The following is a 114,130-nucleotide window of genomic DNA, read 5'->3' as shown; positions in this document are numbered from 1 at the left end:
GAAGAGAAAGAGCACTAGTCCACATTACCTCATATCAACAAGAGTTATTCAGGAAATACAACAAAACAGTACATCCAAGACAATTCAAGATCAGAGATTGGGTGCTGCGCAAAGTGATGGGAAACACCCTGGTGCCAGGAGATGGCAAGCTAGGGCCTAATTGGGAAGGTCCTTACAAAGTGGTTGGGTTAGCAGGCAAAGGGGCATACCACCTAGAAGACAAAGACGGCAAAGTAATCCCCAGGCCATGGAACACCGCCAATCTCAAGTGATTTTATTTTTAGCTTTCCACTTTCAAACATCTGTAATTTTTTCTTTCCTCAATAAAACAAGTCGATTGTTTTCAGTATAGTTGTTTTCTGCAAAAGTTAGTTTTAGTGAAGTTAGGAACATTGCAAACATTTTATTCTAAGCTGGCTGAAAAAACCAACTTAGAGGTTGGCTAGATTAAACCAACACCCCTCCTAAGCCCTGGATAAGGATCCAGGCTGCAGGACGTTTGGTGGGAATAACCAAACACTTCACTTTAGGTTGGCTGGAAAAACCAATCTAAAGGTTGGCTGGAAAAACCAACACCTTTCCTAAGCCTAGGATAAGGATCCAGGCTGCAGGACGTTTGGTCGAAATAACCAAACTCTTTACTTTAGGTTGGCTGGAAAAACCAATCTAAAGGTTGGCTGGAAAAACCAACACCCCTCCTAAGCCCAGGATAAGGATCCAGGCTGCAGGACGTTTGGTCGGAATAACCAAACATTTTACTCTAGATTGGCTGGAAAAACCAACACCCCTCCTAAGCCCAGGATAAGGATCCAGGCTGCAGGACGTTTGGTCGGAATAACCAAACATTTTATTCTAACTTGACAAGAATAACCAATTTGGAGGTTGGCTGGACTAAACCAACTCCTAGTACTCTTTAGCCGAAGTAAGGACATCGGCTAAAGAGTGGTTGGCTGGACTAAACCAACTCTTAATACTCTTTAGCCGAAGTTAGGACATCGGCTAAAGAGTGGTTGGCTGGATTAAACCAACTCTTAGTACTCTTTAGCCGAAGTGTGGACATCGGCTAAAGAGTGGTTGGCTGGACAAAACCAACTTAGAGGATGACCGAATTAAACTCTTATTACTCTTCAGCCGAAGTAAGTATATCGGCAAAAGAGTGGTTGGCTAGTAAGGTCAGTCAGAAAGCATACAGATCAAACCAAAATAAAAGTTGAACAAAAAAGCACTTCATTGATCAAATTCAAAACAAGTACAGAGGAGGGGCCACAGCCCGGTTACAAGAGCAAAAAGCGACAAGAAAAGAAAGTACAGAATCAATTAAAAAGGTCTTCAAGATCGGCTTCAATATCAACTTGAACACCGGTTGCAGATGGAAGATCAGTCTCAGTAGCAACTGGCAGCACGGTGTCAGTCGGCGGCTCAACAGTTAGGTCTTCAATCGTTGGCTCCAATCGAACTGATTGATCGTTGCGTTGCTCGTTGACTACCGGAGTAACAGTTGGCTCATTTTCTTCATCTTCATCATCTGAACCCTGCAAAAATTATTGTTAGACAAAAGCAGCATACTCCGCTAGTGAGGCCGGAATGAAATACTGAGGAGCATTGTAGACCTCGGTTTCGGGCCCACAGCAGCTGCTCCACAGCACTTCTCCAGCCGCACTTGAAAAATAAGTCCTTCGCTCCCTCACATTGTGGAATGTAAAGGCCCTCCGCCTCCTTGAAACCTTCGGCGTTGGCACCATCCACTTTCTTCTTCAGTTCTGCGATTTCGGCGTCCTTTTTCCCTTCGAGCTTGACTAGCTCACGAAGGTACTTGTCTTTCGTCACGGTCAACGCCTTCTGTTTGTCAGCTTCAGCCGAGGTAACTAGTCCGGTTAGACGAGCTACCTCAGTCACTAGCTCGGTCGTTTGTTATGATTCCTTCAGTTCGGTTGTTCTTTCTTCCACCTCTGCCATGGCCTGCCTAGCCGTTTTCCTGAGCTCCAATACCTTTTGATGGGCAATTTGGCTCTTCTGAAGAGACTTAAATGAATGGAAAGAAATCAATGACAAAACCGAACTGAAAGTTTGAAAAATTTGAGAGACGAGGGGCATCGTACCAGGATCATGGATTTGGTGGCCGATCGGATGGCCCTTAGCTCGGTCAGGTGCTGGTGGTGTTCCATGTCTGCTGGAAGGCAAACACTCTTGGCAAGGTTGAATGGCATCAGGTGATCCTTCTCAGCAACCACCGAATTGGTATCTTGGATATCTCGGTTCTGAAATTTCAGCTTTGGTGCCCACTTGGAAGAGGCAGCCCGGTCAGAAGGCTCCGGTTGTGGAATCGGTGGGTGGCTCGGTGGAGGGGTGGTTTCGTCCTCATCCGCTAGACGCTGCTCGATTGGGGTAGACCGGGCGCGCTTGGATGGGCGTGATGAAGAAGGCTGTTGAGAAGGAAGGGCCATAACGGCCTGTTGCGTTTGGCTTGGTGGCGGTACTTCGGGTCTGTTGGTTTCGGTCAAGAGGGCCCTGACTCTGTTTCTCTTGGCCATTTCTTGTTCGGCTGTGAGAGGGACCAGGATAATTTGGGGCAAAGTTGGGTCCGGTTCTGGGGCGTCCTCAAGCAGAAAGTCTGTTACTCTGGCTTTTCGGCGACCGCTGTAACGGTATGTTGGCTCAAAATTAAGAAGTTTGGCCCAACTTCTTTTTGGAAAACGTAGTGCGGCGCAAAGTATGTTCAGGTTGGGGTAACTATACAAAGATTGAAGATGGGCTGAATCTGCATAATGAAAACAACTGTTAGTTCGGTTCAAGAGCAGGTAAGCGAAATTAAGAGAAGCATGAAAAGTGACTGAAGTAAAGTATACCAGGGATTCCTTTATTCCAATTTATACTTCGGCCCGGGATCTGGGCTTGGTGGTCTTCAAAATTTCCTGATATCCAAAAAAAATCGTCATCGTTTAGGTCTTTATCCGGCGTATCTTTTATTATTTTTTCTCTGCGACGGCGTATCCTAAAGTAGTAGACCCAGCCGTCATCTTTGGAGCCAATGCAGTATTGGTGGAATATTTCAGCTAGACCGAGGTTAAGACCGGCTCGGCGGTTTAGTTCGGCTATTCCCATTATTATACAGTAAGAATTGGTGGAAAGCTGAGTTGGACATATTCTGGTTTGTCTTAGGAATTCACAAATCAAGGGTTGAACGGGGAATCTTAGTCCGGTTTCTATTATTGATAGGAGGGTGAAAGGTACATAGCCCTCTTTTCCCCATGGAACGATATCTTGTTCGGCCAGAATAAGTTGCACGTCGTCAGGGATGTTGTAATCCCTTCGGAATTCGGCCAGGCTACCAGGGGTTTCTACCAAAAACCTATACTTCCCCATTTATTTTTTAAGTTATGGATAAATTAGTTCGGTCGCAAAACTGTGCTTAGTACCTCGGTTGAGCGTGCAGTGGAGTGCCTGGGCAACCTAAGTCTGCAAAATGGAAAACAAAGGGGTTAAGCATAGATCATTGGACCGTGCTACAAAATAAAAGCAAGAATAGGAGTCCTACTTCGGCTATGTGGGATGCTACAGGTTCTGTCTCAGTTTCAACAAGATGCTTGGTTGCTCGGATTGAGCAGGGGGTTCGATAGCTCGGTCTTGGCGAGCGATTCGCTATCTCTGTTAAAGAGAAGGCTCTGTTAGACCGGTTGAGCCTCTAGGGGCAGCTTTCTGAGTTCGGTCTAAAAACTTAGAAAGCTGGCTTAGGCCCAAAGACCTAGTTCGGTCGAAAGTTAAGGTTTCCAGTATGCTAAGTTCAGACTTAGTTCGGTTCGTTTATCCCAGCTAAGGTAAATCAAAGGATGGTTTGACTTATTGAAATTGCTAGTATGAGTATGAAGTGCTAGCTCGGTCGTATAGATAGATTAGTGTGGCATCAACTACAAACTACTTTTTAGTTCGGTTATATTGTAATTTTGGATCAAATACAGTGTTCTATAGACTACTTCATGAAGTTCAAGCGGTTCTTAAAAGGTTTTTTTCCAGAAAAATGCAGAAACTAGCAGGAAAAAGTGTTTTTCAAACATAGTATGCTATGGATTAAACAAAAATAGAAACAAAAATAGAGAAATAGATTTATGATGCTTACCAAGTCCAGAGGCACAAGAAGATGGAAATAGAAGTAGCAACAATAGCAAGAACACGCAGCTTCTTCAAAATACAAAAAACAGTAAGAGCTTAGAAGAGAGAAAGAGAAAGAAGAGCTTGAAACAGTAAAATGATTGATGAGGGTGATTCAAAGGATGAAAGTGTTGTTTTGGGACATAGGAAGGACGAAAACGCGCGGGACTGTTCAAATTTTGCAGAGCACGACGGCAGCGCGACAGCTACAGTAAGCCAATACCAGCATGCCACGTGTCATAGGGATGAGAATCAATTCAGTTTGTGATTGAAGGGACGTTGTGACCGAACAAGCACAACTCAGCTTAAGTTTAGCTCGGCTGGAAGGGTAAAAGTGTATAGCTTGGCTTTAAAGGCTTCAAAGTTTTAGCTCGGCTGGAAAGGCTAAAGGGATTTTTTTTTAGCTCGGCTAAAAAGGTAAAACTTTAGCCCGGTTTTACAGACAGGTAATCCCTATCATGCTACGCAGATGGAATTAAGGGGCAATTGAGAGGATAATTTATATGCGAATTGGGCCGAGTTGGGCTTTTATGGGCCTCAGTATGAAGGGCTGAGTAAAGAGGCCATAAAGTTACTCCGGTCTTGAAGAGGCTTAAAGTTAGCCCGATCTCAAGCCCAGAAGGTAGACCGGTCCGAGGGACTCTTGATGTTAGTCCGGTTGAAGGACGCTTTAGACCGGTTTAAGGGTGCTTTGAACTTATACCGGTCATGGCGCAGTGAAACTAGATCGGTCTAAACCTTGATAAAAGATAGTTCGGTTTTGGGCATACCATGGTTTGTAGAAAACTATGGGCAGAGAACCGAACTAGGTATAGTTCGGCTAAGCATAGTCGTGATTACTTCGGTCGTATGGTAGGCCAGCCATGGAAGAACCATCTCACTTGGTTTAAGTAGTGAGGGGGGTGTTGAAGGATAAGCATTATCCTTCAGGTGTATGAATCCTAGGAGGACTCTGCATGGAGGAGTAAAAGTCCTACTAGGATTGTGCCACGCAAAACCTATAAAAGCTCACAAACATCACCTATGGGGAGGTAACACAACTTTGATTCTTGAATACACAGAGCTTTTGTCTTTGTCCATTTTTCTGACGTAGGCATCGGAGGGGTCTCCGGCACACACCCGCCGGCTAGCTCACGTTTTTGTTTTCAGGGAGTAAAGCGACGACGTTTGGAGAAGCGCAGACTTGATCAACAGGATTATACGAGAAGGTTTATTTCTTTCCCGTACATCTATCATCAACACAAAAACCATTCCAAACTTCTCCATCATAGATACCACCATAAAATTAGTCATTCAAGCAAACTAGTTTCAGAATCACCAAATCTAATCACAATGGCTAGGAATGCAGCTACAAACAAAACAAAATAAATAAATACCAGTTGTTCTTTCTCTCCATGCACGCTCATCTTCCAGAAGCTGGCATGCACGTGCATGGAGAGAGAGAGAGAGAGAGAGAGAGAGAGAGAGATTAATAACCTGGGGCATCGAATTGTCCACACAACAGCAAAACAGAGAGATATTTCAATCAAACATCACACTGGCTAGAGAAAAACTGCTCAACATATGCCAAATAACCAGCTATCATGCTTGGTTACTTTGATACAAGTTTGTATACACAGGTTCAGTCATTGCCTAGGGCTGCATTTTCACTCTGTTAACCCAGCACCTGAGTTTTCCAAGTCAATATCTCCCATATATCTTCCTTCTCTTCACTGTCTTCATCGCCACTGACCTCTTCGTTTTCACGACCCAGCTTAGCCATATGTTCAGCAAGTTGTTTATTTCCCGTTCACTCACCTGAATCAATGTACCATCACCCAATGAGATACACAATGGGGGAGAGAGAGAGAGAGAGAGAGAGAGAGAGAGAGAGAGAGAGGATTTATGGGCTAAGGATAATTTTTTTTAAAATCTCAGGACCTGAAAAAGATTGACTGGACTCAAGACGAAAACAAATAGCAAACAAGATTAATAATGAATAAAATGGAATTGATTCTTATTGCTCTGGCTGCCTCCTTTACAATAAGTTTTCCCTTGTGACGTGCTATTTCTTCAGATCAAGCTGCTATTGCTTTATTAAGAATTGCTATGCCTTGTTCCTGCCAACCAAATAAAGTAATGACACTTAATTACAGTTTCATATAAATCTAGGAGGTCATTGGCCAAGGATAAATGAAAGTGTCGCTGAATCATAGTGGAAGTACTTTCAAGAATCCATGTAACAAGATTCATTTCAATTATAATGAGAAGCAGAAATAAGTGGATGAAACTGGTCATTCTAATGTTTACCTCCTATCCAGGTGTTTTTCCAGGTCACTAATTTAGGTTGACAACAAAACAACAAATGAGTCAAGCATGCATGCCCAAAAGCACCCGCCAATGGTGAAATTTTCTCTCTCTAAAATATGACCGTTGAAGCTGTAAACCACGCAACCTCGTCAGAAGAACAAGACCATCTTGATCGGAGCAAGAAAAAGGTGAAACAAATGGACACGTCGGTTGAGGAACTGCTGAAGAACCAACATAACCCACTGGAGAAACCAGACGAGAGAATGGTGAAGGAATTAGCAGCTCAAAATGACCCCAACGTTCAGGAACAGGAACTGGATTTGGGAGCCCATAAATCTTTCAAACAAGCTCTCTTGAAATCTCGATTCAATGAGAATAAGAGAGAACGAAATTTTGAATGTGAGGAGGCCTATCTCTCCTTTGATGAGGAAATGGAAAAAGATGAAGAGGCAGAGGATCATTCGAAGTACAAAGGGACCAATTCAAATCTGGTCATTAAAATACCTGCTGGGCTTCTCAAAAAAGTTAGAGAACCATGGCAAAAGTGCCTCATTGTGAGAATCTTGGGCAAGAATATTGGCTATAATCTATTAGTGAATCGTATGCAGAAGCTTTGGAATCCTCAAGCAGATTTCGAAACTCTAGACATCGGACATGGCTTCTTCATAGTGCAATTTGAAATGATGGAGGACTATTCCAAAGTATACATGGGAGGACCATGGGTAATGATGGACCGGTATGTGACAGTTCGTAAATGGCAAGCCGATTTTAAATTGGATGAAGCAGAGGATGACACAACCGCAATCTGGGTTAGATTCCCTAATCTCCCTATTGAATACTATGATGAAAAATTCCTTTACCATATATCGAAGGTGCTTGGTAAATCGTTAAAGATTGACATTAACACTGCAATGGTAGCACGTGGGAAGTATGCCCGAGTATGTATTGAGATGGACCTGCGTAAACCGCTCATATCACATCTCACCATTGGCAGATATCATTACATTGTAGAATATGAACACCTACACCTACTGTGCTTTTTGTGTGGCCGGGTTGGTCATCGGAAAAAGAAGTGTTTTGAATTTCCGGTGTTGCAACCGGAGAAGACGACACAAAATATGACCGTTAGCCAAGCAGAAACTGATTATGGGCTAGGAACATCAAAACCACTGGGCCAAAGAAGAAGGAAGTCTGTACTGAGGCAGAGACTTGTGGTTATGGGCCATGGACTCCAGTCACCACTAAAAGAAAATTTCAACAAAGGAAAAGGCCCACTCTTATAAGAGTAATCGATTTGCAGGCTTACCAATGGACCAAGACCATGGGGAAACCAGTGGAGATCCGAAAATAAAAGAAGCCCAAGAGAAATATATAGATAGGGATGGCAATTTGAAACCGACCCGACGGGGATCCCCGATCCCGATCCCGATTTAAGCGATTTTTTCCCGAAAAATACCCCCGACGGGAAGAAGACGGTATCTGAAAATCAATCCCCAATCTGTTTCGGGCCGGGGACGGTGATCAGTGTTTAAGCCCCGGCCCGGTCCGATCCCTATCCCCGTCCCCGGCCCCATCCCCGAATTTTCCCAAAGTAAAATTACTTTTATACCCCTTATATATATATATATATATAAAACCAAACCCGTATATAATATACCAAATTTGTGTTGCTCTCACACTCACTCTCTGATATATCTCTCTCTCTCTCACTCTCACTCTCACTCTCATCTCAACTCTCTCTCACTCTCTCGTTGTTTTCTCTGGCCCTGACCCCCCTCTCTCTCACCGACAGCGAGCCCCGACCCCCTCTCTCTTACCGACGGTGACATCACCACCACCGCTGGCCCCGACCCCCCCGACGGCGACATCACCACCACCGTTGGCCCCGACCCCCCCTCTCTCACCGACGGCGACATCACCACCACCGCTGGCCCCGACCCCCCCTCTCTCACCGACGGCGACATCACCATCACTACCACAGTGATCAGTGTTAGATCTGTCTGTGTGTGTGTTAGATCTGTGTGTGTGTGTGTGTTAGATATTTTTTTTTTTTTTTTTTTGAGCTCATCAGATTGTTAATGGTGATGAACAACAGATCTGCTAGATCTGAAATTTTTTTTTTTTATTTACATTTGTTAGATTTGAAATTTTTGAGCTCATGAGATTGTTAATGGTGATGAACAACATTGTTAATAATTGTTATTGTTGTTGATGACAGATCTGTTTAATTGTTGTTGTTGTAGTTCGAAGAAATCATGGAACTGATTTTTTTTTTTTTTCTTTTGGCCGGGGACTTTTCGGGGTCGGGGAAACCCGATCCCCGTTAAGGGGCGGGGGCGGGGATGGGGGCAGTGATGAGCTCCCCGTCGGGGTCGGGACCAGGGACGGGGGGAGTTTCTACCATCGGGGATCGGGGACGGGGAGGGTGATCCCCGGCCCCGCCCCGCCCCGCCCCGTTGCCATTCCTATATGTAGACCTTGATCTAGTACCCTAATCCACTTCAATGCAACCTGCCCAAGTAATGGACATGGATCTGCCCAAATCAGTGGAGGATGTAAGGCCACAGTTAGGAAGAGACCTTCACTCTGGGCCTCGGGACAAATGGGAGAAGCACCATGTCAACCAACCTCTTAACACCCATGAACATCCAAAGCCTAGCCCAGGGGAACAACATAAACAAAAAAGCCCTAACACCCTCCCCACAGTCGTCTCCTCTAACGCCTCCAGTAATACCATTACCAAGACTGCCATAACAGCCCAAGACAATCGACTGAAAAGTAGAAGATGTAAACCACCAGATTTGAGCGGGCGACAAGAAACAAGAAATAATTGAGGAAATTGCAGAGACCATTTTGATGGTAGAACATCGAGTCGACCAGTTTAGAGCACTGATATTCTTAGAACTCGAGAAAGAAGCTTATCACCGCGTCGGAATCGATTGGTGGCTCGAAGAGGTGAAGCTTTTGATACAACCATGGTGGGAGATAGATTCGCACAATGTGAGCCACATGGTACATGTGAAACCGACGAGACCATTGAAGGACGACCAGCTGAGTGTACGAAATATACTGGGGCTGTCTAAGACAGAGGAGTGGCCAAGCCTCAAAATGTCAGCTATGGATATGATAATATGGAATTGCAGAGGTACGGGTAATGCTAGATTCCGAAGAACGTTGCGGGAATTGGTAAGTTTACACAAACCCGACATGTTAGTACTTATGGAGACAAAAGTGGAACTACACACAATGGGCATGTTTTTTAACAATCTGGGGTATACGGCTTCCACTCATGTCGATCCGATTGGCCGAAGTGGAGGAATTTGGATATTATGGAATCCTAGTCAAGCTAGCGTTCGAGTTCATGATGCAACTTCCCAGATGATTGCAGCTACTATATCAAGACAAGAGTATCTTGACTGGGTCCTATCTACAGTCTATGCTAGTCCTAATATCCGAATGAGAGAGGAACTATGGAATGGCTTGGAAGACATTGCTCAAAATATTCAGGAACCGTGGCTCGTAGCGGGGGACTTTAATGACTACTCCAGTTCTGAGGAAAAAAAAAAGCTTCCCAGTTAATCTAAATCCAAGTATCAGTCAGTGCCAACAAAGGAGCTAGAAATTCATGGATAGAGTTAACAGATGCAACCTTATGGATTTAGGCTGTGTTGGTCCTAGGCTCACTTGGACCAACAATCGAAAAGGATGGGCAAATACTATGGTTCGACTGGATCGTGCCCTCTGTAACACCGAATGGAGAACTTTGTTCCCAGAAGGGTATGTCAGAAACTTGCCTCGTACATACTCGGATCACTCGCCTCTTCTTCTACATACTCAAGGTACTAATAGTTCTACTCCTTTATTTAAGTCCTTTTAAATTCCAAGCTGTTTGGTTAGCTCATGAGGGATTTAGTGCTATTGTTGAGAAGAATTGGCCCAGGCCTCAAAACAATTTACTGGGAAATTTGGATCACTTAACCTCTACTGTGCAGGATTGGAACAAAAATGTTTTTGGAAATATTTTTAGACGTAAACGTTGGCTGCTTGGAAGAATTAATAGAATCCAAATTTCTTAAGCCAATCATTATTCTCACAATCTTCATCAATTGGAAAGTGAGCTCACTACTGAGTATAATAGAATTTTGTACCAAGAAGAACTATTTTGGTTTCAAAAATCACGTGCTAACTAGATAACTCAGGGTGAACGAAATACAAAATTTTTCTACATGTCTACCATTATTAAAAGACGGAAAACCAAAATTGTTGTTTTGAAAAATAAGGAGGGGGTTAGGATTGATAACCCTATTGAGCTTAAAAAATTAGTGCAGGCTTATTTTCAGAATATTTTTGCTCATACTCCTACTAGTAATCTTCATCATTGGAATAATTTGACCAAGCACATTAATGTTGATGATCAACTAGATATGATTAGGGAGGTCTCTGCCCCTGAAATCTAGAGAGCAGTCAAAAACATTAAAGCTTTTAAGGCTCCAGGTCGTGATGGGTACCAAGCTATCTTTTATCATACCTTTTGGGGAATTGTAGGCCAATTTGTGACTGAATTTGTTCAACATTGTTTTTCCTTCTCTAATATTCCCCCTAAGATCAATAGAACTCTTGTTGCTCTTATCCCTAAAGTTGATAACCCCGAAAATGTGTAGCAATTCCGCCCAATCAGCCTGTGTAATGTGACTTATAAAATCATATCCAAAATCCTTGTCAATAGAATTCGTCCTATTTTGAGTGATATCATTAGCCCTAACCAAAGTAGCTTTATTCCAGGTAGATCTACACATGATAATATCATCATCACTCAAGAAGCAATTCATACTGTGAATAAGAAAAAAGGAAAAATTGGGTTCATGATTTTTAAAGTTGATCTTGAAAAGGCATATGATAATATTTCTTGGAATTTCCTGCGCCAAACTCTGTTGGAATTTCACTTTGATGAGAAATTGGTGACTATGATTATGAATTGTGTCACAAGTGTGAGTACGGCTATCTTATGGAATGGAGAACCCCTTGATGAGTTCAAACCTGCAAAAGGTTTACGTCAAGGGGACTCTTTATCCCCGTATCTTTTTGTGTTATGCATGGAAAGATTTTCTGCCATGATTACGCAAAAAATGCAAGAAAAAGAATGGAATAGGCTTTGCTTGGCTAAGAGTGGTCCTACTATATCACACTTATTTTTTGCGGATGATTTGATTCTATTTGCTAAAGCAAATGATCGAAATTGTCACACCATTTTGCAAGTCTTGACTGAGTTTAGTGCCATTTCTGGCTTGAAGGTTAATTTACATAAATCCCATCTATTTGTGTCTCCTAATATTGATAGGAGAAGAGCTTTACAATTAAGCAATATGAGTAATATCCCCTTAACTCAAATTTGGGAAAGTATCTTGGGGTTCCTTTACTTCATGATAGAGTTAGCAAAAGTCATTTTCTGAATATTTTGGAAAAGCTTAAGAGTAAACTAACCGGGTGGAAATCTGGAATGTTGTCCCTGGCTGGGAGGGCAACCTTAATACAATCTGTTACTAGTGCCATGCCAGCTTATGCCATGCACACTATGGAACTCCCGAGGAAAGTTTGTGATGAGATTGATAAAATTAATAGAAACTTTCTTTGGGGTGATACCCGCGAGAAAAGGAAAGTACATCTAGCAAATTGGGACTAGGTTTGTAAGCTGAAAAAAGATGGTGGCCTTGGGCTTCGAAAGGCTAGAGATACCAATCTAGCCCTTCTATCTAACCTGGGGTGGAAAATGTTAAATGAGGATAATACTCTTTAGGTGGACGTGCTCAAAACTAAGTATTTGGGCCAACAACCCTTTCTATCCAAGGGGAAAAGCAAGAGCATATCACATACCTGGAAAGGTATTTTGAATACTAGGGATCTCTTGGTTAAGGGAATTAGATGGAAGTTGGGAAGAGGATCCAAAGTGAGAGTTTGGAAAGATTGGTGGTGTGGTGATGGGGCACTTGATAAGGATTTGCAATCACCCACCAATCAAATTCCAAATTTTGAGGCTATCACTGTGGACTCCCTCCTTGATGAAAATGGTGAATGGGATTTAAATCCTATACGCACCTCTTTCCCTTTGAATATGGTTGAAGAAATTTTAAAATTACAACCCCTCCAAACCAATGTTGGAGAAGACACTCCCAGATGGATGAAATCCTTTGATGAAGAGTCTCTACATCAAGTGCGTATGAATTAATTGTTGATAAACAAAATCAAGTGGGGGATTGGGGCTGGATTTGGAAACTTAAAGTTCCTTCAAAACTTAAGAGCTTCTTGTGGCTTGTTCTCCATGGAACGCTCCTCACTAACCATAAGAGAACCATGAGGGGTCTCACAAATGACCCCAAATGCCCACACTGTGTGAATATGGAAGACATTGAACATTTGTTTAGGCTCTGGCCTCAAGCTATACAGATATGGTACCAAGTCTTCAGCAGGGGATGGCATTCCAATATGCTATCTCTACCTTGGAAAGAGTGGATCATTCGAAATGTGAAAGGGAAGCACAAAAATTCTAACTTATTCATTATTTCATTGTGGATTATTTGGAAGAACCGTAACAAAAGGGTTTTTGAACATAAATTTACGAACATTTATGAGAGCGTGAAATCTATTTTAGACTATAGCAAAGAGATTTTTCATGCTTTTAATCTAGATGTCACAACACATATTAAACCTAAGAGTCTAACTATGTGGTCTTGTCCAAATGCAGGAAAACTCAAGCTTAACACAGATGGTAGCACTCGCAGGCTTGGAGGTGGTGGCGGATTTGGTGGACTATTCCGTGATGAAACAGGGTCATGGATTAGTGGATATTATGGCAGACTTGAGATATACACTAGCCTTAAAGCCGAACTTTGGGCTGTCTATAAAGGGCTTACCATAATACTCCAAAGAGGATTCAATCAAGTGATTCTGGAAACGGATGCGGAGCAAGTGGTTCAACTGCTGAGTGAAGATTTAGGAGAGAGGTGCCCTTTTTTGGGGCATTGTGGAAGATGCTCGTATTATCATGCGCGGTTGTGACTGCACCATCCAGCATATTAGAAGGGAAGCCAACATTTGTGCTAATGCCATGGCTAAGCTAGGTGAATATCAACCAGCGGAGCTACTTATTGTTCAAGACCCACCTGCAGAACTTCGGCCTTTGTTAGTCGAGGACATTGTTCACCTCTCTAAGGAGGGTTCTGGGGCTTAGTCCTTGTTTGTTTCTTTTTACTTTCCGATGTACCCAAAAAAAAAAGTCAAGCATGCATGCACATGAACAAGGAGAGACCAAAAATCACCACATAAACACATCCATGCAGCCATTTGTTACAGAAAACAGAATCTGGAAGCAGAATATTTGCTTCCACATAGAAGCAAGCTATGGATAAGCTGAGTAGCCAAGACATAGGAGGGATGAGGAATCGGTAGATCATTTATTCTTGCATTGTTCCGTTGCTTTGAATTTATTGGATCGGCTATTTTGTTTGATTGATACACATCGGGTGGCTCTAGGTGCTTGCGCTAGTATGTTTTTAATTGATTTCCGGGGTTTTGGCAGCAACAAGAAAGCAAAAACATTGTTCAATTGTGTTGTCTTTGCGATCTTTTGGGTTGTTTAGTTGGAAAGGAATGTGAGGATCTTTGAGAATAAGGTCGCAAATTTGGATTAAATTTGGGAGAGAGTGTGTCATTTGGCTTTGTTTGGGGTGTTGTGCGAAGAGCCTCTAAAAACTCAACCACACCAAGGTTGATGATGGTTATGTAAATTGAGAACAAGAATACAAACAACTATTAAAATAGTGAGAACAAAGATAGCCACACAAGACACCAGAGAATGATGTGGTTCGGCCTAGCCTACATCCACGCACAATTCCATAGTTTTCACTATCAAACAAAAACAAATGCTCAAAGAGCTATAATGGTGTATCTCTCAATCTCACTCCACTCAAATATGATTATAAATTACTCACAAATAATTGCCGAAACAAACAGATGAATTCTCAATTAACTCAATACTTCAATGCCTTAGCAAGTCCCCAAATGGGATATTTAGTAGAGGTTGGCACTGAGAAGCTAATTGATTTTTGTCTGAAACCAATCTGCAACCTTTTCCATAATAAAGAGTTGTAGTACAAAAACTAGGATGTGTTGGCTGCTGAATCTTCACCTTGTCACTAGCCATGCCATGCCTCATTTACTGCTTTTGTCTTGGAAAGTCAATGGAGTAATAGTAACTTTATTTAATGCTCCAATGATCAAATCCATTTCCTTTCTTTCACGTGAGGAAAATTCAGTAACCATTCAAACACTTCAAAGTTATTCAGCCAATTAACATGGGGCTCACGTCCCTTCTCTGTTTAAAGGGTTCCGCTTATTTTGATTTCTAAATGTTAAATATATATTATTTAATATTTATCTATCTGTATTGTAGTGGTATCTCATCTCTTTTTCTATACCTATCTCTGATGTATCTCTATCTTCTTTTCTACACTTATCTAGGTTTCTTCTCAGCCTATAAATACAAGCTTCTTGTATTTGATTAATTCATTCAATATAGAGTTTATTCTTTCGTTTCTCTCATTACATTCATAACATGGTATCAGAGCCTAGGATTCTTTCCTAGCCTTTTTTTTTCCTCACGTTCTTTTTGGCAGATTGCTTCTGTCCCTTGTTTGTTTCTGCTGGCTTGTACGTATCTAGTTCATCCGTATTTCCACGTTTGGACTATACCAACCCCTTCGTCTCTTCAAGACAAAGCCAACGCCACCAGACTCGCCTCCATAGGAACTTCCACGAGCCCTCATGCGCCTCCATATTGAGATCGATTGCCACTTCATGTGACAGCATGTTACTAATGGCCTTGTTCATCTTCTCTTTGTTACTTCTGCTGATCAGACTGCCGACCTCTTCACGAAATCTCATCTTGCTGATCAGACTGCCGATCTCTTCACCAAAGCTCATCTTCCAAGACGCATCTCTAATCTCCTCTCCAAGCTCAAGTTAATATATGACTTACCATCTTGAGCTTGAGGGGGGTGTTAGATATAGATATATTATTTAATATTTATCTATTTGTATTGTAGTTGTATCTCATCTCTTTTTCTATACCTATCTCTGATGTATCTCTATCTTCTTTTCTACACTTATCTAGGTTTCTTCTCAGCCTATAAATACAGGCTTCTTGTATTTGATTAATTAATTCAATATAGAGTTTCTTCTTTCTCTTCTCTCACTACTTTCATAACATAATACAGGCTTCTTGTATGTGATTAATTCATTCAATATAGAGTTTCTTCTTTCTCTTCTCTCACTACTTTCATAACATGGTATCAGAGCCTAGGATTTTTTTCTAGCCTTTTTTTTTCCTCACGTTCTTTTTGGCAGATTGCTTCTATCCCTTGTTTGTTTCTGCTGGCTTGTGCGTATCTAGTTCATCCGTATTTCTACGTTTGGACTATGCCAACCCCTTCGTCTCTTCAAGACGAAGCCAACACCACCAGACTCGCCTCCATAGGAACTTTCACGCGCCCTCATGCGCCTCCATATTGAGATCGATTGCCACTTCATACGACAGCATGTTACTAATGGCCTCGTTCGTTTTCTCTTTGTTACCTCTGCTGGTCAGACTGCCGACCTCTTCACCAAAGCTCATCTTCCAAGACGCTTCTCTAATCTCCTCTCCAAGCTCAAGTTGATATCTGACTTACCACCTTGAGCTTGAGGAGGGTGTTAGATATATATATATATATATTATTTAATATTTATCTATCTGTATTGTAGTTGTATCTCATCTCTTTTTCTATACCTATCTCTGACGTATCTCTATCTTCTTTTCTACACTTATCTAGGTTTCTTCTCAGCCTATAAATATAGGCTTCTTGTATTTGATTAATTCATTCAATATAGAGTTTCTTTTTTCTCTTCTCTTACTACTTTCATAACACTAAAGATTAGAAAGTTGTTTGTGAATCTTGATTTCTTTTGTTTGACAAGTTTTATCGTGGTTATTCACATTGTATAAGAAGACATTTTGTTCTCTTTGTACCTCTTTTTTTCATTGTAATGAAATATCTTGTCATTGTTGATCAAAAATAAAAATAAAATATTAGAACGATGACAATATATCTAAAGGATTTAGTTTGAGGAACATTTGTTAATGGTAATATTTCCTAACAAAAAGTAGTTGAGATTTCTCCAAAAGCACATTAAAATAAAATCACAAATAAAAAATAGTGTTAGTTTTCCCATAAACAAAAATGGGCGGTCAGGGCAGGGCTTGTGTTTTTCTTACTAACAGGGCTAAGCAATAGAAATTCAAAAATTCATGATGCATGGTTGCAAAATCAGGCTTGCCTTTTGTGAAAACAATATGCATCAGATAAGAAATTAGATCGTCAAAATTGTTTACAATTGCCTCCTATCCCAAGTCTGGTAAAATAAGTCTTCACATTTTTGTCAAGCATCAATCACATAATAACTATGAAGTACAGGTACTCCAAAAATATTTCCGTACACGTACCGGGTACTTACTAGGTATGGGAACGCGTATCGGTACGGCTACACGCGTACTGGGTACAGAGAATACGCACCGGGTACGTTTTATACGGTCTGTATAATCCAGGTACACGATGGGTACATCGAGGTAAAAACAAATTTTTCTGCAATTTTAAGAGTACTGAAGCAATTGTTTTGGTCTATTTAAAAAAATTTAGGGTTCTTTTGTAATAACTAAAACATGAAACAAATGAAATTAGGATTACTTGTTCTATTCAATACCTCCTTCAAAGAAATACAATCGGCTCAAGAAGAGAGAAAACGACCGGCTTCAAGAAGGTGCTGATTCACTCCTTCGAAGAACACAATCTAGTGAGTTGTTCTTCGATTCTTCCTCCTCTTCTTCTTCGATTCTTCTTCCTCTTTCTTTCATTTTTTTTTCCAGATGTTTTTTGTCTTTTTTTGCGGCAAATGAACAGTCAATCCTCTGTTTTTTTGGTTCATTTTCTTTGATTCTTCTTCCTTTATCTTTCTTTTTTTCAAATTTGTTTTAAGCAGCAAACAAATCTATCCTTTTTTTTTTCCCTTCGTTTTTTTTATTTTTTCTTTCTTTGATTCGATTCTTCTTCCTCTTTCTTGAACTCTCCTTTATTTTTTTTCCCTCCGATATATGTATATATTTTTTTCATGCAACTTGCAAGTCTAGAATGACACTAGAAGTGAAAAAATTGTTATTTAAATTGTTAGAATGATCCACTATACTAGAATGACCCACAGCCACTGGAATTTCAGCAACTGGCAAGCCTTTTTTTCATGCAACTTGCATGCCTAAAGTTGTTATATAAATATTTGAAAAATTATATACTCCAATGAAGTGAAAAAATTCACAAATTATTTTGTTAAATGGTTATATAATTTATATTGTAAGAATATGAGTTCATCAGGAAGTATAGGGTCAAATGCAAGTGCCTCTACAAGTGTCCCTTCTATTGACAGTGATCAAATTGGGAATGAAAATGCTCATTTTTGGCGTTAGTTTGTTTTTAGCATGAAATTCCCTTTTCTAATTTTTTTTTAATGACATTAAAATAGCTCGTCAATTTACTTTAGTATTGGTATTGTTGAAAAATAATTTACTTTTTTTTTTTTTTTTGTAATTTCTCCTTTTAATTATGTTATTGAATTTTAATTTGTATGCTAAATGTTTACTATAAATTTTAAAAATAAAAATTGCCGTACTTTACTTTTTTTTTTAAATTTATCATATCAGCATACCCGTATTATACCCGTACCCGTAGCCGCACCCTTGCTTCTTAGCACAATAATAAATCACTAAAGACTCTTTAAAAACTCAGATTGACACTAGACAAAGAGACAAGGGATGTATATGTTAGAAATGTTTTGAAAAAATCTGGGTAAAAATAGAATTTTTTCTTAACTTTGGTCTAATTTTTAGGTGGGACCCGTGTGCCAAATTTAGCGGGTCAAAGTGGTAACGCGTTCTATGCCGCATTGTGATTCACATGATATATTTGGTTGCTCAAAACCATTATCGGGTGAATGGGAATTTGAAGCCAAAGTGAGCTCCATGGAAATGGAGTTTTGGTGGAAATTCCTTAAGGCTTGTGTAATGGCTTGTCCCACATTGATTTTGTGGGAATTTTTGAATGGGTTTATAAGGCTTGGAGTTGGAACTTGGGATAGGCCCCAATGGACACCCAAGTTTTGTAGAGATGGAGGTTATAGGCAAAATGGGCTAGACCCATTGGACCCAAAAATCACCACGCGTTCCGCGGTCTGTCCGGTCAAGCTGGGCTGAGCTAGGTTAGGTGCGTAGTGTAAGGTTGGGTTGGGCTTGTCTAGTCAAAAACATTTGAATTTAATTTTATTTTTTGGTAAAATAAAATTTCTGTCCAGAATTCAAATTAATTTCGGAAATAATCAATTCCGATTTTTCCCTACATCCAAATAGGTCCCTACAGTTTTTATCTATTCAAAATTTAAACCCAACAGATTTGTATCTGTTTATTCAAATTGAATAGGTATCATACCTGTTCAAATAGGTTTTGCACTTGTTTAATTCAAATTGAAAAGCCACCACTACATCTATAAATAGGTAGCCCTTATTTGATGTTTTCATTTAGAATTTTCGTACTTCCCTTCTACAAATATATGCTGCATTTTATTTTTGTGAGAAAGAATGTAAATACTTAGTGTGTTCGTTGTGCGAATAAATTGTAGTGATGCATTTATTCGTTGATTGATCATTTTATCCTATGAAATAAACGTCCATATTCTGAAAGCACCGTGGAGAAGACGAATCTGTCTGAAGGACATAGTGTCTAACACTGGACTTGATCAGAATATTATACAAGAAATTAATCAAGTAAGTTAATTCTTTTTCTGTTTTATTATTATTTATTTAAATCAGATTTTGATTTTGTTTTTGTAACAAAATAAAAATCTGTTTTTATTTATTTGTTTGATTTTTGTAATCAAACATTCTCTCTTCTTTTCTATTTTTCTTTTGTATTCTGTTTGTCGTTTAATACCAAAACAAAATTAATTTATTTAAGTACAGTGAAGATTGTCCAACAGTATACGAGATAAAATAAAAAAAACAATGAAATTTCTAGAGGAATTTTTGTTACCTTGTCAAGTGTCTAAATATTAAGAACATACGATGGAGGAGCTACCACTTTAATTTTCACTGGGCAATCTTTATTGCCAACTGCTTCAGCTTTCTGCATGGCTTCCTATGGAGTCAGATGTAAGAACAAGCTAAAATCAAGTTTGGAATTAAGTAAACCTTCCATGATATGATCATATGATTCTTTGAAGACAAATTGATAAGAGAGAGAACCAAATTAGGTGATGGAGACAGATTGATGAGAGAGAGAGAGAGAGAGAGAGATACAGGGATCCAAGAAGATGGTATCTAGCGTGTAAATTCGCCGGGCTCAACCGGGCCTAGCTCGATCCACTGTCGAGCTATGTGGGTTCCGTAAAAGAATGGGGTCGGGTCGGTCTACTTGTGAAAAATTACGACTCAAGCCCAAGGGTATTTGAGTAGGCTGGTGGTCTTCAAGCTTGGGCATGGGCTGAGCTTGATTATTTTTTTATTTTTTATTTATAAAAAATGACATTAGGTCTCGGGCAATGCGGGTCTTGAATGGGCTGATGGGCCGGGCTTTGAAATAGACAGCCCATATTGACTAGGCCGAGGCCTGGCCGCACTGAGCTGTGGATAGGCTTTGGGTGGGTTGGGGGTCGGTAGGCCAAATTTATACCCCTAAGCAGTAATTAAGTGGAGGGATTACGAAATGTCATTATCATAGATAGAGGTGTTCAAAATAACCAATGGAATCTGTAAATCGATCCAATCTTATTCAAATTGTCGATTTGGTCTGATTTTTGTAGTTACGATTCTAGTTCTAGTTTTGAAAATGGTTGAACCGTTCAAATAGGTCCGGTTCTCAATTTCAAGGCTTTGGTTACGATTTTGAACCGAACCGGACCGTGACATATTTGTTTATTATTTTTTATATTTTTATAAAAAAATTAAAATATAAAATGTTTCTTATAAGATTTGAATGCTAGCCAACATTGTGAAATTAATAAACTCTAACCAACTTAACCAAACTAATTATTATTAATTTTTTTACTAACATAAAATACATATCATTTTGTTACATAAAATTTTTAAAATTTTAAATCGAATTGAGTGCTCGTTTGGCAATGACTTTCTTAGTTGATTTTTTGACTTTTTTGACTTTTTTAGCCTGGGACTTTTTTAGTCGTTTGGTATTCTTGTTTGGCTTTTTGACTTTTGAATGGTGTTTTTTTTTTTTTTTTTGTCTTTTTGCTTATTTTGTCATTTTATGATTTTTTGATTTTTTTTGTCCTTTTGTGTTTTTTTAGTCCAAAATATTTACCAAACATCACCTGAATCAAATCGATTTTTATGATTCAGTTCTTTCATAAGAGATTTCAATTTTTATAGAAGTGTAAGAAACAAATGAAATTTTAATTTACTCTAAAATCAAAAACTAATATGATCCGTGTATACCCTAATCGATAACAAAAAAAAGTGGCACGTGAAAAGTTATGCAGCGGCTTATTTAGGGCGATTTTGACCATTCTCCATGTGTGATTTTGTTTCTCTGTTTTTTAAATATAAATTAAAGTTGGGAAAATAAATAACCTCTTCAATTGAATGTAATATATTTTGAGCAAATTACAAACACCCCCTCGAGATTTGATAAAAATACAGATTTTTCTCTGAGGTTTGAAAAATTACAAATTATCCCCTGATGGTCAAATTTTCATAACAAATTAAGAAAAATTAGGGGAAAAATCTGTATAAAAATAAAAACCTCATGGGGCAATTTGTTATAGAAATATAAATCTCAGGGGGCAGGATGTAATTTTTCAAATCTCAAAGAGAAATTTGTATTTTCACCAAACCTCGAAGAGATGTTTGTAATTTGCCCTAATATTTTAAAGGGAAAATTACTGCCTAGTGGGGACAATGAAGAAAACTTACAAATCAGTGGGGGATGTTTACAAATTACAGTAGCAGTGGAGAGTGAAATTTATATTACCAACTCATGGAATCTTGAGTGGAATGAGCGATTAACCCTTACAGAGAAATCGACATTGTTGTCCTCATCCCTACCCTTTTCAAGATTAACAGGTTTTCTCTCTCTGCTCCGCCTCTCCCTCGCACTCTGACGCTGTTTTCTCCTTTCATCCCTCACTGCCATCTCACTTCCTAAAGGCAGAGGTACAGAGGTATCTCCCATTACAAACCATAATCTCTCTCTTATTTTCTTCTCTATATATGTTTATATTTTTTCAAACGTTGATGTATGTGTGTGTCGTATCAATTTTTTTTTTGGTTTCCCTATGATGCTGAATGCTTGAACTATATGATTTATAGAATAATTTTTCGAATGTACATCTTGAAAAGGTTGGTCTATAACAAATTTTGGGCTACTTCTTGAGTTTTTCTGATTGAACATTGTGGGTTCGCAAATTTATTATTCTGTTTTGATTGTCATGGTGTATGCATACCAGGAAGTGGATATTGTCAAATTATTTGATGTTCTAACACTTGCACCCCACACATACTACAGTTGCACCCCATGAATTTTGTACCAATCCCTATGCTATTGACTTTCATTCAAACCATTTCATTCAAAACAACCTTGAGTTTATCTGATTGAATATTTACGTGTTTGCAATTGGAAGAAATGACACAAATTGATTTAAGTTTGAATCCTTGCATGCTAAGTGTTTGTTAAAATGCATAGAAGAGAATTAATTGTTATTGTGGGATCCTTGTACATGAACTTGTTGGGTAATTGTGTTGTGCCCTTTAAGTGTTCGATGAAATGCTATAACAATGTACTTCGTTGGAATTGGATCATTATGTATGATTTAATTAATTGCCTCCATGTGAAGATGGATGAGAACATAATTGTAAGTTAATATATGTTTATATGTTTATGTGCTATGTGTTAATGTGGATATATAATGTGTTTAGCAGTGGAAACATGGGTTACGGTGAGATATGTGGAACTATGGTTGAAGGTTGGTCGTCGAGTATGTTCTCACAAGCTTTTAATAGTGGAGTGCCTACTTTCCTAATGGATCATCTCCATATACTTAAGTTTGGGGTTATAGACTCTCTAGGACGAGATTCGAATTGTTGATATGTTTGAAACTTAGTACTTGTGTTGGTTGTGGAGTTTACTTATTAGATGAACTATGTAGTTCTGGGTTTGGAGTTCTGTTCATAGCAAGTGTGCTTTGTCATTTACATGTCTTGAATCTTAAAACATGTTCTTTAAAAATGCAATGCCCATTTGGTTCAAAAATCCAAACAATAAATTTGTTGATGGTATCCCCTTACTCAGTAAGTGGACATTGTCAAATTATTTGGTGTTCTAATACTTATTATACCCCACACAAATTACACTTGCACCCCACACAGACTACACTTGTACCTCATGAAATTTTTACCAATCTCTATCTTGTCCCCTATTATTGTGTCAATGTTGAACTTGTATGTTTTATATGAGATTTTTTTAAATAAAAAATAAAAATTAGTTGTTTCGCATGTGCATGTTAGTAGTCATGGTGTGTACATGCCCAAAAGGAGCCAAATTCATGGATGTGCACACTACACAAATTACGTTTGTATTATAAATAAATAAATAAAAGATAAAAAATAAAGAAACTTGCCTATTCAATTGAGTAAGGAGTTTATGTTTCCATTTCACTACAATTGCCATGTGTTTATTCTCTTGTCTTAATTGCTATGGTGTATGCATACCCACGAAGTGGTCAATACCAAATTATTTAGTTTTCTAACACTTGCAGCGCAGACAGACTATACTTGCACCCCATACAGATTACACTTGCACCCCACATAGACTACTCCATGAAATTTTTATCAATTCTACTATAATACCTAGGCATTATCATCTGCTTCTTGTGTACTTTGTTCAGTTACAATATGTAGAATGTCTTTTTGCTGACAATTAGTTTCAGTGGACACTTTTGTCATAGCATATGTGTCCACTTATGCCTGACACATGAATATTAAGTGCATTATATTTTTGTCGTGGAAGTTGCTATATTACCATATTTTGTTTTTTCATTGTGTTGGTTATTTCATAAATAAAGACACAAACTCAAAATAGTTACATGTATGTCTATGTGATAGGGTTGTGCAGCGGATCCACCGGCTCGCCAAATCCGCCCGACCCAACCTGACCTAACCAAAATTGGGTGGATGCGTGACACGTGGCGGGCGGATGCGAGCCGAGATTTCATGTTTTTGCGGATTCGGGTCGAGTTGCAGGTGATCCGCCAATATACCTAGCAAACCCGACCTGACCATGTCTGCCCCCCCTTTTTTTTATTATATTTTTTTACGCCTCAGCTCAGCCATTTTCTTTCTAAGATCGAGGGGTTGTTTGGAATGCTCTAAATAAGTGCACTTTTTGACTTTTTATGAAATATGGGTTGGGTTGGAAGTGATGTGGCAGAGGGGTGATGTGACTTAAATAAAATGATGTGACTTAAATAGAATAGTGACTTTTTGACTTTTTAGTCTTTTTAGTATATGCCAAACAAGGCCTGAGTTTACTTTATCCTAAATTTGTTCGACAGACAAACACAACACAACACAACACAACAAAACACACATAGGCATTCTCTCTCTCTCTCTCTCTCTCTCTCTCTCTCTCTCCCCCCGCCCCCCAAAAAAAAACCCTACCCATCGTTTGACGGTCTACACTAAACGGCCAACCGACGATCTACACTAAGGTATTCTCTTCTCTTTTTCTCTTTTTCTCTTTTTTTCTTCTCCTCTTCTCTTTTTCTCTTCTTCTTTCCCCTTCTTCTCTTCTTCTAACAAATGGTGGTGTCTGTTTGAGGTCTCTAAGAAATTTGGAATAGCTCACTTCAATTTCAGATTTATGAACTTGTGTTTGAGGTCTTTTCTAATACTATATACTTTCATTTTTGGAATGCCTCATTTTAATTGCTGGCGATTAATGGTTTTTGATGGTTTGATATCTGCTTTTTGCATGTGTTTTAGTGAGCTTTTTTTAAGCTTGAATGATTGTTGAGGTCTTGTTTGAAATGGAATTGATTTTGATCCGTAATTGAATATGAGAGAGAGGAGATCTGTATATTAAAATGTGTTTTGTGACAATCAAGTGGGATCATTTAAGGGTTTATGATTTTTATTTTGTTTTATGATGATGTTTGCAATCGGGCAATGTGGATCATTATAATAAAACAAGTAATTGGAAAATTGTTTCCAAAAGCAGTGTTCTTTGGCCATGATAGTGAAGTGGATTAGTGCATAATTATGTTCAGAATTCTTTAGGTATGTTTGGAGCTATTGGTATGGTGAATTTGGAATACCTCACGTCAACTAACCCCTGATTTGAGCAATTTGGTGTTTATGAATTCTTATATGATATGCTACTAAACTGATTTATGAATTCATATATGATTAACTGATTTAGTTGTTCATGTATTGTTTGGAATCAATGCTTATGCACAGAGGGTATGTCATCTTGTTTGAAATGATAGGGAAAAACAACGCATGGATTTGACAAGCATATTTTAAATGATTTTTTTATTGGTTTTTTGCAGTACATTTGATAATCTTTTGGTCATGGATTCTCCAAGCGAAGAAACATTTTTTGTGAGTCCTAATGTTGAGTCCGAATCATCTTCTATTGACCCCTTTACCCAACCAAATGCTCCCCCTCCTAGACCACCCCTAGCCAAAACTAGTAGTAGTAGGAGAACATCAAAAGCTTGGGATCATTTTGAAAAGATTAAGGGTATTGATGGGAAAGATAGAGCTATGTGCAAGTATTGTAAGGAAGAATATATGGCACGCTATGGAACAAGTAATTTGTTAAGTCATTTGAAAATTTGTACAGAGTATCCATATAGGGATACTCATGGGCAACAAATATTGGGATTTCAACCTAGAGAAGTTGGTGGGGATGGTGCTGTTGATGTTGTGGCTACGTCATTTTCTATAGAAGTTGCTAGGAGGTATCTTGCCGAGATGATAGTAATTGATGAATTGCCCTTTAGATTTGTGGACGGGGTTGGTTTTAAGAGGTTTTGTGATGTCATGCAACCCAAGTTCAAGATCCCATCTCGATATACCGTTGCTAGGGACATTGTAGACATATACACCAATGAAAGGGAGAGGTTGAAGAAAATTGTGAAGGGGCGTAGAATTTGCTTTACAACAGACACATGGACTTCCATACAAAATTTGTGTTATATGTGTCTAACTGCACATTTCATTGATGATGATTGGAAGTTACAAAAGAGGATCATAAATTTTTGTCAAGTTGAAGACCACAAAGGAGAAACTCTTGGTAAAAAAATTGAGGCACTCTTAAAAGAGTGGGACATTGATGGCCTTTTTACATTAACTGTTGATAATGCGAGTTCCAATAATCTAACCATTAGATTCTTGAAACGAACCACAAAATTATGGAAGGGAACTATCTTGGGCCATGAATTTTTACATATGCGTTGTTGTGCGCATATTCTAAATCTCATTGTTAGTGATGGATTGAAGGATCTTGAGTCTTGTATAGCGAATGTGAGGCATGCAGTGAGGTATGTGAGGTCTTCTCCAAACCGCCTTGACACTTTTGAAAAGTATGTGAAAAGTTTAAAAATTGAGAGTAAGAGTCTCTTGTGCCTAGATGTGCCAACACGATGGAATTCCACATATCTTATGTTGGAGGCGGCGGAAAAATTTGAGAGTGTTTTTCAAAGAATGGGTGACGAGGACTACAATTATAAACACTACTTTTTGGATAATGAAGGGGGTGAGAGTGAGAGGAGAGAGATGCCTACAACCGAGGATTGGGATAATTGTAGGGTGTTTTTGAAATTTCTTAGAATGTTCTACAATGCAACAAAGAGATTTTCTGGGTCTTTATTTGTTACTTCAAACACATTCTACACTGAAATTTTTGTCATTGAAAATATGATTGGGCAATTAATCAAAGACAATGATCCTATTTTGTCTTCAATGGCAAAGAAAATGAAAGAGAAGTTTGACAAGTATTGGGGAAATGGGGATAAAATCAATCTCCTTTTGTATGTTGCAGTTGTGCTTGATCCTCGAAAAAAAATGGCATACTTGGAATTTTGTTTTCCAACAATTTTTGGTGGAGATGTGGTGAAAGTGAAAGAAATGTTAGACAAGGTGAAAAATTGTTTGAGTCAATTGTATGATTATTATGCCACACTTGATTCAACAATTGTGCATGCCTCCAATGTAAATGAAATAGTAGATATGGTGGTCGATGAAAATGACCCACACTCTATTGTGAACTCTCAATTTAACTCATTTTTGGAGGGGCAAATTTCTAGTAGTGGGAGTACGTCGGAATTGGACAAGTACTTGGGTGATATTGAGAAAGGTGGGAAGAATACTCAATTTGATATCTTGGAGTGGTGGAAGGTTAATGCAACAAAGTATAGAGTATTATCACTTATAGCACGAGATGTGTTGGCAATGCCTGTTTCCACTGTTGCTTCCGAGTCGGCTTTTAGTACAGGAGGTCGTATACTTGATCCATTCCGTAGTTCACTTGCTCCCAAGATGGTGGAGGTTCTTGTTTGTACACAAAATTGGCTTCGAAATAACATTCCAATATGCCTTCGACAAGCAATGGAGGATGTTGAAGAATTTGAACAACAATATGTTTCGGGTAATATATACAATGATTTATTTATTTTTATCCATTTCATTTATTTTGTATTATTCAAAATGCATTATCTTCACTTCACATGTTTTTGTTGTGTTATGTTTTATGTGTAGTTTCCGAATCAAGTTCATGTTCAAGCCCGAGTCTGGAGAGTCGTTTTATTGAAGTTTAATATCATTGGTAAAATACTTCCCCTTTGTTAAATATTGTTGACATATGTTTACTTCTTTTAAATTTAAGACTTTTTAGTGTTTTCCTTATTAAATAATTTTAATTTTTTGTTATACAGGTTTAGATGGCTCATGGTTTGGCTCAACGAAATGAATGACTTTTTTGCTTCTTTTTAGATGACTGTAATGCTATTGTTTGGATGCACAATGTTTTGGATGACTGGAACTTGGATGCACAATGTTTTTCTTATGTTTTATGTGTAACTTAGATGACTTATGCCCACTGGATGCACAATATTTTGGGTGATATTGAATTATGCCTACTGGAACCAATAAAAACCAATTGAATTGCCCAAGTTGTTTAAGAAATGCCCACTGGAACATAAATGTGAATATTGCATTGCCCAGATTGTTTTTTTAGGAAGTGCACACTTGAATTATGCCCAGGTTGTTTTTTTGAGGAAGTGCACAATTGAATTATGTTGAAAATTTGTAAACTTTTAAACCGCCAAACTGATTCGTATCCATCCACCAATCCGCTCAATCCGCATCCGCCGAATTGGCGGACGGATGCGGATTGATTTTCTCCAATCCGTCAATTTGGCGAACAGATGGCGGATTGGAGGTTTCATGACCGCAACAGATCTGCGCCCACCCCTAATATGTGATAATGTGAAATTCACTACACAGATATGGGAGTTCGTTGTCTAATATCTCATGTTCCTAAAAATAATTCTAGTAAGGTTCATAAAATTTGGTCTAAGCCCCATTATTGTATTTTTTTTGTTTTTTTTGTTAATTCTGAAAGAAAGGTCTTTTGACAGTATACATGTTTAGTTTCCTTTCTTGGTTTATCTTGTCAGTTGAGGAAGCTTACCTCGAACATCTAATTATATCATGTTTCAAGTTCAATTCTTTGTTTCTGTACATTGTTGCTGCAGAAAAGGCAAGTGAGGGCCGTTTGTACAAAAACTGACCATGACAATTTACGTGCCTCTACTTTGGGGAGTTCCTCCTGCTTCTGAAACACTCCACCTTGTCATTCCTAGTGAAGGTCTGTTGGCAATGGGACTTTTTAAGTTACCAAGATGTTCCAACCATTAATTTGTGCATTTTGCACATAAAATTGTTTTTCTCATGGTGTATAAAACCAAAATATGTGTAATTGTATCCATCAAAATGCTTGACGTTAATATTCAACCCATCATTCTTCATTGTTCCTTCCACCAGGGATCCCAAAATATTAATTCTAAGGTTTATTGCGAGGTTTGAAATGAATTAGATTATACACTTAAATTAATTTGTTTTTTTTACCCCCATTTTTGCCAATTCATGAATGGTAATGGCATGATGAGTTACATGTTCATCTTCATAGATTTTGTGTACTAATTGATAGACTGAAATTTATCCTTAATGTGGTGCAAGAAACATTTTAAATAACATTTTTCCATATGTTAATTATGAGCACATAATATATTTTATTTTTATGAAAATATAATAAAAATGAATATTATATGTCCTACTCTCTCACAAGTGATGAAATGAATTGCAAATGCATTATTTAATTAAAAGAATTCTTGAACTTGTCTGTTTTAGGACTTAGCAACTCTCATTTCTCATATCCTTAAAAGTATGTTAGAGATATAATTGTATTTTGAATCTAAAAATAAAGGCAATATGTAACTTGAAACATTTTACAAAATATTGAAATGAGATTGTGTTTGTATGTAATGTGAAGAAAAGAGAAAAAGCAAAAAAAGAAGAGAAAATGTAGCTTATATTATATACACTTATCTCCTAAGAAGCACGGACACTTCTAAGAAGGTGACGTATTCGTGTCGTATCTGTGTCGGACACCGATACTCTTTGGACACTCTCAGGACACGTGTCCGACACTCTTCAAAACGTGTCCTATTTTTTAAATTTTTTTAAAGACTTGGACACTCTTTGGACACTTGAAGGACATACGTGTCCATCGCTTAAATACAAGTGTCTAACGATTAGACATATTTGAAATTAATTATAAGTTTGAACAAAACAACTTAAGATACAATAATAAAACAAAAAATATATAAATTTATAGGAATTAGTATCATATTGTATTTTTTATTATCTTTTTAATGATATATTCATATATATAACATATAATAAATATATAAAATTATATATTTCATGCGTGTCCCTCACGTGTCGTGTCCTACATTTTTTGAAAATTAACGGTCAGCGTGCCGTGTCGTAATCGTGTCGTGTCACGTGTCCGTGTCCATGCTTCTTAGCTTATCTCTCTCTCTCTCTAAATTCAAAATGATAACTCCACCTAGCAGATAATGCATTTTGACTTATATTCCCTGATTTATTGACAGATTGGATTGACAGAGCTCTTTTATATTCTTTTTTATGGTTACTATCTGCTTTAAAATGTTGTGCATTGAAGCTTGGGTACCATTAGTCCATCAAGTGGAACAATAGGCCCTTAGGGAGTAGCGTATATCTAATATACTACTTAGACTTTAATGGCCATTGCCAGCCACCTATATGTTAAATTAGGCCACCTTACCGCAACCCAATGATAAATGTTCCAAGGGGTGAGCAAAATGTCAAAAACATTTTTTCCCCCTTCCCCGCAATGGATAAGAACTTCATTCCATAAAAAAATACATGATTAAGAGCAAGTAGTTCTTCTTAAAACTTATACAAAACTCTTTTATGGACATGTATCGCATAGCTGAATAAATATTGAGTATACCAAAGAACACTATAATATTATTGATCAATAAAACATCACGAATAAGATTAATTAATTCCCCTTTCAAGGAATATACCATGTTCCTAACCAATCAAACAAAAGATGTTTAAGTGGTCAATGCATTGAGAGAAACTATAAATAATTCATTTTGTCCTTAACAAAACCATAAATTGAAAGCGGAGATGATGATGATGAAAGTGGAGAGCATGGTGATGATGTTGAAACGTGATGAAGAAGTGAAATGAATGGGTAGCTTGTGGGTTGGTGATGATGAACTCTTCTTTAATTGTGAGAGAAAGAAGGGGCAATCCCAATTCCAATCTTCATGAGTTTCTTCTTGAACTTGGTGTTCCAGTAATTCTTGATATCATTCAGTAGTTCCTGGTAATTGAGTTGCTACTATTGACCACCTGCAAAGGGAACAAAACAAACAAGTTCTATACCATGAAGATAATAAAGTGAGTGCATTCATGAGAGATCCAAATTAACTTGGCATACATGCATAGTGGATTCTTTTTATTAGAATTATTGGAGGTATTCTATCCAAAATCAATTTGCAATATTGCTCATCTCTCTCCCTCTCTCTCACTTCTACACGTGGTTGGGTCACATGTATAGGAGCGTTGGAGACTTGTCTTCCTTCATTTCTTTAAGTCATCCAAGTACAATTCATATAATCTAGAAGCCCCTCCATCTATTTTCAATTGATTTTGGGTTGGTGACTAATAATCTAACACTTTTTTGATAAATAAGAACTTCTTTCAACATACTATATTAAGGAAAACTCTATCCATACAAAAAAAAATATCATAAGAATGTTGTGCCAGTAACAATTTTATAAATAAAAACTATCACCACGTTGACAAGATAATAGGGGACTTGAAAAAAAAAATGAAGACATGGGCATGCATAGGTTGTCTTGAATGAAATTAGTTGACGCAAAGTTAATAGGATGGAGATTGGTAAAAAATTTACAGGGTATAAGTATAATTTGTGTGGGATGCAAGTGTTAAATCACCAAATAACTTGGTGTTGTCCACTTCCTAGGTATGCATAGACCATGGCAATTAAGATAATAGAAGAAACACCATGGCAATTGTAGTGAAATGAAAACACAAACTCCGTAGTCAATTGGATAGAAATTGAACAGACAAATTTTTTCAAGATGGGATGCAAGTGTAATTTGTGAAGGCTGCACATCCATGAATTTGGCAAGTAATAGGTATGCGAACAGTATGACCAATAACGTGCACATATAAAACAACCAATTTTTTTATTAAAAAAAAAAAATCCTCATACTGAGTGATGTATGAGGAATGAAATACACAAGTACAATACTAACATAATAATAGGAGACATAAAAAAAATAAAAACATAGGCAGGCACAGATTGTTTTGAATGAAATTAGTTGATGGAAAATCAATGGGATAGAGATTGGTAAAAATTTCATGGGGTGTAAGTGTAATCTGTGTGTGGGATGCAAGTGTAATCCGTGTAGGGCGCAAGTGTTAGAACACTAAATAATTTGGCATTGTTCACTTCCTAGACCATGACAAACAAATAAAATCTTCAAAAAAAAATATATTATTGTGATTATTAGAGGCTAAAATCTTTTTTTTTTTTTCCTGCATTTAGAAACATTCCACCCATAGAAGCAAAAGAAATGTTCACATACATTCATCAAAAGGTTGTAACTTTCAAAGGAGAGTTCAGAACACATTATCACAAATATATTACAAAGTACAAGCCCAATCACCGCATAAGAAAGACTCCAAATAAATATAATAAAAAAAATTAATAACTGAAGAAAATCGAGCTTATAATTTCCTAATAATGAGGTACAAAGACTCTTTCCCAATAGGCTAGGGAATTGCTTGAGTGGCCAAAGTAAACAAAATACTTTAACACAACATTACTTCCAATCTTAGGTGTACATAGATTACATAATGACCCAATTCCAACAAAGTACATTGTCATAGGCATTTCATTAAACACTTAAAAGGGCACAACACAAATACCTAACAAGTTCATACACAAAGATCCCACAACAAAAATTAATTCTCTTCTATGCATTTTAACAAACACTTAGCATGCAAGGATTCAAACATAAATCAATTTGTACCATTTCTTCAAATTGCAAACATGTAAATGTTCAATCACACAAATCACGATTGTTTTGAATGAAAGTCAATTGAGATAGAGATTAATAAAAATTCACAGGGTGCAAGTGTAGTCTGTGGGGGTACAAGTGTAGTATATGTGGGGTGTAGAGATTAATAAAAATCATATAGTAACATTTACAACATCATAGGGGGAAAAAATACATACAACACACATACAATATCATTGTTTGAAAAAAAAAAAATGCATACATATATACAGAAGAAAAAATAAGAGAGAGATTAAGGTTTGTTATAAGAGATACAAACGATGTCGTTTTCCCTAGAAGGGTAAATCGATCATTTTCCCTCAAGATTCCATGAGTTGGTGATATAAATTTCACTCTCCATTGCTAATATAATTTGTAGAAATCCCCCACTAATTTTTAAGTTTTGTTTACTGCCCCCACTGGGCAGTAATTCTCCCTTATTTGTTTGAACAATGACATTGATTGATTCTTCCAAAAAGCGAGTTTTAAAAAATAGGCATGTTAGACATCTTCGAAAAATGACTTAAAAAAATTATTTTTAATGGTGTTGCAAGAGGTTAATCAATAACTAATATGAAAGTTTAAGTCTTCCAAATGGAGAAAATATCAATTTTGTAGTCCAGATTACGGGTGTTGTTTGTATCATTTTTGTATGCTCATTTGTTGTTTAATGAAAGAGTAATGCTAGAAACTCTAAAAAAATTATCAAATTTTTCACCAAATGTCTCACATGGTTGTGGGACCCACATTCACGTGAGGCATTTAGTAAAAAATTTGATAAAACTTTTGAGGTCTCTAACATTTTTCTTAATGAAGTGTCTGAACGAAAAATCATCAACACTTGCACCCCTTACAGAGTACACTTGAACCCCTCACGGATTACACTTGCGCCTCATGAAATTTGTACCAATATCTATACCCATTGCATTTCCATCCAATTTTTTCATTTCCCTTTTGTTAGATTTCAAAATTTTTTGTACTGAGATCTCATCCAAAATTTTGGAAATTGGATACTTTGTCAGTACTGAATTTGGCTATGAATAAGTGATATTTTCCCTACAGTTTCAAGTTTTTACAATACTGTTGCGCCAAGGGTTTCTTGGGATAGACAATACTAGTAAACATGATTGGAAAAATTTGTTACATATGTATTTCAATTTTTGTATCAGTTTGTTTACTAAATCTTACAAAATTGTGTTCCTATTTTGTTATTTTTTATTCAGTAATTTATGAAATTATATCTTCAGAATTTTTGCATTAGCTTGAGTTTGGAGCTTATCTTTCAACTTTATTATTATTATTATTATTTTGTTGAGAAATTCTATAATAATGTATATTTTTGGGCTATGTTTTGTGGTTTTCATACCACTACAACCACCTTCAAGGATAACTATACCACCACCACGATGAAATATAACTAAATTGTCAACGGAGATATGACCAAAGTCGTAACCAAAATAACAATGGTCATAATGAAAAAAAAAAGAAGCCACAACCACAATGAATCAAATTACACACCACTTAACTCATAACCCAGGACACATAAAGTCATAATCGACACATGGTACATCAAAAGAAAGGGGGTGTATTATTGCATGTTAGTGTTTATGGTATATGCATACCTATTACTGGCCAAATCAATGCACACGCAACCCCCATCAAATAGCCTTGCCTATTCAAGTTCTATCCAATTAGTAAGGCTCCGTTTGGTCAGACTTTCTAACTATAATTTGAGAACATGAGTTGTATTTTGAGTTTGTGTGTTTTGAAATTATGATTTGAGTGTAGAAAATTTGTTTGGTTATGATTTTTGAATAGAGTGTTGAATTGAGTTTTGAATTGAATGTGAAATTGAGTTTTGAAAGTTTGATTTGACATGTGAAGTAAGAAATTTTGTTTGGTTATGAGTTTTGGAAAGGGTTTACAAAACTTAATTCAAGTTGTTATAACTCATAACAAAACACACTACTTTCACATTATTGAAAATTCTGATCAACACTCATAACCAAACTCTTTTTAAAATTCAATTAAAAAAATTTATTATTAACAGAGAATAACATTAATCAATTTTTTTAATTGAAAATACTACGAAGGAAATAATTTTTTTTTCAAAATAAATATTCAAAAAATTTAAATCATAAATATTTGAATAATTTAAATAATCTAAAAAATTTAATAAGTAAAAAATTTAAATAAATATTCAAAAAATTTAAATCATAAAAATTTAAATAATTTAAATATTCAAAAAATTTAAATAATTTAAAATTTTAATATTTTAAATTTAAAAACAACTCTATACTCAAATCGTAACTAAACACATAAAACAAAACTCAATTAAGAAATTATTTTTAAAACTCATAACCAAATACACACCTCGAAACTCTATACTACTTTCACAACTTTACACTCAAATCGTAACCAAATACATAACAAAAAAATTAAAATATTTAAAAATATTTTTATAAAATAGAGTTTGAATTTATTTTTATATAATATTTTAAAATTTTAAAAATTAAAATCGTAATATTTAAAAATTAAAATATTTAAAAATATTCAAAAAATTAAAAAAATCGTAACATATTTAAATATTAAAATATTTAAAAAATTAAAATATTAATTTGAATTGAGTTTTGAAAAGAGTTTTGAGTTATATATTTAGTTATGAGTTTTGAAAAGTAATGATTATGTTTTGAACTGAGTTTTGAAAAAGAATTATAATTTGAAAGCTCAAAACAAATACCACACTCAAATCAATGAATGTAACTATAATTTGAGAGGTTTACCAAACAGAGCCTTAACATTTTCATTTTTTGTCATGTGTTTCTTCCTTTGTCTTAACTCTTATGATCTATATATACTCAAGAAGTAGATATTGCCAAATTATTTGGTGTTCCAACACTTGCACCCCTATCCAACAGACTATACTTACACTGCACACAGATTACACTTGCACCCCGTACAGATTCCACTTGCACCCCATGAATTTTGTACCAATCTCTATCCCATTCACTTTCATTCAAATCAACCAATGGTATATGTGCGCCTTCCCATGTCTTCAATTTTTTCACATCCCCTACTATGTCGATTTTTTTTAAAGTGGTTGTTTCACACATCTATGTTGGTACTCATGGTGTTTGCTTACCAAAATGAGCCAAATTCACGGACATGCACTCTACACAAATTACATTTGCACTTGCCTATTCATTTTCTATCCAATTGACAGCCTATGTTTGGGAATAAGGTTTTGTGGCTTTTTTGGCTAAAATAGCCACAAAAAAAAAATAAACTTTTTAGCCTAATAAGACAAAATATCACATCAAATCCATAATCATTACATTCTTTCTCTCACAAAAAAATCAAAAAAACAAAAAATCCTTCTCAAACTAGGCTTTTTAGCCCCAGACTAAAATAGCCAAAAAGGCAAAAAGCCAACCCACTTCCTAAACGAAGCCCAAATGTATGTTTTTAGTTCACTATTGAGCCTTGACCACTGCCAATCACCTTCAATGGTTAGCAACAACCTCTAATGACCGCCTCTACGCAACCAACAAGCACCTCCTCCCGCTGGCCACCTCTTTTACTTGTTTCAGTATATATATATATATATATTTTAAATGTGTACCAAATATATTTTGTTTCCATTATTATCTAAATATAAATATATTTAATATTTTTTTTATAAATAGACGACAAAAAATTGTAAACTTTACCAAACCATAACTTAGTGTGGGGACATAATTTTGAGTTGTCCATGTGGCCTAAGTGGTTAGCCAAGTGCCACGTGGGTAGTTTTGGTTTCCTGAGGTGTGAATGGACAGCGCCTAAATCCAAAATATTTGGATAAAGGACAAGAGTCCTACATAATGACGAACTCTCGATTTGGGTAAATAATGACTTTTGAGAGAGTTTCTTATTCTGAATTAGAGAAGTCCTAGATAAGTGTTATCCTTGAAATGGATAGAATTCTATGAAGTAAGGCTTCAAGAGGAAAGTGGACACTAATCATTATATAAAAAAGGCACAACTGTGGGTCTAAGGTGCGCTTTTACTGGAGGGTGATTTGTTTAGCTGATATTTTTGGGAGATAAATTATTGACTTAATCATCAGAGTGCTCCTAGACGAACGAGCCACCGGTCTTATTGTCTTTCTATGTGTAGGTGTTAGACTTCTCTATTCTTGCACGTGCTATACGACTTAGTTCCCAGAATCTCAGGTTAGAGATCTGATCTGGTTGTGAGGTCATATTTCAATACTCACAATTTTGCGTCGTCTGTGAGAATTTAGTCAAAATAGATGACTAACATTGTGCGAGATCAGCGGCTTGGAAACGACTTGTATAGTGAGAATGGAACGCGGGTCAACCTTAATGTGATTGACGAGCAGATTGGCGAAGAGAATCGGGCAGAGGAAAACATAGCAACCTTGGAGAACAGTCAGAGAAGGGGCAACAAAAGGGCACAAGAGCGCCTCCGAGAAGAGTACTACAATGAGAACAATCTCCAAATTTGGAAAGATAGCGTCTACGACGAGACGTTGATATGAAGGAACCATCCAGCAAGGTTGTAGAGTTGTAAGCCATGATGAGGATCATGGTACAGAATTAGGTTGTACAGCCGACATCAGCCCCTATGGTCATCAACACTTGTATTCCAACAAATCTTATTATTTTGATCCACCAAATCCTAACTATTATATTTAAGGAATTTTATGAATAATTTTGTCGTTACAAATATCTTTTGAACCCTTAGCAACTAAGTGTGCAGTATTTTGGAATATTTTGTACTTTTTATATATATTAAACTTTAAAAATTCATAATTTTTGTTGTACATTTTTTTTTAATGAAATATATATTTTTGAAATCTAATTAATGAGATCTATCAAATAAGATCTCACTTGAATATGTAATTTTATAAAATAAAAATAAATAAATAAATTTGATATTGTGAATGTTTACATTAAATAAATTTGACAATGTGAATATTCACATCATAGAACATTCACACTATCAATGTGAACATTAATGCGCACTTCATCTTATTATAATTAGGTGTATTTTGATAATTATATCACCCATAGAACTTATTGGAACATAAGAAAATAATTTGACAGTGGAATGTAAGTAGATGAAGAGGAATTTATGAATAAATATCCCCTTATATATTGCTCTTCTCACTTGTTTAGTTGTGATTTTACTAATTAAGGTTATATAATCTATCTTATCTATCATTTCTTTTTCAGTTTAACATAATTAATTGAAAGGAAAGATTTGATTAACTTTGAAAATTTTCTTTTTCAAGAAGCAAATGTAACCGATATAATCAACAAAATTGATCTCTTCATTTAATTAAAACCAAATAAAAATATTTTTATTAATATCTCCAAGTGACTCTTTAAATGAGATATGTTAGCTATTATAGCAAGTATCATCATGTTTCAGTCACTTAAACCGGCCAGTAATTGCAATGATTATTTTAGCAAAAAAATTCAAGATTAGCTACATTTGAAGAACGTTAGAAGCTCTTTAAATAGTTTGTGTATGTATAGGTAAAATAAAGAATAGTGATGTAGTACATAAATAAAAATAATAATAATAAATAGATAAAATAAAGAATATATCTATTTTATATTATAGCTAGTGAAAAATAAAGGATATATGATTGGAGTTGCTGGCCTTCCCTGCCTTCCTCTAGGCCGACTTGCAACTATGAGCTTGTTTGGCATGTTGAATATTAGTACACTTTTTTATCTTTTTATTTATTTTTAATCAGATCACCTCTCTATTTTTTTGCACGTCTTTTAATAAAAAAAGTCGAAAACTATACTAACCTAGCACATCTCAAATAACCCTTATGTATTGGTTGGTTTGGATTAAAGTAGATTCATATTTATTAGACTAGATACGCGATATATGTGTAATTAAAATAAGTAAAATTAAAATTGAAATTTTATTATATTTGGTATGCTAGGTAAGGGGTAAGGGTTTTGTTTATTAAACCTACTAAGGTTTAAGGTTCGACACTTACTCTTGTCAAATAAGAAAATGAGGACACGTGACATAAGAAGAAGCTATCAAAATTTGAATACCAAGTAAGTAGTTCACTTTAAATAATAGTATAGATATATAAGTAGATTGGGGATTTGGGTTATATTTGTAAAATAGGTTGATTTTAATGCTCTCATTTTAGGTAGTGCAAGAAATTCATGTTTTTATTCTCTCTAGTTGCTACCACCATAGCCTTGGGCTACATTTGGGTAGGACTTGAGAAATTTGAGGAGGTACAGGTGCCTCTTATGGGCACCCAATCGCTCCATCATTACAATTTGCAAGTTGACAATTTTAAAAAGTGATACTAGATTGTCTGGACCATTCAATTTGGCCCACTATAGGTCCATCTTGAAATTTAAGTTCGACCATCCTAATCGTCCATTTTGTAGAGTTACCGTGACAAAAATTTAATTGATCTGACATTATAAGTCACTTGATCGGATCACATTTGTCTCAAAAAATTGATAGACTACTTGTAAAATCATATTATCCATTCATTACTAATTTACTACTCCAACAAGAAGCAAGACAAGAAAGAAATTCATTGAAGTAGAAGTAAAAAACCACTTCATTATTACACTCCACAAGACACATGTAGCTAGATTATGAAGCAGAGGAAGAACATAAATATAGCATCTCTTCAAAGGAACTACAGATTTCTTCTTTTTCAGCAACTTAAGCACTCACGTAAACCAACTATGCCAATACTTATTCAGCAGCAGCAGCAGCTGTCTGGGCTTCCAGTTTCTCCTTCAACAATTCTGACATTCTTGCTGCCAAGCTCTTCTTTGCTGCCGGGGAAACACCGTGCTTGCCGATGATTGACTCCAACACTGCTTCTGACAATTGTTTGTTCTCTATCACCACAGTCCCGGTCTCAGGTAAGGAACCATCTTTTGAGAAAGCAATCTGAGTTTTCAGATAGGAAGCAACAAAGAAAATTAAAATCTAGATACAGATTGATTTTACTTTTCCACTCAAAAGTAAGGACTATTAAGTCGTTGACGAATATATATATCTCAGGCTGTGTCATTAGGCCTATATTTCACTGAAAATGATTTATTTTTGGTAATTTCGGTATTCTAGTTTCACCACCAAACAGCTAGGACAACAAGAGCTCAACAACCTTTATTACAATGAGGCCTTCTTTTAATCAATAAGCTTTACACTTTTTAAACAGTTCAGGACATTTTTTCCTTCTATAAACCAAAAATATTATGTACCTAGAAAAAATATCAAAAAATTGTCCAGAATTTAAAATGTGGAGATTATATTTCTATTACGGTCAAAAACAAAGAAAGATGGATTGCTCTATTTCTTTATTGATACTGATTCTCAGGAAAAAGCTGAAATGTAATTGCTATATGCAGCATCATAAATCATTAGTGTCCTTTCCCTCAAAAGCTTAAAAAGAAATTTTCAATATGATAACCTTTTCAAATCAATCTGTCATATTATTCTGGAATTTTTTAGATTAACATAATAAAATAAGGGCAAATTACACCGGTGATCCTCACATTTTGTTCCTTGTGTCATTTTGATCCCTCCACTTTTAATTGGCTCAATTTTGACCTTTAATTTTAAATTTTGTATCAATTTCGTCTAATTGATAATGCTGCCAGTGTTTTTGACAAAAAAAAATTACTGAATTGGTTGAGGTTAACTCACTGAGTTTAGTAAATTTATAATTTTATTCTAAAATATTTGACACCTGCCACTTATAAATGCTAAGAGTTGTAATCAATTAGGCCAAATTAAAATAAAATCATAAATTTAAAGTCAAAATCGAGTCAATTGAAATTACGGGGACCAAAATGACACAAGGACCAAAGCATAGGGACTAATAGCGCAATTTGCTCATAAAAGAATTACAATATGAAATAGAAGACCCCCAAAAAAAAAAGAAATTGGAATTACTAACCGTCAATGATCCAAGGGGTGATTGGGTAAAAAGAATAGAACCGCCAGGGGGGAAAGTTTCATCCTTGAAGACCTCAATAAACTTTTCAATGGCTTTGGCCTCTGCATCAGTATAGGTTCCAACTGCTTTCCAATAGGCAACACAATTTTCTGTAACCTTCTCAGAGTATTGTTGACCCGTTAATGGCAAAATCATAGTCACCTGTGTGAACTTCTCAAAGGGACCTACAAATTGGTAATGACAATTAAGCTCAGGAGTTGGAAGTTGAGATTGAAAACATGTATTTCATATTATTCTCATGTCATGCACTCATTAAAGAACACTTGCGTCTAAACTTTTGTTTCAGTTTAGTTGCCTTTCATCAAAAAATTATCGTACAGTTATTAGTCAACATCCATTTAGGTTAAGGACTTTTAATACGTAATGTAGTCATTTACACTTATAGTTTGGAAACGTTAATGGATTCATGTGAATGTAATCCCATTGAAGATTGATTTAGAAGAAAAAAATTTATACATATTGGTTGTACTCTTTGAACTATGAATGCAAAAGACTTCTTCCTCAAATTGAAGGCATTTAATTGATAGAAAGGAAGTACAAGTCATTTACATCAGATCTTTTGGATGAGACAAGAAGGTAAAGGGAAAACAAATAATAAGGGGAGACCATGGTATCAGAAAAATTTTCCAGCCTTTCCTTCAGCCAATCTAAGATTGCAGGTTGATAACAGTCTAGAATATATGGTAAAATTCCCAATACATTCAGCATAAAATACCCCAATCACCATTGGAAAAAGGCAAAAATGTAGCTCCATTTGGTAGTAATTTACACTAACAACAATGCTAGGATGACCATCCCTTTCTACCATATTTGGTTTACCATCTTATGTGACACACTCACATTTGTATTGGATATTAATGACATGTGAATGTGCCACATAAGATGGTAAACCAAATATGGCAGAAAGAGATGGTTAGCCTAGCGGCGTTGTTACATTAATGTTAGTTTGCAATCATGACACTTTCTGATGCATGCTGCGGCATCTTGCTTTTCAGGTTTAATGTCTATCATAGTGATATCTCTCGTCTTGTGATGTTTTCCATTGTATATGTCGTGCACTCATGAACTACACATTGTGATTGCCTTTTAAGGTGCCCTCTAACTGGCAAAGAAGTTGACAGTACAACTTGCAAAACCAAAAATGTAGGCATCATGTTGTAAGGATACACGCTCACACACATCATTGCCTTCCAATTCTAAAGGCTCACACAATCAAGATTTCTACCCATTCAAGGGTTAGTGTTTCCTGAATCTTATAATTATCAAGTGCATGTATATGGTATAAGCGGAATTAATATATTATCAGTGACACAATGCAAGCATTACATAAGGGTTAGTCCTTTAAGGGGGGGAAATGGAAAAATCCAATTCACCCCTTTGGGGTTGGCCAAGGAGCACTTGATGATGACCCACTGTCAAAAATAGGCAAAGAGGCCCCATTTTGTTTCGAACTATAATGAAACACTCCTTGTTAACGGCAAGTAAAATGACTTCAATACCCCTATGCTATGTTCTCTTTCGCTATCTTCTTTTGTGTCAACTCTATGTCAACCACCAGCACCAGATTCAACCACCTTTGCCACAATCCACCAGCACCAGATTCGACGACCACTGCCATATACATATACATATACATATACATATACATACGGTAAACTAACTTTGCACATAATATATACATATACATAACCAACCAACGGAAGCAATCAGCAAAAGCAACTAATTTAAACCAGTTGTACAGCCAACAGAAGCAACCAGCAGGAGCAATTAATCCGAACCAGTTGTACTTCTTTTTGTTTTGGCTTCATTTTCATTTCTTTGTTAATGGGTTATAGAGAACCAAAGGGTCAAATAGGGGTTCTTCTTGAAGCTATTGTGAGGTTCTTTGTTCATGAGTCACATAAGAGCAAAGTTGTCATGTATGTAATTCATTTGGGGGTAGTGGGGGTGGGGGTGTCGTGGGTGGAGAAGAAAGGGAGTTTAGGGTGCCGTGGGTGGTGGCTAGATGTTTGTACTGTGTCCTATTGTTTATCATCTTGTAATAAGTTGAGAGAGAGTGTGATAACACATGTTGCACATGTGAGTAAATATTGTGGTGTGAGTAATGTTGTCTTGTCGTCTAGTGTCGGGTGGCAGACATGCCTATGTGATCTCAGTAGTAGTTACTGTAGTAGTCTGTTGTATAGGGATCCTTCTTGCTTATATAAGGAGCTTGGGTGTATATTGTCTCTTTTTGATTGTATCTCCATGAAGGACTGCAAGGTGGACTTACAGGTGGTTGAGGTTTTGGTTTACAGGGTGAAGAGAAGAGAAGAGGAGAGTTTGGGATTACCCTAAGTTGGGAATGCTTTTACCAGAAGTATCATAATAATAAAATTTGCTAGAAGGGTAGCCAAGAAGATCAACAATAGGATCACCAGCTTCATAATGGGTTTTCAACTGTTGATGTTTAGAGGTTCGTTACTGGGTCTTTTTCGGAGAAGCATCATCATCACAAATAAAAAGATGGAGCAGCCAAACAGTTGTTACAAGAACAAGCGTCAAAAAAGTTATGGCCATTTAGACTGGGCACATAGCTTGGAGAGTCTTGAGATAAGAAGGAATGAACAGGTACTGCATGAAGCATGTTGATTGCCGGTGACAATATCAGAGATGCGGTAGTTGGAGTATCTCCTTTGGGAAAGGTGATTTCAACTGAACCATCTGAGTGAGTGGTACATTGAGGATCAGAAGATTGAATTAGGTTTGTGGGCTGGTGAGTTTGCTCATAAGTCATCCAGGAGTTGGGAAGTAATTGAATGAGTTCTGCTTGGGTCAGCTGGCAAGAGATATGGACTACAGAGGTTTGTTGAGGAGAATCAATGGTAATGAAGAATGGCCGCATATGCAGTTGATACTGCTGGAGCATCACCAATTTGAACTTGAACTTTGAGGGCCGAGAGAAGGTGTGGGCATGTTGAAATTGGAATGGAAAGTCAACAAGATTGTGCCTGAGTTGAGAGTGGTTTGTGCCGTAGTGGTATCCATGAGAGCAACTCGTGAAACTATGGGAAGTCCTTTCTTGCCATGAAAAGTAAAAGCAAGGCAAACAGCCCCAAAATAGAGATAAGTGTGGTTTTGTTGTTTCTAATGTCGAGGCAGATCATCAGGGATTTGCAAGGTAATTAACTGTTCAGCTCCAATGGCTGGAATTAAACACTTATCAAGTCGGGAAGCTTGAACATATTCTTTAACCGCAAAGGGTCAAGGAGTGGAAAAAAGTTGGCAAACAGTTTCAGTAACCGAAGAGGATGAAGGTTGAGGGTTTAATAGAAGAAGGCTAGTTACTGGAATTTTGTTGGCTTCACTTGGGTATTTGAACTCATACAGGTGAAGAAGAAGCAGAAAAAGAACAGAGATTTTCGACTGGGAAGTAAACTCATTTAACTATAAGAAAGCATGATCTTAGCCTTTTCTTTTGTTGGAAATTTAATACAAATAACACACGTGAAAGTGAGTTTGTTTGCAGCCAAAAATAGAGCAGAAAATTATTTAGTGAAAATAGAGCAACAAACACAATGAAAATGAGATGAAATTAAACCGAAAAATTAACCTGGAAATTGTAACACAAAACAATACAATACCGAAATTAGTCGAGACTTGTGTTGGACACAATTTCCTTAAGGTTTAATTCGCCCCCACCGTGGTGCTCAGGCTATCGGCATCAACCTCCTAGGTTACAATTACTAGAATCCAAGATCACAGCACAACGATCCTAGATATGGCAAACCAAACTTGTGTTGTACTCCCTCTAAGACATAAAGACTCTCTAATGCAAAAATCTAAATGAAGAACTCCAAGAACAAAGAGCAATATTAGACTCCAATATTAAAGAAATTGAACTCTCTAACTCGATCATTTCCTAAAGGTCAAGGGGTATTTATAGGCTTGAGCTGGTGGTGTGAGCAACATGCGAACAATCTCAAACCACTGTCCCAATTTCGGCCGTGCTGTTCCAATTTTGCTAGTCTCGAAATCGTTGAACCAACGTAGTGAAAAACGTGTTGTTCTATACCAAATTCGGCAATGAATTGAGGCTACACCAAATCACACATCTATCTGGAATTCTTAAGAAGAAGAGAGACCAAATCACACTTAAATTGAATTCCATTGAAGGCTTCAAAGTTTCTGAAAGAAACCAAAGACGAATTCAATTTTGAATTCGTTCAAATACCATTTTGCTGAAGCCTCCTTCGGAGTCAATTTCGCATTCATTGGGAAAATGGTTTTGGTAAACCAAATATACAAAGTGAATCACCACCAGGCATAGATCACATTTCCACTTGGACACACCTCAATCGGTATCCATACCCCATCTCAAATTAGGCTCAAAATTGGCCAAAAATCATGGTTCAAAAACAATTTTTCCAACAATCCCCCACATGAATGGAAATAACGACGAAGGATATGCAACATGCAGACTAAGAGAGAGTACATAAAGGTGATACACCTCATCAAGAAAAAGAATGAAAATAATTATTTGGCTTTTCCATGAATAAGGTAGAGGCCATGCATATATAATAGATTCATGATACAATTTAGGAGAACAATATAAATAAGGAAATGATATAAATAAGGAAACAATACTAAATCAGTGATTGACACAATCACAGATACATAATATTAAAAAAAAAAAAAATTCTATGTACTCTAATTTCTATATTCAACACTCCCTCTCAAACTAGTGTGAAAATATTCAACAATCGCAGCTTGCTAACGGATAACTGGAAGATGCCAGAAAAAACTCAACGGCTAGTCCAAATAAATGTTATCGAACAAATCTGGTAGTCCACTAAATAAAAAAGGCCAAAAAATGCTTAATACATCAGCACCATACCCTAAAAAGGGAAAAAAAAAACAGGGACTGAACTGCTCTAGAAGAAACTGACTGGAATCAACGTCAAGACAATTTAAGGAGGTCATGCCGGACTGTTATAGGAACTGACCGGAATTAGTATCGGGACAGTTTGCGGGGTTATGCCGGACTGTTATCGGAACTAACCGAAATCAATGTCGGGACAGTTTAAGGGATCATGTCGGACCGTTGTAGAGACTAACTAGATGTTGAACCAGCAAGTGTGGCACACACATAACTTATGACGTGGTGCTAAACGATGATGGCAACAGATGATTGAGTGCGCCAAGGGACAGCTTATTAGAAAGTGTACCAGGGGGGCGACTTAAGTGATGTGCCAAAAGGGGCGACTTGGGTTGTACGCTAAATGGGGCAGCTTAGGTGGTTCACATGGTATATCACCATGCTCACCATGATATAGGTATAATACCCCCCTTAAACTCAAATAGGTTTGAAGAAAAAAACCTATTTGAGGTTGAAACAGAGGGAAAGACAAAGTAGAGCAGAAACACAAAAAAAAAAATGGATTGTAAGTAAAAAAAAAAAAATATGATAGAGATATTTGGGATAGGAATAAACTAGTGGATAGAGGAAGAGATTACCATGAAATGATACTGAAAGAAAATATGGAGTGGAATGGGTTGAGGTCCGGCGGACGACCAAAGCAAGTTTGCCGCCCGTCGATGAAGCAAAATTACTAGGTACTTAACCTAGCTCTGATATCAAAAAGAATGAAAAGAATTATTTGGCTTTTTCATGAATGAGGTAGAGGTCATGTATATATAATAGATTCATGATACAATTTAGAAAACGATATAAATAAGGAAACAATACTAAATTAGTGATTGACACAATCACAGATTATATACATAATTCTAAAAATAAAAAGATTCTATGTACTCTAATTTCTATATTCAATACAAGATAGGTAGCTTTTGTCTTTGAACCTTTCCTAGTAAAAGCCTATTGGACATACTGGCTAACTAGTGGACGTGATACCTTGAACTGTTCAGCTGTTTGTGTATGCCAAGACAATACACTACACACAGTGCACCACCCACACAATTTGGTTCTCACAATTGTATTCATTATGGCCCTAAACAATGTCTGGTATTCATGAGTGCTCTAGAGAATTTAGCCTAATCAATTTTCAGAGAACCAGCCCAATTCAAACTCATATAGGTGATCTCGCTTATAAGGAGTATCCTGCTATACCCCAACTTGCACATTCAAGTTACAAGAGTCATTAAGAGCAAAGCTCACCCTACAAACGCTGCAGGTATCACTCTTCTTATCATAAAAATGGATAAGAGACAATCTCTGTATAAGAGATACCTTCCTTTAGTGAAACAAAAGTCACCCATAATTTGGTTGTCCCTTTGAACTTAGATCTTGAGATCTCCAATCAACTAAGTTCGGTTACCATTATGGTAACTTAAATAATAGGCTTAAGTCCCATTTCCCTCTATAAATGATACAACTGCTCTCTGGCTAGCCCTTTAGTCAATGGATTGGGATATTATCCTTTGACTTTATGTACTCAATGGAAATAATTCCATGTGAAAGCAATTGTCTAACGGTATTGTGTCTTCGACGAATATGTCTTGACTTTACGTTATACATCACATTTTGTGCCCGTCCTATTGCTGATTCACTATCACAATGAATACATGACACAGGTTTAGGCCACATTAGAATCTCTTCTAGGAAATTTCGAAGCCACTCTGCTTCTTCTCCTATTTTATCCAACTTGATAAATTCAGATTCCATTGTAGACCTTGCTATGCAAGTCTGTTTGGATGACTTCCAAGAGACAACACCACTCCGAAGGTATCCACTTGTAGATTTTGAGTCTTTCGTATCCGATATCTAATTTGCATCGTTGTACCCTTCTAGTACTACTAGATAACGAGTATACTATGAGCCATATCTCTGGGTATATCTTAGATATCTAAGTACCCTAATAATAGCTTTCCAGTGCTCTCAAGGTTTTAAAAAGCGGCCGCAACCGTTACGTAACGGTTGTGGTGGTTACCGCTACCCGTTACGGCCGTTTTTGCAGTGTGATTGAGATTCACAGGTGTGTCAGCCGTAGCAGCTGCCGTAGCGGTCATAACGGTGCCGTAACAGCCGTAGCGGCCTGTTATGCACCGTTACATAACGGTTCCGAATTGCTTCTTTCGAAAAAAAACACACACAAAAAAAGGTGAAAATGGAGAAGAGGGATAGAGAGAAGAGAGAAGATAAAGAGAGAAGACGAGGGAAGAATATGTTATTGATTTGTTTAAGCTGTAAGACCTATACTATTCTATTCAGCTGCTATCACTCAACCATTTTGTTTGTGTGTGTCTATCTATATATTGTTTGATAATAATAATAATAATAATAAGTGTGGTCATTATCTATTTGATTTGGTTAAAATATGTATATATATATATATATTTAGGCTCTTATTTATTCTCTTACTTTTGTCATTGTTTATCTTATATATAATAGTTAGTGATTGATTTTTTGTATAATATAAAGTCATTAATTATTAAAACAAAATGTAAAAAACTCAGTTTATAGTGTTTTAAAAATATGAAATATATTGGATCATACTTAAAAATTTACAAAAATTGATCAATATTTATTTTAAACCCAATAAATATGATCATGGAAAAAAATATGCGTATCGGTAAGTTTTTCCAAATTGTGCGAAAAATTAAAAAATTCACGGTTCCGGTTACCGCAACCGTTACGCTACGGCCTTTACACCCTGCAACCGCAACCGCGCCACCGCCACCGTTACGGCGACCACAACCGTTTTTCAGAACCTTGAGTGCTCTTTTCTTAGGTTACTTGTACACCTACTCAACTTTCTTACAGCATAAGCAATATCAGTCCAAGTGCAATTCATAAGGTACATCAAGCTTCCAATAATACAGGAGTATTCTAATTGAGATATGCCTGCGCCTGTATTCTTAGATAGATGAATACTAGTATCAATAGGTGTATTAGCAGGACGATTGTCATGCTCACCAAATTTCTCCAAAATTTTCTCAACATAGGGAGACTGAGATAAAGCATATCCATCAAGAGTTTTTGTAATCTCCATCCCAAGAATTACATCTGCAACTCCTAAGTCCTTCATGTCAAACTGTTTGTTTAACATCTTCTTTGTGGACCTTATCATGTCATTATTACTCCCAATAATGAGCATGTCATCAACATAAAGACAAACTATGACATAGCCTTCGTCTATTCCTCTATATAGACACACTTGTCACATTCGTTTATCTTAAACCCATCTGAATGTCAGAAAAATGGTTTTTGAACCATGATTTTTTGGCCAATTTTGAGCCTAATTTGAGATTGGCTACGGATATCGATTGAGGTGTGTCCAAGTGGAAACATGATCTATGCTAGGTGGTGATTCACTTCGTATATTTGGTTGATCAAAACCAATTTTCGAGTGAATGCAAAATTGACTTCGAAAGAGGCTTCAGCAAAATGGTATTTGAACGAATTCAAAATCGAATTCGTCTCTGGTTTCTTTCAAAAACTCTAAAGCCTTCAATGGAATTCAATTTAAGTATGATTTGGTTTCTCTCTTCTTCTTGAGAATTCCAAATAGAGGTGTGATTTGGTGTAGGCTCAATTCATTGTTGAATTTGGTGCAAAACACCATGTTTTTCACCACGTTGGTTCAATGATTCCGAGACGGCCAAAATTGGAACAGCATGGCTAAAATTGGGACAGCGGTTTGAGGCTGTTCACACGTTGCTCACACCACCAGCTCAAGCCTATAAATACCCCTTGAATTCCTTTAGGAAATGATCGAGTTAGAGAATTCAATTTCTTTAATATTGGAGTCTAATATTGCTCTCTGTTCTAGGAGTTCTTCATTTAGATTTTTGCATTAGAGAGTCTTTGTGTATTGGAAGGAGTACAGCACAAGTTTGGTTCGCCATATCTAGGATCATTGTGCTGTGGTCTTGGATTCTAGTCGTTGTATCCTAGGAGGTTGACGCCGATAACTTGAGCACCACGGTGGGGGCGAATTAAACCTTGAAAAAATTGTGTCCAACACAAGCCTTGACTAATTTCGATATTGTATTGTTTTGTGTTATAATTTCCAAGTTAATTTTCCGGTTTAATCTTATCTCATTTTCATTGTGTTTGTTGCTCTGTTTTTTGTTGCAAACAAACTCACTTTTACGTGCTATTTGAATTAAATTCCCAACAATCTTAAGGTTTAATTTGATCGGGTTCCATTTACCCATGAGATTGCACCAATACCGAGAGAGGGGGAAACTGATTAGCAAATTGTAGCTGCAGTGGAAGCTTGGAAGCATGAGGACTTTCTATGTCAGAATTATATTCTCAATAGTCTCACAAACACACTTTATAATGTGTATTGCGTGAAGGAGACTGCTAAAGATTTGTGGGAATCTTCGGAATTAAAATATAAGACAGAAGACGCTAGCACAAAGAAATTTGTTGTCGGACATTTTTTGGATTATAAGATGGTTGATTCCAAGACTGTTATCAGTCAAGTGCAAGACTTCCAATTAATTCTCCATGAGATTCATGCTGAAGGAATGATTCTTAGTGAATCCTTTCAGTTTGTGGCACTTATTGAGAAATGGCCACTGACATGGAAGGATTTTAAGAATTATCTTAAGCATAAGCGCAAGGAGTTGAAACTGGAGGAATTGATTGTGCGGCTCCGTATTGAAGAGGATAACTGCGGTTCTGACAAAAAGACTGGCAGCTATATTAAGCAAGCCAAAGCGAATGTTGTGGAACAAGGACAAAGTTCTAAATCCAACAACAGAACGAGGAAATATGACGGAAAGAGCTCCAAGCAGAACTTCCAAGAGTTGAACAATAAAAGGTTCAAAGGCAAGTGTTTTGTGTGCGGCAAAGTTGGGCATCGAGCAATGAACTGCCACCAATGCAAGGTCAATGGAGGTTCAAGCAAGAAATCTGCACAAGCACATGTGACAGAAGCTGAAAACCTTTCAGATGGGTTGGTAGACATTAGTCTCTCTATTGTGGTATCAGAGGCAAATTAGGTAGGCAATACCAATGATTGGTGGGTGGACACAGGGGCTACTCGTCATATTTGTGCCGACAAAAAGATGTTCACGACTTATAATGTGGTGGAAAATGGAGAACAACTCTTTATAGGAAATTTTTCAACCTCTAAAGTTGAAGGACAAGGAAGGTTATGTTGAAAATGACTTAGGGGAATTCACTCGCTCTCAACAATGTACTCCATGTGCCGGATATTCGTAAGAATTTAATTTCTGGGTCATTGTTGATTAAGAATGGGTTTAAATTAGTCTTTGAATCCAAGAAAGTTGTTCTTTCCAAAAGTGGGATGTATGTAGGAAAGGGTTATATGTGTGATAGGCTTTTTAAGCTGCATGTATTAACTGTTATACCCAATAATAATAAAAAGACCTCTTCTGTTTATGTTGTCAAGCCCTCTTATTTATGACATGGTAGATTAGGTCATGTTAATTTCAATTCTATTTGTAGATTAAGTTCTTTAAATTGTTTACCTAAATTTGAAGTTGATCATAATCACAAGTGTGAAGTTTGCGCTGAGGCAAAACTTACAAAGGCATCATTCAATAAAGTAGAGTGAAATACTAAACCTTTGAGTTTGATTCATACAGATATTTGTGATCTGAAATATGTTCAAACAAGAGGAGGTAAAAAGTATTTCATTAGTTTTATTGATGATAGCATGAGGTATTGTTATGTTAACTTGCTTAGAAGTACAAATGAAGCCTTAGAAGCTTTCAAGCAATACAAAACTGAGGTTAAAAATCAACTTGGCAAGAGAATTAAGGTTGTCAAAAGTGATAGAGGTGGTGAATATGATGCTCCATTTGAGGAAGTGTGTTCTCAATTTGGAAGTATTCATTAAACTACTACGCCTTATTCTCCTCAATCAAATGAAGTGGCTAAAAGAAAGAATCAAACTCTAAAAGAGATGATGAATGCCATGTTGATAAGTTCGGGTTTACTCCAGAACTTGTGGGGGGAGGCAATTTTATCTGCAAATTTTATTTTAAATAGAATACCCCATAAGAAGACAAGTCAAATACCATATACCATATGAGCTATGAAAAGGCCGGAAACCTATCTACAATTATCTTAAAATGTGGGGGTGTTTGGCAAAATGGCGATCCTTAGTCCAAAGATGACTAAGATTGGATAAAAAACCGTTGATTGTGTATTCATCGGTTATACGAATAATAGTAGTACATATCTATTTCTGATACATAAATATGAACATCCTAATATGCATGAGAATACTATTATTGAGTCAAGGAATGCAATGTTCTTTGAACATATATTTCCTTGTAAGACAACTATAGAGTCTATGACCTCAGAGACTGAAAACATGAGATCTATTAAAAGGACTTGTTAAATTTGATGTATAAAGAGAATTGTATTATTGATTGATGTGTATATTATGTATATTACAAGGATTCCTATTATATAGGAGAGGATTTGGGAGTAGGTGAGGAGTAGGTGTAGGTGGTAGTGGAGGTGGTAGGTGGAGTGGGTGGTAGTGGAGGTGGTAGGTGGAGTGAGTGGTAGTGGTAATTTACATTTACACAATTTACATTAACAGCCCCCCTCAAACTCAAGGAGGATAGGCACTAGCCAACTTGAGTTTGGAGAGAGTCACAAAACAGAAAAATAAACTGATAAATAAAACAGGATAGGAGACACGGTATGGTCGTGTCAGACCGTTGTAGGAGACACAGTGTGGTCGTGTTAGACCGGTGTAGAAGACAGTTTACGGGGTCATGTCGGACCGATGTAGAAGACAGTTTACGGGGTCATGTCGACCATTGTAGCGGGACAGCTTACGAGGTCATGCCGGACCGATGTAGCAGGACAGTTTACGAGGTCATGTCGGACCGTTGTGGTGGTGCACCAAGGGGATTATACACAGTATCATGTATAAGTCGCTCATGGCGCACTCCCTAAGTCGCCCCCTTGGTGCACCACCACAACGGTCCAACATGACCCCATAAACCCCTTGGTGCACCACCACAACGGTCCGGCATGACCCCATAAACTGTCCCGACATTGATTCCGGTCAGCTTCTACAACGGTCCGACATGACCCCGTAAACTGTCCCGACATTTGATTCCGGTCAGCTTCTACAACGGTCCGACATGACCCCATAAACTGTCTTCTACACCGGTCCGACATGACCCCATAAACTGTCTTCTACAACGGTCCGACATGACCCCATAAACTGTCTTCTACATCGGTCTGACACGACCACACAGTGTCTGCTACAACGGTCCGACATGACCTCGTAAACTGTCCTGCTATATCGGTCCGGCATGACCTCGTAAGCTGTCCTGCTACAATGGTCCGACATGACCCCGTAAACTGTCTTCTACATCGGTCCGACATGACCCCGTAAACTGTCTTCTACACCGGTCTAACACGACCACACTGTGTCTCCTACAACGGTCTGACACGACCATACCGTGTCTCCTATCCTGTTTTATTTATCAGTTTATTTTTCTGTTTTGTGACTCTCTCCAAACTCCAGTTGGCTAGTGCCTATCCTCCTTGAGTTTGAGGGGGGCTGTTAATGTAAATTGTGTAAATGTAAATTACCACTACCACTCACTCCACCTACCACCTCCACTACCACCCACTCCACCTACCACCTCCACTACCACCTACACCTACTCCTCACCTACTCCCAAATCCTCTCCTATATAATAGGAATCCTTGTAATATACATAATATACACATCAATCAATAATACAATTCTCTTTATACATCAAATTTAACATGGTATCAGAGCAGGTTTAGAACCTAATATTTTCGCTTCACCGGCGGGCGGTAACCTCACCTTAGCCGTCCACCGAACCTCAACCAATTCCGCTAAAATTTTCTACACATACCTTCACTCCGCTGTATCTTCAACTCTCTCTCCATCGCTACGCGAGGTCAGTACACGAATGGCGGCCATGAAATTCAACCTCGACAAATCGATTAAAATCTCATCTCCCATAGCCCTCTCTGCTCTCCAAACTTCGTACCCATCATCATCTGGTTCGTTCAAACCGGACCTGATCGAACCGGCGATCAAACCCATCTCTTTCTGTGAGTTTCAGAGAATGGCAAAGCTTAACCTCTCTCCCTCTCTCTCACTTCCTCTCATTTTCTCTCTCTGTTATTTCTTCCCCATTGCTTCTTCATTTTCCGATACGGGTTCCATCGGAGTAAACTACGGCCGCATCGCAGACAATCTTCCACCACCATCCCAAGTAGTTCACCTCCTCAAGTCGCAAGGCCTGAACCAGGTCAAGCTCTACGACTCCGACCCGGCGGTCCTCACAGCCCTCTCCGGTTCAGGCATTTCCGTCACCGTCGCTCTCCCCAACGAGCTCCTCTCCTCTGCCTCCTCCCGCCAATCATTCACCGACAAGTGGGTCCAAACCAACATCATCCCTTACCACCCCTCAACCCAAATCGAATCCATCGCCGTAGGAAATGAATTCTTCGCCAACCAGAGACCATCCTCTTCTCACTCCCACCTATTGAGCCCGTGGATAGAAAATCTATGGATGCTTTCAAAGATGAAGCAACTTCAACACACCAGGCACACATACACACACACACTTGCACTATACCAACCTATTTTAATATTTTACCATCCACTATCCTAGCCCACTGATTTATTTTATTCATCACTTTGCTGGATACTGTGCACATTCGCATTCTCTTTCTTCTTATTTTTATTATTATCACATGGCCATAACCCTCTTTCTCTCTCTCTAACCATACTTTTCCATCTCTCCCCAACTTTCTTTCTTTTCTATATATATATATATTATATCTCTTTTTCTTGATTGATAAAAAAAAAAAAAAAAAAAAAAAAATACAGATTTGCACACCCATCATCTTCTTTTTCCCTTAGTGGTAGGACCCGCCCCAACACCTTTGCATCTCCCCTTTTCTTTTTTTTTTTATTTTTTATTACTTTCACCTTCCGAAATTTTTTCTTCACCTTTATCCCACACTTCATTTTATTTATTATTATTCTTCTCCAAAAAAAAAAAAAAAAAAAACCAACGACGCAGATGAACTGCCAACCAAACTCAACCTCATTTTATTCATGTCGGGGCTCACCCCGATCACCATACAAACAAAAAAAAACAAAAAAAAAAAAACAAAAAAAACCACACCAAAACAACCACATCCACAGGCGGGATTTTTCTCTACTCTGCCGCCGGTCTCTTCTTCTTGCCTCCGTCCTGGACGGCCCTTGACGGTGTTGCCTCTGTGTTTCCCACTCCACTGGGCATGATCACTACTCCCTGCTCCTCCACTGCAGCATATGGCGGCCCTCCAAATCGGAACATAACGGTGGCCTTCCGCTTCAGCTCCTTATTTTCCGCCTTTAGCACACTTATCTCTGCTCGCGCATCCTTATACATGCGTTGGAGCAGAGCCAGTTGGGCGTTTAACTGCTGCACCTCATTTGTCCTACTCTGCAGCCGGTGCGACAAGTTTGTGACCGCCGTCATGCTCTCCACACATGACTTCAAAGTATACTGATTAGCCTCCACATCCGTTTGCACTGCCATTTTTTGCTCCACCGACTGCATCGGAAAGTTCAACGGAGCAAACCCAGTGGTGTTTGGTTGAGGTTCCCGGGACACCGCACCAGTTATCTCTCTTGTGGACTCGTTGAGGTCGGGAAAGAGAGTAAGCAGAGGGCGGGACGAAGAGGCCATTTTCTGGGCAACAGAGTGTTACAGACTATCTCTCTCAGCACAACGAAGAGTTTTTCAGAGGATTTCGCAAGTTTTTTGCCTCTGCCTCGGCCTCAGGCTCCGTCTTGGTTAAATAGCCGAGGCAGCCACACGCATCGCGCGCCTCTTGACGCCAGACAAACTGGGCACGCCTTTTGATGGCACACCTTTTGATGACACGCCTTTTGATGGCACGCCTTTTGAAAGATTGGGCACACCTTTTGAGGGCACGACTTTTGAGGGCTCGATATCTACATCCATGTATATCTTTTGGGCAGCCTATATACACACTCATACAGTGTCTTCTACACCGGTCAGCTTTATCAATCCCTTTGTTTCAACCTCAAATAGGTTTCTATCTTCACACCTATTTGAGTTTGAGGGGGGGTTATACACAGTATCATGTATAAGTCGCTCATGGCGCACTCCCTAAGTCGCCCCCTTGGTGCACCACCACAACGGTCCGGCATGACCCCATAAACTGTCCCGACATTGATTCCGGTCAGCTTCTACAACGGTCCGACATGACCCCGTAAACTGTCCCAACATTTGATTCCGGTCAGCTTCTACAACGGTCCGACATGACCCCATAAACTGTCTTCTACACCGGTCCGACATGACCCCATAAACTGTCTTCTACAACGGTCCGACATGACCCCATAAACTGTCTTCTACATCGGTCTGACACGACCACACAGTGTCTGCTACAACGGTCCGACATGACCTCGTAAACTGTCCTGCTACATCGGTCCGGCATGACCTCGTAAGCTGTCCTGCTACAATGGTCCGACATGACCCCGTAAACTGTGTGATGGTATTATGAGTAACAGTGAGGAGAAAAATGAACCTAGACGATGTAAGAGGGCTACAACATTAAAATCCTTTGGTCCTAATTTTTAACTTGTTTGTTAGAACACAAGTCTCAAAGCTTTAAGGAAATGATGTGAAGTCCTTAAGCATCTTTGTGGAAAGTGGTTGTAAATGGTGAAATTGAATCCATCATGCAAAATCATACATGGGAATTGGTTGATCTCCCTCTAGGGTGTAAACCACTTGGATATAAATGGATATTCAAGAGAAAAATGAAAGTAGGTAATTCAATTGACGAGTATAAAGCGAGACTTGTAGTTAAGGGGTATAAGCAAAAGCAGGGTCTAGATTATTTTGATACATATTCCCATGTAATAAGAATAACACCCATTCGCATGCTAATAGCAATTGCGGTGTTGTATAATTTGAAGATACATCAAATGGATGTTAAAACAGCTTTCTTAAACGGCAATTTAGATGAAGAGATCTATATGGAACAATCCGAGGGGTTTGTGGTTCCAGGCCAAGAGAAAAAAGTCTGCAAGCTTGTAAAATCTCTTTATATGTTAAAACAAGCACCGAAACAATGGCATGAAAATTTTGATCAAGCTATGATTTCGGTATTGGGAATTTAATACAAATAACACACATGAAAGTGAGTTTGTTTGCAACCAAAAACAGAGCAAAAAATTATGTAGTGAAAATAGAGTAACAAACAAAATGAAAATGAGATGAGATTAAACCGGAAAATTAACTTTGAAATTGTAACACAAAAAAATACAATACCGAAATTAGTCGAGGCTTGTGTTGGACACAATTTCCTTAAGGTTTAATTCGCCCCCACCATGGTGCTCAGGTTATCGGCGTCAACCTCCCAGGATACAACGACTAACCACAGCACAACGATCCCAGATATGACGAACCAAACTTGTGTTGTACTCCCTCCAAGACACAAAGACTCTTTAATGTAGAAATCTAAATGAAGAACTCCAAGAACGAAGAGCAATATTAGACTCCAATATTAAAGAAATTGAACTCCTTGACTCGATCATTTCCTAAAGGAATTCAAGGGGTTTTTATAGGCTTAAGCTGGTTGTGTGAGCAACATGTAAAAAGCCTCAAACTGTTGTCCCAATTTCGGCCGTGCTGTTCCAATTTTGGCCGTCTCGGAATCATTGAATCGACATGGTGAAAATCGTGGTGTTCTGTACCAAATTCGGCGATGAATGGAGCCTACACCAAATCACACATCTATCTGAAATTCTCAAGAAGAAGAGAGACACCAAATCACACTTAAATTGAATTCCATTGAAGGCTTCAGAGTTTCTGAAAGAAACCAGAGACAAATTCGATTTTAAATTCGTTCAAATACCATTTTGCCGAAGCCTCCTTCAGAGTCAATTTCACATTCACTCAGAAAATGGTTTTGATCAACAAAATATACGAAGTGAATCACCACCCGGCATAGATCACGTTTCCACTTGGACACACCTCAATCAGTATCCGTACCCCATCTCAAATTAGGCTCAAAATTGGCCAAAAATCATGGTTCAAAAACCATTTTTCTAACATCTTTATCAACTATAAGTCTAAAAGTTCATCTGATCCAACAAGGAAAGCAAAGATTTGCACACCATAATCAGTTTAAGAGAACTGTAAACCAAAACAATCCACGAACACAGCGTCGCAAGGTATGTCAATCATATAAACAGATTGTCGGGTGGTGCAAACTCTGAGGAAATCACACAAAGTGAAATAAAAACTTGAAGTTTCCAATATGGAGGATCCACTAAATAGTGATAACCATAGAGCATATGCTTACAAAGTTCAGACGAACTAATAAGTAATAGTGACAGAAAGAAGTGCCAAGATAGTAACTTTAAGTTGTCATGAAACTAGGCTATGATACCGTATTTGTAACCACAAAGGAGATACAATCACAAAGAAGGGAGGATAACCTATTAAACGAGCTTTTATTACTCTGAACCAGTCTGAAAATACAATACACACCAGGGCTCCTTATATAAGCATAAGGGAGCCCGCAAAGCTCAAAGACTACTACCAACAATAGTCCACACGGTTGGTACAACAAAAACTAATTGTCATTATATAATTTAGATCTTGTTTGATAGATTTTGACAAGAAAATTTGAATAACCATTTTTTCAAACGGATGTGTACAATAAATGTTATGACATTTTTCAACTTTAAGGGTGTAATTTTCCAAAATTAATAACAATTTGAAAATGAAATTTAAGGGCTAATAAACTTAATTTGAGACATAAGCTCAAACAAGTTCATAAAGTAATACTTTTTTAGAAATTAGGTCTACATTATCTCGTGGTATATCGAAACTCATCCAATCTCACATGAAAAAATATATATAAATAAAAACAAATAAATATCATGGTATCATTGTCCAGTGGTAAATGAAGCAAGGATAAGGGCAGTTATGTCAGCAGAAATTGGATGCTTTTATTTACACCATTATTTTGCAGAAATTTGGTCAAAATCCCCTCATAATAAAACTTTATTCCATTAAGGACAAGTACAAAAAGTTTTTCTTGAAAAGTCCAACACACACCGCTATTACCAAAATATTAAACTTTAAAATAATATAACTTTTGATCTAGATGACGGTTTTTAATAAAATTAGTATTTTTAGAATACTCTCATCAGGATATATCAAATAAGATCCATGTTAACTATGAAATTCTTAAAAACAAATTAAAAATTAAAAAAAAAAATTATTACTATCTAAATTGTTCTAAACAGTAAAAGATTATTCTATTTGACAGTAACATGTTACTCTAGCAATGTTATCCAAGAAAAAAAAATATATATTTTACTTTATCCTTACTCAATTATACACTTCCTCCTTAGGAGGTTTATGAGGTAAAGTAAATTAGGCTATCATTTTCACCAAACAAGGGTCTATTTGAGGGATTTTAGCTAAATTTCCATTATTTCTCATGACACCCCCATTCTATTTTATCTCATTACACCCTCCAATAGTCCACACATCTCTCTCTCTCTCTCTCTGATCTAGGAGAAGAATAGCCTAGATTTCTTAAACTAGGGTTTTGAAGGTGGCAACGGTGGCTAGGGTTTCAAAGGTGGCGCCAATGTATCTGTAGTGAAAAAAATTTACGAGAAAATCTAATATCGTTGCTAAAAGTAAATTATTTGTGAGGAAAATTATTTTTTGTCACCAATTAGCAATAAAAATTCTAATTTCGTCACAAATCTATGGGCACAGCTTCACTTATTCCCGCCATATGAAAACCAAACTTGTAGTGACAAAATTTTATTTATTGTGACAAAATTTATTGTCACAAAAGAACCTACAATAAGCAAGGAAAATTTTCCTCATGAAAGTCCTGAAATTTTTTGGCGCCCCCTCCAATTTTATGGCGCGAATATAGAGGGAAATGGCGACAAGTTGTTTTCCTCGCCCATTAAAACTACATATTTTTTTAATCTTTATTAGGATATTTGTGGACTAAAATTTCCTCACTAAATACATTTTGACCATGTTTGTTTTGGGTTTTCAAATTGATTTTTGAGAGTTCAAAATTGAAAGTTAACTTATATTTAGGGTAAAGTATCAATCGGTCCTACTAGTTAGACTTAATTCCTATCAAGTCCTATTAAAAATAAGTTTTAGTAAAATTGTCGCTAAAAATATTTTTTTGTGACACTTTTTTACGTACGTCGCTAAAAATTGAAAATTAGTGACTTTTTTTTGTCATGATTTTTATAAATTGTCGCTAAAACTTATAATTAGTGACATTTTTTATGACAAATTTTTCTCATAGGACCTATTAGACAATAAGTCTACTTATTAAAACCTATACGTAAGTACCCCATTTATTTATCTCTTACTCTGTTCTCAAAATTATTTCCAAAACTATTTCAAATCTATTCCAAATGTATCTCTATTTTCAAAACTATTTCAAATTAAATTTTATCTATTACCAAAACAACATGAATTGAATCAATATATATGTTGAAATATGCGATCCATCATATTTTCAAGTTAATCAAATTTTTTTGGATGAAACTTTATAAAGAAGTTATTTGCAAATTCATATAAAAATTTAATAAAAAGTGATTGACAAAGAAATATGTTATCGCAACATTATTAGATTGTAAAATATCGAACAAGGACAATACCACCCCTCTCCCTTGAATATTAAATCTGGAATTGAAATATATATATATATATATGTGAAAAATGATATACAAATTTATTTTTTAGACTTATTTTATAAATGTATAAGTGGTATGATTGATTGATAATTAGAGAAGATATGAGCAACCTTTACGCTATGTTTGGTTGGGGGGTTTGAAAATGTATTTGGAAAAACAAAGGGAAAAGGTTGGTGAAATACATTTCACATAGTTTCACACACTTTTTTCTTTGTTTTTCTAAATCCCTCAATCAAACACAGTATTATCATCCTAATTAATTGGCAAAAATAAAAATTTCTGTTGGAAAGTGTGTTAAAAAAGGCAACAAGTTTAAATAGTAAAGCCAATTTTAAATAAAATTTAACTTAAAAAAAATTGAGTAAATTACCAATCAGTGTGTTTGGTTTGAGTTTTCTAAATTAAGTTTTTTGAAAATTGAGTTTTTTTATTTTCGTATTTTTTTGTTTTTAGTGAATATTTTTAAATTTTTAAACATTTTTTTTTACTTTTTTAGATGCACCTTACTTAGATATATTTAAAAAATAAAAAATTTGTGAAAAAATATTTTAAAAAATTAATAAATACATAAAAAAATAAAAAAATGTATTGAATTCTTGTATTTTTTTTTTTTTGTATTTTTAGTATTTAGTGAATTTTTAAAAGATTTTTTTTATAATTTTTTTTTACTTTCTAGGTGTATTTATGTTAGGTATATTTAAAAAGTTAAAAATTTACTTAAAATATTAAAATAATTTAGTAAAAATAAAAAAACACGAAAAATAAGAAAGTAAAATTTTTTGAAAAGTATTTTTGGAAAAATAGAACCAAGCAAGCTGAATAGGTTTATTATCATCAAGGCTCCCTAAGCCTTCATTTGGAATGTGGGTTGACTTTTTAACTTTTTAATTATTTTAGCCTAGGGCCAAAAGTTTTTTGGCTTTTTGACTTTTATAAAAGAAAAAATAAAATGATTATAATTTAGATGTGTCATTTTATCTTATTGAGTTAAAAAACTTATTTTATTTTTTTATAACTAAAATAGTCCCAACTCAACCCAAACCTCCATGCCAAACATAGCCTAAGATGATCTAATTTGTGTAAACAGGGGCTCCCTCCCCGCAAATTATTGTTTTCATGTCTTAAACTTGGTTTGGTAACCAACGAGGCCTAGTTTAGTTGGCCGCCATATTTCAAGAGGTTATGGGTTCAATTCCGCTTAGGTTGAATTAAGGGTGTGCAACCACTTAATGCTTAAAGAAATTTTCTTTTAACGGCCAACATTTGCCGATAAAAGAAAACTTGGTTTGGTAATTTTCTTTTACCACGTGCTGAAAAAAGAAAAAACGAAAGCAAAAAAAGAAAGTAGAATTAAGTTACCGGAGACGATATCCCTGAAAAAGTCGACGGAGTCCGTCAGCTCCTCTGCAGTCTTGCCCTTCCACTTAACGGCGAGCGACGGGATGGCGCTATCTTCGAGGTACACTCCGATAGCCGTGAACTTGATGAACTTGCCTTGGATTTCCAAACCTCTCTCCCCTGTGCACATTAGCCAAAATCAACAATCAGATAAGAGAGATCGAATCGAAGGGTGGTGCGCAGTTTAAGAAAGAAAGAAAGAAAGAACGAACCTGCGCCGCCGAGGAAGAAGGGCTTGGACGTGCCCGGAGGTTTCACAGTCGGAGGGAAAACGTGGCTCTCGATCTGGACTTGGGTGACGGACGGTGACTGTGATGGAGACATTGCTCTCTCTCTCTCTCAGCACCTCTTGCTTGTTCTTGGCGAGACGACAGACAGCGTGATCAATGCCGTTTTGTATGGTTTTATTGAAGAAGTGAACGAAAGTTTAATTAATTAATCAAAGGTGTGGTAGCTGGGTTCTATATTGATAGAAAAAATTAAAATTTAAAACATAAGGATCGGTAGCCAAGGCCACGTGTTGATAGGTGGCCGTGGCGTGACTCTAGCCACCTACCCTGACCACACTGAAGGGTAGTTGAGGAGCATTTAGATAGAATGTGACACTATATGCATCAATTAGTATATTAAGGAGTAGTTTAGGATGATCTAAATAAGTGTACTTTTTGACTTTTTATGAAATATGAGTTGGGTATGAGTTGGGTTTGAAGTGATGTGTTAGAGAAGTGATATGACTTAAATAAGATGATGTGATTTAAATATGATAGTAACTTTTTGACTTTTTAACTTTTTTAGATCATGCCAAACAAGGCCTAAGGGCATCCGCAGCGGAGCTGCTAAGAAGAGTTTTAGTGTCAGTTGGTAAATTTTAACTAGCAAAGTGTGTTGTTGGGTGCTGCAGTGGATCAGTTAGTGTGTGTGTTAGTCGTGTGTGTTAAAAAGTTTGTTAATTGCGGCTAGCGCTTGGAAGTGTTTTGTTCGTCTTTCGGGTTGACCGGCCAGACGTTCGGCCGGTTGACCCGGTCAACGGAAATTTTTTTTTTTTTTGGACTTAAAATTTAATTTTGAGCTTAAAATTTTTAATTAAACTAAATTATTTATTTATTTTATTTATTATATAAACATATATATATATATATATAACACACCCCTTAACACATCAATTTTACCACCACTCACTCTCTAAAATTAACAAACTCTTAACACATCTTAACAAACATTTTTAAACCTCACTTTTATCACTTTTTGTCATATAACACACACTTTAACAAACAATTTTGGCTATTCCATTGTGAATGCCCTAACTAGTATACTAATGACATTATTATTGACACTGCTCATTATAAAAATTACAAATATCAAAAATATCTTAAATTATGTTATATTATTAATTGATAAATCAATTAATATACTAATCGGTACATATAGTATTAGTGTTAAAAAAAACTACTATGTCTAATGGGGGCACTAGAAATAACTTAAAATGGGTGCTTCCCTTGATCTGTACGGGAGAGTGGAGAGATTTTTTCTGTAACAAAAAAAAAATAAAATAAAAGTAACTTACAACTTTAGTGAGGAAAGATTACAAATAATAGCATCCGTGAAGATTGAAAATTTTATTACTAAATGAGATTTTGATGTTAAATGACGTATATATCCTTGCACCCAAAACGATATATACCCTCTTCTTCTCCTTCCTAACCCAATCAGACTTACCACCATAGCTCACTCTCTGCTCTACTCTGTATCTCTCTTTCACTGTCCCGCACATCTCTCTCGCTTTCCAGCATAAAAAAGGAAGAAATGATAAACAAAGGAGAAAGAATGAAGAAATGATGCGATAAAGCCAGAGGGATGCACGAGAGAATGAGAGCGATGCGAAGTAGAACAGAGAGTAAGCTATGGTAGTAAGTTTGGGTGCAAGTGTATATGGGTCATTTAACATCAGAATCTCATGAGTTGGTAAAAAAATTTCCCCCCTCCACCATTGCAATCTTTTTCCACTGATTTGAAAGTTATTTCTACTGTCCCCACGGGACAGTAATTCCCCTATTTTAAATTTACCAAAAATAAGGATACAAGTAATTATATTAATAAATTTTAAATAATTTGATGAAAACTACAATACTTTTGAAATTAAGAGTCAACTATATATATATATATATATTTTATTTTTTTTGTTAAAAGACAATTATTGGTGAACAATGGAACAATTTTTGGTATGGGTGTACACATATCTGGTTTTAGATTAAATTAGGAACCAAACAGTAAGAATTAATTTCAAAAAAATTAGAATACTAACCAAATCGTTAAACTATGAAACTGAATCAGAACCAAATCATAAAAACCGGTTTGATTTGTTTCAATTTTACAGTTAGAAATTTTATATAATCATAAATATGATATATATTTTATGTTAATAAACAAATTAATAATAATTAATTTGGTTAAGTTCGTTAAAGTTTGTCAATTTCACAATGAAAATTAGTGTTCAAATCTTATAATAAACTTTTTATATTTTGTTTTTATATATAAAAATATAAGAAAATAATAAACAAACATATTACGGTTCAGTTCGGGTCAGAATCATAAGCAAAGCCTTGGAACCGAAAATCAGATCAATTTGAACAGTTCCACTATTTTCAGAACCAAAACCAGATTCGAAACTAATAAAACAAGACCAAATTGACAATTTAGACCGAATTGGATTAATTTACCGATTCTACCGATTGTTTTTTGTACACTCCTAATTTTTGGGCACCATATATTTGTGCAGTGGTGCCTTGTTCAAACACAATTCATTTATGGGTAAATTATAAATACATCTCTTGAGATTTGATTAAAAATCTCTTATAGTTCTGAAAATTATATTTCATTCTCTGAAATTTTTAATTTCATAACAAATCACTCATTTTATTAATTAATTATAAAGTCAATTAACAGTTTTTAATGACATTAGAAATATGTTTCAATTAATAATTTAAGTAATTTTATTATTGTATAGGAGAACTATTATGAATTTCATTTTTTTGGTTAATTCTGTTAAATAAAAAATTCCAACAAGGTGATATTTATAATTTTTTAAATCACAAGGAATAATATATATTTTAAGCAAATCTCAAAAGATGTATTTATTATTTACCCTTAGATTTGTATATGATGAGCTATCACATTTAAACATTTCATAAGTTTATATAATTATTTAAATATTACTTAATGAGAGTGGTAAAGCTTTACGAACAGTAGTTTGTTTAAAAAATTATAAAAAGATACCAATCTATTTTATGTAGCAAAATTTCAGTGCTTTTTTGTAAAAAATTATTTAATATGATTTTATGACAAACTATATTCTTGGTTTATTATGAAAATTTTGAACATATGATCTAACGAAAGGTTTTTAACATAAGAATGAATTAACTTTAGGGTTTGGCTTTGGTCCAGTCTAAGATTGGACTGGACCGTATGTTGGGCCCGTGGAGGCCCATCACGGATTCCGTTTTGATAATCTGAACCGTTCAATGTGTAGAATTCGTCAAGTACTATACATTTATAAAAACCACATTGATCGAATATCGATAGCTATGTGATCAATTAGTTTTGTATAAAAAAAATGGACGGTAAACAAATTAACGGTTGACAAAAAACTGTTTTGATTATATAGCTATCGATATTCGATCAACGTGATTTTTTATAAATGTATATTACTTGACGAGTTTTACACATTGAATAGTACGGATTATCAAAACGAGACCCGTAGTGGGCCTCCACAAACTTAACAGCACGGTCCAGTCTGATCTTGGACTAGACCAAAGCCAAATCCTTAAATTGAAGAGGCCTCAATTGAGTTTGTGGAATTCGAGAGTCTTTTGAGGAATAGCACTCGTATATGATTAGATTTTTTAAGTTTTTAAGTAAAATGAATAGATTCAGGAATATTACTGTAAAAGTGTAAAAATATGTTTGAAGATACAAATTTTTACAACTTTTAATTATTTTAAATTTTGGATAAATTACACTAACCTCTTGAGATTTATTGAAATTACAGAGAGCTCCCCTCACGTTTTTGAAATGACATTAATCGCTCCTTTCCGCATTCCCTAGATCCATCCTTTTAAAAATATCACTAACAATTAAAAAAAAAAAAATCTCACATCACATTATAATAATAGAGATGGGTTGTGCATCTAATTTTATTTGTAATTTTTTATGACCGATGATACTATATAGAATTATTATACTCAATTCGCAATTTTGCATACTTTTTGAGAGGGCAATAAGGCTGCTCACTGTCTTGCTAAACTAGTGAGTGAGACATCGGGACATCGAGTATGGATGGAGTCTGTTCCCCATCCCTTTTGGCCTTAATTGCTACAGGGGCTTGTGGTGTTGATTAAGAGATCTTAGCTCTATTTTCGCCTTTGATCTTTGGCTATTGCTTATTATATAAAATTCAGCATTTTCCCATCTTAAATATATATTAGTTTTCTTAAACCTCTTCTTGCCCACATGATGGATGATTATTTTGCGGTCTTATAGTATTGCTTCATGCCATTTATCACTTAATATTTGTCAAGTTAATCTCTAAAAACCCAATAAAAAGTATTGAGTTTTACTATTTTAAGCAATGAATATAAAGTTGAAACACCCACCTAGTACTGTCCCAAAGAGCAAAAAATAATTTTTCGCACCTGACCCTATGCCTAATGAAGTATAAAATTCATATAAAAATTTCTCAAAGTAGGAAATCTTATATAATTCAAGATTCATATTATTATTTCCAGTTCACATAGTAGACTAGACCGTACTGTTTGGGCCCATTATAATTTTTTATTGGGATGATGTACTCGGCGAATTCTATACATTGAATAATTCGAATCAGCAAAACAAGACTCATGATTGGTCCCCACATGCCAAGAACATACTTTAGTCCGATCTCAATCGGGAGAGAGAAGCCTAACCCAATAATTCAATGGTAAGAAGTGCATTATAATAATTAATGGATAAGAAATTAGAGGCCTCTATTGTTAAGCTCGTTTGAAGGATTTTGATTCTCTATATTTCATATATGTAATGAAATTTTTTTATTACATATCCAATGGCTATGAAATAGGAATGTAAATTCATAATTAATTTAAATTAAAAAAATCATTACACTCACATTTGAATGACGGAATGGAACCTCTCCATTACAAATATAAAATGGAGAGGATCACCATCCAATTTTGAGCCTAAGTGACTCAGGGTAGTTTACACAATAACTATGGTTAATTACACTTTTAACACATAATTTAACATATAATTTGACATAAATATTATTTTGACCTCTATTATTTTAAATTAAACAATTTGATTTATACATTTTAAATCTAGTTTCAAATCAACCCTTCTATTCAATTTGAGGGTTAAAATTAACAATTTTAAAATACTTATCAATCTCTTATGATGTACACCAAAAGAATTAACAAAAATATAGACAAACAAACCAAAATGAACCTGTACTTAAAAGTGAAAAAATTAAATTATTCAAATTGAAATAATTGGTACATAATAAAATTTGAATCAAACTATGAGTGAAAAGTGTAATTTATCCCAATAATTATTATCCACAAACATCACTACCACATAGGTAAGGCCTTATAACAATGGCCTTGTAACAATTATGACTTATTCAACCAGAAAAAAACAAAAAGCCTTATAACAGTTGTTATTGACATGAAAATTTGCATTCTTTCTTTTTTTTCTTTTCCATAATTGGGTTAACAAAGAGAACCAGTAGAAACAGTCCTTCACATTAATTAATTTGACATGCCACCCATTGTTTTTCAGAATTGTCACTTAAAGTGCATTACTATGGTCTCCATCATCTCTATCATCAACACAAATACCATTCCAAACTTCCCCATCATCGATACCACCTTAAAATTATCATTCCAGCAAACAAGCTTCAAAATTATCAAATCCAATTGCAATGGCTAGGAATGCAGCTACAAACAAAATATAAGTAAATACCAGTCATTCTTTTCCAAAAGCTGGCATACGAGAGAGAGACAGACAGAGAGAGAAAGAGAGAGAGAGGTACCAAATTGTTCACACTACAGCAACACAGAAAAATTTCAATCAAACATCACATTGGCTAGAGAAAAACTGCTCAACATAGGCCAAATAACCAGCCATCATGGTTACTTTGATACAGGTTTTTATACACCGGTTCAGACACTTAGGTTGAAAAATAAATGTGACCATATAAGATGGGGAAAAAACTTCAGTCATCGCCTAAGGCTGCATTTTCACTCTGTTAACCCAGTACCTGAGTTTTCCAAGTCAATATCTCCCATACCCGTATCTTCCTCCTCTTCACTGTCTTCATCGCCACTGACCTCTTCATTTTCACGACCCAGCTTAGCCATCTGTTCAGCAAGTTGTTTATCTTCCCGTTCACTCACCTGAATCAATGTACCATCACCCAATGAGATACACAATCACAGAGAGAGAGAGAGAGAGAGAGAGAGAGAGAGAGAGAGGATTTCTGTGCTAAGGATAAAATTTTTTGGGGACCTGGTTTAGATTGACTGGACTCGAGAGGAAACAAATAGCAAACAAGATTAATATTGAATAAAATGGAATTGATTCTTACTGCTCTGGCTGCCTCCTTTACAATAAGTTTTCCCTTGTGACGTGCTATTTCTTCAGAGCAAGCGGCAATTGCTTTATTAAGTATTGTTATGCCTTGTTCCTGCCGACCAAATAAAATAACAACATTTCATTACAGTTTCATATAAACCTAGGAGGTCATTGGCCAAGGATAATCGGAAGTGTCACCGAATCATAGTGGAAGCACTTTCAAGAATGCATGTAACAAGATTAATTTCAAAAGTAATGAGAAACAGAAATAAGTGGATGAAACTGGTCATTCTAATGGGTACATATTATCCAGGAGGTGTCTTTCCAGGTCGCTAATTTAGAATGAGTCATGAACATATACATGCATGAACAAGGACGGACCAAAATTGCCAAACAAACACATCCACACAAGCATTTGTCACAGAAAACAGAATCTGGAAGCGGAATATTTGTTATAGCAGCGAGGCTATGGATAAGCTGAGTAGCTAGGACATAGGAGGAATAGGGAATCATTGGATCATTTATTCTTGCATTGTCCCGAAGCTTCGTATTTATGGCACCAGCTATTTTGTTTTATTGATACACATTGGGTCGCTCCAGGTACTCGTGCTGGTATGCTTTTAATTGATTTCCGGGGTTTTGGCAGCAACAAGAAAGCAAAAACACTGTGGCATTGTGTTGTCTTCGCAATCTTTCGGGTTGTTTAGTTGGAAAGGAATGCAAGGATCTTTGAGGATAAAATGGCAGATTTGGATTCAATTTGGGAGAGAGTGTCATTTGGCTTTGTTTTGCACTCACATCTCTCATCCGTTTAAAGGGTTCCGCTTTTCTTTTTTTCTAATATCTAAAGATTTGAAAGCTGTTTGTGAATCTTGATTTCTTTTCTTTGATATGTTTTATCGTGGTTTTTCACATTGTATAAGAGGACATCTTGTCCTCTCTTTGTACCTCTTTTTTTTTTTCATTTTAATGAAGTATCTTTGTGTTGCTGATAAAAAATAAAATATGAAAAAATAATGCGAGCCCTATAGGAAAGATGATAATATATTGAGCAGCCACCTATCTGAAGGATTTAGATGGAGAAACATTTGTTAATTAATGGTAATTTTTTCCTAACAAAAAGTAGTTGAGATTTCTCCAAAAGCACATTAAAATAAAATCAAAAAGAAAAAATAGTGCTATTTTCCTATATACAAAAATGGGCAGCTGGGGCAGGGCTTGTGTTTTTCGTACTAACAGGGCCAACCAGTAAACCAAACCAAACCAAATCAAACCAAGCCTTAAGTTCCATCAAATGGGATCGGCTACATGAATCCTTCTTCTCCACGCGGCCCTATCAAAGGCCATTTCATTAGTCAAATTAAGTAGATTCATATCTCTATTTATAACGCTAGTCAACGTTAATCTAAGCCTACCCCGTCCCCTAACGCTTCCATCTATCGTTACAGTATCGCATCTCTTCACTACTGCCTCTGTTGGTCTCCGTTGAATATGACCAAACCATCTCAAACGATTCTCTCTCAACTTATCTTTTATCGGTGTTACTCCTACCTATTCCCGAATACATTCATTCCTGATCCTGTCCTGTCTAGTCTTACCACACATCCACCTTAGCATTCTCATCTCAGCCACACTCATCTTATCTACATGTTGTTTCTTGGTTGCCCAACACTCCGTCTCATACAACATAGCTGGTCTAATAGCCGTTCTATAGAACTTACCTTTTAGTCTAGTGGGTATTCATTTATCGCACAATACCCCAGACGCACTTCTCCACTTACACCATCCTGCCTTAATCCTATAGGCCACATCTGCAAAATCATGATTCATGATTGCAAAATCAGACTTGAATTGTGAAAATAATATGCATCGAATAAGAAATTAGCTCATCAAAACTGTCAACAATTGCCTCCTATGCCAGGTCTGGTAAAATAAGTCTTTACATTTTAGTCAGACATCAATCACATAATAAATCACTAAAGACTCTTAAAAGGAAATTCCACTCACATTGCCCCAAAAAAAGGAGACGAGGGATGTATGCAAGGTAAAAAATGAAATTTCATGAGGAATTTTTGTTACCTTGTCAAGTGTCTGAGTATTAAGAACATATGATGGAGGAGCTACCAATTTAATTTTCACTGGGCAATCTTTATTGCCAGCCGCTTCAGCTTTCCGCATGGCTTCCTGTGAAGGCAGATATAGAAACAAGTTGAAAACAAGTCTGGAATAAACTAAACCTTCCACAATACGATCATATGATTCTTTGAAGAATGAACTGATCAGAGAAAAGATGATAGAGGCAAAGGAGAAAGGCAAGACCTTAATGTGAAGAACACCATCAAACTCGAAACATTTCATCTCAATATCAGCCCGAATTTTCAATGGTTGTGGAGTCATTCTTCTCCTAATGTTTTTTACTAAAGCATCTTTAACTTCATCTGATATAGCAGGAACCACTTTAGTCACCTATGGAACGAGGACATAGTAAGTAGCCTTGTTGCCAATAGGAAGAATTTGGCACTAGATACCTTAAGGCAGTGCTTGGATCATAGATTCATGTAGGGATTTGGAAAATAAAACGCAAGGGAAATGGAGAAAAGATTAAACATATAAATCATTCACATGTCCCTCACCTTTCCCTTTCCCTTTCTCTTTCCAAATCTCTACCTAAATCCATGATCCAAACACGACGTAAGTAAACAAAGATTACCTCCTGTCCATCAAGGCCAATTTCTTTAACTTCACGGGTGAGGGAATTAAGGACTGAATCAGGATCAGTAACGATTAACTTGAATGCCTGCACCAGGGGTAAGAAAATAGTAAGTAGAGGTAGCTTATCACTAGTTGAGGAGATAATGGCAAAAAGCATGAGACAATCTTACCTCAAAAGCATGACCATATTTCCGGTACAAAGGCCAGCCAACATGAATATACAGATCCTGTCAAAGATAATTTGCTTTTAAATGTGGCCACATGTGTGGAGAGAAAAGATAAAAAATAATCATCACAGCACTACAGTCAGTATGTATTACGGTTGAGCATAACAATTTTATTTATTTATTATTTTGATAGGTGGTTTAGCATACAATATTTTAAAAGGAATTTGGCCAGAAGAAAGATTTATCTGAAATAACTGTTTGGTTAAAGAAAGAAAAGAACCTAAGACACGAGAAAATGTCCCTGTTTTTGAGAGAAAGGTGAATAGAATTTCCCTCAAAAATGTAAAGCTTTACGCAAATACAAGTGTACGGAAAGTAGGAAGGAAACAAAAAAAAATAAAGGGAACATTACACTCACTAGAACTTGTCAACTCAGTCACATGAAAGGCATTAGTTGCAACTAGGTTAACATTATATCAGCTCCAATAAAAAAATAAAAAGCCTATTATGAACCAGCCCCAAAGTAATTATTACCACCACACTAGCACTAGCCTCCAACATTATCAAAATTATGCCAAATTAACAACCACAAACACCTACATAAGAATAAGGATGGGGCCAGATTTCAGATGAACATATCCACTCCTATTGCGACAGGGATTAGGCATCTAAATGTCAGTCAGGCAAGGGTGGGAAATATACATAGCCTGCCATGTGTTCACAACAGAGATAGGTATAAGCCAACCCGATTCTGAACTGTCCCAAATGCATATTCTACATGCTATTCAACATGACTTGTAAGGTTTTAAAGTGGATATACATGTTTGTTGTCCATCAAAACTTCAGAGCACAACAAACTAAAACCACATCATATTGGAGGTGAGAAGATATATCCAAAAAAAGTATGCCCCATGTCAATTATGAGGAATCTTTTTTTATTTATTTTTTTAAGTGAGGCCTTGATGGCCCCATAAAAGGCCTCCCATTCAGTAAACTTAATTCAGCTATAAACTCCACAGCCAAATTGGAGCTCATTGCATCAAATTATTACTCGTCATGATAATAAAATATATATACTAAATTAATATTAAATCAATATGGATGAAGATTTCCACCCAAACTTTGCCGCACATTAATGGAGCAAAGTACAAAACGTGGACAGCCCAGCCCCACACCCTCACCCGATCTTAGGGGAAGGGAGCAGCTCAGGAAGATCATATTCCCTGGTGCAGGGTTGAAAGAGAAGCGCCAACTTAACCAGGAAGTTCCCATTCCCTATAGCTACCCCACCCCACAATAGCATCTTATTTCATCAAGATTACCAGCTGTCGACTTGTATAGCAACACCTCCCAAATTCACACATTCCAGAAGATGAAACCAGTGTATTTCATACATTCACAAAATCAAAAACTTATCAATCATCAACTAATGACTACTTATTACCAAAAAAAAAAAAAAAGGATGCTAAGATCTCACTTTGCAGTATGCATGTCCACAGAGAGAAGCCAATGGCACATGCAACTATTGCATTGCCTCAAAACTTCTGTACTTGTCAGACAATATGATGTAGGACAACTTTAAGAAACTCCGAGTATTGATGCCTAAGAGTGGATTTTGTGGTGGGAGTTTTCCATGGAAAGTTTCTAGAATTAGGGTTCTATAAGGTAGAAAAGGCTTCTACGAATTCTAGATGGAAAAGATGAGTTTCTTTGGTTTGATTTTCAAAAGTTGTAGGTTGCAGGATTTATGGAATATGCCACTGAAATTCTCCAAATTGGGGTTACTTTGAAGTTGTGGTTGTGGGCATTAAACCATGAATAGTAATTTTGTACGAGAAGTAGTAGAAGAAGGATAAGAACGTAGAATCCTGACATAGAACTCCTACAGAATTACCTTCCAAGGAAAGATTGTACAAAAACATAAAGCTACAAAAGTTTCACACAAATTCTCTAAAACTCAACTATATAAAATAGAAAAATTTGTTGGGTTTTCCTGATTCTAATATGGCTATGATTCCAAAATTGGGAAATTAAAGTTGTGTTTGGTGGGACTTTGTAATCAATTTTCCACCCACTGATTTGAATGCTACGTTTGGTTTTAGTTTTTAAAAATCATTTCCACACCCGCGTTTGAAAACTCGTCTAGTTGGTCATCCCCCCAGACCCCCCCCGCACGTCCAACCTGTTGACCGGAACAATGTTTGTTTGTTTGTTTGTTTTTTTTTTTTTTTTTTTTTTTTTTTTTTTTTTTGCACCTGTTATTTTTATATTTTAAATAAAAAATATTTTCGTAATTTTTTTAAAATTTTTTATGAGTTTTGAATAGAATTTTGGGCTGTGTGTTTGATTATGAGTTGTATGTTTTGAATCAAATATCATATATCACGTCAAAAATTTCAAACTCAATTTAAAACTTTCTTCAAAACTCATAACCAAACAAATTTTCCTCACTCAAATCATAATTCTAAAACTCATAAGCTCAAAATATAATTTTATTCTCAAATCATAATTCTAAAGCTCTACCAAACGCTACCTAAATTTTTGTTGACCAGCTATAATATTCTAAACTCAATACAGATTTCATGAAGACTCAATAACATTATTTGACCTGTAATATGACTCATAGTAGACCCCTACAAATGTAAAGAAAATTGCAAAATTATCAAAATATCTACTAAAATTAAAATCTAATAAAAAAAACAACTAAACACGTCGAACAACAGTTTAACATATGAAAAATATTAAAACAAGAATCTAATTAACCCTAAACATGGTTGTACAAATCCCTAGGTACACTACATGTAAAATAATTCCTACTATAAATTTCGTTAGCATAGGTAATGACATACCAAGTACTAAGAATAAAAGTATTCTTGAAATTATTTTTGCATAGAAGCTTCAAGACACCATTGGACAGAAATTGGGCACTAGACCCATATTTTTTCTATGACAAAGAAATTTGTTCATAACAGAAAATAGTGTTAATATGAACCAGATAAATTCCACTCAACAAAATAACCCCTGTTAATCAGTTGCCAATTGTCTAGGGGACCAATGTACTATAAACCAATTGTCTAGGAGACCAATGTACTGAGTTTCAAATAACTCAAACTCAATCTTGAAGATCCAAGTAATCATAAAAACAGCATTACCACTTCATTCCCCAAACCATCGACATTAACAATCTTCTTATCTACACAGAAAATACTACCTGGAAATATTTTCTTTGCTTTTTAAGGAGTACTTCGACCAACATTTACATCTTCCCATAGTATTCCACTAGGGATAACATATGTACTCAGGCTGGAATTTGAGCTCAACAGTGTGTTTAGGAAAGAAAAGGGAAAAGAAAGAACTTCAAGAGGACATAAAAAAATTGGAGGTGGTAACTGTAACTCCCCGTCTTGTTTGAGAAATTGGAGGTGGTAAAGGTAAGGAGAGGAATCTTTAGCATGCCAGTAGAAAGTGTGAAACAGGAAATAATTGTTATAAAAGAGAAAGGATAAAACCATCTTCACTCCTCTTTCCTTCATCTCGATTCCTCAAATCTCGATTTCTTCAACCTATGGGAAGAAAGCAGAGTGGGCCTCAAGTGATAAGGAACCTCTCCCTCTCACTCCAAATCACATCCATCTTTTTACTCCAGACAGAATATAGCACCATCTCTTGCCCTTTTCATTCATTTCTATCTAGGTTACTCAAACCAAATGCACTATAAATGCATAAATGAACTTTAACATCTCACTTTAAGTGGAAATGAGTGAAGGACAGTTTTTTCCAAGTCAGCGGGCAGAATTTATTTCTCAGGTCCTGACTAAAGGATCTCAATTGTCACTCCCTATTTACAAAATCTGCATAGGAAAATTTTCTTTGCAAATACTGGCTCTAGCACATACATATGCCTGATCAAAAGTTTAGTTTCTTTATTTATTTATTTTTTATAAGTAAAAATATCATTAATATCCAAAGTTTAGTTTCATTAAGGGATTGGTAAGGCCTCATGCTAAGTCAACAGCTCAAAGAGTTTTTCACCCAAAAATTTGATGCTTTCATTACAAATTTCAGTCATTTCTTTATAATTTGCTAAGAATAACTCAAACCAAAACTTAAACATTACATCCCAAAATTTCAAACATTCAAAGAAAACATGACACCAATTGTAAAAGTATGATTTTAAAATGCCAAAACTAAACAACTTGAGGCCTAGTACCTAAATCGTCAGAAACCGCCAGTTCTAAAATTTGAGAACCCTTAACCCTAATCATGACCACTAAAATGTTTCATACAACATGACCTCCTCAAGCCAGATAATCCTATCATAAACCCTAGACAGTATTCCACAAATACTAATTACTCTAATCCAAATATAAAAAACCTTACATGCGTCCAACAACTAAGATTAGGGTACTTAGGATTACGAGCATCTCCAATACTTCACCAAATCCCTTCATCAAACTAGTATCAAATCAAGTTTTCACCAAATATTTCATCAAATCAACCATAAATCAAATCTTTCCCTAAATTTTTCTTAAATTGGATGAAATTGATCAAACCTGTATCAAATCAAGTTTTCACCAAATATTTCATCAAATCAACTTTAAATCAAATCTTTCACTAAATTTTTCTTAAATTGGATTAAGTTGTTAAAAGATAAAGGATTGGAGATGGGTTTTATTATTATTAGGCCTCGTTTGGCAAGAGGCTATTTTAGCCAATTAGCCAAAAAGTTACTAAATTAGCCAAAAAGCCAACAACTTATACCAAAAAGTCAAAGATTCTCTTTTCTCTCTACTTTTTGCACATCTTTTCGTAATTAGCCAAAAAGTCATCCCAAACATACAAGTTTTTTTTACCTACCCTTTTAGCCAAATAGCCAAAAAGTTACTAAATTAGCCTGTTCCCAAACGAAATTTGATGAAAATTTTAATTATCATCATTTGAGTTAGCTATATCAAATCAAGATTTCGGTCTAAATTCTTAAACAAATTTGATGAAAAGAAAAAGGGAAAGGAGGTTGGAGATGGTACCTCGAGATCGAGATTCATAGTCTCGGCAACATGACGCATAATGGAGTGAACGAGCTTACTCTTGTTATACCTCTCCTCACAACCCTGAATATCCTCCTCGGAGACCCTCCTCTTGCTAAGATCTATGTAACCCTTTTCTTTATCAACACGAAGGACCATGACAGGCTCGATGCGGCCGACCTTGATGAGGCTGCTGACACTTCGAATTCGGCGGCGAGAGAGCTCGGAGAATAGAATCATGCCTTCGATGTTGTTGTACTCCAGAAGAGAAACGTAGGCTCCCATGTCTGCGATGTTCTTCACCTGAATCATCACCGCCATGTCCACCTCTGGGTACTTGGCTTCATACATACGACACTCTAAATTGGGCGTGTTCGTCGCCATGGTTGAGGGGATTGGAGTTCTAGGGTTTTGAGGGGACTGGGGTTCTAGAGAGAGAGAGAGAGAGAGAGAGAGAGAGAGAGAATGGTGACTTTAGAGTGAGAAACTGGCGGCGGCTCACCTGTTAACGACAAAAAAAGAGAGTGAGAGAAATGGTCAGGTGAGGTTCTCTTCCGACCGTAGCTGTAAGAAGATAGTAGTTATTTAATACGACGTCGTTGGGTTTATGAGCCAGTTGACAAAAGAAATAATAAAAGAATTTTAATAGTCGACACCAGGATTCGAACCTGCGCAGGCAAAGCCCAACAGATTTCGAGTCTGGTGGTCTTACTTTTAAAAATTGTTAATTAAATTGTTTTATAAAAAATTTCAAAACAAAATGAAAACTTATCATCGCCCACCGTGGGGCTCGAACCCACGACCACAAGGTTAAGAGCCTTGCGCTCTACCAACTGAGCTAGACGGGCTTGTTGGCTTTTTGAGTGGATGTATTTTAATTAAACAAGTTCTCACATCCGCTCATACACCGCTAACAAGATTATACAAAATATCGCTCAATCCACTAAAATTATTTGATCCAGCCACTGACTATAAAAATTAGTTTAATCCGCAATTCAAAAATTATAAATCACCTTTAAAATTGTTTCACTCCGCTGTAATTAATATATATATATATATATATATCTCTAAAGAAATATCAAAGTAAAAATCAATGTGATTTTAATATGTGGAATTTGTTGCAAATTAGTATTATATATATAATATTATGTAAAATTAGTTAGTGTCATATATATGCAAAATATTATGTAAATTAGTGTTATATATTATATAAATGCTTGATAATTGTTTAAGATTTTTGTTTAATTAACTAGAAAATTGAAACTGTCCAAACTGTCCAAACCATGACTTGATTATTTGTCAATCTGCCATTCACGATTTGATTTGTAATTTTACCCTCAAATCACACCGAACCACACTGCACACACCCTTAACCATTAGTGCCTATAGTTTCAATTTAAACCCTACACTTTTCGATTTGTTGTAATGCGATCTTTCCGTTACTTATAGTTAAGATTTTGAATGGAAAAAAGATTATGTACAAAACTGGATAGACAAAGATAGAATTCAAAGGAACTATAGGCATAACTATAGGTAATATATTCATTGCCTCGATAGTTTCTATAGTTCTCTTGAATTCTATTTTAGTCTCTCTAGTTTTTGCATAGTCTTTTTGTTGTTCAAAATTTTAGAGAGGTAACAAGAAGAACTTTCCAAGTCAAATTCATGGAGTTCTCATCTATGATGACAGATTCCACCTCAACCATGAGGGGCTAATCTTCTTCCGTAGGGTTGGAAAGAGGCCTTAATCGAGTAACTTATATTGGTGTATTTTAATTTTAGTTTTGATTTGGTTTGGATAATCATTGTATAACATTTTCATGCAAATAAAGTTTTTATTCAATCAATGTATTCAATTTGTGTAATTGAGAATGCATGATCATACAACTATTTTATATGTTTGTAGGGGAAATGAATCATGCCACAACCCTAGTTTAGTGTGGACAATTCGTGTTAACCGAATATGATTCATGTCTACTATTTGAATATACTTACTCTTGATGATGATATCACGACTTGTAACCGTGATACATCACTATTATTCAAATCATTGATTTACTAAAATTCAATGCATTAATTACTTGTTACGCGATTAGTGGTAGATTTGAAACTCTGAGCTTTTCTCTGCCTGAATTCCACCTTAAGTTTTCTTTTTGTTTAATAATTGTCTTTAATTAGTTAATTTTATATTCAAAACAAATATTCTTTTCATTTGAATAAATTAAGAATTGACTTCTAAGATTTAAACAATTTAGTCTTCTAGTGCCTATGGATTTGATACCTGAACTTGTCACTATTTTATGGAATCGAGATCTAGTTTAGTGTTTTTATTTTTAGTTGCAAATGACATACTTAGATGATAAGTGTAATTTATCCTTGTATAAAAGAGCCAAAACATTATGTGTGTCTAACGCATAAAGTACCTGATATACCTTATTGTGGAAATAGAATACCAGTTGAACCAATGTAGCTATCCTGTCTGCACTAGGATTGTTCAAATGATCGCCCAGCCTGAGCCAAATTGACTAGAAACAATCAACTTCATAAGAGAGATCAGTCGGCTATGGTTGGAAAAACAATGAAAAAATAATTCATTGGTCGACAATAGGTGTACAAAAATGTGAACTGCCCAAATTGAACCGATCGATGTATATGTGGCTTTATTTTATTGGCCTCTTGAGATTTTACTTATCATATTATAATCTATTATAATTTATCTATCTTCTATCTATATTATATATAAAGTGAACATCAATATATTCTATACTATCACTACGGGAGATGACACATTCGACGACTAAAATATTAGTCACCAAAGCCCCATATTTTAGTCATTGAAAGTCAATGGTGGCTAAAAATTTTTGTTGCTCAGATAGTTGCGAATAGCTTGTCGACGATAGTATTATTGGCGACAAAATTATAATTTGGTCGCTAATTTAAAACTTTAGACTACTATAGTTGCCAAAAGGTCTCACAAAAAATGAATTCAACTATTAAAGACTAAAAGATTTAGTCGCCAATATAAATTTTTGTCACAACTAATAATATATTTAGTGACTAAACTTAGATAAGAGAGCAATACTCGAACCCAACACTTTAGATTTGATATAGAACACACTTATCACTTGAGTGGCACATAAGATGTAATCACTGTGTTTGGTTGTGGTTTTTTGAATGCGATTTTTTGAGAATTTTATACAACTTGTTTGGTTATTCTGAAAAATGAGTTATGTTTTTAAAAAAAAATATGGAAGATCTTATTCTTCACGTGATGGAAATAGCCTAGGCTTTAGTACAATCTACTTGTACTCCTCTTCATAACGTAAGCTTTAGCCTATGGTACATATAGGTACATTTTTCTTTTTTTATTATTTACACAGACAACCCAGAACTATTTTTCAGTTTGACTATTTATTTAAATTTCATGGAAATTCTACGATTTCAAAAATAAATATAAACATAAATATATGATGTTTTAAATCGTAAATTTGTAAAAAAAATTTATGATTTCATAAATAAATTTACACATCGATTCACATTTTCTTTAATGCCAATTTGAAATAATTGGGCGTTTTTCTGAAATTACGATTTCCGGAAATTTGTACATAAATTCACTGTGTTTTTTGGAAACTTGTATAAATTTACGTTTTTTGGAAATTTGTATAAATTTACCATTTTGGCAAATTTGTAAATAAATTTTGGTTATTTTGAAATTTTTTACATAAATTTGCCAAGCGTACGATTTTGTGAATACAAATTTATGATTTCATTGTGTGCATAACATTTATGAAAATTTGATTATACGAAATAAATTTTTTAATGCCAATTTAGAAAAAAAAAATTACGTTTTCCATGGTTGTAATGAGGGGAAATTTTATAAAAAATATATACCCATAAATGGGTACATGCCACATTATGTTTTCATAAAACCAAGCATGTATATATATACGTATGTGTATATATATATATATAATGTACCTGAGAGAATGTTTTGATGTGAATTTTTTGTGTTTTTTTTTAATTGTTTCAATCATTAACATGGAGGGAATTTTGAAATTGTAATGATGTATTTTTTGAAAAACCAAACAAGGATTTTTTTTTTAAAAAGAGTTTTCAAATCACTTTTTCAAAAAAAATTTCAAAAAAATGCAACCAAGCATAGTGCCTCTGTTTGGCAATGTAGTGGGGGCTAAAATAGCCACATGCGTCCAAAATTGGCTAAAGTAGCCACTAGGAGACAAAACACCATCACTTGCCTACAAACAACTCAGCATTTGATGAATTTACCAAACTACCCCAGAGCACTTCCTGTTTCACTTTCACAAAAGCACCAATTCATACTACTAGTAGACAAAATAGCCCCATCATTGTCCACGTCATCTTAAAATAAAAATATAAAAAAAAATTTCCAAAAAATAAAACAAATAAAAAATAGGCATAAAAATAAAATCAAAATTACTATTTTCCACGTCATTTAAAATAGAAAACATGAAAAAGTGTTTTCCAAAAAAAAAAAAAAAATTAAACCAAAAAAAAAGACAATAAAATAAAACCAAAATTAGCATTTTCCATGTCATTTAAAATAAAAAACATGAAAAGGTGTTTTCCAAAAAATATAAAAAATAAAAAAAGTCAATAAAATAAAATCAAAATTAGCATTTTCCACGTCATTTAAAAAAAACATAAAAAATCTTTTTCCAAAAACAAAAAACAAATTAAAACAAAAAAAAAACCCCAAAATTATCATTTTTCAGGTCATTTGAAAAAAAAAAAACCAACATAATAAAGCATTTTCCAACAAAAAAAACAAATAAAAAACAACAACAACAAAAAATAAAAAAACACATTAAAATGAAATTGAAATAAGCAATGTCAACGTCATTTAAAATTAAAAAACAAGAAAAAACCTTTTAAAAAAAATTTAAATAAAAAAAAAGTCAATAAAATGAAACCGAAATTAGCAATTTCCACGTTATTTCAAAAAAAAATGAAAAAGCCTTTTCCAAAATAAAAAAAAAACAAATTAATATATATATATATATATATATAAGAAGACAACAACATAACACCTAAATTTACATTTTCCACGTCATGTTAAAAAAAAACAAAACATAAAAAAGCTTTTTCCAAACCCAAAAAAAAAAAAAGCAAATTGAAAACAATAAAAAAATGACAAAAACGTAAATGAAAAAAAAAAGAACCACAAAAATATGCCTCATCCAACCAAAAAAACAATAAATTTAAAAACAGAAATTAGCAGTTACCACGTAATTTTAAAATAAAAAAAACACATGAAAAATCATTTTTGAAAGATAAAAACAAATTAATGTATACAAATAAAAATAAAAATGAGAAAAACGTAAATTAAAAAAAAGAACAAATTAAAAATAGAAATTAGCATTTGTCACGTAGTTTAAAAATAAATAAAACACATGAAAAATCATTTTTTAAAAATAAAAACAAATTAATGTATACAAATAAAAATAAAAATGACGAAAACGTAAATTTTAAAAAAAGAACCAGAAAAATACGCCTTATCCAAAATAAATAAATAAATAAATAAAAACAGAAATTAGCATTTGCCACATAATTTACAAATAAATAAAACACATGAAAGCCCATTTTTGAAAAATAAAAACAAAATTATTGTATGCCAATAAAAATAAATACGACAAAAACGTAAATTCAAGAAAAAGAACAAATTAATGTAAACAAAAAGAAAAATAACAAAAACATAAATTAAAAAAAAAAAAGAACCATAAAAATACGCCTAATCCCACACACAAAAAAAAAAAAAATAAATAAATAAATCCGCACCAATGACGCTGACGTGGAGGATGCATGGCAAGGAATGGACATGAAAAAATCACTTCAAGGGCAGTTTGGTCATTCACCGTGAAGACACCTCACCAAAAAGCTAAAAAATCAAAAAAGCCAAAAAGTCCTTTCCAAACGGAGGCTGAATATTTTTTAGTAAACTTCACTTCACTCCCTATGGTTTAGGTCATTTGCGGTTTATTCCCCCCTAACGCTTGGAAATGATTACATAACCCGTACGTAGTTTTGTGGACTGACGTGTGCCGTTAAGCCCATTAAAAATTAATGAAAAAGACTAAAGTACTCTTGAATATAAGTAACTTAAGTGTGTAAATTATGGATATTTTCGTCTATTGTTTGGAAGACATTGCATTTAAACCCCCAATGCTTTGTTCTATGTGCGATTTACCCCATTGAAATTTGAAAATGAGTAGATAGCCCTTTATGTTTGTCACATGTTTCACACTTGCTGTTAAGATAGATAGAATGTTTAACGGTACACTTCAATCCACAAAACATATGAGGGTTATGTGGCTATTTACAGATGTTAGAAGGGTGAATCACACATGACCCAAAGAGACAAGTGAAGAAATGCCACACACACTCTCTCTCTCCTCTCTGACCTCAACAACCCAGATTTGAGATTGATGAAACAACAAATCTCAGATCTGCTGTTTGTTGTTGTTTGAACTATTTTTTTATTTTTTATTTTTTGATGTTGTGGTGGATTTGAAAATTTGATATATATATATATATATAAACATGTTTGAATCCTTTTTTTCTTTTTTCTTTTTTTTTTTTTTGTATTGTGGTGGATCTAAAAATCTGATAGATACATATATAAACATGTTTGATATTTGTGTGTGTGTGTGTGTGTGTGTGTGTGTGTTGTGGCGGATTTGAAAATCAGAGATCTGTATTTATATATATAGGCATGTTTTATTATTATTATTATTATTATTATTTTTTTTTTTGGAGTTGTGGTGGATCTAAAAATCTGAGATATGTGTTTATATATATACAAATAAATATGTTTATACGGACATAAAATAGGTGACTTCCTCTTTATAAATTTGCTCTGGAATTATTATTATTGTTTTTGTTAATAATGATGATAATGATTTGCAACACATGGACACACACACACAGAAAGAGAGAGAACAAGTAGAATAGGATTTTTTTTTTTGAACAAATAGGGGTTGGTTTGCCTATTAAATTTGGTCAGTTATTTGAACAGATAAGGGGTTAGTTTGGTTATCAAATTTGGTCAAATATTTGAACAGATAAAGGAAACAAAATAAATAGATAATCAAAAATTTTGAATAATAAATTTGGACAGATAAAATTTTATTTGGATAAATATTTAAACAAATAAGGAAAATTTGAATTAAAAAGATTAAAACATTAAATAGATAGGGGTAAAAAAATTGAACATATAGGAAAAAAAATTAAACAGAAAAATTTAAACATATATATATATATATATTTTATATATAGATACTCAACAAAAGTCAATAGATAAATTTAAAAGTAATATTAGAACAAAATGTCCTTTAAAACAAATAAAAAATTTCTTACCAAACTATTTCACAGAGGGTGGATCCTCTCACTAAAAAAATCCATTGTACTTGGGGGTTGTTTGGAGTGTCTTAAATAAATGTATTTTTTATCTTTTTAGACTAAAAAGTAGAGGGAAAAAATATGGATGTTTGTGTTAACTTTTTGACTTTTTATAGAAAAATGTGTATTAAAAAATTGTATAAATTAGTGTGTAAGAAAAAATTAAGATTGAGAATTGTGCAGCCGTACTTTTTGACTTTTGGTGAATTGTGATAACTGTTTAACTTTTTGAGTAACTTTTTGACTTTTTAACTTTCTTTTAACTTGCTAAACTTGACCTTAATACCTTATATCCTTCTTAACTAAGATTTTTCAACAATTATCTCTTCTTAACTAAGATTTTTCAACAATTATCTCAATAAAGAATGACATGATGTAAGTAGAGAGAATTACATTCCAATAAAACATAAATTGTTTTTATACAAACATGGCGTACACCCCCGCACCTTTTTCACTGTGTCTCCTTATAAAGTCACTTATACCTTATACATTTTTATAAATTTTTTTCTATCCCAATATGTTGTAGTTCCCTTGGTAAGTTTTGCAAACAAAATTTATAGGAACGCTAGGACTTGCCTCCACTCTACTATCTAAATTAGAGGGTCTAATCTGGTTTATTGGGCTTACTTTTAAGTCCATTTACGATAATTCGAATCGTTCATATTTTAAGATTTATTGAGTATATTATTCCTGTAAAAAATCACATCAATCGGATAACGGATATTATATATTCGGATAATTTTTTTATGAACCGTTAATTTTTTAACCGTTAATTTTTTTCAAAAAAAAATTGATTTGAATATATAGTATCCGTTATTGATCGACATAATTTTTTACAAGAATAATATACTTAATAAATTTTAAAATATAAATAATTTTAATTATTAAAAAAAAACCTTAAAATAGACCCAGTAAACCGAGGACCATCCCATAACTAGACCGGAGACAGTCCGGTCCCTTATAGGAAAACGAAAACAGAATTTTGTTATTAACGGAAAACGACGACGCCGAAGTGGATAATAATAAAGACAAATAAAACAAAAAGACAATAATAAAAAAAAAAGTTTGAAACTTGCGTTAGAATAGAGTGAGTGAAACTAACATCACCATTCACCACCCCCCGAGGAGAGAGAGAGAAATGCTGTAACTGAAGCAGTTCAACACGCAAAACCAATTAGTGTTTGTTTCGCGAGAAAATTCCCCATTCGGATCCACTCTATTCAAACGCTTCATCGATCTGGCAGAGCGTGGGCGCCAGAGTAAATCGCTGTTTCGGTGATCTTCTGAGTCGAAATCGTTCACTCCCACTCTCAATCCCAACTCCATTGTTTCTTTTCGTGATCTCTCTCTCTTTCTCACCTACTCTCCTCCTAACCGAACCCCATCCAAGCCCTCATCACACAACCACCCTTTCGTTCTGTAAGTTTTTACTTCTCTGTGTGTGTGTGTAAAATTTGTAGTTAATTTATACTCGAAAATAACTCTTTTGGATAGATTGACGATCTGTAAATTCTAATTCTTGTTTAGTTTCACTGTAATTTATAGATTCTTGATAGTTATGAAAAGTGCAATGCTAGATCCTAGAGTTTTATCATTTTTTTTTTTTATCAAATGTGGGTCTCACCACGCCATGAGACAAATTTTTTTACCAAATAGCTCACATGGTGGTCCCACCACAACAGGTGACACATTTGGTAAAAAATTCGATAAGACTTTTGGGGTTGCCTAAAATGCCCTTTCACATTTTCCATCCAAATTAATAGGAAGTGAATTACAGGAATTTATATTTTCAAATGCTCAAATGACCATGGTCATGTGCACATAATCTAGTAAGTGACGTTTTTGGTAGGAAGAATATAAGGTTATTTATGTCAATTTATATTTGTCATCAACGAAAGCTAGTGGAGCGTTTTAGTTCACAAGCCACAATAGGTTGAGTGATTATTTTCAAATGACGGGTTATGTGCACATGACTTACACTATGTTTATCCTAAAAAAATATGGAGACTTTTTTACATACACACGAAGGGTTTACTTGTTACTAATTGTTGAATATTGGCTTAGATTCTCCATGTGAATGGAAGCCATGAAAGCCAAATAAGGCTGCAAAATGAAGAAAGGAATGGATGTGGTGGAAAGCTATTTGTTGTAGGGTGGTTGTATAGAGTGTCTGCCGTTAATGTTGATGGTGGCTGGTCAATGGCTGAGTTGATTTTTTGGCTCTCCCATTTGTGTATTAATGGAGAGCATTGGAATGCAAGGGTGGTAGAGCGATAAGAGAAGTAGAGAGAGAGAATGCAAGAGCAGTAAAGCGAGAAAAGAAGTAGAGATGTATATATAGAGAGAGAGAGAGAGATATGAGGCTGAGAGTTGAGTTGAGTTGAGTTGAGAGAGTCTTGCCTCCTCCTCTAGATCACAATTCCTCCATTATTTGTATTCTTTTGTAATCTATCTAAATATAGTGAAATCTTGCTGCTCCATGGACATAGTTGCATTGCCGAATCACGTAAACCTTGTGTCTCTCCATTGTGTGTGTTTGATGGTGCTCATTTCTGGCCTCTGGGCACAACACTAATATAGTCTAGCCTCTATTCTTCTTTGGATCCATGTTTCACTCCATAGTATCAATGCATAGGAAATGAATGCATTTCCATACTATTCCATCTTAAATAAGTGAAATAGACATAATCATGGTTATGGTTTATCTATTTCACTTGTTCTATTGGATCTTCCGGAACCTATCATACATGGGTAAAATGAAATTTTCCCTAACAATAATAACAGTAAGGAAGGGATTGAATTATGATATTGATTTTATTGGGGTGGTGGTATATATGTAGATGATGAGTTTAGTATGGCCAGTGGAAAAGGAGTTTATGCCTTGACAAAAAGGAAATTTCCTTGAAATACATGCCGTTGCCGGCTTGGATTTCATGGTCAAAATTCAGACTACTTGTATTTATCTGATGATTATATTTCAGGGATTGAGAATAGCAATTAAAGCAAAAAAAAAAGGAAAAAAAGAAAAGAAAAGCAATTAGAGCAAAGGATGCTCATTTTGATAATTTTGGCTTAGCTTGTGATTTGTATTGTAAGTTGCAATTCACTTGTTAAAGGTTTTGGGAACTGTTGAAGGGATATTAGTGAATCAGTGTGTCATGTGACTATGTGAGGAGATAGCAGTAACATTCCTAGTTAGGACTTCCATTTACAATATATATATCAAGAAATTGCAGATGCAGCTAGTTTATTATATATATATATATTTTTTTTTTTAATTTTATTGCATTTGACAAGGAGTTTTAAAGGGAGTGTTTGGTACAATAAATCAGTGGTTCTGTACTTGTGCTCTGTACTTGCCATGCGCAAGTACAACACGTGATGCACTTGCTTTTAGTATACTAAAAATTTAAGCTGACTACTGTTAAATGAGTAAATAGAATAAACATCGTCAAAAGTTTACTAGTGGGTTCTTTTTTTGGGTGGGGGGTTGTGCACAAATTCTCCTCCCCCTTCTTCAGATCTGAAAACTGAGTTTTTAAAATTGAAAATCTAGAAGAAGTAGCAATACTTTACTTCATATGATGGCATTTTACAAATTTGCTGCAAAAGGTGATGAGGCTGGTGAGTTATTGTTCGGCCTTTTAAGGATCAAAACGATTAAATTTTGATTCATTAGTTAAGTCACAATGTCGTGAGACTTTTTAATGTGACTGCAGGTTGTTGTGTGCCTAATTTGTTTTCATCATATGGTTCCTGTAGGATTCATGAAAACCTAATCACTGCAACTAGTTCTGTGGATGCAATGCATAGAAATTGAGTTAGTCTGACTTATTTCTTGTAAGAACTCAACTGTACCAAGTAAAGACAGCAAGCATCTTCACATATTTATTCATCAAAACTCTGGGGATGAAATATTACTTGCCACACCAGTTGTAAACTTGTGCAGATATGGTGTTTAGTAGAATTGCGGGAATTGTGTCAGCTGCAGCAACTCGTTTGTCAGCCCCAAAGTCTTCAGCCTTGCCATATGTATCATCTGGATTGTCACCTCCAACAAATTCTGTTCATGGTTATGGTTTGGCTAACTCTGGACTGAAAAATAATCTGCGACTCTCTTCTTCTCTCCAAGATTTCTCCGTGTACCGCCGACTGGATCCAGAACGAGGTGATTTTAACTCTGGAATTGATGCGAGTTTGATCTGTGCAAAACAGCCTCATGTCTTGCAGAGAGGAAATTCTGGGTCAAGTTTTTATAAGAAGGCATCACCTGGAATTCCTCTTGCACAAAAGAAGTGGATGCGTGTGATCATGGTTCTATTGTGCCTACTGCTATTTGCTATTCTTATATATGTGTTACAGTTCTATTATTTCAAGTGGTCTCAAGGAACATCCAAGTTCTATGTTGTACTTGACTGTGGTAGCACTGGGACCCGGGTTTATGTATATCAGGCATCCCTGAATCACAAGAAAGACGGAAGTCTCCCTATTCTATTGAAATCATTACCAGAGGGTCTTCGGAGAAAACGTAGTTCACAAAGTGGGCGTGCTTACAACAGAAGGGAGACTGAACCAGGGTTTGACAAATTGGTGCACAATGTGTCTGGCTTAAGGGGTGCAATAAAACCACTTATTCAGTGGGCAGAGAAGCAAATCCCCAAGCATGCACATAAGACCACTTCTCTATTCCTTCAAGCTACAGCAGGTGTTCGCAGGTTGCCAACTTCAGACTCGCAATGGCTTCTTAAAAATGCTTGGTCCATTTTGGACAGTTCACCCTTCTTGTGTCAAAAATATTGGATTAAGATTATCAGTGGCATGGAGGAAGCATATTATGGATGGGTAGCTTTGAACTATCACACTGGTGTCTTGGGGGCTATCCCCAAAAAAGCAACATTTGGTTCACTTGACTTAGGTGGCTCATCCTTGCAAGTTACTTTTGAGAGCAAGGAAAAAGTGCATAGTGAAACTAGTTTAAAGCTGAGCATTGGTCCTGTTAACCATCATCTCAGTGCCTATTCACTTTCAGGCTATGGTTTGAATGATGCTTTTGACAAGTCTGTGTTTTATCTTCTGAAAAGGCTTCCCAAAATTAATAATGCAGATCTAGTTAGTGGAAACATTGAAATTAAGCACCCTTGCCTGCAATCTGGTTACAAAGAGCAATATGATTGTTCTCAATGTGCTTCTTCTATTTACCAAGGTGGGAATCCTCCGAGTGGAGGAAAAATTTTGGGTAAAGGTGGAAAGCTCAGAATTCCAATCCGGGTTATTGGTGCACCAAAATGGGAAGAGTGCAAGGCACTTGCAAAAGTTGCTGTCAATTTGTCTGAATGGTCAGATTTAAATCCAGGAATTGATTGCGAATTGCAGCCTTGTGCTCTTGCAAATAATCTGCCTCGTCCCTATGGCCAATTTTATGCAATGTCTGGTTTTTTTGTGGTATATCGCTTTTTTAACTTGAGTTCCGATGCCACACTTGATGATGTGTTAGAGAAGGGTCAGGAGTTTTGCAATAAAATTTGGGACATTGCAAAGAACAGTGTTGCTCCTCAGCCCTTTATAGAACAATACTGCTTCAGGGCACCATACATTGTGTTTCTATTGAGAGAGGGCTTGCACATTTCTGATAGCCGAGTAATTATTGGTTCTGGAAGTATTACTTGGACCCTTGGGGTTGCCCTATTGGAAGCTGGGAAGGCATTTTCTACCAGACCAGAGCGTAATGGTTATGAAATACTCCAGTTGAAGATTAAGCCAGTCATTCTTTCTGCTATATTGTTTGCTTCGCTTTTTTTCCTAATTTGTGCATTATCATGTGTTGGAAGTTGGATGCCAAGATTTTTTCGTAGTCCATATCTCCCCGTCTTTGGGCTTAACAATGCATCATCTACGTCTGTTCTCAACATTCCAACTCCTTTCCGGTTTCAGCGTTCAGGTAAATTCTTCTACATGACCATTATGGAAATTTTACTGTTGTAACATATTTGTCATTCAATGAAATCACTACCTGGTTTTGCTTGTATTTTTTGTGCTAGTTATCTATGTTACACGGACTCGGGTACAAGTGTTGGGTGTGGGTACTTATCTAGAGGTTGGATCCATCAAACCTCAAATTTAAGGGTATGCGGACTCGACAAAAAAGGGTCATATTTTTATATATTTAATCTATTTTGTGAGATATAGTGGTGTTAAATATAATATATTATGTCAAAAAGACATTTTACTTTTGTACAATTATATAACAGTATATGCACATAATGCACATAATGATAGTGTTAATTTAATACAAATATGTAAGAATTACTGAACACATATTCCACACTTTTGCCAAAGTCTCAAGTGTCTGACATTGGTATTGATATATTTTGAAGTTCATGTAACATAGCTAGTTATCGTTGTGAAATTATCTCTCTCATTTTTACAAGGAAACAATATCATGTTCCAACTTTCTGACACTTTCAGATTTCCTTATGAAGGAATTTCCTCATTCCAGGCAAAAATATCATATGACTGGTCCAAATCCAAAGTTTGTATTAGTAGTGGTAACAATAAACAATGTAAAGGTAACATCCAACCAAGAAGCCAGACCTGGACCTTAGTGTTTAGTTATTGAAATTGTCCTGCACATCAAGATTTGTGGATTACAACATTTTATTTGATCATGAATATAAAACTAGACAGCTAAACTTGTCTCATTTCAAATGATTTCTCTTTAGTAAGTGGCACGTTTCTAACCTACATAATGTTTTGGATACTGTTGATTTCTGAGCCAGATTGTTAATTAATGCATACAGGGAGAAGTTGATCCGCAAACAGAACTTAGTTTTTATTTTACTTGATGATTATGAAAGCTTGGGTAGCTCGCCATAAGAAGCTTCTTGGGTGATTGGAACCATGACTCCTGAGAATAAAAATTAAATTAGGCAGGGCACAGTAATTTGAGGCCCTTGTTAACCATGTATTATACACTCTTTCCTCTGTAGTATGCGTGAGCTTGTCAGTCACATATTGAGTGGTCTTAGCCATCTAAGCAATGATGACTGTCAAATAAATAAGGATTAATTATTTAGTTAAAATCAGCTTGCTCTCTCATGAATAAACCTGTACATTTATATCCCCTCAACTATAACAATGCATCACTTTCAATCCCTCCAAAAGGGGGGCATTTGTACAATTGTTATAGTTGAGGGGGTCAAAATGTACAGATTCATAAATGAGGCGGGTAAGGTGATATTTGTTAATAATTGAGGGAGCCTTGATGTAAATAAACTATCAATAAATAAATAGTGAAAAAAAAAAAAGGATAAGAAAGGAAGAAGAAAAAAAAAAATGAAGGTTGCGGTTGGTAGAGCTTTCTAAATATGATTTGAGAGTAGGAGTTGTATTTTGAGTTTGTCAGTTTTGGAATTATGATTTGAGTGTGGAAAATTTGTTTGGTAAAAGAGTTTTGAATTGAGTGGGGAATTTTTGATATGACATATGATATTTAATATAAAAACTTACAACTCATAACCAAACATACAATTCAAAATTCTATTAAAGCACATAAAAAAAATTTAAAAATTCGGAAAATATTTTTTTTGAATATATAAAAATTAACATATATCAATTGCGAAAAAAAATAAAAATAAAAAAATGTACTGTTCCGGTCAACCAGCCGGACGACCGGTTAGGCCAAATTTCAATTTTTTTTTTTTTTTTTTTTGAAAATCGGGCCTCACACAGAGTTTTCTGCAGAGTTGTGAAAAATTAATTCCAAATACCTATCCAAACATCATATTGAAATGTGGGGGTAGAATCACAGTTTGGAAATAGTTTCAAACACAGCCGAAAAGTCTATGAAATTGCAAAGTATGATGAGCTTATTCTCTCTCCTATACCATCTTTTTTCTTGGGGTTATTTACGTTCTGCTTTCATATGATATTCGATAATTCAGGGGATGGAAAAGTAAAGACACCACTAAGTCCAACAACCACAGGCGCCCAACAAAGACCATTTGACAGTGGAAATGGTTTCAGCAGCAGCAGCAGCAGCAGCATCCAGCTCAGTGAGTCTACCTTGTACCCAGCAACTAGCAGTGTCTTACATAGTTATTCCTCAGGTTGCTTGGGGCAGTTGCAATTTGACAATAGTGGCACGGCTGCTTCCTTCCGGACCCCTCATGGAAGTCAAATGCGTCTTCAAAGCAGGAGATCACAGTCTCGAGAAGACCTCAATTCTTCTCTTGCTGAAGCACACTTGGCAAAGGTTTTAAGCTCCTGAAGAAGTTTTGGTACATTAACCTAATTCATCTTCAAATTACATCTTACATAGAAAAAAGTTAGTTCTATTATTTTTTACCATATAGATAGAACTCTTTTTGGCTACACCATAGCTTTACACTTGGAAGTCGTATCTTTGATTTAAATTTTGTCTCATGTAATTTTTTTAACAAATCTCCCAAGTATATTACTAACTGCTCCATATAGAAAATTCAAATTATGATATTAGATGAAATTTTCTCATGATTCAACAACCTAAAATGCTCTTAAATGTAGGAAGAAATTTATTTTGTCTGGTATAGTGAAGGAATTATAAAGAATGTACAATTGTGGAACACACCAATCCTGTCTTCAGTTCTCATCAACATTGGTGTATCCGTTGCATCTAGTTTTTGTTTGTTTGTTTGTTTTTTGCGAAGTCTGAATTTAAGGATTATGCTTTCGACATTTATTGTGTCAATTGAAATTTGAATTGTTTCTTCAGATAGATAAAATTTCATACAGGACTTGCACGCATCCAATTATGATGATGGCTCTACACATTACCGATGTTTCAAATTTATTTGTCAAGGAGAAAGGTTCTAGGACCAATGATGTGGTTTTTATTTTATTTTATCGTAGAATCCAAATCCAGGGAAAGACAGTAATCTATTTTGCAAAGTGGGTTCCCTAAAAAATACTCAGCAGAGCTTTCATTTGTCAAATCCCAAGTCTGCCCTCTGCTGGCATATTTCATGTGCTTGTGAAGCTGTTCCTTGTATTGAAGGACATGTCGAAGCCCTAACACCATGACCAACCAATCCGACAGGCCTGAGTGATGGTTTCATCTTGAGAAGAAACTGTCTGATCTGACTTCAGCTGATCTGCTGGACCTAATGAAAAGTGTTTTACTTCATTAGTCAGTAAAATGGTGAAATTAATTCCAATGGAAAGCTAATTTTTGATGGGTAATATTTGTCTTTTATCCATGTCAAATCTGATTCTTGATTTATCTTTCTAGCATTATGTAATTTTTTTCTAACTACTTGTAATTTTTTTTATTTTTTTTTTGAGTAAATTATATTAGTAGTCTCTATATTTTAGCTCTTGTGTCATTTTAGTCCTTGCCATTTCAATTTGCTCGATTTTGATCTTTAATTTATGATTTTGTCTCAATTTAGTCCAATTGTTATAATTCCTAGTTTTTTTTTAGTTGAAAATACACACATGAGTAGTATCTGTTATATTTTTATAAACAAAATTATAAACTTGTTCAATTTAGTAAATTAATCTCAACAAACTCAGAATCATTTTTTAAAAAAAATCTTAATCGGCATTATCAATTGGACTAAATTAATATAAAATATAAAATTAAAGATCAAAATCAAGTTAATTGAAATTATAGAGACCAAATTAATACAAGAGTCAAAATGTAGAAATTGTCAATATAATTTATCCATTTTTTGAAATATATAATAAAGAAAAAGCATTTTTGTATACTTCCAGTTTTTTAATTTTTTTTTTTTGAATATCTCTAAGCAATCTGTGCGGTTAAAAATTGGGATTTTCCCAAGAGGCAGATTATGTTTCAAAGCGTCAAAAAATTGCTTTGATCAGATTATTGTAAGCTCATACTATGCTCTACTGGTTGATGCTACAACGTGGAAAATGAATTAAGTCTAATGTGATGTTTCATAATTTAATTCAGCATTTAAAATTTCAAATGTATTTCGTGCACAGAAGAAATCAAATACAGAATCATGTGAGACAAAAACTGTTCACATATTTCTTTGTCTCACATATGTACATTCTATGCGAATAGTTTTTATCTCACATTTGTACATTTTGTGTTTAATTCTTTCTGTACACCCAAACTTTCTCCATTTGGATATATGGATCACTCATTCAAGTAGTGTAACATTTAATTCTATGTAATATTCTAGGTGTGGATTTCAACAATGAATTTTGAGATTAATGGATTTGAAATAACACTGAATGTGGTTATTTAAAATCCTTCCATTCCATAAATGATTTTACTTTTAAACAAAATACTAACAAAGTGCATATTTTTTTTATCTTTATGCATCTTTTACTTTAGTTGCATATCAAATCTCTCATTTCAAATTCATGTATCAAATGAAATTTCAATGTATAGTGAAAATCAAATGACTATTTGATAACCATAATTAGTGTCACTTAAAAATTTAAGTGATTTTTAAAATGTAAATTACTTAATTATTAAGTAAAAATCAATTAAATCCATTTGAGTTACTATCACTTCAAAATTTAAGTAATTCCTAAAATGCAAGTTCAAATTTTTTAAAAAAAAAATTATTTAACAGAAAACTTACTTTTTACTTGCCAAAATAATAAATACTTATGCATGACCTCACCACTGCTGCCATCAGACAACCACCACTAGTATCATCATCACGACATACACTGTTACCAAACTTGTTAGATATGTAAACAAAATAAATTTTGGCATAGAACCCTTCAATAATTTTTCTAATATTGGCAGGCATTTTTTTTTTAATTTTTTTTTTGCAACCTAGCCAAAGTGCAATTATCCCCATATCCATTACCACCATCTGCACATCAATGATAAACAACTTCATCATTTGCTCAAAAACAGGGTGCACATTAATCATGTTAAGTTTTATTCTTGGCAATCTCGCTTGACAAAACTCCTTTCAGATGTATTTGTTTTCGCACCTTTTATTTCAGTGAGGCAATGAGTTTATTAAATGCGAATCCAACCCGAATCGTACCTTTGTCAATTTCCATGGATCAAAACTGAGGTTGTAATAGAATCAAGTTTTTCAGATTTTCCAATTTTGGTCTCCCCGCTCGAGCGGGGATTGCAAGCTCACAATATCTCTGCTTCGCCTGAAAAAGTATTAGATGGTGTGATTCGACGCTCGAGCGTGGGGGCGTCCGCTCGAGCGTGAAGCCTATATGAATCACACAATTTTGAAGCCTCCGCTCGAGCGGGAATTCTCACGCTCGAGCGAACCGCACGAACACAGATTCTTAGATTTCTATAAGGAATTGGTTTTCTTCCAAAACTAAGATTACTTTGGATTTCTATAAATAGTTAGTTTTTCTCCCAAAACTTAGACAAGCCCTCAAGATCTTCTTTTTGAATTCTAAAGTTTATATCTGGAATTTTTTGCTAATTTTCTTTGATGTTTTCATTGAGTATTCAACTCGTGGTTTAAGAAGCATACATCAAAGGTTTGTTTGTTTATTCTACACAAAAGAAAGTTGTTCTTCGGTGGATTCTGAAGAATTCGAGCCCGAAGCTTTGGTGGATTCTGGAATGGCTCATCGTCAAGACAATTCCGAGGTAAAGACGGGGTTGGAAGAGGCACATAGAAGTAGGTTTAATTTGGGCGTGAATTCGCTAGGTAATTGAGAGTATACTCGTGTAATTCCTTTATATCTTCTTAGTGGATTGTTTTGTGGCTGTTACCCGTGATTTTTTATCATAATTAGACGTGTTCAATTGTGATTTTTCCACGTAAAATCATTATGTCGATTTGTCTTGATTGTTTGATTGAGATTGTTATATATTGCTTAAAAATAATACATAATCACAAATCAACATCTAAGGGATTTCTAGATTTTTCAAATCATAAGTGTGTTTGGTTTGAGTTTTCTAGATTAAATTTTTTGAAAACTGAATTTTTTATTTTTCGTGTTTTTTTGTTTTTAATGAATATTTTTAAAATTTTAAACATTTTTTTAATTTTTTAGATACACCTTACTTAGATATATTTAAAACGTAAAAAAATTGTGAATAAATATTTTAAAAAATTAATAAAAATATAAAAATATAAAAAAATGTACTGAATTCTCGTATTTTTTTTTTTTATTTTTGGTATTTAATGAATTTTTAAAAGATTTTTTTCACAAATTTTTTACTTTTTAGGTATATTTATGTTAGGTATATCTAAAAATTAAAAAAAATTGCTTAAAATATTTAAAAAATTCATTAAGAACAAAAAAATACGGAAAATAAGAAGGTAAATTTTCTAAAAACTGTTTTCAAAAAAACAAAACCAAACAAACTAATATATTCCACCATCTCTTAGCCTAACAATAATGGGCTACTGGGTGGCCTTCTATTATCTCCCAGTTAAGTAATTTTTAAGTGCCACCATAGGCACTAGGGAGGAAAAAACAAGAAAAAAAACCGATGGTTGAGATGACGTGTGCAGCACACCACACGTGCAAGCAAATAACTCGGGTAGAGGAACGCTCTCACTGGTCACGCAACGCCTCAACCATTAATAACTTCCTGCGATCTAAGTGCATAATTGGAGTCCAAAACAGCCAAAGCATGTAATCCGATAATTGGATATCTGAATTAAAGGCTACTTAAAATTTAAGTCCCTGGGCAATGTGGTTACAAAATTCACAACTTCCAGGTCCCTCAAAACACACAAGAACAAGCAATTGAATGGTATATAAATATATCATATCAGATGCCCTAACAGCTAGAACTTTGAGATCAAATCTCTAAGTGAACCAGTTGTATGACCTATATAGGCTTGTACGAAAATGGCACCCGTGCCCACATCTGAAAATCAAGCTAAGAAGCAATGCCACAAGGAAAAAAGGATGTAAGAGTTATGTGTCTGTTTTTTGAAAAACAAACTATAGCTCTGCTTTGGCAGATCGTGTGTCATCATTGCTCCTTTGCGAGAAGAGCCAACGAAACATTTGTGACAACTTACTGGTGAAAGGGATCTGCTCTTGTCCTTCTGACTTCAAATTACAGATCGTGTTGTAGTCATGCTTTAGATGAGGAGCAACTATTCTTTCCTGAAGAAAAACAAAAAAAAGTTTCTCTACAAACAAGAGAAAAGGCAACAATTTCTCAAAGTAAATTGAGAAGTTAGGATTAAAATAACAATACCTTGAAAACTTCAAATGGACAGAAATCGGAATTATCACAACCCTATTCACAGGAACACGAAAAAAAATTAAAAGGTTTGAAATATATATAGGAGAAAGGCACTGTAAGGTGTAAAAGAGCTTGCAAGGGCATTACAAGCTTCACAACAGTTAAAACATGGACATCCTATAAAAATTAACTCGTAGAGAAGGTGACTTAGGGGATAAATAAGTAAATTTCACCGAGTATTAGACAGATACAGGTGTATAGTACAACATGGAACTGCAAGTGAACCATTTCTAACCAAACCATCTCCAATCCATTGAAACAATAAACTAAATAGCATCCATTGAAACAATAAACTAAGGGAAAATTACATTGACCTCCCTTCAAGATTTGGAGATTGCATTAAAACCCACAAGTTTGACATAATTATATTCTATGTTACACGGACTCGGGTGCCTGTGCATATTTAAGGATAGACACCTCAAAACTAAAAATGGGGGATACGTGGATATAGATTCAAATTTAGATACGGATACGGGGATACATCAAATAATTATTTCTTAAACATATATTTTATATAAACATGAGTCAAAAAGTTGACCCAACAACTTTTTTATATATAATTTATGGACCAAACATACAGATTAGCCATAACAACCCATGATATTAAAAGATTTGTTAGCCAAAATTTTGTTAGGCCCAAATTTTTATTTTATTTATTTGGGTTCAGCCCAAATTTTTATTTATAATAAAATAGATAGAGCCTTGACAGAGAAAGAGATCAAAGTCGGTGGGATGAGAGAGAAAGAGAGCGACACAGAGAGAGGCTTACAGTGGTGCTCGTTGAAGTCGAAGGGGTGGCACTCGTCGAAGTTGACGGGGAAGTCGAAGGGATAGAGCTTGATTGGTGTGAGATCGAAGTCGTCGAAGCCGGCGACTAGAGGGATCAATGTTTTCACTCTTTTGAAGTCGGTGACCAAGTTCTCTCCTTGTTCTCTCCTCTTTCGTTTCTTTTGCATTTAGGGCAAAACAGAGCCATATCCGTTTGTAAAGAGCTGTATCCTGCACCCGTACCCGTGTCGTGTCGTGTCGTGTCGACGTGGTACCTCCCAAAATACAAAGAGTCCGTGCACCGTAGATTATATTGGGCTCCCTTAAGATTTTAATTCACGTAACACTTTATCCATTTTTATCATAAATTCGTTAGTCGTATTTATGGATGAAAAAATGTTGTCATCTCTTTCATACTAAAATGTATATATTACCTTGTTTATCTTTGTGTCTTCATTCCATTTGCATTAGTTTCAGTCTCTTCAATTTTACTAAAAAGGAGGTTAGTGTAATTATGTCAAAATTGTGGGGCTTATTGTATTTTCTCCAAACATCAAGAGAGGTCAGTGTAATTTACCCTAAAGATAGATAGATATTTACATATGAAGAACAAAGATCTATGTCATTTTGAAAAATTAGTCAACAAAAGCTTACTGGCATTGGAACAGGACGTTCATTATGTAGAACTTGAACAAAGTACTTGCTTGAAGACTTGTCCGGACAACTATAAAGTGCCAGCATATTATTCCCAGCAAAAGCCGCCACCGTACTGCCTCTCCAATTTCTTCTATGAGGAGGCTTTGGAGGGAGTTGCAAAGGCTGTTCCTTCTGTATTTTTTCAAACTCTGAAATATTCAACAAATAATTCCTAGTGAGGACACAACACGAGCACAAGTCATACGGAAGAAGTAGAAACACATTTTGGATGATCAAGATTTCCTCCAGATCGCCACCCCTCGCCCCAAAAACAAAAAACCCTTCAAACTCCATAAAATGACAAAAAAGAAAAGAAATGCATACATGTAACCATCATATAATAGATAGAGAATCAAATATGAGAATGAAAGTATTCACCAGATCCTTCAAGAAAGAGCCCAAGCAGACATGAGAATGGAACCAGAGTCTCTGCATGAGCGAATCGCAGTCTTGCCTTTTCGTAACTGCCAGGAGCATGTTCTTCTACAGTAACAGAAGGCGTAGATTATGAACAAGTAATATATCATTTGCATCACTTTTTTATTATGTGAAACATTCATTTGCTTTCCTTTTCCTTTTGTTCCCAGCATTAGCCATGAAGACTTCCAATTAAGTTCACGAGACATTTAATTTTTCAGATGAGTCTTGAAACCGATGCAATAGCATTAATAGCAAACAACCACAATGACGGTGAAAAATCATTAACAAGATTAAAGAATTAATGAACTAATGAGACCCACTTATACGACCAGGGGCTGAATTTCCTAGAACGACATCACATAGTTTCCAGTAAGATTATGTTATTGGAGCTGAGTTCAGCATCAGCCAACTAATCAATTGTAGTCCATGCCCAACCACCTAGAAAAACCCCACCTCGCACTAGCATAATAAAGAGGAAAGAATGAAATCTAAATAAAATCATTCCATTAAGTCATTCCTGTCCATATTATTCTATTAAACATCTCTGACCTCCAGCCAAAAACGTTCAGCCACTGTGTGCTGTGAGAAAAGGACACAGCACAAGGGTGTAAGACAGCAAAACTGCAAAAGCAGAATTAATTTGGTTTACTAACCGTCCTTGGCTTTAATAGCTTGTTCCATGGACTGAACAACATCTTCAAGCAATGGCACTCCCATCCTGTAGTTTAACGCATTGCCATAACCCTTTAATATGAACAGTCCCAAATCATCAGTCCACTCCAGCAAAGCAACCTAAAAATGTATATATTGGGCAAGTTAGTGTATACTGTGCAAGAAACAAACCATGGTACTGGCAACAACACAATTTGCACAGGTTAGTGGATAGCCGACACAGAAACAGAGGGGACAATAGATTCCACAACAGGTAAATAAACAGCAAAGCTACGTACCTCAGATGGAGTGAACGAAGCACAAGCTCGGTCAGTTATATTCAATAAAGATGCTTCCTGACATATTTAAAATTCAAATGAACAGTTACAAAGGACGAAATCATATAGATTAGAATTATTTGTTTAGAATTTTGGAGAGAGACAAAAAGAAAAGAAAAGGCATGACAAATAATAATCACCTCTTTGCACAAAAACCAGAGAGAAGACGTATCTTGTCTAGTAAAATTCAGCTTGTAACGCCTCACTAATGCATGGGTAATTTCATCCAAGATAGGTTCCTTAAGCTTTTGAACAGCAGGCTCCTGACTTTTCCTAAAGGCCTGCATTTTCAGAGATCTAAGCAATAAAAAACAAAGAAGAATCCTGTGTTTTAAAATTCAGCTCATAATGCCTCATTAATGCAAAAGTAATTTCATCCAAGATAGGTTACTGATGAATGCCTAAAATTGCATAATTATGTTGATTAATATAGGAGATGTTGCATTCTTTTGATATTAATTCCTTCCAATTATATTAATTGTGTGCTAATGCTTGTATTTACATTGTAGGAAATCTTTTGGCAACTAAAGTGGAGTTCAAGAGATTTGGGGAGGAAGTTAGGAATCAATGGAATGGTGCTTAATTGGATGAAAGTTGAAACAACAATTAATGTGCAATTGTTTAGGTATGAGCTATGTTGATAGCAAGAAGGCCCAGACGTGTACCTTGTAGTTCTGACAACAATCATGGAATCTCAGCCATCTATCACTTGCACGGCTTTCACTGGTTACTGCAAAAGCTCGATGATGCCCGGGTCCAAGGTTTCCTCTCCCACTAAACATACCCATACCAAATGCCACAGCACTAGCTGATGCCCGAGGAATCTATTCATAATTCATGGGAAAAGAAAAGATGTCTAACATTAATGAATTCCTACAGCAAGGAAAAACTTAAAAAAATATATATTTTCACAGTTAGTGTGATGCAACTGCCTTGTAACATAAAACTTGAGCCAAACAGCATTTTATGCTATAGAGGCAGTAGATGCAACAATTGGCACAAACCTCCAATATAAGTATCATCACGAAAGCAACGCAGCCAGCACTTTGCATAAGTGAATAAAAGGAAAAGTATGATGTGGCCAACCTGGGTTGCCTTTATTGCATAAATGTCTGGGTGGTAATCCTCATTAAACAGTTGTGAAAACTTTTCTCTGATTCTGATTGCAAGTTGATATAGTTCATCTTCTCCTTCACCAATTAATTCTCCACCCCTGAGCTTCCCTTTCCAAGGAGATTTCCAACCCCAAAACCAGGCAGGAACTTTTTGCAAATCCAACTTCTGCTCTTTTGCATCTTGCAGAAGTACTTCCAGACGAATGGCCAAATTGTCCAACTCTTTTATTCTTTTCTTGGTAGGAGCACGAGTTCCATGCCTTGCCTGGGATATACCAAAATTTCACTTATAAAAGTTAAACTTTTACCAAAATGAACAGGGCATTGCAAGCAGAAACTCAGCCAAATAACAGAAACTATAATGGCAAAAATGGAAGATTTCATAGGAACTTCCATAAAAAAATGCAAATGCAAGCAACAAGATGTTTTTGCAAATCACATAAACACAGCGCACAAAAATTTTCAGCTTTCCTGTAAAGTTTGTGGCTAATTCTCAATTTCCAAGTGTCCAGAACATGTATGTACATATTTTAAATAGTGTATAGAGCATAGATCCTAGCTAAGAAGATGATTTTAGCATATGACACATTTGACAGACAACCTGTTTGTACTTTTGAATAGTAGCAAACATATAAGCTCCAACAGAACATAAAGTTTTCCTTTCAAGTCAGGAAGACAAGGAAATATCTGTACTATATTAACATGTAAGGGAAACAAACTCTAGAGGAATTTGGGACTGTTATGCTGCCTCAGTTTTTCTGGTTGCATTTTCCTTTTCTTTTCCCTAAATTTGTTCTGCCCTTTTTTGTCCTTTTTGAGGAATTCTGTATGTTCTTTGCATTAGTTTCTTTCTCTCTAATAGATTTATGGAAAAGAATCACCTTAGACACAGTTAAGGATGGTATGCTCCCTTTGGATTCTTTTTTAGGTATGTCATTCTCCCTTAGCTCAACGATATGAAACAAATTTAAAACCCTTACAATGCTATGTACAAACACAGCTCTTAAAGAAAGTGATCAAAGGTGAACAAACACAGAGAAATTAGAATGAGTCTCAGTGTATTAGGATTAGCTTACTTAGCTCTGCATTCATACGAAGAAATCTATAACTGAATGGTTCAGAGATCACAAAACTCTAGGATTAGCTTGCTTAGTTGTCTTCTGCAGATTCTTCACCAGATATTCCAAAACTCTAGATTATGCAGTTCTTGATAATCTCAATGATGCAAGACATAGTTCAATTCTAAGAAGCATGGAACAACTGAAGGACATGAATACAACGTGATATGGATATGATGACACGACAATTTTCAAAAATATCAGGACACACAACATAGTATGAACATGACAAATAATATATATTCCAATGACTATGTATAAAAATAATGACAACTCCAAAAATATCTAAATTATTATATCAAAATAATAAAAAATAATCGTCCACATTCTTTGTATTGGAAAAAAACTAAGAAGCACCGACTCTCCAAGGTGGGTGTCATGTTTGTGTCCGACATGATGGGGACACGCATGTCCACGTGGCGTGTCAATTTTTTTAATTATTATTTTTTTCTAGGACACGCTGGCGGGCACTTCATGGACACACGTGTCCTACATTTGGACACACCTCATGATACATTTGTATGTTTTCTCTTTATTTTTTATAATTAAAAAAAAAAATTGATTTGGGGTCAAAGTAAAATATATAGAAATAAAGAGGGAATAACTAGAAAAAAATAAAATACACCCACATATCTATCGATGCCTCTCATATCTATGTATCCTAAATTTATATTCAAATAATAAACAAAAATATATACTTTTGTCGTATCTCCACAGTGTCTATGTCCTAATTTTTTAATAATAGCTGTGTCCCGTGTGTCCGTACCCATATCCAAATCCATATCTGTGCTCCTTAGGTAAAGAACTGTGGGGAGAAAAAAGAAGAAAAAACCTGGATCCTATGAATGCGCCTGTTTTCATCTTAATCATCAGATCCCAAGCTATTTTTTAAAACTTAACATGTCCTTCATATATGTCCAAGCCATGGACACTTGTCCCCCAAGTATCAAAAATGTGTCTGGTTCTAAATTTTTTTAAAATAGTAGGACAAGTTTAGATGCATGTTCAACATGCATTGGGGAGTTTTCAACTTGGTGTCCAACACAGATAGTACATGTCATCTTCTTTGAAGTGTTTGCTAAGCTCAAGTATCTTCAAAGCATCAACCTCAACTAGAATTTGTTTGATGCACCCTCTGCTGTGAGCATTAACCAAAAGGCCTATGAATGAAAAATTTAAGACATCATGTAATTACCCACAACATAACTATCTGAGATCGCTACATTCTCAAAGCATCAAGCACATCAAAAGTTTGTTTAGTACACCCTCTGATGTCAACATCAGTATGCCCACAAAACTGCTACATTAAAATTTGTCCCAGACTATAAAATCTAATTTCTTATTGCTTCACATAATTTAATAAATGGTGTGCTAACTACTTTTCAATTGATCCAAATATACATAGAGAAAATATATGAACATATAAATTGATTTGCATTAGCGGTTTGAACTTGCAAGTGAGAATTACCACAAGATTTAAATGAATAGGAGTACATTGGTCTGCAATGTTAGAAGGTACAAACGAATTGTCAGATATGTCTTTCACAGCACCATACCTGCACATTGAAAAAAAAGACAAAAAAAAACAAAACAAAACAAAAGGAAAGGAAAGTGATCAATCAAGCAATTCCATTAATCAGAGAAAACAAATATATACTTGAGCAATGTTTTCTTCTAAAAACAACATGCCGGCTTCCCACAAGTTGAAGACAATAGCTGCTAGAAAACAAATACAACAAGGAAGAGATATTTTTCATTTTCTTTTGCTAAATAAAATAGAATGATTGAGTTAAATTGAAAATGATGAGGTTGTTTTTCTATTGAAAAACTTTGTTATTTGGGACCGAGAAAACAAAAGCCTCTACTCCACCATATTCAACTTTCAAATTATTCATTTTGCTTTAGTAGTCAAACGAAAAATGTTAAATTTTGTTTCTCAAGCTTTCGGCAACCAGACAAAGGGTAAAAACTACAAGGTTATGCAAATAAGGTCAAAACTACAAGGCTATGCAGATTCGTACACACACATAATTATAATTATATTATATATATAAACACATAATATTACCCTATAATATCTGGCCTCGATTCATGGTTGTTAGAATTTTGCGATTTACAATTCAATAAGAGTTTCAACTAAAATGATTCAATTCGTGCTATTGAATCTTACATTAAGTGAATTGTTCAATTCAACTATGATTCACTAGTTTATTGCGATTTACTACAATTTGCTACGATTCACTACAAGCTGCTTGTATAATCTGTGAAAAAGAAAAAGGAAAAGAGAGATAGATCAACTAATTATATTGATATACATAGTTTTATATGCATTCACATATATGCAATTTAGTTATATTGGTTTTTTTTTTTTTTTAAACTTTTAAAACTCTTTGTGTATTTTTATATGTATAGACAAATATAAAATTATGTATTAGGCTAAAAAAGTGAATCTTACGATTCACTATATTAAGAAAACGATTTATGATTCGATTTACGATTTGACAACAACGCTTCTATCTATGAAATTTTGTTTCTCAAACTTTCAATGACCAGGCTGACAGTAAAACTACAAGGTCATGTAATTACATACAAACATTGTTACATCAATACTATATTATATTATATAAAGCTAACAACTCAATTTGGTGTGAACAACAAAGTGAAAACGTGAAACCCCTTTTTGAATTCCAAAATTATCCAACAAAAATTTACCAGTTGAAAAAACTCTTGTTAGTCTTAACTGTCAAGGCAAAATTGCAAAATCCACACATTCAAAATCAATTTCTACTTAATCTATCAGGATTCCCAACCCCACCTAATGATTGCATTCGTTCCTCCCTTGGTGTCTTGGTGACAATCCAAGTCATAGGTTGTGTTACATGGACTCTTCTATTTCCCCAAAAGTACTCGTGTCTACCAGATATGACAAGGGTAAGGGTGTGGAATATGTGTCCGACACCTGTAGACACTAGGATCTTTTAATTTGTTACAATATAGGAAGAAGAAACTCACATTTTGTAGTTAAGCAATATTATGTATTAGAGTTAGAAATTTTCAAAATTTTCTTGAATTCTATTTAATTTCTAGTATAATTCTACATAATTTACAATATCTCATAAGAGAATATTACATAATATGCAATATATATGTATATATGACGTGTCTCCATACCCATATCCAATTTTGGATATGTATCCAAGATCCTAATATTTAAGTTTATGAAGGTCTCACACTTGGATACATACCCACACCCAACACTCTGTACCCGAGTCCCTGTAACATAGCTCACATGTTGTTTTCTCCCTCTCTGGTGTATTGTACATATATGGGTGTGTTTGATTTCATGTTTAACATCATTTGTTGCCCCCCCCCCCCCCTCTTCTCTCTCTCTCTCTGGCAATAGTCTATTCTCTATTCCTTTGGGCACCAAGAATTAAAGTAACCATTTTATGATTTTAATTTGAAGTTTTGGTTTCAATTGTCAAATTTGAGGTAATTGTGTGTACCACAACTTAGTATGTATATAAATATATCTTAATAGTTACAGTTACTCTTATTTACTAGACTAATTACAATATGATCATTCTTGAAAGGAAATAAAAAATAAAAAAAAAATGACAAAGCTTCAAAACAGTTCAAAATTGTGTGTTTTATAAAATACAATGGATAGCAATTGATAGAATAGATATATACACACAGTAACACAGTCTCAGAGATATGGTTTATGATCCATTAAATTGCTTCCGAGACCAAGCCCTAAAACTTGATTTGAGTGTTGGATTATGGAGAAGACAATTAAGAGAGAGAAAACCTCGTCACAGTAGAGAGATGTTGACGAACGTCGAAAGGTTGTTCTTGGGCGTTTGAGTTTACTAACACTGCAGATAAGAATAGTAACAGAACAGCTTCCATGGCCTCCTTTTCCATTCTCTCTCTCTCGCTCTCTCTAAGATGGTGATGGTGGGGATTCGAATTCGAAGAACACCGAAAAAGAAGGAGAGGGGGAATTTTTCGGGGGAATTTTTTAGTTTACAAATTACATAGGGCGCTGTTTGGGAAGTTAGGTTCATTATTTTATTATTTTAGGCCTAGTTTATTTTAGTAATTTTTTAATTTTTTATAAAAAAAAGTAGAAAGAGTTCACTATTTCATTATTTTAGGTCCGGAATAGGTTATTTTAATAATTTTTTAATTTTTTATAAAGAGATATACAAAAAAATAGAAAGAATAATGTGATAATTTATAATGACTGTTTAACTTTTTTTTAATTAAAATATATAATTAATAAATAAAACCTTAAACGGGTTTAAATAGTTATATTTGAAAAGTTAGTTGACTTTTTTTAGTTGATTTGATAATTATGAGAGAAAAATTAAAATAATTATAAATTAGATGTAATATTTTATCTTATTAATTATTTTAATCTATTTTGTCTTTTAATAAATTATTTTAGCTCAATCCTATGGGGCTTTTCCCAAAATAAGCTAAAATAGCAACTTATTTTCCAAACTAGGTCTAGTTTGGACGAAATTTCTAAAAAAAGTTAAAACGTTATTACAAATCACGTAAAACGTGATTACAAATCACGCTTTTAAAAAAATCTATTTAGCGTGGTTAGAAACCACATTTTTAAATAAAATTGTTTTACAACCAAAATATTAAATAAAATTGTTTTACAACCAAAATATTAAATAAAATTGTTTTACAACCAAAATATAAGACAAGTAGGGAGATAGCTTAAATGGTAGTGTGCTCCTTTCCCATGGGGTTCAATCCCTCACATCTCAAAACTATTGTTCTTTTCAAATTCAATTCAAATTTTTTTTTTCCCCTTCCACTTACTGTATTCTTTATATATTTATGTAATTTTTTTTTATCAAAAAACATTTGTTTGGTTAACTAATATTTATAATAAAAATTATATTTAAAATAAAAAAAAAATTTATAAATTTTTTAATATTTAAAATATTAAAAAAAACATAACACATAAATGTATGAAATATAATGCACATTAAAATAAATAAATAAATATTTATGTGTTGTATTTTTTTAATATTTTAAATATTAAAAAATTTATTTTTTTATTTTAAATATATAATTTTTATTATAAATATTTTATTTTATTTTATAAATATATTTTTAAATATTTTAATTTTTTTGTAATATGTTTGGTTACGATTTGAGTGTAGAGTTTTGAAAGTAGTGTGGAATTTCGAATTATGTGTTTGGTTATGAGGTTTGAAAATAATTTTTTTATTGAGTTTTGAGTTATGTGTTTGGTTATGATATGAGTATGGAAATGTGCTTTTTGTTTAAAATATTAAAATTTAAAAAATTAAAATATATACAAAATAAAATAAAATATTTAAAATAAAAAAAATTATATACTTAAAATAAAAAAAATAAAATTTTCTTAAATATTTTTTAATATTTAAAAAAAAATAAATCCAAAAATGTAGTTTCAAACGCTTTTCGTTTCTTCCAAACATGTCCTCCAATCCAAAAATATTTTTTAATATTTTAAAGGAAGGGCAATAAGGTCATTTATTACAGAAAAGTTAACCCCGTTAGTTCCAATTTGATAGAAGGGGGGTATCTGCATAATGTCAAGTAAAGTAGGGGAGATTATTGTAATTATTTTTTTATTTAAAAAATTTTAACAACACTTAAAACAAAATAAAATAAAATATTAATTTAAAACAAAACACATAACAAAAAAATTAAAATATTTAATTTTTAATTACGATTTAAAATATAAATTTTGTTATATTTTGTTACGATCGTAACCAAATCGTAAAATATATTTTAATTTTGTTACGAAATTATAACCAAACACATAACAAAAAAATTAAAATATTTAAAAATATATTTATAAAATAAAATAAAATAAAATATTTATAATAAAAATTATATATTTAAAATAAAATAAATTTTTTTTAATATTTAAAATATTAAAAAAATACAACACATAAATATTTATTTATTTATTTTAATGTGCATTATATTTTATACATTTACGTGTTATATTTTTTAGGGGGATGCACCAATAAATCCCAAATTAATAACTTATACACTGTTTAGTCCTAAAAGTTTTCTTGTAGACTGAAAGGTCCCATTACAATGTTTCAAACATCAGATTAATGTTTCGAACATTAGATTTCGAACATCAGATTAATGTTTCGAACATTAAATTTCGAACATCAGGTTAATGTTTCAAACATTAGATTGATGTGCAAATGGGACTAAATGGAGCATAAGAAAACTTTTAGGACTAAATGGTTTAACTTTTCAGAAACTAGGACTTATGGGTAAATTTTTCTATTTTTTTAATATTTTAAATATTAAAAATTTTCAAAATTTTATTTTTTATTTTAAATATAATTTTTATTATAAATATTAGTTAAGTAAACAAATGTTTTACTTTTTTTTGATAAAAAAAAATTACATAATAAATATATAAAGTATAGAGTAAGTGGAAGGAAAAAAAAAATTGAATTGAAAAAAGTAAAAGTTTGGAGATGTGAGGGATTGAACTCGTAACTCTCCCATGGAAATGAACACACTACCATTTGAACTACCTCCCTAATTATCCCATATTTTGGTTACAAAATAGTTTTATTTAAAAGCGTGGTTAGAAACAACGCATTCTTTACAAAAACAGATTTCTTTAAAAACTTGGTTTATAACCACGCTTTCTTAATTAAAAGCGTGATTTAGAACAACGCTTTTACGATTTTATCAAATTTTCACGATTGGGCCTGAAATATGGTGAAAGCATAATTTATAATAATGCTTTAAGTTATTTTGAAAATTCCGTCTAAATTAGGCCTAATTTAAAAAATAAATTACTATTTTAACTTATTTTAGGAATAGCCCCCAATCTTATTCCTAAACACCTCTACTTGTAAACGGTTGTACAGTAGCTTGGAAGGCGAGAAAAGAAAAGATTCCTTCCCTTACTTTAGATGGTTAGCTAGGTTTAATATAGGAATGTTTTGGAAAATTGGTAAAAAATTAATTTTTATTTTTTTTTTTATTTTGAGTCACATTATCTTTCATATATTTTATTTATAAAAAGATAAAATAAGTTAAAAAAAGTCAAAAAAATTAAGCCTGCGTTTGGTTGTGTTTTGTAAGTGTGATTTGAGAGTATGAGTTGTATTTTGAGTTTGTGTGTTGTAGAATTATGATTTGAGTGTAGAAAATTTGTTTGGTAAAGAGTTTTGAAAATAATTTTGAAAAAGAGGTTTGATTTGAGTGGGAAATTGTTGATGTGACAATTGATATGTGATACAAAAATTTACAACTCATAACTAAACATACAACTCAAAATAATTTTAAAGCACATAAAAAATTTTAAAAATTTCAGAAAATATTTTTCCCGATTATGTAAATCAATTGCAAAAAAAAAAAAAAAAAAAAAAAATCTGGAATTCAGAGGACATCCGGGTGGACGTCCCCAAGGACATCCGGGTGGTCTTCCAGGTGGACATCCCCAAGGCATAAATTTAAAAAAAAAAAAGAAGGAACAATACGTCTGATATTGCAGAGTAACACAGATGTTCTGTGCAGAGTTCTCAAAACAGCATTTGAGAATCACAACCAAACACAATGCTTGAATTAAGATGTAGAATTGTGATTTGAAATCACAACCAAACACAGCCTAATTTTTTATCAACTTTTCAAAACACTCCATAATAAAAAATGATTGGAGATGGTGACAAAAGATTATCAACAGATGTTTTATTTCTCATAAAAAAATGGTGAGATTTGATAAGTAAGAAATTCAGTTTAATGAAAGTTTTTTAGAGTATCAAAATTTTTTTATAAAAAAACATAATTTATTAATATAGATAGTTATTTTAATAAAATAAAATATAAGGTAACGTTTGGTAGAGTTTTAGAATTATAATTTGATAATAGAGTTGTATTTTGAGTTTGTGAGTTTTAGAATTATGATTTAAAAAGAGAAAATTTATTTAGTTATGAGTTTTAAATAGAATTTAAAATTATATTTTAAATTTTTGATATTACATATAAAATGAAAAAATTTATTTAATTATGAGTTTTGAAAAACGTTTTCAAAACTTAATTGAAAAACTTATAACTCATAACCAAATACACAACTCAAAACTCTATTGAAAATTCTATTCAAAATTCATAACCAAACTCTTTTTAAAATTCAATTCAAAAAAATAATTTGTCATTTTGGTCTAAAAAAATAGTATCTATATTTAAAAAATATTAAAAACAAATATATATTTTTTTTCCCAAATAATAGGTAGTGATTGGCTATTGAAAAAAAAATGTACTAATCCAGTCAACCAGTCGGACATCTAGGAGGATGTCCAGGTGGACGATCAGGTAGATCAAAATTTCAAAACTGTTTGGTTTACCAATCATGCTTTCAAAATCTGTTTTGAAATTGATTTGAAATTACAATTTGAAAACTCAAACCAAATATAACATTAGAATGTAAGGGTGAAATTAATTTTAGATACGTAAACCAAACACAACCTTAATACTTTCTTTTCTTTTCTTTCTTTTATTTACTTTATCCATCATTCACCCCCCCTCCCGCCCCGGTTACTTAAAGTAAGAAGTCACAAATAATTTATTTTTCTCACCTTACTTCACCATTCAAGCGGTGTGTAAGGTTGCAAATATAACATTAGAATGTAAGGGTGAAATTAATTTTAGATACGTTAACCAAACACAACCTTAATACTTTCTTTTCTTTTCTTTCTTTTATTTACTTTATCCATCATTCACCCCCCCCTCGTTACTTAAAGTAAGAAGTCACAAATAATTTATTTTTCTCACCTTACTTCACCATTCAAGCGGTGTGTAAGGTTGCATTTGGTTTAATTTTAAAATAATGATTTCAGAATGAAATTGGATTTTGAATTTGTTATTTATTGAATCATGATTTGAAAAGAAAAAATTTGTTTGATTATAAGTTTTGAAAAATGTTTTGAATTGAATTTTAAATTTTTGAAATGAGTTTTGAAATAAGACAAGCTGTTTGGTTATAAGTTTTGAAATTTTCAAAACTTAATTAAAAAACTTATAACTCATAATCAAACACACAACTCAAAACTATATTGAAAATTCTATTAAAAAACTCTTTTTAAAATTCAATTTAAAAAAATAATTATTTTTTATTTAAAAAAATCAAAAAATTCTGAAATTATTTTTTTATTTAAAATATTAAATATATATATATATATATTATTTTTGGTTAAAAAAATATTTAGCTAGTCCTTTAAAATTACTTTTGATTGTATATTTGGTTGACATTTTTTTTAATAGTTTTGTTTAAAAATATTTTTTTATTTTTTAAAAATTACTGGGACAAATTAATTTTTATTGAATTTTTTTTGGTTAATATTATTGAATAATTTTCACTGTATTTGAAAAATAATTTCTGTTGTGTAATTAACAACAAACAGAATATATAAGAAATAAAATAAATGAGAGAATTCGTTTGATTACAAAAATCAAACCAGAAAAATAAAATAAAAAAATTAAAAACAGATTTTTATTTTGTTACAAAAACAAAATCAAAATTTGATTTAAATAAAATAAAATAAACAAAAAATAAATAACCAACTTACTTGATTAATTTCTTGAATAATATTCAGATCAAGTCCAGTGTTCGACACTGTTTCTTTAAGACAGATTCGTTATCTTCACGGTACTTTCTGAACGTGGACGTTTATCTTTCAGGATGAAATGATCAACAACGAAGAAATGCAGCACTACAATTTATTCGTACAACGAACACACTAAGTGTATATACTATTTCTCACAAAAAACTAATGCAACAATATAAAGAGAATAATAGCAGAATTATTTGGGACGAAAATAGTAAATTTTTTCATCAAATGAGGGCTAGTCTATTTATAGATGTAGTGACACCTTTTAATTTTGAATTAAATAGGTACTGAACCTGTTGGTTTGAAATTGGTACTGTTTGGGCTTGAATTCAAACAGATATGAATCTGTGTGGGTTTGAATTTTGAACAAAACCGATTCTGGGTTTGTAACAGATTCGGATCTGTTAGACAAAGGGCAAACTGTTTTGAATTTCAAAAATTGAAATTAACTTGGATAGAAATTCGGAATTAATTTCGAATTTATTGGACAGATTTTATTTCAAAAAATAAAATAAAATTAAAATGTTTTTGGCCCAAGAAAATTAGTATTGGGCTGGACAAGCCCAACCCAACCTCACACCACGCACCCGCGTCGAAGCCTAGGCCCAGGCCGACTGGATGGCAGTGCACGTGTGGTGATTTTTGGATCCAATGAGTCTAGCCCAATTTGGCCATTGGGGTACATCCCAAGTTCCAATCACATGCCTTATAAACCCATTCAAAACTTTTCACAAAATAAATGTAGGACAAGTCAATTTTCAAACCTTTAAGGATTTTCCCCCAAAACTCTATTTCCTTGAAGCACGCTTTGACTTCAATTTTTCATGCATTCGATAATGGTTTTGAGTAACAAAATATACCATGTGAATCACAACGCAGCATAGAACACGTTATCACTTAGACCCGTCAAATTTGGCGTATGGGTCCTACCTAAAAAATAGATCAAAGTTAAGAAAAAATTCTCTTTTTCCAGAATTTTTCCCAACCATTTCTAACAAATTTTAAACAAATGGCCAAATAATTTGTCATTTTGATTTTAAAAAAATAATTTTTATATTTAAAAATATCAAAAACAAATATAATACATATTTTTTTCAAATAACAGGTGGAAATTGCCAAAAAAAAAAAATATTGTTCTGGTGAACCGGTCGGATGACCGGCCCGATGTTTGGGAGGATATCTGATAGGATGACCGGATAAACCTAAAAATTTAAAAATTATCTGGGAGAATGTCTGGGCGGATGACCGGATAGTCAAAAAAATTTAAAAATTCTCTAATTTACCAAATATGTTTTGATATGTGATTTGAAATCATATTTTAAAAACTATAATCACACACAGAATTTAAATATGAGGGTGAAATCATGATTTGGGACCCAAATCAAACAAAACCTAAGGTTCTTCGAGAAGCCGGAATTTGTAGTGCGCGGCGTATGAAATTAAATTGTCTCGCACGATCATAGACTCTCGATCACTATTGCGGCGGCTGTTGCTATTACAGATTAGTTTGATTGAGGCTTCTGTTGGATGATCCGACCGTTCATCACTTTTTTTTCATTTTGTTCAGCACAGAGAATTTTTTTTTAATTTTTTTTTTTAAATACACATGTTGTTACAAAATAAAATCAATTTATTTTATTATTTTAAGCTATATGTAAATATTTCTATAAAAATAAAAAGTATACATTAATTTTGAACTAACTACAAAAGTTTGATTGTTAAAGGAACACCTCAAAAAAAAAAAAAAAAAAAAAGAAACATAAAATTTCAATTCAAAATATTAAAATTTTACTATCATTATTTTAAAATTATGATTTTTTAATTAGTCCTACTACAGGTTATATTGGTTTAGGATAATATTACTATATACAAGTTATGATATTTGTAAGTTTGATTACCACAAATGTCATAACTGAATCTTAGAGGATTCATAATTAAAAATAAAAAAAAGAGTTATAATCAAATACCGTATAACTAAAGAGCTTGTGGATCATAACAAAAATAATATCATAAAAAATATCAGAATGAATTATAATTAACACTATAATATGTCATAATAAAAAACCATAAAGATCGTAACCAATATTGCATATAGTATATACTCCATAGAATTTTTCATCGGTTTATGTTCGTTGATATTTTGAATTGTCAAACTTTGAAATTATGATTTTTATATTAGTCTTATTAAAGGTTATATATCTATTTTATGTATAAAGTGAACACCCATGGCAATGTCTTGAAACCTTAGCTTCTCTAATAAAGAACACCCTTATTATTTGAGTAGCACACAATATGTAATATATTTTTTGTTTTATTTTTACTTATTTAAATTACAGACATATCGCGTGTGCCAACATATATAACTATTGAGGGCATCTGCTAATACACATATAACTATCACTTAAAATTAAAAATTTGGGTCAATTATACTTTACCCCATGTGATTTCACGCGGTAACACATTATCCCTTAGGATTTATAATTGTACTCATAAACCCTCCGTAGTTTGGAGTGATGTGCAAAAGTGATGGCACGTTATAGAAGTGATGAAAAGATGAAAATACCCTTAAATATTTATAGCACCTAGCTGCTGTAGTCCTTTCAATTGCTTGATTACAAACTAAAGAGAGAGAGAGAGATATGGAGGGTTAGGGTTTGAAAAGATTTTGGAGAATCGAACCAGTAACAAGTTATTGAAGCTAAAACGCAAACATATTTGGCAAATTTGTTGAAAGTAACGATCAAGTAATCTTAAATTTAT

The 114,130-nt window shown here is 34.6% G+C and overlaps 5 protein-coding genes, 1 long non-coding RNA gene and 1 other non-coding gene across 13 annotated transcripts; 2 read left to right on the top strand and 5 right to left on the bottom strand.

The window, feature by feature from the left end:
* Positions 1–7,037: 7,037 nt before the first annotated feature.
* LOC145797746 (uncharacterized) lies at positions 7,038–7,718 on the top strand. The gene has a single exon (XM_082885160.1). It carries the CDS (start codon positions 7,038–7,040, stop codon positions 7,716–7,718), a length of 681 nt encoding a protein of 226 aa, XP_082741286.1.
* A 22,390-nt stretch (positions 7,719–30,108) lies between these two features.
* Positions 30,109–33,003, bottom strand: LOC114292465 (uncharacterized). Of its 2 annotated transcripts, none has more exons than XR_014337660.1 (2): positions 32,563–33,003; positions 30,109–30,547 (listed from the first exon to the last, which is right to left on the bottom strand). It is a non-coding gene; the product is annotated as an uncharacterized LOC114292465 (long non-coding RNA). The 2 variants fall into 2 exon arrangements; XR_003639714.2 differs by having other exon boundaries at positions 32,567–33,003.
* Positions 33,004–38,838: 5,835 nt separating this feature from the next.
* LOC114292457 (chalcone--flavonone isomerase) lies at positions 38,839–61,924 on the bottom strand. The gene is given in 4 exon segments (NM_001426714.1): positions 38,839–39,243; positions 40,256–40,479; positions 61,387–61,545; positions 61,638–61,924. Coding segments are annotated over 4 exon segments (696 nt in total). The 5' UTR covers positions 61,750–61,924; the 3' UTR covers positions 38,839–39,042.
* A 5,423-nt stretch (positions 61,925–67,347) lies between these two features.
* LOC114292461 (eukaryotic translation initiation factor 2 subunit alpha homolog) lies at positions 67,348–76,528 on the bottom strand. Its single transcript, XM_028236423.2, has 7 exons — positions 75,953–76,528; positions 70,929–70,985; positions 70,757–70,843; positions 70,366–70,512; positions 70,126–70,230; positions 68,060–68,158; positions 67,348–67,868 (listed from the first exon to the last, which is right to left on the bottom strand). Exons 1-7 carry the CDS (start codon positions 76,334–76,336, stop codon positions 67,713–67,715), a joined length of 1,035 nt encoding a protein of 344 aa, XP_028092224.1. The 5' UTR covers positions 76,337–76,528; the 3' UTR covers positions 67,348–67,712.
* Positions 76,529–76,727: 199 nt separating this feature from the next.
* TRNAK-CUU (transfer RNA lysine (anticodon CUU)) lies at positions 76,728–76,800 on the bottom strand. Its single transcript has one exon. It is a non-coding gene; the product is annotated as a tRNA-Lys (tRNA).
* A 7,644-nt stretch (positions 76,801–84,444) lies between these two features.
* LOC114292463 (putative apyrase 7) lies at positions 84,445–92,736 on the top strand. Of its 5 annotated transcripts, none has more exons than XM_028236427.2 (4): positions 84,469–84,808; positions 87,152–89,327; positions 91,330–91,665; positions 92,159–92,736. In XM_028236427.2, exons 2-3 carry the CDS (start codon positions 87,341–87,343, stop codon positions 91,653–91,655), a joined length of 2,313 nt encoding a protein of 770 aa, XP_028092228.2. In that variant the 5' UTR covers positions 84,469–84,808; positions 87,152–87,340; the 3' UTR covers positions 91,656–91,665; positions 92,159–92,736. The 5 variants fall into 5 exon arrangements, with proteins under 5 accessions (XP_082738719.1, XP_028092228.2, XP_028092226.2 ...); XM_028236425.2 differs by having other exon boundaries at positions 92,139–92,736; XM_028236428.2 differs by having other exon boundaries at positions 92,276–92,403.
* A 3,245-nt stretch (positions 92,737–95,981) lies between these two features.
* LOC114292464 (uncharacterized) lies at positions 95,982–105,779 on the bottom strand. 2 transcript variants are annotated; one of them, XR_014337661.1, is made up of 11 exons: positions 105,523–105,779; positions 103,180–103,267; positions 100,565–100,858; positions 100,144–100,302; positions 99,619–99,759; positions 99,440–99,496; positions 99,143–99,281; positions 98,448–98,552; positions 97,375–98,218; positions 96,558–96,599; positions 95,982–96,463 (listed from the first exon to the last, which is right to left on the bottom strand). XR_014337661.1 is itself a non-coding variant. In XM_028236430.2 (11 exons), exons 1-11 carry the CDS (start codon positions 105,636–105,638, stop codon positions 96,296–96,298), a joined length of 1,500 nt encoding a protein of 499 aa, XP_028092231.2. In that variant the 5' UTR covers positions 105,639–105,779; the 3' UTR covers positions 95,982–96,295. The 2 variants fall into 2 exon arrangements, 1 of the variants encoding a protein (XP_028092231.2); XM_028236430.2 differs by having other exon boundaries at positions 98,028–98,218.
* Between the last annotated feature and the right edge of the window lie 8,351 nt (positions 105,780–114,130).

This window comes from Camellia sinensis, chromosome 8, assembly GCF_055761805.1.
Source record: "Camellia sinensis isolate YWXY chromosome 8, ASM5576180v1, whole genome shotgun sequence".
NCBI lineage: Eukaryota > Viridiplantae > Streptophyta > Magnoliopsida > Ericales > Theaceae > Camellia > Camellia sinensis.
This window is presented reverse-complemented; position numbering and strand designations above follow the sequence as displayed.

Coding starts and splice junctions, on each gene's coding strand:
- LOC114292463 (XM_028236427.2), top strand. CDS start 87,341: ATGGTGTTTAGTAGAATTGCGGGAATTGTGTCAGCTGCAGCAACTCGT. Junction 89,328..91,329: donor TTTCCGGTTTCAGCGTTCAG/GTAAATTCTTCT, acceptor TCGATAATTCAG/GGGATGGAAAAGTAAAGACA.
- LOC114292461 (XM_028236423.2), bottom strand. CDS start 76,336: ATGGCGACGAACACGCCCAATTTAGAGTGTCGTATGTATGAAGCCAAG. Junction 70,844..70,928: donor AATATGGTCATGCTTTTGAG/GTAAGATTGTCT, acceptor CCCCTGGTGCAG/GCATTCAAGTTAATCGTTAC. Junction 67,869..68,059: donor TAAAGGAGGCAGCCAGAGCA/GTAAGAATCAAT, acceptor ACATTGATTCAG/GTGAGTGAACGGGAAGATAA.
- LOC114292464 (XM_028236430.2), bottom strand. CDS start 105,638: ATGGAAAAGGAGGCCATGGAAGCTGTTCTGTTACTATTCTTATCTGCA. Junction 99,282..99,439: donor CTTCGTTCACTCCATCTGAG/GTACGTAGCTTT, acceptor ATACATTTTTAG/GTTGCTTTGCTGGAGTGGAC. Junction 98,219..98,447: donor GCTCTTTCTTGAAGGATCTG/GTGAATACTTTC, acceptor TGAATATTTCAG/AGTTTGAAAAAATACAGAAG.
- LOC145797746 (XM_082885160.1), top strand. CDS start 7,038: ATGCAGAAGCTTTGGAATCCTCAAGCAGATTTCGAAACTCTAGACATC.